The 144179-nt window shown below is 37.5% G+C and overlaps 1 protein-coding gene across 3 annotated transcripts; it reads right to left on the minus strand.

Moving 5' to 3' along the window:
- Nucleotides 1-5774: 5774 nt before the first annotated feature.
- Nucleotides 5775-102221, minus strand: LOC117423377 (TOX high mobility group box family member 2-like). Of its 3 annotated transcripts, XM_058991068.1 has the most exons (10): nt 101527-102220; nt 57308-57403; nt 48252-48311; nt 37988-38221; nt 25732-25974; nt 20042-20269; nt 12722-12802; nt 7679-8071; nt 7371-7507; nt 5775-7186 (listed from the first exon to the last, which is right to left on the minus strand). In XM_058991068.1, exons 1-10 carry the CDS (start codon nt 101623-101625, stop codon nt 7150-7152), a joined length of 1608 nt encoding a protein of 535 aa, XP_058847051.1. In that variant the 5' UTR covers nt 101626-102220; the 3' UTR covers nt 5775-7149. The 3 variants fall into 3 exon arrangements, with proteins under 3 accessions (XP_058847051.1, XP_058847052.1, XP_058847053.1); XM_058991069.1 differs by lacking the exon at nt 57308-57403 and having other exon boundaries at nt 101527-102221; XM_058991070.1 differs by lacking the exon at nt 25732-25974.
- Between the last annotated feature and the right edge of the window lie 41958 nt (nt 102222-144179).

Consider the following 144179-nt stretch of genomic DNA (forward strand, 5'->3'; position numbering starts at 1 on the left):
CCCTCGTTTCAACGAATCTTTCTGAGAATACAAGGATGGCTTACCTATAAAAGAGAGAAGCCTAATTTTGAAATCAAAATACCTTTAATTGTTAAGTTAACTCTCTTTCATTTCGTGTATAGCATAGCCAAGGCCCTTTAATTTTGCGTTTTCTTTTATGTAACATTGATCAAGTAGAAAAGTGTAAAGGACGATTGCCCTCAACTGAAGAAAACAAGTGCTGAGGCATCTCAGGTGTACACATTTTACATCCATTTCTGTTTCTCTTTTTAGTGTAAACAGAAATTAAATAAGGTTGAAACAGTTCTCATGGTGAGCTAGTCAGTGTTTTATGAGTGTAGGTCTCATTTTCTTTTAAAATATGTGTGTAGCTAATAAGTGTGACTGCATGTATAATCTAGGGCTCGTTCACTCTTATCCCACAGCTCTTACACATCAAGAACAGGTACTTCTTGTGAAGAGTTTCCAGCAAAAGCAAACCCTTATTACTGTGTGCATTCTAAAGACTGTTAATGCATTATTGACATTGTAGACCCAGAATGCAGTCTGATCTGTGATTCAGTCATTTCAATGGTAAATATCTCAAGCTGCAAATGCTTTACAGTGATCTGTCTGTCAGCACTGTCTGTCAAGTTTCACCTCCAATTGCTTCTAAAACCTTCTAGTACAAAACTTTATGGGTCTTTAAAGGCTATAATGATGGGGATTTTGATTTGATGTGTGTCAAATCGCGGAAGCACATTTGGCATTCCAATTGTTAAACAATGATCTGTTTGCTGATTTTTATACAGAAACAGACACCAGCTGCTCATGAATAAAACATGTCAAAAAGAAGAGTCAGTACATTTCACTCCGTGTGCAAATAAAAAATACTTGACTGTAACATAATGCATTAGTGTGAAAGGGACACAGTACAGATTAGTCATAGCTACCACATAAATGAACCTGTATCACTGCCTGACCCAGGGAAAATAGGCCACAGGTTTACTTAAAGATATGCAATGCACAATTTTGCATGCACACCAGTTTATGCAAGTTTTGACCTGGAGATATTTCACAAGGTCAACATTATTAAATAGGCCAGTTCCAACAACACATCATAGCAGAAAACAGAGAAAGAAAACGCTGTGATAAACTCTGTTGGATTAAACAAACACAAATAACACTGGGAGGATTTTTCATCTTCTCAAATACACTATTATTAAACACTTATGTGTTGTTTAAATGCCCAACTATGGTTCCCATATATTGCTAATAAAAATGAGATTATGATTGTGAAATGGTGATAGAATGAAATAATGCAAAATGACATGTCCTGTCTTTTAAGAACGAGCCTTGCATAGCCAGGGCGTTGTTAATACACACAGCCTGGAATTTCTGGAATCCAAATGGTTCTATTGCTATACAGATATGTAAGAGGAGAAGTGGGGTAGCTATATTGCAACACAGTTAACTGCTGGTGGAATTGGTTTAAGGGAACTCAAAATAAGTAATAGGAGTTCTTTCAGATTTGTCTAGAAACCAAAGATCTATAGTTCCAAGAAAAAAAAAACTCAACAACAATACTCTATGAATAGTGGAGATTAGCATACCTGTAACTTAATGAACTGGAATTGAGAACTCTTAGAACTATTCCAGAGGGCTGGCTTCATCAAACTACAGAGTTCATTGTTCTCCCTTGGCCCTTACTTCTGATAATCTCTGTTTAAAGACAGTTAGGCAAGCATTATAGTACAGCGACTATAATATTTCTAAATTATTTGGCCTGATCAGAAGGTGGCTGGCTAAAATTGCTAAAAATAATGTCAACATTTTCAGACTGTTTTAAAAAAAAAAAATGCTTTGAAATATTGGATAGAAGTGCAAAAAATGTCAAAGCGAAAGTCATTATGAGCGCACATAATTTATTGCTAATCGTTTCATGTTTTGGCCCCTGCATATTTACATTATGTAACCATAGTTTGTTAAAATAGGTCATTAATCTAGCTAAATGAGAAAGCTGGCAGCTTAAAGTATGTGTCCTTGTAGGATTTTTCTTTAATGGTTTGCATACTTTATAAATCTATACTTTTTTTTAAGGATACATGCAAGAAGTAAAATATAACTTTTTTTTGTTTAAATGCCTAATTAGTGTCTAAATAAGTAAGGGATCATCCATTTTATTTCATAGATCTGCATTCCCTTATGAAAAAAAAATCTGAAAGAATTTTAAAATATATATATAAGTTTCCAGTGCCTGTATCTAATAGTGGGTTGGGACACTGTTTGCCCCTGGATACGTGACGTGGTGTGGTATAGAATCCACAATGTGCTGGACTGTGCCTCGAGGGATATTGATCCATTCAATATTTGATGCAAGAGAGGTAAGCAGAGAAATGGCAAATGTATTGTTCAAGTTCATCCTAAACATGCTCAAATGGATTATGATCCGGGAGCTATAATGGCCATGGAAGATGTTCCTTACAATTTTGAAAATAGCCATCGACATCACAGTACAAATTGCCAATTTGACCTATTTACGTCTAACAGGTGTAATGTGTTTAGTATCTAGCAAGTGGGGTTTAAATATGAAATAGGAAACTGGAGAAGTCCAAAAGCGGATTAGTATCTGTGGCACTGATTAATATTGAACTTTACATTAAAATGGAACAAAGCCTGCTATTTTAAACTTGATAATATAGACGGCTCAATTACTTGGATTTCTTGGCTGTGCTTGATATTGACACAGGTGATTAGTTGACAGTGTTTTCAGTTACCACTGCTTCCTAATTGAAGCAGACTGAAGATGCGGCAGGATTTTAAAGTGGTAATTCTAACTGCTTTCATGGTTAATAATGCGCCAAAATCAAGCTTTTGAAGTACAGTTGATCGTAATACTGATCTAATATTACACAACCTCAACTCACAATGCAATCTTCATCCATCATCTAGCTGCACCACTCTAAATGACATCAATATCTGACACTACCTAGAGTAAATATACTGATCTTGTACACTAGTTAATTACCATGCAATTAATTGTATACTTAAGTATATGTAGAATCTATTTTTCATTTATACTTTCCTATGGAATATACTTCATATGTAATTATAGAATAGGAACTCCTTCCTGAGTGCATACATTGTAAATATATTTGTCTTTTATTGGATATATATATATATATATATATATATATATATATATATATATATATATATATATATATATATATATATATATATATATATATAAGGAGTATAGAACAAACCTAAAAATAAAATAAAAACACAGTTTAGTTATTTCCCAATTTGGTTTATTTATGGCATGTTGGCACTAAACGACACTTCACAGTGGAAGGTCACTTCAATTTGAAATATTTGCATATCCTCAAGCAGGTGAAGAGTCTGCACAACAAAGGGGATACCAGTAATAATGTTAATGAAGCTTGTAAGAGCTAAGAAAATGGATGTGAAAGCATTGGTTAGCGGTTCTTTTAATTTGTTCTTTCTGAGGAAAAACCACTGTGGCTGGAGCTATTGGAATCACAAGATGCAGAAATAGACAAAGAAGGAATGAACTCGATGGGAGACCAGTTAGGTAAGTCAGAGCTTTTGGCAGGTCTATTCTGACAATGCCACCACACCTTAAAACCGTCTGGAACCATTGGACCTTGGTCTGTTGGGGGAGGCACTATTAATATTGAGTTAAGGACAGAGCTATTTAGATCTACCACCATAAGGATCAACTGGAAGTTAAAAAAGGGACCATTACTAAGAAAAGGATTTATTTTAATAAACACGTTATTTCCACGTTTTGTTACTGTTGCTGTGAATATATTTTAATAATGGCACCGCTTTCTTTGAAGGTATAGAATTAAAAAAAAAAAAAACTAGTTATCTGGTCCTTATTAAAAGCTGATATGAGGATAGCAGTGTCAAAATTAAAATGTAATCTCACGTTGAATTATTAATATGTAAATATTTTTGAAGATACATGTATATCATATATATTTTTTTTTTACCAGTACATGTAGTGTGTGCTTGCTTTACCAAGCAGAGCTGCTGAGTGTTTAATCTTACATTACTGAACTGCTGATTCCTTAAATGAAAAGAGGTAGGAACTGAACAGCGGTCACACATTTGAAATAAAGATACCATGCCCAGGGACCTGGAATTAATGAACATTCTGTCAGAGCCTGGATCTTCTCAGACTAATGGGTTTCTTGTGTAACATGCAAGTGTGTTAATAATGCAGCAATCATGACAGTTTGGGATATTTGTGATCTTGCGTGTGCTGCTGTTTTCATTACAGTCCAGATCTGATGCGACTGAACAAAATTGCCATCTGGTAACTGGTCCAGATTATCTAGTAAAGGAGTTCTGCTGGTCTTAGACCAATTCCTAATGGGTCAGTGCCCTAGGTAAAATGGAAAGGGTTTTAAAAAAAATATTCCCTTAACCATGTGTCACTCATGTTATTTGACTTCAGAGAAATGCTATTATATTTAATTTAAAAATGCATTTCCTTGTAAACCAATGGAGAAACATCAGGTATGTTGGTATTGTAGCACACTGTACCTGTGTGTAGTACAATAGGTGTGTAAAAAACGACTTTTACAGAGTGCAAACAAACTGAAAATGCAACAGCGTGCGTGTACATATTTTTTTCTTTTGGAAAACTGAATTTGTTTCTGAAAACTGTGGTTACATGACTTTTGAAATGAGAATGTTTTTTTGTGTGCATGTAACTGCATGTAAACAAGGTAGAGTACACAGAAAGTTAAACTATGGAAGTATGTACGGTAGTCAACTGTCACCAAGGAATCACAAAATTCAGGACACCGCTGCTATAAATACTGAACAACAATTAAACTCAGCATGTCTGTTTGTTTCTATGTCAACCTTTTTAAATATGTGACAACAGGAAGCAGGTGCCAGCAATCAGTCTCCTCCTTAATCTTCAAGTTTCTCTGTAAATCATTAATTGATTACCTGCTGGAAGAGATCCAGGCATCTATTGAGGGGAAACAGTTGATCTTAACTTGTTTCCCAGATTAAGCAAGCCTGATTAATTGCTCCTGATAATTTTAGTAACAATATGTTAGGAAAAGTGTGACATTTTGTAGGGGGCTGTGTGGTCCAGTGGTTAAAGAAAATGACTTGTAACCAGGAGGTCTCTGGTTCAAATCCTGGCACACTCACTGACTCATTGTGTGACCTTGAGCAAGTCACTTAACCTCCTTGTGCTCCATCTTTCGGGTGAGATGTTGTTGTGAATGACTCTGCAGCTGATGTATAGTTCACACAACCTAGTCTCTGTAAGTCGCCTTGGATAAAGGTGTCTGCTAAATAAACCATGGCAAAGGGGTTTTTGGGTCTCCCCAAAGCCTGAGAACTTCACTGGTATGGATGTACAATAAACCAGCTCATCACAGCCCAGCATTTTGCCCTTGACTGCAATAGCCTAAGAGACTGAAGGTATTTCTGTTTTCCCAAGGTCAGAAAAGAATCGATACAGACATGTTTTTTTTTTTTTACAGAACATTACCTAGCTTGAAAACTGTCAAACTTAAGCCTTTTATTGCTTTTGGTTCATCATTAAAATAAATGCTGCCATAAAATGTATCTGGTGACGCCATCTTTGTTTAAAACTGGGTCTGTGGTTGTCTAGTCTGTTGCTATGGAAATTACATGTTGGCTTCCCAAGGGTATTTCAATCAGAATATACATTAAAGGGGCTAAATAACCAATCTCCCCTCAACCAGTAACAATAAAAAAGCAAACAAACACGTGAATTCCACTTTAAACATTTTATTACAGACAAATGAAAAAAAAGAAGCATTGTGACACAAAATGAATGTGGCGATGCTGTTAGAAAGCACCGTAGCACAAGAAATGTAAAAATAAAACAAACAAAAACAAAATGCACCTTCTTAAAAACAAAACTAAAAAACTAAAAAATGTTACTTCATATCGTTCATAAATAGATAGAAACCAGTCATTAAAATTAAATAGAAGATGGGCAAGTGGCAGTAAAATGAATAGTATAATGCCATACAACACAGATATAAAATTGTCCTTGTCACTGGCTTTACAAATAAAATAAGTACATTTGGCAGGTTTATACACAAATTATATAGCTTCCCCCTTAATCAATTTCTAAAAACTTAAAAGTGTGCTACAGTGAATATAAAATGTATGCCCTAGAAAGTAAAATGTATTTACTCATTTGTTTTTTTTTAATGTTTTCACAAAAAAGAAGGATGAATTCAACACAATTCTAAAACACTTAGTAAAACTACTTGAAAACTATAAACCCACTGTTATGTTTATCTTTAGTAACATTTCACATTTATCATTTTCACCTGTACAAGCCGTGCTGGGGACTGAAGTCTGTTAGGGTGGGAAAGTAACTAACAGTAATTCTTTACAGAAGAGACCTGTCAAGTCATGATGTCCGATAGGCAACGTGACAAAGAATTCCTTCAAACTGTTAATCTCATTTCAGCCTTTACTGGGAGAAGCACTGTTTTAACACAATATTTATTGTGTGAAACCCTTCATTACAATGACATTCCTCTAACTTATAAAACATAAAATTCAAAAGCGAAATGGTAAATCCGAGTTAATAAAACAAATGATCTGGATTTCAATCCCCAATTTCATCCCCTAAAAGTGATATTTACAATCACACTGTGACAGATCAATCAACCTTGACAGGTCTGTTATGATACATAAAAAGTTTGCTTATTTATTTATTTATTTTTCTCTGCAAAGACTTAGTGCTCTCAGCAACTTTACACAATGTACTTCTATGGATCCAGCCTAATTTAGCCAACTAGACCAAGGCCTGTGTAGAATCTACAAGCATTTACTTCCCTATAGGAATAGTCCATGGCAAAGCTGGTGGCAAGCAAAAAATAAAATAAAATAAAATAACAACCAAAAAACAAGTTTCTGTCTTCATATATTAAAGCTGAATGACCCAAAAAAGTAGGCCCATGGTTTAAAAATAACAGGAGTGCTCTCACAGGCTTCAGTTGAGGCCTGTGAATCTAAGTGCTTGGCAAGAGGCTTACTAGTAGTCTTTAGGACTTGCTTGAAATCCTTCTAAAAAAAAATATAATACGGGGGTTCCCAGATGTCCCTTTTTGTCAACGTGTCCCAGCTTCAAGTGAGGTAGAGTGGCTTATCCCTTGGTAACATGCTGTTGGAAGAACGAAAGAGAAAAGTACACATAAAAAACCAAAAAAAAGACTGCAGTTTACAGTGCAGTGACAGTTCTGTGTGTGGTTGTCTGTTTTATTAAACCATAAGCCAACCATGTTAATTCCAACAAGAGGAAGTCAAACCCTTGCACAGCCAATCAGCTGCATGCTGCGTGTGTTTACCTGCAGTGGTTGACTCCACACTCCCGATTGCAGTACTCGTTATCCCATTCCTGGTTCTGTCCTCCAGCAGGGTTGGATGATCCTGGAGACTGGGAGCCAACGTTGTTCTGATACTCTGACTGAATGTGAGGAAAACCCTGGGAGGAAAAAGACTTCAGTCAGGAACGAATCATTGGGTTGGAAGCATGTTGAAGCCGAATATTCAGCAATGGACCTGCTGCCATGCATCTGCCACTATTTTACCACACAAAACACTTAAGCATAAAAATGCCATCCATAAGAATAAAAGGTAACAGGATGCAACCAACCTGCTGGCCTGGAGGGGGAGAATGGAGTGAAGCCTGTAGTCCCATCTGATGGGAGATGATTGGCTGCGACTGGACCTGCTGCATGCGGATTGGCTGGTTGAGGATGGAGCTCTGGTGCAGGGAGAGCTGCTGGTGCAGGGGTGGGCTGATCTGAAATGTGGTGGGTGGCGAGGCACTAATGCTGGGCAACATCTGCGACTGGCTCAGGGGCCTGGAGAGGCTGTGGCGCTGGGGGCCGGCGTAGCTCTGAAGGTCAGACAAGGGGAATGAGCCGGGGCCCAGGTAGCTCGAGGAGGCCTGTGGTGGTACGCTGTACAGGGGCTGTTTTGGTGGCATCATGTGAGAAGGCTGGCTTGTTTGGGGGGGTTTCGCCTCCACCTGGTCATTATAACTCTGTGGGAAGAGACACAAGAAAACAGGCTGTAGTGTGGATCCGACTGGAATCAAAGAAGTAATGGCTGAATAGCCCACCCTCATGGAAAAGACATATATTTAGGATTCATATGCATTTCTATAATGTATGAAGCTGTCATATATGGTTCACATATCAACTAAGAGGTGGCCAGCTATTTATATCACTGTCACACGGCTGGCTGAGTGGTGACGTCAGAACCAGGAAATGAATACACAGACACAGGACAGATGAGGTGAAATGATGAAAACACTGTTGTGCGGTTTATTATAAAATAAAAGGTTTAAACAGAAAACAGGACATTTTCAACAGGGCACTTGAGACCAAAATAAATAGACAAAAAAAACGGACTAACACTTAACAAACGGTGCACGGACAGACACACAAACAAACACGGTGAGTAAATAAACAAACAAGTATCGTGCTGGTCCTACCAGCACGCGATAGCAATTGTTATTTAACTTTAACTGTATTTCTCCTTCTCTCTCCCGTTCACTACTCACCGAACACCCAACCCCGGGTGAGTGAAACGTGCACCTATATATACTGTTGTGCTGGGATTCAATTACTAATTAATTATTCACTTGAATCCCAGCACGTGAATTCATTACGTGCAACCTCGTGCTCACATATTATATACTTTAAATGCACGTGAAGTGATGTGCAATCCCGTGCCTAAATACAATTATACATTTTAAATCACACGTGAAACACAGACCCATTTATATCCCGTGTACCAATGCCTATACACCAACATTAACACCGCGCATGCAACATACAACACAGAAATGCACACAGGGGCGGAGCACATTGCCACAATCACTCACATACTGTATATAAAATAAATTATGAATATCATATGATTTTATATCCAGAATATGACTGAAATATGAGTTAAAAGGACTCAATATAGCCTTGTTGGCCAAAGCTGATGACAAGCACACATCTTCAAGTTGTCTTTAACAGTTATCCTATAAGCCAGCAAATGCTGCTAAACAAGCAGTTAGCAGTGGCATGCAGCTCAGGAGGAACAACCTGTTCATTTTAAAAGTTTGATTTGCATGTTTATTTTGCAGTTCACCCTAATGTTCTTCCCATGCTTGTACAGTGCATTAGGCCACTGTTTTTACTATATTTACCATGGTACATTGCAGTAAGGAACAGCTCTGGAAGTCTTGCTATACTGTAGCAATAGGTGAATACAACATAGGTGGACTTGGCATTGAATATGGAGGTTAAGACGGCAGTGCAATCTCAATCTACTGTACTGTACTTGCTTAGCTGCACTGTCAGTGACACGAGGCAGATGGCAAATGATCATTATTTTACCCATCACACAATGGCGCTATCTTCGTTAATGGGTTGCTAAAAGTAACACATCACAAGCAGACATATGGCACAGGTATTGAAGCCGTTGCAAGTGAGATGTCACACACATTACAAAGCATGGTCTGGATTAGACATGTAGCACTGGCAGGCAGGGACCATACGCTAGACTTAATTATTTCATTAATATATTTTCCAGTGTCATCCCATTGGGAGCGCATATATTTTAAATACCGGTGTGCAGTATTTATTACCTGTCACAACTGCTAACATGATCTATCAGTGTTGGTTATTCAGTAATGTCCCTCATTTGTATGAACTGCACAAAGCCACCAATATGATCGATGGATAGCTGGGCAGATGGATAAATGTATGAGTGCATATTTGCGGGTTCAAGAGGGAAATTAGACTATTTGGGATGAAAATAAATTGTATGCCAAAAGAAATCACTGTGACAATAACTTGAAAAGATGAATGTAACCTGGCAGTGTAAACAAAATGGCTTTCAACGCTTGGGTTTTCTTTGGTGAGGGAATAGCGTTAACACATATATAGCAAACACATCTTTGCAGGCGTGCACATACACACACATTGCATAATTCTGGGACATGCGTTCTCATTTGTATTCATGTTACATACAGGCTGCAGGTTTTATACAATGTACGCAGAATACTCGATGGTGGGATAACATACAAGGGGTTTGTACTGCACAATAGATGCAACACAAGGCAGCTCAAGCCAAGCACTTTATAAAGAGGGTGCAAGTTATATTGGCAAATGGTACTCCTAACATGTATTTTTGTAAAATACGTTATATAGCTGCATCTATCAGTTGGGAGTTTCAGTTACACAATGGGTTTCTCAAATGTAAGAATTTTATGGACTGTCTTCAACCCAGTAATGAAATAGTGACTGGGTTTAGGAGTATCCTTCAATGCACTTCCTCTAGTTTTTAAATCCTTTTTTGTTGAAAGGAAAATCCCTGTTAATGTTACTGAATCCGAAACAACAGGAGACTTCTAATTAGTGGTTGATTTTTTTGAGCATTTTACAGCACTGGCACATCCTCTTTAATTTCATTAACACAGCCAGTTTATCCCAGCGAGGTAGCTGACGTGTTTTTTTCTCCTTTCAAGCAATCAGACTTGTGCGTCTCACAATCTCCTTTGCTTCACAAGAGTCTGCTCAGCTGATCTGAATGCTTGTCATCTCGGTTTTATTAAAACAGAAAGAAAAATGGTTTTCCCCATAACATGTTTTTCAGAAATTTTAATTAATTGTGCCGACTCCTAAAGGTCTACCTATTTCACAGTTCTCTCTCTACTTTACAAGACTCAATGCCTGATGATTTGCAGAAACATCAATCATCCATTAAAATTACAGATTTGACAGAATATTTAATTACACAAAATGACAGATGAGATTCATTCCTAATAAATCCTGCCGTGGGAACGGTCTGATGAATAAACCATTCTGTCTGCAATCATGCCTCTTGTTTTTGGGATGTAGTAAATTTAAGTGAGCTACGTTGTGCTGTAAAACAGTTTGGATTATTAAAACACAGGATGAAAGACGGCAAGGAAAAAAGAATGCATACAAATATTACAGTCATAAATAAAGAGGATTAGCCCAACTTGCCAAGATATTTTTTCAATTTTTGATGGGGAACAATGCAAGATTTTTATTATTTAACTTTTATGTTAAATTAACAAAGTGTGGTTTTCTGGAATACAGACTCAAAATTGTAGAAAGGCAAAAACCGTATGGGTAAAAACAACTAGAAACAAAGCCCACTTAAAATACAGATTAAATCTTGATCAAATAGCCTTTACAGTTTTAACTACAGTTATCGCTACAGTACAAACAGTGTGCATTTGATACATCAGTTGCATTCTGAGCAAGTCATCTTTTCTGCACATTCATTTCTTTGAACTTTTCTTAAAAACAAGCGTTTGATTGCTGATGAAACGGTTGATCAAACCAACACGTTAAATGTGTTGTATAGGTTTGTATCCCTTATGAAATAAACAACACTGTATCTAACGCAGCCTACTGTATTAAATAAAAAACAATAATGACTGTAAGAGGTAAACAACATATAATCAAGTTACTTCCTAGATCACAGTCAAAATGAAACCCCACAACGATTGTATACAGGGAAACAACAGTGATACAGTCCTTTGTCTTGTTGGCACCAGAAACTGCCGTCTCGTGTCTCAATTTAATATTTATGTTTACGAGTAAAACTTAAACAATGAATCCAGAAATGGACAATTGAAAATATTGTTCCTCCAGTCCTGGCTTAGTAGAGCCAAGACCTGTTTTTGCCAGCAGTCTGTTAGATCTCTTTCCGTACCCTGCCACATTTACTGGTGAAACATCATATTAACTCTGACCTGCTAGATTTCAACTCAGCTGAATAAATAGGAAAATAGTTTTTGTTATTCCACCTATGACGGAGGAAAAAGCAGCTTCGTATTTTGTGAACCAGAAAGGATATGACTATAAATCATATTCTTGTAACTTGGGGAACAACCTACCAAATAAGTACCGGTACTGTATAAAGTCTATGTTGTTATCTACATGTTCTCATCCTTATAATCAGCTGCAATAAGAATAGGAATACAAATAAGCATAAGAACAGGGTTCATTTAAATCAGACAGGGGTTTCAGAGACATCAAAACACATCATTTTCTGGAAATCTATCATTTCCACCAGTATGTGTTCTGTCTATCAATTTACCTCTACAGCACTTTGTTTGAACCCATGTCAATTTGTAACAAGCTGAGCTGCAATACAGTGTATTTCTAATCCAATGTACCCCCTAAATGCCTAGCAGCACTCACTAATATTATGTATACAATTTGAATGGCTTGCACTAGTAGTAATGGGGACCATTCTAATACAAAGCATTATCGGTGGTATACATTGTACTATCTTAGCATCAGTACTGGTGGTGACATACAATACAATTTATAAATTCAGCTATGAGCCAAATTACTACCTTGATACTCTGTAATCAAACACACCACATCAGCAGGTAACCCCCAGTTGTTAACAGTACTATCTTTTTTCTTTTCTCATGTGATTTTAGTAGCCTAAAATCTACCCCATACAGGTTCATTTATATTTGTTGCCACATATTCTTTTGTCACTGGTCTGGAGATTCTGATTCTATATGGTCTTGTTGTAGCACATTCCTTATTGGGCTGGACCTCCCCCTGAGACTGGTAGGAATTCTCGATTCAATTTATCATAGCCATATCCATGCTGACCCTTGTATATCAAAGACATAGCCCGTTACCTTGGAAACCAGGCTGGCTCTGTACGCGGCAAGTGCCTTCAGGTACTCCTTCTTTGCGGCCTCTGTTTTTCTCTTGTATGCCTGTGAAATAGAAGAAAGCAGTATTGGTTAATATCGAGTCACAGCCATTGCAACCTGAACTAAACTGGGGAGCCTGCAGATATTCTGCAAATCCAAATGCTTGCCTAATTGTCTTTATATTAGGTTTTTAAATAACTTTAACGAAAACAAAGGAAAAAGACATCTGCAATCTGAATTACATCCTAATAGCAAGACATGAGTGGCAATCCGTAACAAACTAAGAATTTAGGACGGGAGTCACGTAACTAACTAGAAACATCAGAGATTTTGAAAAGGATCATTCTCCATATTTCAGATAGTAAGCCCAATAGAGCATGAATCAATCAATATACATTTGCTCATTAGCTGGTTTGCACTGTATAAGACTGCCTTTGTTAATGGTCAACTGTCCACTTCTCGTTAGGAGCATCCAGTGAATCATTTTATTTTTCTAAAAAAGCAAAAATAAAAAAATAAACAAAAATTATCCCCTGCAAATGATAAATAAAGATTGCTATCATACGTTTTAATGTCACAGGCAAAAAAGAAATGCATTCACCTTTCATGTTTTTATGTAGGTCAAATGCATTATTAAATACTATAACTGCCCTTTAATTGAAACCATATAGTTTAACATTCTCTGCACACCCCCATAAAACCCTCTGTGAAAACGCCTTGCCTGAAGTGAATGGTGAATGTACCAGTATCTTCAATCTCTGGGGGACACTAGAAGATTTGTAATCTCTGCCATGTCCTTTTGTCATTTAATTTCTCTAGCGCCAACTTAAAACAAAGTATTAATATTTTCAAATCAAACTTGTGACCTTAAATCTCTCCACTTAAATATTGATAGAAGCGTGCTGCCTTTTAATGAACTCCAAAGAACTCCCAGCAGTTTTAATTTCAAATTCATTTAACGCAGCTAATGATTCACGGAACGACAGATATTTTTAAATAAATTACCATGCCTAAGGATTTCTAATTATTCCAAAGATAGTAGATTCATTAGCAATTGGAGACGTCGGAGTCTAGGGGTCTGGATGTATTAAAAATAACTGTGCTGTAAGGAGCATATGTTGTGGTCGTAATCCTGACATCGGGTCTCCCAGCTGAATTAGCTGGTAATTGTACCTTAATGAAATGTTCTTGTTTGATAACCAGTTAATTAAAGTAGACAATAACTCTAAACCCTGCTGACATGCGTTGAACAATTACACAGGCTTGTGAAAAATGACAGAGGGGTGCTGGGTTACAGGTGCTCTTGAGGGAAGTATGTTTGAAGAATTAGAACAGTCCTGCCCTTAGGGGGTCCGAGATACGGTAGTAATGAACGAGAATAGGGGATTACGTGTGACTAGAAAATGGAGCTCTTTAACTGCTGCTTTTCTGCTCCCTTTCGCTGACAAATAGTGTGTAATCTAACTGTATAATACGCAGTAGACCCTGATACCGATGTGATACATCTGACCTCTTGTAGAGTGGTTATTAGATTGTATTGTAAAGCACGCTATACCGTATTCTTTGTATTATATATAGACCCTGATTGACCATGTCGTAACATGGTAGGTCCCTATGTACTAGACAGACAGGCTTGTCTCCATTACCTCTTTTCCACTGTACAACCGATCCGTGGCTAAGCCACACAGAGCCAGCGTGACGCGGCTCAGGAGGAGCCAGGCTGTGTTTCCACTACAGAGCCCAAGCCGTGCAACTGAAGTCACACGCAATGAATGTGTCGCATGCAGATGATGCGGTATTAAGAGCTTCCAGTGTAGTGACTAATACAACATAATGGTGGAAATCATTAACCCCGCCCCTGTTCCTGCTCGGCTCCGAGGCCAGATTTTCACAGTTTGGTTCTTGGCTCGACTAATACCCAGTGGAAAAGCACCCGTACCGTGAGGGCCCCAGCCTCAGATGAGCCAATGGAAAAGGGTTACATAACTCTTAAGGAAAGCAGTGACTCATGATGGAGCAGCAGCACTCTGATCAGCCAGCTGCAGCATCATCATTTACATTCTGTTTACAAACCAAAAGTCGGAAGGTTAATACCTGCTTTTCTGTGGAAAATATGATGACCGATTAGACAGAGGAGCTGTGTGACTTCAGCGACCCTGAGAAACAATCGAGGGGTTTCTTCATTATTTAACCTAGTACATGAATTAGTAATGTGAAGCGTGGATTTATTCTTTTGCATGTGTTAAAAGGGTTGTGATGGAAAGCTCTTGTAGACCTTGAGTATTCCTTTTCTAAAATGACACTAGAGACATATAACATGTTCTATTAAATTGATCTAAATGGAGGCGGATCTAAAGGCTGACACAGTTTAGATCATTACAGTAAGGTATGCCAAGGTTATACTAATCAAAAAGCTAACCGTGCATATTACTCTTTGGTGCATTGCTGTATGTTAAAATGGTTTTATTTTAAATATTTACGTTCATTGAATATAGACTATAGAAAGCCATAACCAGCCAGTAAACACTATCATGTATTTCTGTCAAAACAAGTTGTTACAACTCAAGAGTTTACTGAACTACAGATGGACGGGCCAACACACAGGATGCCTTCATGTACCCCTATATTCTGACACTCTCAATAACATGGCCTTAGCAAGTTTTAACACAAATGAGTAAGAGGTTCTCTATATAGAAGTACAACTTCATAGTGGCATGCATATCCCCAGTCTATCGTCTGCAGGGAGTAATTCAATTCACTGCATTTATGCATGGCTTTTAAAAGACTTAATTCACTTCAGTTACCTTAATTAATAAGATATCATTGTAGAATACTTTCACACTGATTCCTGACAAAATTTCCCTCAGGCTATACAGACATGATGCCTCTGGGCAAATATGTTACAATGCAACGCTAGACAAGGACTTTGTTACTAACACCTAAGAATAAGCTCACATCAAGAAGATAAAGACAAATATAGATAGATAGATTTAAAGCAGAGTCTAAGCTACAGCATTACAGTATAATATAATGTACCATTAAATATAAGATTGACCTCCTTATAAATTATTTAACTAAAAATCTTTCCTTTTTAATTCTGTTGACATTCCCATAGTTTTCAAAGCCTTCTTTTTTAATGGGTTAGAAGCAAAATAGTGGTGTAGTTTCAGGCTGTTCATGCTCTTGTGTAATTGTTATGCTGTGAATGGTCTGTTCTGTCAGTACATCTTTATTCTCAGATCTGGATAGGAACTACGAAACAGCAATGAAAAGGTACCCTATATTAAACAAAATAGTTATATTTGGAAACTATGACAACTGCAATAAAACAGCTAAGTTTGAAATAAGTAATTCAATACAGAGTTCAAAACATGTGGAAATCTGGAGAGTTTGGAAACAATAGCTATGTACGATAGCTGTGTATTTGTATTTTAAAATAAATCATTTAACAGAGAGTTCATCTTTGAACTGAAAAGTACACTAAAATTAGGAACTTGAGTAAAATAGATTATTTTAAAGCACAGCCTGGAGACTGCAGTCTGACCTAATGAGCTTTGACAGATTTTCTCTCTTAGAACCAAACCCATATCGAAAGTTAAGCTGAAGAATATAGAAGACATTTTCATAGGTTATATTTTAGTAACCGTCATTAAAATCAAGTTATCCTCCCTAAACAGCAATGACCATCCCTGTTGATCAGGACAGTGGAATAGCTCCCTGAGCTCCTCCTGTAGAGATGATGAATCTCCACTTTCTGTAGAAAAAGCACAGACACACTTCCAATAATACTGTCACAGTAAGATATAGGGGCTTAGATCATTTTCATTCTTAGATATGCATGATATTAGCATGTAGCTATTAGTGCCAATTTGAGCTTATTAACAGTTGCAGATATTATTGGTTCAATAGTGAATTCTAGACAAAAAACCTGACATTTTAAGTTCAAACTTTGTGAAATGCTGCTGTTACAAGATATCGAGAATGTGTGACATACGTGTGAGATAAGGTCTTATGAATCAGAGAAATAGAGGATCCAGAATGTGCTAGGTAAGCTTCTGAGAAATTATTTCTTAACCTCATCTCTACCTCTCTAGTCCATCATGGCCAGTGTTTCTTACATAACTGATGCAGCAGTTTTTGTTTTATGACTTTGCAGCATTATATTGAAGGTTTAATAGGGGAAAAAAGCATTTTAATGATTTGATTTAGCAGCCACCGGCAATGCATGAATAAACATATGTGTGAGAAAAGGTGAACTTTCTACAAAAATAGAAACAGGGCCTGTTTAACCACTAGAGAACAAGGCTTTGAATGTAGCTTGTGGTCTCAAGGAGTGGAATTTATAAGCAGAGTACCCACCCGAAGCTGAAAAACAAACTGAACTTTTCAGAGAAAGAGAGGTGACAATGAACAACCTAAACAGTAGTTGACCTAAATACTATTGTCTTTAAGCCTGCTATCATATTCCGTTTTCATACTGTTTTTTGTCTCAAGTTTCAAGTAGGATACATGATCTTTCTTCTACTTTATAAAGCTGGAGTGAGAAGAGTTAACAAAGGCCAGGTTTTAAGGTCTGAATTCCTTCAATACGATGTTGGTGCTGCTCATCTCAATAGGACATCCTTCACTAATCATTTCCATTTCGTACCACTTGAAGAAATGAGCTACAGACAGCTCTTTAAGTAAATATGACAAAGTCTGCACGACCCATCAAGCCAGTCCCGGAAGAACATCATTAATTATGAAGATCTACATTGGAAATGAACTGTTCTGTTTAGCCCTGGAATGAATGAATGAATACGAATATAAGCTGACCTGAGCACTCCTGGTCAGTCACTTGTCATGGATTTTTTTTCTGTTCTTGTTTTTAAACAAGGTTGAGTTTAGAATCAGTTTAGCGATGTACTTTTCCTCTCAAGTAGTTTTGGAGAATATTTGCTTGTATCTACAGCTCCCATCATGCACCAGCCACCTCAATATTGACTCTTAGTATTGCTTAATTCAATAGCCTTCTACAAGATATTCCCACTTCTGAACAGAATTTGTGGCTACTTTGAAGACTGGTCAGTTATGTGGATTCTCCCTTTAATAAAGGAAAAAATGTAGCATTGGGTGATGTAAGATAGAAATTGATTTTCATGCCATATCGTAAAGCACGCAATTGGATATTCTATATATTATTATTGTATGCATTACGTAATTTAACATTAAACCTTCCCATTTTTAAAATGTATTTGGATTTAATTGGTTGTCATTCCAAAGCCTTTTTATGGGGAAAAATATTCCCAGATTCATTTAAATTACAAAGCGAGAAATCTTGATTAAGATGGAAACAAATACAGTATGTTGCTGCTATAATGGAGCTTCCTGGCACTTTAGTGGTTAAGAAATAAAAACAATAACAGCACTTCCTGAACAGGTGTCCTTGAGACGAATCCAAGGACAAGGAGATTGCTAATCTTGTATTCCTCAGCATGATCAAATCACCAGGCAACAGATAGAAATAAAGAGACAGGAAATGAGGAATTCACATACAAGGGTGTCAGGAACAAAATGAAGATTCATTGTGAAGAGCAAAATTAACTGCAAAACACACAGTCACGACCAAGCAATAAAGCAGATTGGAAAAGCTCACTTTGAAAATTAAAGTGCAGGATTAATGCGGCAGCAACATGCTGACAGGGAGTTCATTTCTGCATTTATTTATTTACTTTTTATTTATAGTATTATTAGTGGTGGGAAAGAATCGGATACCGGTACAGAAACAACAGAAAATGTACTCAGTGTGTCTTTTTATAACCGTCAACCAACTACAGATCTTAAGCTTCTTTATTTTCAATATGGAATTCAACTCGTTTTTTGCGCTCTCCTTTCTGACGGAAGTATTTTAACTGCTTCAACCACTTTTAACATGTCATCAGTATGCAAAACTTCCTCCATCTAGTGTGCCAAATTTTTTAAAAAAACTGTTGTGGTTAAGCATTATTTACAGCAGTTTTGCATGTACCAGTGTTCACTGGTGGAACAGGCAATTCTAGTGGTTAGATATTTACATAATAATTAGGTATCTATCCAGCTGGCACGTATAACATGACTCAGATTCATAGCTGGGGCCTCGGGCTTGTACAGCTTGATGGAACCAATTAGGTAAAAGAAGTACAAGGAAATTGCCCCTCAGTAGCCATGCAAGGATGCATAACCAAAACCTGCACTAGTAGCTCCTAGCATATTCTGCACACAACAGATAGCAAGTTATACATGTAAAGGCCAACTCTAGCATTAGCACAACACAATTACTGGTACTGTCAGCTGGGGATTTCAATCTCAGGCAACTAATAAGAAGCTGAGGAGGAGCAGCTGAGATGATTCAGTATTCCTTTATAACGCCCACCCTCCCAAAAAAACCCTATTAATGCATACCATTGTGCCTGATAGATAGATACAGTGCAACATCCGTTCAATTATATTATTGAGGATGTGTTGGTTCTGTAACAATCAGAAAAGGGGGATGGCTTGTTTGTAGTAGTCCTAAGAGCCAGAGCAGTGCAGGATGTAGACAACTGATTCCCTACAAGGTTATTAAGAAAGGGGCAGGCCACCACTGCAAGCTCAGCCTGACTGATAAGTAGTAATACTAATAACAAAAGTTATTGTATTTCTTGCTCTTATTGTATTACTTGTATTGTAACACTTGAAATGTATTTGCTTACGATTGTAAGTCGCCCTGGATAAGGGCGTCTGCTAAGAAATAAATAATAATAATAATAATAATAATAATAATAATAATAATAATAATAATAATAATTGACTAAATACATTATTTTAATAAAAATGTATTCAGTATGGAAGGGGTAGGGGTATGATCTGCATTCAAATACATTTCTCAAGGGTCTGAAACTTACTTGTTACACCTATTCAACTCGCATGGGGCCAGTAAGAAATATTTTTTAACTTGTTTTCTCTTTGGCAAAAATCTAATTAAAACTTGTGTGTTCTGAACAGTGCAAAACACACTGTTTCCTGATTCAATGTGCTTGGCTGTCTGTCTATTGTTTTCCTTTTCAGGCACGGCCGTCGTGGTCTCTTCCTATATGAATAGGCCTCAAGTGACTATTACTGTATTAAAGCAATAAACAAATCGCCTTTTGTGTGTGTCTTTTCCAAATCCACTTGGCAAGAAGGTCTTGAAAAGGTCACACACGCCAGTCTCATGTTTTGAGGTTTGGGGTGCTGTTTGGGAGTGTGACAACTAAGGAGTTGTATCCCATTTATCTTTCCCAGACAACAAAAATAATTTCTTACCTGCTTTTGTTCCTCCCCCAGGGTGTCCCACATGGAGGCCACTATTTTGGAGACGTCCCCAAAGGTTGCATTGGGGTTCTGGCCCTTGATGGCTGCCTGGGTGTCCCTGAAGAAGAGAGCGTAGGCCGAGACCGGCTTCTGCGGCTCATTGGGGTCCTTCTTCTTCTTCTTCTTCTGGGGCTTTGGTTTCTTCACCATGTCTGAGGAGGGTCTCTTCTCGCCAGTCACCTACAAAAAAGGAAAGGAAATAGTGTTTTTATCAGTGATATTAAAAAGAAACAAGGTAAAAACTATAGATCCTAAATCAAGAAGACAAGGATAATTCACTAGTTTACCTAATATTTTTTTATTGAATGTTTTGAGGTTCTGGATAAAAGTAAATAAATAGACAGATCGTCATAATGATGTTTTGTTTTAGTATAATTGTGTACTTCATGATTATGTTCTTTAAACAGGAAATGTTGGTTAATTTATTGATCAGCTGGGTGATTTATAAAGTTACTAGTAAATGTATAAAGAACATGAAGCATGTTCCCAAATATAAACATCAAATATTGTACAACTGTTTAGTGTAGGCCACTGTTACAATTCGTATCACTGCAATGTTTTATTCTTATGCACGGATACACAGTCAGAAGCAATGCACATATTTCATGATTTATTTATCATAATATTAATCAATCCTATCATTACTATTATGACATTTTTTTTATTATTTACCAAGTTTATTCATTTTAAATCAATAAACAATTAATATTAAAACAAAAAGTTGGATCAATATAAAACAGAAAATTACATCTAAAATTGTTATCGGGAAATAAAACAATTTGATCTGTATAAAAGCGAGTGAATTGTAGCTGACAGATGCCTCAGGGAGATTACTCCACAAGGAAGCCAGGAAGGAACAACAGTGAGGCTGTGCAAATGCGCAACTATTAGTTCCTCTGATGGCGGATTCAGGATGCAGGGAGATAATTGACTGTTGAGCAACGAGAACGCTGGGTTTGAGAAGTCTGATGGAGATTTGAACACTTTCTCTCACGGACCAGCAGTTTATATTCACTCCATTTAACGCTTCTGAGGCTGTGATCCTTGATGGACTCAATCCACTGCGGGGTTCAGCTTTACACAGGCAGTGCCACTTTCATAACAGCTTAACCCTATCTCCCTCGGGAACCGTGGCAACACAATGGGGCTCAATGGAGGCCTCAGTGCAACAGTGATAGAAACCACATTTCACTTGTTTACATCAAATAAACAAGTAAATCAGATACGGCAAACCCTGAATGAACTCAAAGGAGCCAAATATTTGTGCCTGCTTAAGACAGGTACCTGCCTATTGAAGGTGTCTATGGCTGGCAAGACAATAGACAACACATGGTTGGCCATCATGAACTGCCCACTGTTATAATCCCTGCTTGCTGATGACAGTTACTGATGGTAAATGTCCCACTGATACCATGTTTTTCTGATTATGTGTGGGATGTCATGTCTTCTCCAAGGACAAAACTGAACTAAAAACAAGAGCACTGTAAACAAGGTAATGACGGTAACCCCAATTGCATGTGCACTGGAGGTCACACAGGATCAGTGTTCTATCTTACACAGCCCCTTGCCTGTGTGCCATCGACGGGTAGACAGGGGCTTCCTTCAGCTTAATAAACATTCATTTTGTGTTCTGCACAACAAAGGGAACTTAAGACTCTGACGCTGAGCAGTGTGTATACTCAGGGAGCTGGCACACAGTGCTTATTTTAAATATTAAACACAATATAATGTTAAGAACAAGACCCTTTTTTTTCTTGGACTTGATTAGATGAATGGAAATCAAATGAGGATGACAGCAATTTAATGTAATCTAATGCCTTTTGTATGCTCCGCCACTCCTCCCCAGGGACCCTATTGTGAACAGGATACTGTATCTCAGTGGGCTTGTGCTGTGAAGTGGGATTTCAACAAATACATCTTCTTAATGCTACAACAGAACCACACTCTATCATACATGATCTTTATAATGCTTACAGAATTAAAAAATGCATACATTTATTTTGAAATGCATTTGGTCTTAGTATGGAAATTGTATCAGTAGTTTAAATACAATTAGGTATGGACTTATGTAACTAATCAACATTAATTCCATATTTAAAACAGGATTCAATATAGATTTTGTATGATATGTTTTGCTTGGCAGACATTATTTTGAATGCGGTTGTTCCTTCAGTCAGGACATTAAGACAGCCATAGTGCACGGTGCTGTCCTGTACAAATGTACTATTGTAGACTATGAGGTGCAGTGCATGGTTTTTTGGTGAACTGTTTGAGTTTTGTTATTTCTTTTGGTGCGATGCAGATCTAAACTGGCACGCAATCAATTCCCAGAAAAATAAAATCAAATATTTAGTGTAAAATCGACTGCTTAATGCAATTCGGATTTTGCTGACTTTTACTTTTCATTCAAATCAGTGCTACATGAGTTGCTATGCGCTTTTAAATCTGTTTCAATTCTCAAGTGCCGCTAGATTATAAAAAGAAAAAAACATTCCATTATTTAACAGGGTAAAAGAAAACAGGTGATAAGATATAGTGGCCTGGCAAATTACCCTGTAGTTCAGGTACATCCCACATGTGGGCCTGTCAAAGTGCACACATGTAGAAAGAAGACTGTTTGGCCAATTTCCAAAGTAGCTCCATTTTACAGAGCTGCTAAAAAAAAACCTAGTGTCCTAGTTTTTTAATGTGCATTCACATCTATTAGCTGTACAACAGAACTAATGGCTGACAGCATGCCAAGAATATTTTGGAAGAAGAATTACATAAATCCTGTAACACAGTGTTGAGACAGACAGCATTGTTTCTTCTACCCATAGTGACAACCCAGTACGAGGGTTGCAAAGTATCCTAAACTTTAAGGCTGTGCATCACCATTGGGACTGACAGCCTTTCCAATTTGTGTGCTTAATTGTGATTCCCCATGTCTCTCCAAAGAATACCAAATCTGTAACGTGTTTTAATGGGGCATACAGCTGGCATCTCCTTCGCAGCGTCACTCATCAAAAATAAATATTGTTTTGCCCTCATCCTTACAATGCATTCTCTTTCCACCAAGACACCAATTTGCAGTTTAGAATGCCACGCCAACCCATGAAAAGTTCTGATTCAACTTGACAACCATGACAACTTACCCAGAAGGCAAAACCTCCTGTTTATAAGGGAAAATAACGTTGGTGATAGAAAACGTCACACTGTATAAAATGCAATACAGCAGATTTTACCACAAAAAAGGATTTTGATAACACAATCGACCTACAGTATAGACTGAAAGCAGCTTGCGATTATGTCTTTAAGAGGAGTGGCTGAGAAGAGAAAAATATGTTAGGCTTTAAAATGATTTTTCACCTTGCAGCATAACAACATTCTCACAAACACTGTTTGGCTGTCGGTCTTTTTGTGTTCCAGTCTATGCAAGCAGGTGAAGACCGTTTATCCTGTCTCAACACTGTGATGCTTTCACTGGGGTCTCTGCCTGTGGAACCCCTACTGGCCCCACAGTTTCCTATTCACTGTCCGATTGCATAGAGAACATATGCGTTAATTGTAAAGCTCCTGCTCTTTTGTAAGTGAATTTATACCAGCAACAAACATACATTCTCAATATACAATATTTAGAAGACAGGGTGGTTTGTTTTCTAGCATAATGGATTGAGTTTTTGAGCCTAATTGTATTAATTTACATAAAAATGTATTTAAATTAATGATCAATGCGAACACGTCCTGCTCATACTGATGATTATTATTTTACATAATTAAAGTTCATGTTTAAAATATTACTGCTACAGTGTTCCTGCAACAGATTATCAGTAAATCAAAATATTTTAAAAAAACAAGAACAAAAAACCCACTACACTGCTTCAGGTCAAACTGAAAATAACAAAGTCTGGAAAATAGTTTTATTCACAGTAAAACAGTGAGTGGCTAATGAGAGATGAGGTAATGCTTTTTTGTAACCTTTAATTTTATAAAACAGATCAACACGAAGTTGTTTCAAAATAACAGCTCTGACACAGACTGAACACTAGGTGTCAGTGTGCACATAGCCCTATCCAGTGTTTAAGGGTAGGAATAGAGGATTTTAGCTCACCGCATTGCAGGTACTTAAATAGGGATCCTTTACAATCAGCTAGGGCCAGAATGTGGAGGTGGAATATTTTGCAAACTGATCATTATTATGTAATGCTTTGGCAAGATTTATACAACATCTAAATCATATAGGACATAAACAAATGAAACTCATACATTAGAGCAAATTCACTGTTTTGTACACAGAAGTTCATTTCTTATTTTGGGCAATGCTTAAAAACAGATTGCCTTCATAAAACGCAAGCCTGACTGATGGGAGGGACTTTAATTAGTTGACAAGCAGTCACAGCATGCAAACAGAAGGTAATAATGTAGCTAAATGTGCAGTTAGGTTGTTATTTACATGCAGTGGTAAAGCTTATTTATTTCTCTCATACAAAAGCTGCCGTTTATATAACTCATAGAGACATTTACAACGGTGGTAAATGATTTTAAGATGGTGTTGACTTTTTAATGATGTATTCATTATTTCTTAAGGTGGTCTTATTATTTTGAAGACTCCCTTGGTTGGTGAAGACTACTGAGAAATGTCTTCACTAGTCGACTGGCTGATTATAATACAAACCAGGATCAGGCAATTTTATTCTGTTTAAAAAAGGATGGTGCTTATATCAAATTTAAGATTGTCTAAACACTTAAAATCCTGTGTAAAATAGCTTGAATTAGTTTGTTGTTATTTAAAGCCCATGATATCAGCATCTTTATTAATATTTTGCCATTAAAATCACTGTGTTCATAGCAGTTACAGAGAAATAAAATGTACTGATGGTGACTTTGAAAAACATGATCTGATAGCTGAACTGGCAAAGCAATCAGACTGTAACCAGTAGCTTCTATCCTCAGTTATGCCATATATTCCTTTCTCACCTTGTTATGTAATAAAACAGTTTTGCAAAATAAATATTAACTGGCTTCTATATTGTCGATGATTGTATATTATTTGAAAGGTAACAGTTATAACTATAAAACAAGCAAAAACTTGACTGTTTCAAGTAAACAAAAAACCTAAGGAGGTTAAAACAAATGGCTTGATTTCAAAGCGATGCACACAATCAAGCCCATTGTGTTTTAGGTGTACACATTTTTTTTTCAAGCTCAAAATGTCCCTATCACAAAAGAGAATACATTTTTAGATCTTTTCGATATTTTGCAGAGAGCAGTTTGATTTGCACTTTTTAATATTCACAATCACACATGAATACTAAAAAGCAAAAACCTTGAGAGAATCTGAACCCATAGCCTCTGATCAACAGATTTGATTTATTTTTACTGGCCCATTTGTAGATATATAAAGTGGATATGTGCATTACAGAATCAATACAGACTGTGTTCTTTAAAACATGGTACACCTTACAGTTTACGGTAGCAATAATACTCTCCTCAGTGGGCATTCAAGACAATAGACCTTTTGTTATGCAGTGTTGCTATTGCCTTGGGTCGCTGAACTATCCTACTGCTGCAGGTATAATTGCCTAGTTCTGCTCTGGACGTGTCTAATTGTCTTGCTACAGTATTTCCCCATCGTCAAATATAAGTGAAGGTTCCACCAGTACCTTGGAATGGGAATCTGCTTCCTCTTCCTGGGCGGAGCTGGAAGGGGAGGGTGTGGCCGATTTACTTCCTGGAGGTGAGGGGGAACCGTGGCCAACAGAATTTCGCAGGCCAACCTGAGAGTTCAGCTGGGATTGGCTCAGAGCGGTCATGTGATGTGACAGTGTCCTAGGTGATCTGTTTATCAGAGGGATGTGGTGACTGGAGTCATAATGAGAGCCGTCATGGTGAGCCATCTCCTGGATCTGGGTGAGAAAAGAAGATGCACTTTTTACATTTTTTATTCCCAAATTGTTTTTTTTTTTTTTTTATCTCCTTTCCTCACCCTGTCGCCAGGAGGGTGGGCAGACAGAGTTGAAGACTCCCCTACAAATCCAGTCCCTTAGAATTTGACCCAGCTTCCCCACCTCTTACCAAGTACAGCTGCTTAATATTCCATCTCATAACTGGCCACCATGACCTCCACACCACGCAAGGGCGTCATCACAGAATGTGTGACTACAGCTAGAGGACAACAGGGGACTTTAAAGCACCACCATGCAAGAATATCTCCTCATTATGTTTATTGTAAATCAGCCAAACAGTCTTTTTCTAACACAAGCAACAACATATGGAAATGTTATTTTACCAGGGGAAAGGAGACTGGGGGTGAAACAAAATGTATATTGTCAACAAACACTTGCATGTTTTCTTCTCAATTTTAGAAGTATTTTACACCGAGGGCGACAGCTCTCCAGTCTAGCTCACTCACAAGAGTTTTATACCCGAAGAGATAACTGTACTGTATGTATATGATAAGCATATCAATCGATTCTCGGCTTGTGTACTGCTACATATCACATTCCTACTCAAATTGGTAGGTTATCTGCTCAGTCGTGGAATTCTTGGTGGAACTGTTGGCTATATTTGTGGACAAACAACCTGGTAAGTTTTCTGACTAAAGTTCTGATATGAGGTTCTAAATTCAAAAAGCCTGCTCACAATCGTCATGTCCACAGAAGCAAGCCTTACCTGCCTCTTCAGCACAAATCACAAAGTTTGTCTCTCCCAGACTCATTACTCTAGTGAAACATTAATAAGTAAAAACTCTAATTAGATTAACATTGTGCTAACAAGATCAAGTCAGAAGGTCCCAGCAGATCAGATCTTAATAAACAGTGGCAAAGCATCTTTAATGCAGCCCTGCCAGTAAAACCATTTTAATTGGCCCCAATGGGTTGCCTGGATAAAATATAGTATATCATATGTAAGCTGAATGCTGTTGTTATTCCTAGTACACTTACGACAGATTACAGTTTTGTTTTTTTTCTAAGGTTGAGTACAAAAGGTATTTTCACAAAGGCGTTCCTTCCGCATTTCAAATCATCAGCCATGGAAAAAACAAAACAAAAAAAGAAACAAAGAACCAATACAATAAAATAAAATAAAATGACAACACCATTTACATATTAATTAAAAATAACACTGCTCAAACCATTTTGAAGTGGCTGAAGAACATTTTCCATAAATCTTCCATTTTGTGTGGAGTTTGCCCTTTAAGGGACTCTACAACCCAAGAAGCATTGAAAAACCAATTAATCAAACATGAATGGGCTATCATTGCAAGAGCCTGGCTATTTCCATAGCAACAGCCTCAGGGTGGAACATTCACCCTTTAATCTGAGCTCGCTATGTTTTTCATAAACAACATAAATACAGATGAGAGAAACTGCTTTAAAAATATAAGACCAGGTATGACTGAAAAGGGACATTTTTCAAATAATGAGCTGTTTTCAGGGATTGAGGTAGCTGGTCTTTCTGACTGAAAGAGATAGAGAATGGATGAATAACGTGTTGTCCTTCTTGTGAGGTCATTGTCCACAAAGACTGTTCCTTTCTTCTGATGTTAAGCAGTGCCTTGCATTCCTTACCATTTTTTATAATATATGCATGCCACACATTCTTTGAAATTGTTTTCAATTTGCCTATTTATTTTGTATTTAGCATCATATTTTTATTCAGACGCATTACTTTTACAGCTAAAAAAAAAATACAAAAATCAAGCTTACTTTACTGTGTATATATATATATATATATATATATATATATATATATATATATATATATATATATATATATATTGTTTGGTTTAAGATAACGTGTATGATGTGCTGATGTCTAAACATTCTGAAAGGGTATCATAAAGGTTGCCGTAGGTACTGTATGCTAATTCTTTAAGTTGTCGTCATGGAACTGGAAGCTCTTGTCTGGGCAACTTGGTTTAGTTGTGCTGCTAAAGCTGCACTTTCACGTACTTTCATGTCACAAAGGTGTATGTCGAAGAAAGCTTATTTTCAGCCTCCTGCAATGCCAGCATCTGTTACTCGGATTATATTTTATTTTATAGCTACAGTAATACTTATACAAAAGGTTTTTTGTTAAATGAATTCCCACAATATATTACAAAATACAAACGTTTGAAAAATGTCTCACTAGGAATGGTTTATAGAGCTGTCTATCACTCCGTGTGTGATGATGTGTAATGGTGTATTTTATAGCAGTTTTTATAGCTGTATTTTCTACTATATTTCTTAAAGCTGCATGATTTGGCCGCACAATAAGCATGGTATGAAGATTGCAGTAATTATGAAGCAGTATTGTCATATGTAGCCTAAGTAATCTGTGCACCCCACTTCATTCAGTTCATATACGTCATCGATCAGTCTTTCTTAACAAGGTCCAATAAAACTGTAGAAACAGTGGAACTAGCCAAAACATTAAGACTACTGGTTTGTGATTTTTTTTTTCCTTTTAAATAAAACAAAACAGGTATAACATATTGAAACAGTCTATGTTCTACACAGTCAAAGACTTTAGGGTAAATAACTGCCTTTACATTGTTCTTCTCAATTCATAGGGCATCATTTGTTCTTGGGCTCTTGCACGTCTCACTTCCATTTCTAGGACTCTATTGACCTTAGCAGGGAAACGTTTTTCGCCTCAGTTACAATAGCCTGGAGCACTTGACACTTTGCAACTGACAGCTTTTTGAAGCAGTAAGATCAGTAATGCTATACTATGATGGCTATAATGCTATACTATGTTGGATACATTATTTTCCAGTTACTAACATTAAAATAATGGTCACACCACTCTGAACTATTCCATTGATATTTAATAGCAAAAAAGACAATACCGTACAGCCAGATTGAGGAAACAAAAATCACAGCTTTTCTCACCAGTACTTAAAAAAAATGCACATGCAAAATATGATCACCGCTACTGATAAGTCTGCCCTCCAATACACTTGTTACTAAATTTGCAATTCAAATGAGCTGGACCCTTTCAAGTAAAACATGTAGATTTGCCACATGCCAGCCTGATCCAGTTGCCTACCAATATCTTCACTAAATGCACCCAGAACTGCTTTTTGTGTGAACCAGTTTCCACAGTCCACAGAAGCCCAATAAAACAGAGGTATTTACTTTTCGAATTGGAGACATCTTGTTGAGAGTAATAGCTTACTCACACAGGTTCACAGTTGCTATTGTAAAATCACAGAGCGTTTAATTGAAACAAATGACTATAATAATAGAACATTATCCCTGCAGGCTCCCAGCCATGACAGCTTTAATTATTGCTGTGTTGAGGACTCAGAACGCTGATCCCTCAAAGGAACAGCAAACATGTTTTAGGTAGGCATACACTGCCTCCTCCAGTGCAAAATCCTGAGCCCTGAGCTTTGTTTAAGTGGGAAATTCAGCTTCTTCAGCCCTTGTAACTGATCAAGAAAACCTTCTTCTGATAGGAGAATATGTTGCTATTCCAAAATAGTCAGTGTGATTAAATATATAACAATCTAACTCTACAACCACTGTATATTCACATGAACTACATGTACAACTGAGATTTGAGACATCTTTCAAATTACTACATTTGAATATTAAAGACCCATTTGGAACATGTATGCCGATTAAACATACTTGAAGACACTTATGTTGAACATATCTTGTATATTAACATGGCTTTTGATGTTGTACATACAATTGCTCTTATACAAATAAATTATAGGTGAGAATTTCAGGCCCATAAGTACTGACACACTCTGTGAATTCCAATGTTATGTTTCTGTCGCAATTTAACACCAGGGTGAAAACATCATAAAATCCACCAATGTAATTTGCAATAATTCCCCCAGCAGCTTAAGGAGACCAGAAGCACAGGAACGTGAATAGTATTGCATTTTTCCTATTAAAACGCTGCAACAGCGTCCTCCCACCAAGCAGCATCACTTAATTAGAGGGCTCTTGAATGGTCAGGCGAGGCTGTACCTAACACACAACGCTTGTGTAAGCTGGTATATTGATGATTTTATGTGTCAGTTTTGTGTTGAGTTTGTCAGATCTGGTATGGTATCTGGTATGGTATGGTTTTTGGTATCTATTTATGATTGTAATTACACAGGATTTGTTGAATGAGATTTTGACCTACAAACAGTTCCTTTGACCGACAACACAATACATACAACAGGAGGGCTTTATATCCTGGACAACTATATTATATCCAGAACTTTATTGTAGTACCGCTTCCAGTTATGTAGCAGTGAATTAAGTTCAGAGTGGGTAATTCATTAGCATAAACTCACTAACTTAAAGCTGCGGTTTCTCACAAGTTCAATTTGAATTTAAACTGGAATTGAATTTCACTGTCTGCTTAGTACATCTGTCCTACATTGAGCTATCAGAACCGCCCATTCAATTGCTAGTTCAGTTTGTTTACATTTTCAAATGTAAGGCAAGGGCCTTTAGTTGTTATGCTCCTTGCCTTTGGAAATCCATCCCAAGTCATATCTGGAATGCTCATATCCTTACTTCCCCTCCTATACAGTACTGCCACCTTTTATAACCAATAGTTAATTTCATAATTGATCGAATTGTTGATTGGCAAATCAATCATTTCCCAGTTGACAACACATTCTCACATGTCCGGAATGGAAAAAATCAGAGACATTATTTTGCGATAGGGGTTTAACCCTATCTCTGCCAAACTGCCACCAAAACACCAACACACCATATACACCAATGACAGGGGACTACTCACCCTGTCACACATAGAGAGTAAATACTGTATAACTGCTTTGATTCCAATAAAACAAACTAAATATTGTTACAACCAGCAAGTGTGAGACTAAAGACAAATCCCTCAACAGCTTCATGAGCCTTACAGTAGGTAAATCCTATCTGGTTACAAAGGATCGCCACAGCAACCAGGCCTTGCCCTTTTGTAGTGCAAACATTTTTGTGAGGAAGCTGTGTGTGACATCCAGGGGAATAATATAATCATATGTACACTCATGTACAAAATATTATACAACATACTTTGTATTAATTAGCACGGATCAGCTTCAGTTTTAGCATTTTTTGTATTATTCACCGTTAAGAATCGCATACCAGGTTCTTCACTAAAGTGGGAGCCCCATTCTTTTCCTTTAAATTAATAACCAGTTATCCAGATTTAATTGTTTATTCTCTGCTTCTAATCCCTGGCAACCAGCAAATACAGTGTTCAAATCTCTTCGGCCATGCTGTTTTAAATTATTCATTAGTCTTAACAACAGTTGCCAAAGGTAATTTAAATGAGCACGTCATGAATATTCATTAAAATAAATGAATACTGATTTGTTTTTAATGTTCATTCCTTAAACATTCCACTTCGCTGACTTCTATTTATACTAACCTATTAACCTTATACTAACCTATTAAATAAAGCAAGATGTTTTTCACCTTTGCAAAATGGAAAAAAAATGTCCCATCGTTCATTTGCAAGAAAAAGGTGTCCCATTATTCTTTGAAGTTAAAAATGCCATTGCCAAGCATATAGTTTATCCCTGTTAGATGAAAAATCCCATTTAAAAAATAACATTTTACCTGTACCATACTTCTGATTTATATGGAACCAGTACAATTTTCTTTAATGCCTATTTTGTTCAAGGGCAGGTGTGCAATTAAAATCTAGTAGTGCTTAAGGCAACAGAAGATGGATTTGGCAGCTTGTTTTTGACATTAAGATTATTCTGTTCCAGTAAATACTTCTTTGTGAGGTAATATTTCATCATACTGACAATCAGAGTATCCAACTGCGGTGGGACCAGAGTAAGGGCGGATATGTAAAAAGTCAGATAAATGAATCCTGTTTTAAATACCATTCTATACAGCTGTGACAATTAATAAACACAATTATTGTTTGAGACTCAGCTTTTATTAGGGAACTCCCTTGTTTAGAAAGATACAGGGTATTAATGCTTGAGACAGGGTAGCCGTTGGCCGTGCGGATGCGTGCATTCGCTGCTGAGTGACAGGCAGGAGAGCGAGACGGTTGATTCGCCCCCTAGCAGGCGAACAGGATTTATTTATACATCAACACACTGAACAGCTCACGTGACACTACCAGCAATGGCAGCGCACGGAGCACATACAACACAGTGTACGAAAACTTTGATGGGATCTACGATCTCTGAACTAATCTTCTCTGTTCAATAATAAAGTAACATTGCTTAATAATAAACAGTTTACAAGACTCCTGCATTCTGACAGCTAATCACTGGTTGCGCCTGGTATTCGTTTCTTGTACAAAATCATTTGTGTCGTAACCTTTTGGCAGGTTATTTTAAAAACAATATATATATGTTGTAATAAAGTCAGTCATGGCTATAATGTAAACCTGAGAATGCAGAGAGCCTTATATCCTGTACTTCACCTCCCTTCCTCTAGAGGGGTCAGTCTGACTGCAGGGGAGTAACAAAATAATCAAAGACAAACAAAACTAAATAAACACCTAGCTCTTCCGAGCACTTACTATACATTTATACAGGTTCACTGACTAACGTGCAGGACAGCGAAGCTGTTTACCTGGCATAAAACAGCAAAATTCACACAGAATACGACGCATAGTCGGGCTCTTCACACAGTAGCAGCCCAGAATGAACTAACTCTGGGGTTCATATGCCCCAGAGAAACAGGTATAGGCAGCTGGCACTAACTTATAATATATTGCAGTTAATACAAGACAGGAATTTTGGAATCAAATTATATTTGTGTGTGTTGGTTCTCTTATAAAAGCTTACTGATAAAAGCATAGTTAACACATACTGTAATGTACTTTCTTCTTGAATTTGTTTCGTCTGTCAAAGTTTAAGACCACAGAAAGCCGTCAGTATTCCATTATTGATTAACTGACTGTATGTAAGCAAAGACCACATCATTAAAAACACTACTGACTCCGAAACCTCTGCTGTACTATTTGATCTTCAACGATGACATGTGGTGAGGTTCAAAGCCAAAACTCCTAGGCCAGTTGGAGGGCTGAATCAGCTTTAGTGAAAGAATAGTCTGTGAAACTGTACAATCCAGTACAGAGAGGGGTTTATCGAGTGATAAGCAGAAAAAAAGCCTTTGGCAAAATGTAGTATACAATCCTCTATCATCATAACATTGTCCCTGGGAACCATACATCTTGTCTCTTAGAGTCGGGCTTGTATTTGGATTTTCCTGGGATTTAATCTTGTTGGGATCTAACACACAGTGCCAGGAACACAGATATAATATAGATTGTAGAGGTTTCCCAGTACAGTTCATAAAAGGAAGAGGCGGATAGCAGCCACATGAAATGGTTGCTGCTAACAGCAATGGACCTGTGTTCTGCTAACCCATGTAAAAAAATACTAGTTTCCTATAACATATACAGTAAATACTATAGTACATTATAGAAAACTATACATTTCATGAACGATACTAGTATATTTTTTATTTGAAAGCTATTAATGGGTTGCTATAGTACAGTACCTGATAATGTTACTAATGGTACTATGAAAGGCGCTATATATAAAAAAAATAATATATATATTATTATATATTATCCTGGGAGGGTTGTCCTTTTCTCTACCACAAACAATACATACAGTATCGATACTATACACTTGCCAATGTTATTTCATTAGGATTACAACAATACACACTTTCTCTCCAATCACACAATATTCTGATCTCATCAGCTTACATGTTATTGCCTACCACCGACTGCCGTACATGATTAAAAAAAATGTTTTTATCCAATATCTTATCCTTTTATTTGCCTAATCTTAAAGCTAATTGACGTTATTAAAAAAGAAGATAGGTTCTACAAGAGGAATGAAAAGTCCCTTTGACATAATGAAATTGAAAATAACTTCCATTTCTTTAAAATATTTTAGCTACACATTTTTATATCATATTGCGGGAGAAATAAGGCCCCTTTTCCCTAGAGATAATAAAAGAATTGAATTTTTCCTTATCAGTCATCTATTTTTCCAGAGAAAGCTATTACACGCTGCCTCTGGTTGCTAAGCAACAAGAAATATTAATAGCAGCTTTTATTAGCCTGGCTTTACCAGAGGAGTACTAAAATGAGAAAGTGGAAAACATGAATGTGTTACATAAATCTTTAGACCTTTCAGGGTTTGTGCAAGTCTCTGTTTGTGCTATGATTTATAGCGATGCCGGTTCATTTATGAGAAAAGGGGGTGTGAAATAAGAAAATGGAACATTACCCTGAAGGACTATTTGAAAATAAATAATTGCAAAGGTGAAAAGAAAGCTGTTTAAAAAACAGAGTTCTCTTTCGGAGAGAGATTTTACTGGCCTATTACACAAAAAAAAAACAGAGTTGCTTTTTTTTCTTTCTCTCTCTTGTAGTAGCAAAATATATTCATTTGTTATGAAGTCCCCCCCCAATAAAAATGCTTCCAGGCGTGTTTTTATTCCCCCTCCCTCATCAAGCACCAGAACAATGATCATTTTAACAAGTTTTAGCTTTTAACAAAAAAATAAATGAAAAAATATGCTGCGTTTTTGTCATTTTCCACAATCCTTAACTCAATTTCAAACAAAATGTATAAATCTACAACCACATGGTCTATAAATCACAGCATTCTCTTAACGGCGCTACATTAGGCACTGTGTATTTCTTTGCAGTTACATCGGTAATGTACAGGAGGGACTGCACTAGAAATAATGAAATTCGGCACAAGGAAAGCCAACATGGAGCTCTTATTAATTTATTACATCATATGTAGGCTTTCCCTTTATACAACAGATCTGTAATCTTAATGTAATCTTGTGCAGTTTGGGTGAAAATAACAGGTTTGTATGTATAGTAAGTTTAATGTCATTGCTCCCTGAAGATGCTTTGCAGCTCTTTAATACAGAGTATTTTCCGTTTATCAACACATATCTTCTTTACAGAAGAGAGCATATATGGATAGCTTCCTCCAGTATTAATATTTAACTTTAGAACAACCATATAACACACTCTGCCAGTACAAATAATGTTGCCGGGAACCAGATCGTATTAAGATTATAAGTTAAGGTTAAAGCATGTGCTTTAATCTATTTAATATGTTCTTCTTGATTATGCATATGCAATATCAAACACCTTCCAGCCCCCAGGGATATGTCATGGCATTTAGGAATATAGCATAGGGGACAGAAGATTGCTGAACAGGTTCCACTGCAAGCTGTGTACATTAGAGCAGTCGGGTATCATGTTTATCCCACAAGAGATGAAAACCACAAAACAATAAGTGCAACAGGCCCTAATGGATTCGAAATGGCCTTCTATTAGGAACAGGCTGGTAATTATGTGTTTCAATCTAAATAGTCGCATGTCTGAAAAAAGGCAATTTCCTTTGCATTAGTGGGGTCCGTGCGGAGCTGAAGGGACACATTTTCTGCCTGTTTTTTTTTAATTTATTTAACTAAGCAGGTCCAAAAACACGGCAAACAGGAAACTATACGGCAATTCTGTGAAAACGGTGGCCTTTTAATAATTAGTTTTAATATCGCCTCCTCAAATATATAAATACTCTGCTAATGCATTTAATTGTGTGCTTTTAGTTTTGATCCACGCAGGACATTTCCAAAATGTGTTTTCATCAAAGCATCTGTTTGCAACAGAATTGTTTTTTAATCTGCCTTAATGGACGCTTCCTGTACATCCTGAGTTTTTTTTATGAATTTTTTCTGCAGAGAAAATCCATCACTTAAAGTATTTGCTAGACCTTTTACCACCACAAAATCCACTGTTCTTCCAGTGATAAACACTTACCTCAATCAAAAGCTGCACACCAACAATTGTGATTCATTTATTTGAGATTTATACTGCAATATCATATTTGCAAGGATGTCTACACCTCATTTACAAGGGGAAATGTATTGGTGCTGCTGGGATAAACAATTGGTTTTTACATGTTCAAATATTCTTTCAAAATGTAAACAAAATATTTATTTCATTTTGAATTAGCTGGAAAACCATAGTATAATTTGTACTACAGTAAAATTATAACTCCTGTTACAGTAAAATAAATCTTTTAACAGTAAAATAAACACCCCCATCAAATGAACTATGAAAGAAAGGATAGAATGTGTTATTTATATCATACCTCAGTGATGCATTGCTTTCCTTTGCATGATATATATTAGATACATTTATAGATATAGAACACGGTCATCTTTGCCACAGAATACATTTCAAGCAGTGCTTGTTTGAATTTTTGAATATTTGTCCCAGCCAAAGCATGACTAGTTTTGAGTATTAGACACAGTTTTGTTTTCTTAACCTGTATAAGCAAGGCAGGACCGAGCTTCCTGGCGTTTTTCCTGATCTTTAATTTTCACAGACCACACCAGGACCCTGGGAAAGATTGCCCCTACAATGAATACTCTTCCAATTTTGTAATGAAAAAGAAAACCGATGTAATATTAAACAAACAGTAACAGTGGTTGAATTAAATGTATCAAAGGCAGTCTGTGCTCATAGCTGCAAATGTATGGAAATGCAGTTCCATTAATACTCAATGTTGGTCAAACAAAGCCAGAGTACACCTTATGTGGTTCTACTGTCTTTTCAAACAAAAATTTAGCCTTGGTCCGAACCATTTCTACTGCTGGATAGTCATATCTGGAATTGAATTGAGCTGACATGGACTGAGTCAGTACAGATGAGCCCCCGACTCAACCCACTCATCTCCAAGAAAAGACACAAATCTATGTTTAAAGTTACCCTTAAAATTGATATTTTCTTTCATCACTTTGAGCGGGCTCTTTCACTTGCAGGGTGTGTGTGATGTACCAGCCTGATAAAAACAGGGCGCAGGGCAGATGGTGTCTAATGGATTGTTGTTTTTTTTTCAATGTAATATGCTATGCACAGCTATGGCCGAAAGTTTTGCATTACCCTATAGAATTAACTAATTTTGCTTCATAAAATCAAATTAAACCTGCTGAATTATGAGTAGTTTCTTTAATTAGATGATGTTAAATAAATAATCAAAATTATGTTGATATAGTTTTTTGTTTAAATTATGACTAAAATTATAGATGATGCCAAACTTTTGGCCCTAGCTCTACTCTGTGTTTCGACTTCAATGCATGCGAAGGATTAAACTTGGTGCAGGGTTCTACAGTGTGTCTGGGGAGGTTTAGAGAACAACACACAGACACTCTCTTAGTGTATTAGGGCCAGGTCTAAACAGAATTGTTTTTGGTATTCTTATATTGCTTTGAAATAACTGAAAAATGGGCACAATGATTGCTTCCTCAGACTGGTAATGAAAAAGACAAATGTAATTCAGGAACAAAACATGTCATCTGTATATAGTAAGGATACTACAATAAGGTCACAAATAAAGACATGGAAAAATTATTGCACACCTTAATTATATTTTTAGCAAAGGCTTGCATACAAGATTAAAAAAAAAACTTCTTATGTAATTTTTTTTTTCTCATTTCAAGTTTTTGTTGGCGTGTTTTATTCTTCAAGTGGATTCACGGCCTTTGTAAAGGTTACCGTAATTTAATAAGAATTTTTTACAGATTTGGGAGTTGCTGCATGTTGTATATAGGAGCGTTGCATACGAGTTGTGCAGTATACAGTTATAATATTCTACAGCTATGGCCAAAGGTTTTGCATAACCTAGAATTTTAGGATTGAGACATCAATATGTTAACTTAACATTATTCAGCAGGTTTCATTCGACTTTATGAAGCAAAATGAATTAATTCTATCGGGCGATGCAAAACTTTAGGTCATTGCTGTACTTCTTATACTATGGCGTAGCATATTTGAAACAGCTCAGCCACGTGAGTGAGATCAGGAATGGGTTAGAGAAGGTTTCATGTTTGTGAGAAAAGGGTTCTAGGCACTACAGTGTATGTGTACACAAACAGAAAGCAGATTGTGACTTACAGAGGGCATTTGGCTGGAGAGCAGATGTCCGTCCTGCCCCAGCCCCATCATGATGGCTGGCAGCTCTGGGTAGGAGTATGGGTTCAGCAAGCCGTTGGGTGGGAGGGAGTGACACAGGGAGTGGTAGCCAGACTCGGGATCCATCAAGTGGAGAAGAGAGTGCTCTGGAAGGTTTGGAGGGGTTATAGGAGGGATTTCATAGTCTTCATCGCCTCCTCCCTGGCCAGAGTAGTTCTAAGACACAGAGAAAACAGCAATTCTCAATTACACCAAGATACTGCTTGCATGAGAAAAATACACCACAGGCAATTCGAATAAACATATGCAAAGTACAGAGAACAGTGCTGCCTTATTCACTATCTGAAATATTAAAAACAGTGAATTCATGGAGAGCATATTTTTCTTGTAAACTATAGTATAGGTAGTCTTCAATGTGGCTTAACTGCTTAGTTTCCTGCATGTTTTCTCATAAATACTAACTTAATTTATTTAAACTTTACCACAACAAATATTTTGAAAACATTTTTTTTCTAAATGCTTTTATTACACCTAAAAGTAACCGAATCAGCTTTTATTGGTTTTCAGATATATACAATTGTTTGAAAAATATAAAAAAAGACTTGTTGATCAAAGAAAGAAAGAAAGAAAGAAAGAAAGAAAGAAAGAAAGAAAGCATTATGACAGGATAAATATCATGAGGAATTTGTATACAGTTTTTTTTTTTAGCAGTATTTCTCTATTATCATCTTAAAGCACCCCAAGACAGAGGTGTGTAGAGGAATATGATTTTGTACTCTCAAAATGCATACTGGAGGTATTCAATGGGGAATGAAAAGCAATTTTGTCAGAAGCAATCTGACTTGACTCCGTTCATAATGACTGAGTCAAATTAATCATCACAAATAATATTCTGGTGTCAGCCATTCAAGAGGTTTTTAATAGAATTTTTATGATTCATGTCTTGCGATATATATCAAACAGTCAGTTCTGCAACATTTCAGAAATCAATTCAATATCATCTTCGTGTAGCCTGTCATCTTCTTCACCAGAACAGCCATTTATCTTGCAAACAAACACTTTTAACAAATAAACTGCAAAAAAGGTCTTGCCATTTGCTCATTTTTTATAGTGCCAACAGAATGCATTTGTACAGAGCTGTACCATCTTCACGTTTCATTTTGTTATTTCTTAAACCGTCCCCTTACCACATATTACCAAATACATGATTCCATATGTCTACGGCAGGCTCTTGTACTTCTATCCATGATCTTCTCCTGCTGGTGTTTCCCTCAAAGGTGATTTATTGACCCTCTTATTTCAACTAAATGCTTAATAATATGGTTAAATGTCTGTGAGAGATCAATGGAATTGAGATCTGCTGCTATTTGGATTAGCATTGCAATGACACCCTGTAAAAAGATAGTGAGCGCCAAATCAATTGCATACATTTAAATATAGCAAACCCTGAAAGACTCTGTGTCAGATAGTTTGTATCAGTTGTATTATATCTGATTTATATATATATAATTTTAAATATATATATATAATTTTGCGACTTCTCAAGCACCCTCGCTAACTAATTATAGGAGGCTGTGTGGTCCGGTGGTTAAAGAAAAGGGCTTGTAACCAGGAGGTCCCCGGTTCAAATCCCACTTCAGCCACTGACTCATTGTGTGACCCTGAGCAAGTCACTTAACCTCCTTGTGCTCCGTCTTTCGGGTGAGACGTAATTGTAAGTGACTCTGCAGCTGATGCATAGTTCACACACCCTAGTCTCTGTAAGTCGCCTTGGATAAAGGCGTCTGCTAAATAAACTAATAATAATAATAATAATAATTATCAGGTATATTGTTGAAAATTAAATCTTTAATTTAAAATGAAAAATGAAACACTTTAAAATTCAGTTTCGAAAAAAAAATCCTGACTGTTAAACAGCAATTGAAAACTCGATTGGCTTTAGTTTGATTTACTGTGCCTCTGCATTGTCTGAGGTAGGGGAGATTAATTTTTCGGGACTGTTCTTTGAAGACAGATGTTTTTGTAAACCTTCAAGGATATTCTTATTGTTTGGTCTAATGGACGATAACACGAACATTTCCTGAGATTCAATTTCCCTCATAATTGTTGGAAGGAAACTAATTTGTCTGTTGTAAACATTTGGAGCATTGTGTGAAGTGGCTCCTTGTCCATCTCCATTGGGAATGGAGCAACTACATAGTGCTTACAATACAATTGTATTGTTAGATTTACTATTTTCCTAGCAGGCTGTTTATGTGAGCCAGGATTTTACTTGGTACAATAGAAGCTTGTGCTTGGTCAAGATTTGTCTAAATTAATGATATGGCTAAGGCCCTGTATAAATCGCAATTTCACAGGCTGTGCGGAAATTGTGAAATGAGCCCAATTTTACAATATTCTTAAGAAATAAAATACAGAGAATCGGCTGTTGATAAGCATTTAGATTCAAGTATTCACCTTAAGAGAAAGGCGGAAATATCCCTCTTGAAAAATTGGACAATCAAATTACGTAAATTCTTCATAGTGTTGCAAATGGTGGAGCGATTCCTTCATCAGCCCAGCTGAGAGATGAATACTTACCTAACGTTGCCGAGTATCACAAGCAGAGGATTATGGAATTGGTAAAACAGTCTGGTTGCTTGTCATTGGTCACTGACAAGCTGACTGATGCCTATGAGATCAGTATGGGTTACATATTGTATTTGTTTTGCAAGACCTAAATGGTGAACATGCACCTGACGTACTAGAACTGAAAGCTGTCCTTGCAGATACACTTTACCTACAGGCTGTTAATTATAACACAGTTTCACAAGCTATTGTAAAATGCTTGAATAACTTTGATTGTGATTTTGATGATGTCAGTGCATTTATCTCTATATTTGATGTTTAAAATAATAATAACCTGTACACATAATTTATAAAATAGTTCTGTGCACATTCCGCGAAATACGATACCTTACCCGTGACACTACCGTGAATTTTAAAGAAAGTTTCCGGGATTTGCACAGGGCCTAAAATATGGCTGCCAAAATAACAGATTCTCACATCAAATCCCAGTAGCTAAAACAACTGTACTTTCACTATGTTGAACTAAAATTAAATTCTGTTTCAGCATGGTGCAAAGAACCAATTCTATACTGTATTGCAATAACGTTTCATGGAGGTGGAGACAAAACCACATCACACCCTAACATAGGCAAATGGCCCAATACTGTACTTTCTGCTCCATAGAGTGACTAAATAACTCCTCTACTGAGTATTACAGAGCTCCCCCTTTATAAGGCATCTCTTTACAGTGGAACCAGCTGTAAATCGGTGTAGTCGTGGCTGCCATTTGCCACATAATGCCATTCCACCAGCACTTAACTATGGCTCCCAACTATAGTGTTATAGGAAACTAAAAGACTAACCTTCCCATAGTTTATTATAGCCCTGGAGACAAGTGAGTGGGCAGTTGCCTATGTACAGTATGCAATAAACTACTGTTGGCAAAGCTTATTAAGACAGACCTAGTGGTATTTGCATTATTTGTGAGTAAAATAGCAATGTTTAGATTGCTGAGGCTCCTGAATGCTCTCTTTAGATGTCATACCATATGCGTTTTATTACAATGCAACTGCTGCTGTCTTCCAGCTCGACCTTGAAGATGAGATGTAAATCTCAAGGACTTTCGCTGGTTAAATATTTCTAAATAAGTAAATAATTCATATGCTTCTTTGCACGGTGCTATTATAAGAACAAAGCAAGAACATTCCGGTTAACTTTGTCTTTTCAATGAATCATTTTTATCTTTAGTTAAGAAGAGAAAAAAATATATATATAACCCTTTCTGGTCAAAAGCTACGGCTACTGTTTCACTGCGTGTTCTTGAATTTCATCTCCTATGGACTGACCTCAGCTTGTGTTTACTGCACAGAAATACAGATGTGACAAGCAGCATTCTAAAGAATGGGTTCTGGAATAACCAAGACTCATGGTAGATTTTGTACATGTGAAGGTTTGTACAAGGGAACGTTTTGGAGGCAAGATACAGTTGAAGAAATTCAGACAATGCAACCTGAATTGGAATGCCTGCTGAAGCAATCAGCATAATACTCAATTGGTGCTCTGTGACTGCATGCATTGACTTAGTGAAATTGACTTGTGCAGCTCGAGATATATTTTCTCTTTAATGTTCATTCAGTGTATAATAAGTGTTTGCGTGAAACATCACAAGATCATACAGTAGACATTTTGTCTGTTGTTAAAAACATAAAATATAATATCAAACACATATACATCTTGGGGTTTGCTAAGACACTTAAAAGCGTCTTTCAGGTCGCTATTAAAGAATGATTTGCTGGAGAAGACAAATTATTATTGGACAATAGCAGTGTCCACCATTTTGAAGGCAGCATAGATAATCAGCTTCCACTCTACCGCTCACTTCCTGTTCGGCACTAATGTTAGCGATGATTGCTTTAAATGTCAAATTCAAATTGATACCAGTCTCTTGGGTAACAACACTAGAACAGCATACAGTACATTTTCTTGTTTAGTAACAGTATTTCTTTAAAGGACACCCCTTATTTGCATAATATTATATATATATATATATATATATATATATATATATATATATATATATATTGATCAATTAACTATCCCAGGCGTTTGTTACATATTTTCTATTACAAATAAACAAATTCTGTTTCTGGGGGAAGAAATTGCTGGTTCACACGCCTAAGTGCACCCCTAGTATTTATTTTTACCGGCCTCATTACAATCCAAAATGCAACACAGTAAGACAAATGACTACAGCAGACAGACATGTATGGCTTATGTAAAAATATAATAGTGGTAAACTGAACTTTATATTGTATTGTAATGCATTATGCACTTTTTAATACCAGGAAATGCAATAACCAAAAAGCAGTAACATATTTGAAAACGTGTGCCAATATGAAATGAAATCCTTTAATCCTAGCTGCACTAATGTAACAAAGTGAGACAATTTAACAGCATCTGAGTTTAGTGAGTTGCTGTAGAGCTGTACAAAAAGAAAACACTGCAGACAACCCATGCATTCAAACATCAGTTTAAGGGAGAGCAACTCATTTGTTTTGTACCTAATACGCACTTATCTCTCTCTCTGAGCAGTTGACGTATTATGATTTATAGTCACACCCTGACTTGAATCTAAGTCGAAGTTAGTTATCTGTAATTTCCACACTCAGTGTTATGGATGATTCAAACATGAGTTTATCTTACATGGTTTCTGGTGCTTCATCTATTTTCATCTGCTTGACATTTGCCACAAAGAATAGACGCTTCCATAATTTATCTTATAGGCCAGACATAACACATTAAAGGTCTCACGTTAATTGTGAGGACGGGGGCAAATATTGACCAATCAGCTCAAACTTTACCTCCCACATGAGCACAGGGCAGGACTTCATTGGACATGCTTGCTTAACAAGCCCTTTCCGTCAACTGTATTACTACATTATTTAATGAAATAAAATCCTATCCTAGTAGGGTATTGTGGATCCCTCATGTAAGGATTGAATGTGCGGTCTCATATGCTAACTCATCCTTTTGATGTAATTAATGGTAAGTTCATCACAGTTCTGTGCGGACAGGGCATGTGGTGGTTCAGTGCACCCTATTCATGCCAGTGGGAGTCAGGTACAGGCTGTTTGGCAGGGGTTTGGGTTATTTTTGTGGCTCAAGGGAAGGGGCTGGGGAGTTTAGATAAGGGTATGTTTGGAGTGGGTTAGCAGGTTTGCTACCCGGGGCAATGTTGTTTTGTAACTGGAAGTCATTGGATAGTTTTTGCAATGTGCCCCAGGGCCCGTCTGCATCAAAACTTTATAGCTTGCGTGTTGAATAGCTTATGTTTAAAGACATTGAAAAAGACTAGTCAAAACATTTGTCATTTAATTTGAGTTTCTTTTAGTATTTCTGAATTCAACACTATTGAGTGTTTAATAGTTATGGATGAACAGCTTGAATACATTTTATCATGCACCTCAAACGGAACTCACACTGTATGTGTTATCGCACACACAGCATGTTACAATACTCTCTAGTATGAACATTTTAATTTTGGTATCGGTTACATTTTTTTCTCCTTTTTGCAACAAAGGATCTGAAAAGTCCCAACACTTGTAAATAATTATAAAGCCACTGCAGACTTTAAGACACTGCTTAAAGAAATCTGGTATCTATTGAAATGGTCACTCCTAAGCAAGCCATTAATGACATCAAAAGGCTGAACGAACACATTGGCAAGGTTCCAGGAAGACTGGCTAAGTATCAGAATGCCAAGAACTTAATGAAATGACAAGGTCAATGCCGACATCTTTTTCAGAGTATAAATATAACAACCTATGGAGTAAGGCAATGTGGCCTAAAGCTTAACCCATATAAAAAAAAAATACTGAAGTTTTATACAGTAGTGGCCAAAACACTGAATACACTTGGGGGTTCATAACCCTATTGATGAGACCTGCTTCTCCAGGTCTGAATTGGGGTGGAACCTCTGATACATCGGTATCCAGGGTAACACATGAGTATCATTTGTCCCAAAGGAAGTCCTACAGTAGAATGCCGGTTCAGCAGATTTCAGTTTAGTTCTGGTGTCAGTTTCTTCAAAACACATTTGCAAAAAATCTTCTACAAGTCCATCTTGCGGTTCAGTCCAAGGGCTCTGCCTCTTTGTCGCTTTATAAATATTAGATGGATTTCAAGACTGCATCATCAGCCAGCAGTCAAAATGTCACACACTTTATCCATTCCCGTTTTTCTAAAAGCCTTTTTCTTCCAACGAGAGCTTTTCTTCCAGGAGATAAACCAACAATAGCCCCTCTGAACAACATCCCATTGTGATCTCTCTCCCTCGCTCAGCCACTGTACATACTTCACTCATCTCCAAGGTCAAAAGGTCACCTTCATTTGATCAGATGTCAGCTCTGAGATTAAAATCAGGGTCTTTGTGAGATGTCATATTTCATTAGACATTTGACTCATTTCTGGGGTCAAAGGGTGAGTCTGATTTGATTGGATGACAGAAATGATATAATTTGTGTTTAACCCCGGGAGCTATGAGTTCTGAGTGGTGTACTAATGTATTTTGTAAAGACACAGCTGTCCTTCGTGACTAATTTGAAATGGCACCACTGCAGTGCCACACAAACCGTCTATTGTACACCATACTGAGTTACATGGGGCTTTATCAAATAATAAATACAACCTTCCCAGCCAAATGACACTTGGATTCAACTTAAAAAAAAGGATGTGCACTGCAGTACAACAGTGCTAAGTGGTCATTATTGCTGCACACTGGAGTGGAACGAAATACAGTCAAAATATTTGAAAGATTTTTTAATGTTTTTAATTAATTTGAAGTCTGACCTGAACTTTGACATATAATGCAAACCAAAAAGTATTACATTTTCTAAGTTATTACTGAATTATTACACTTTTGAGGTAAAGCAAAAAGGTAGTCATGCAAAAACTGCTCTGGACTGCATTATTTAGAATGATATTACCCTCTCTACTGTGTCAGGATCTGATAACCTTCTCTACAATGCAACAGTAATTTACACAAACTTAAACTTCATCTATCACTGATGCAGCAGAAAGAAAAGAACACACCAACAACAACTTTCCCCCAACATGTTCAAACTGAGGTACACTTAATTAAACCTTGTTTTTACTTATTTAGTTATTATTTCCCTGTGAAGTGCAGTAAAGTCTATTTGTATGCTACTTTGGCAGTTGTCTTTGTCAGTCTGGCAGCATAGGGGTAATCACGAGTAGCTTTACAACTGTATCAGTGTGTAATTAAAAGGATGATTTATTAGGCACATTTTAAGATGCCAGTGACCATTGATTTAGGTGATACCCATATTGCTCTCCATTCAAGTACAGCAGAGGGATGCATTTCCATATCTTCACATGTTGTAGTGGTACCTATTCTCAAGCCAGTCATTTCACTAATAAACTAGCCTTTTCTGCTTCAAGTTTACACTTCCTTTGTGATCTCAGATCAGTTTACATATTAAGCAAGTGCTGACACTTAAATAAATCACATCAGTTGTCACTCATGCCAGCTCCCCTTCCACATTTGTCCCGCTTCACTTTAACGCATACCTTGCCCTCATTCAGTCACTATGACGTGACAGTGCAAGATGCTTTTGAACTCCCTAGATCAGAAACAGGGACATTATAAGCTTATAACCATAGGAATGGACAGAGAGAGATAGGATCCTTTATAAATACACTAATACTCCGAAGCAAGACATTCATTACATCAAAAGGCTGAACAAACACATTGGCAAGGTCCCAGGAAGACTAGCTATGTATCAGAATGTCAAGAACTTAATAAAAAGATAAGGTCAATGCTGACATCCTTTTCAGAGTATAAATATAACAGCCTATTGAGTAAGGCAATGTAGTCTAAAGCTTAACTCATAAAAAATATATATATATATACTACAGTTGTAGTGGCCAAAACACTATAGAGTACTATTGTAATATATATTATTCCATACAGAAATGATAATGTTGGGCTCCACAGCACCCGTCACACAGCTTGCCTTAATAAAATAAAGAGGAGCTGATTATCGATTCAGTGATACCAAGAAATTCAGTCGTTCTCAGCATCATTTGTTACTTCCAAACTTTTAGGCGTAGCATGTATGGAAACATGTATCTGTGTACCCAAACCATACAAGAGTTCAAATGTACACACATGGAGACAGTCAAACAGATAGATTGAAGCAGTCATCCCTATTAACATGCCAAACTCAGTCAACCTTTTTTTACAAGTTTAGTCTGGGATCTCCCTTTGAGTTTTTCTGTCAAGGCCATTTGCTGTTGAAAAGGTTTAGCTGCATTGCTCTGGCATGTCGAGAGACCACAAGCAAACCGCAAGCTTTCTATACTGTCCCTGGGTGTACAAGAGAGGGGGAGGATTGAAGATATGCACACGGTACACATTTGTTTTAATAACTTAAGGGTAGCAGTACATATAGTTTCACCTCTTCAATGGACAAAGCTAATGTTTAAGCAGAAATGGCGCATTATAAGTGTGATGAAATGCTAAGTAATTAAACAGCAATCACACAGTAATTGCCTCGTCTCTTTAAAATGCATCAGTGCATAAATAATGATAGGTGTATATACAATGGGACTGATAAGTAAAATACAGTGTTGCCTGCTTTTCTTGTAACACAGATCTTAACTGCCTGACTGTTATTTTTTCACTTCCTTTAAAAGTCTAGGACTGAATGCGAGCAAAATTGTCTGGGATTCATTTATTTGCCTTATTATTAAAGCAAAGAGATGTCAGGGATGCACATGTTATAAATGAAGTGGCTTTTATCCCGGGGTTATATCGTTATTTATTGGATTGTTTCTTTCTCTATCTGTATTTGAATGAGGAAACGATTGGAAAAGAAATTAAGGGGCAGACCCCCCTGAAGGAAAATGGCTCTGTTAATTTAAGTGGAAATGTTAAAGAGAAATCTTAGTTTTGCAATTTTTCAAATGCCTACTTCCTCTAATGATCCATTACTTACTTAAAATATCAATACTCACTTTATTCTTTTTAGCGCCCTAAAAGCTGATATTCCAGGGCTCTGAGATAGATGCTACGTGGCCTTGCATGGAAGGAATGCTGCCTGTACTGACAATACGACAAGCTCCGGTGCAATTAATGGAACCACCGTTACTGAGTTCTGACTACTCTTTCAATGTAACACACACATTAGGCAATACTGCATATAAAAGTGTCATTTTCCTGTTTGGGGGTAATTAGAGTTTCAAATGTTGTCTAAATGTTGTAAAAAAAATATGCAGGCCAAAAACAGGTATTTCTATTATTTTCCACCTATTTCTGTTGCAGGTCAGTTTCAGTCATGATAGGCAAGACAGCGGATCTGATACACTCTGATACAGCAGATTTTTCGTATAATTACAGATTACTGCTGTCTCAAAAGAAATGACGTTGTGGACTTGTATCCCCACAGAATAATTTAAACACCTTGTATACTAACCTGACCGCCCATGGTGACTCTGAACCCCATTAAAAGTGTTATGGCAGCTGCAGTTCTGGTTTACAGCATGCAATACAGCAGCCCTTCAAAAAGTACTGAGACACAATTGTGAATGTGGGTATCAAGAATGATTTTGTATTATTATTCTACAACACTGTTCACGAATCTGTTTTAAAAGACTGTTTGGAAGTTATATCACTCACCTGGTTGGGAGAAAGAAACTCCTGGTTATTTTCATTCAAGTACATGTTGTCACCATCAAACTGAAAATAGAAAAAAAAACAAAAATGACACTCAGTGGATTGGGTAAAAAAAAAGAAAAAAACTAGACTAAAAGCATGAATCCAATTACTTTTGTCTCATCCTTTCAACCTCAAATGCTCTTATAGATGTCAGTAATTACAGTTCATTAGAATGAGATCTAATTAGGTTGGTCAGGTCAGATAATGAACAGTAGTTTTCCCAACAGGGCCGCGCTGGGGGCAACGGTATCATGTCTTTCACATGAGCAGCCGCTAAGGCTAGTTAAGCTGGAGCACTAATCATGCCAGGGTCTGCTTTACAGCACTTGAAGGTGAAACAAGGCAAGAGGACTGAGCAGTTCTAACACTTTCACACACTGACAAACAGAACAGCAGCGGCTAAACTTGCAGCCTGGGGTGAGAAAACATGACGGGGAATCAGTTTTGGTGTATGTGTGAAAGAGTGTAGCATATAGGTGTTGAGGACAGCTGTGACATGCTGGGCTCATTTCAAGTCAGGTTTCCCAATCCCAAAAGCCCCTGTATGTTTTAGTCTGTACAACACCATTCAAAGAAAACAACAATGTAAAGTCTAAATATATGAACTAAACTAAAGCTACCACAGAAAAGCAGGCAACACTGTATATTATGGTAGGATAATTATGCTCAAGCTGCAATACTGGACTTGAAATGTTTAATTCTCCTTGGTAACCCGGGGAACAGGTGCAGTTTTATTCCATTTACTATTGCAGTGCTTCATTGCGATAGGCGGTTTTGTAATGTGGACAAACAGCGGGATGAGATCAACAGAATTCATTTCAAAGAAGCTAGGTTGTGAGCTAGGTGCCCCATCAGGATAATTCATGCCATTCATGCACGGTGGTCTTGGGTTGGAAGCAATGCAGCCCCAAATACTATAAACCTTACGAAACCACCACACAATTTAGCACAATTGCCAGTCTTGCCTCTGCTTGAGAAAGCACAGAAAAACTGCTGAGGTCCCTCAAGAATACTAAGATCACAAGCACCTAAATAGAAAACCTTGGTACCATTTGGACAATAGGCAAGGGATTGAAATTGACACAGCCAGTAGCCTCTAGTGGTGAGCATGGGTTATTACAAGTCAGGGTTCATTTTAATGAAACATTTTAATTAATATATTCACTTCAGAAGTTTACTTTGTGCTTTCATTTTTATAGGCGTGTTGGTTCCTGGGACTTTACTGCACAATATCCTTACTGGGATGCTCTCTGATTGGTTCACTCTAGGAGAATAAAAGCTAATACACAATGAATAAGCAGTGAAAATACTGTATGTACATGCAAATGAAAAGCCAAGCATGCAAGTTACATATGCAAAATGTAGGCTATAAATACATCTGATTTGTATCTATCTAAATGAAGATTTGTATTCCTTTTTAATTTTTACAATCTATATACTACTAGAGGAAACCCCTAAAGACATACCAGTTAAGTCACTGTTCTAGAACATTGCTGGGACTCTTACAGAACATATCTGTAACACAGTGAGAAAGGTATTTATGTGAGTGCAACGAGAGCCGTAGTTATATGTATGGTACACCTGTACAGTATTTTGTTTGACTATATTTTTGAAAATAACTTTAGAATTGTTTTATTTTCCGCATTTTTCTTTATATTAATATAATAAAGGTCAAGGATGAGAAATGTGGTAGAATTGTGTGTTTTTGAGTGTGTGAGTTAAGTGTACTGGACCCCCGGTTTATTTCCATTTGTTTCAAATTGTCAGAAATTCGGGCATAAACCCTCACGGTCGGATGTGCCAGTGGACAAGGGCTATCAGAGTGTCTAGGGATGAACAGCATACACTGTGCCAAATGAAACAGCCTCATTTGCATAGGGAATTTAGATAAACAGCCTTATTCACACATTGCATGCATCTGTTAAGCATTTCAATTAAGGCAAACCAGCAGCTCCAATCTTTTAAACAGATGAAAAGGGGTGTAATTGGCTACATCACAGTAATGCTTGATTGTAATTCATTTTTATTTTCACATGAACAAAAAAAAAGTTATAAAAATGTGATGTAGACAGGCTATAAAAAATATACATTCTAACACTTTTGTTTTTACAAAATGGTCGTGATTCACATAAAAAAAACGACTTTGAAATAACCCAACCCAACACGTTGTGATACTTCTGAATACATAGTCATTCCGTCACTGTTTAACTGTATTAAACTGCCTTTTTTAATTCTCTGTGTTAGTCGAGGTCTCAGTAGTATATTTTATAAAGTTCAGAGTTGGGCTCATGTTTGTTAAATGCTATTTTGTTCTCAGCAACCTCTGTTTTGCACAATCTGAATGTCAAAGAAAACATTGAGTTAAGTCCCCTAGATAAATATTTAACATTAACACATCGCTCAAACCTTTTTACGGCCATTACATCAACACAGTTACACTAATTGGATCATGTAGGTCTGCCAGTTGCTTCTGCGAAAGAGACATATTCATATAATCATTGATGCCACCTTGAGACTTCTTGTCCGTCAGTGTACTCAGCCAATCAGAAGCCTCTCGCTTCCAGGCATGCAGGGTGGTCATGTCCACAGGGGTGGTTCACACTAAATGATGTAACCTAAATGAAAACCAGATACTACAGCATTGCAAGTCGTGTCCCCCATGTAATCTATCACTAACAACTTCAAGAGTGACGTCTTAATTAAAATTCTACACAATTCCCTATCGTAGTAAAATAAATGCCAACGGGAATTCGTGAAATGTACAGTGTAAACAGCTAACAGTCTTTTCATGTATTGAGAAGTCTCTGTTAAGTCTGTGTTGCTTTTACTTCCAGGAGCTGCTCTTCAGTTGCCTGCCATAGATATATGTTACCTAAGCTTGATCAGCCAAGGTTCTTTATAGAAGTAAGTCAGTTCAATCTGACATAATCTATATCTGATGAGGTCTTTCTGATTTCCCAACACACAGACAGGAAAGAGAAACGAGACACCAAAGAATTAAAGACCTACTGTACAGTACCTTTCGGAAGAGTGGAACGTGAAAGATCTAACAATAATCATGTGTGTAAAATCCCTGCTCGGCTGTTCAAAAGATTTAAGGGATTTGGGTTCGTGAGCTAGAAACGGAACACATGAGCATTAACCATTTAGAGCCCGGGGTTCTTCATTTCTCAACGGGAATTGTTTTTTGTTCTATATTTATAAAGCATGTTTATTGTTTTACACATCTACAGTGCAGGCCTGTTCAAAAATGTAGACTTGGCTAACCAAAATCCAATCTGTTAAACACAGGAAAGTCTTGTTCTTCAATTTCTTCAGTCACAGATACGCACTGGACATGCAGTATTTGCATTTAGCCACGTCTTGCTAAAACACTGTTTTTAACTGAAAGTCAAGCACCCGATAAATGTGCTTGAGAAAACAGCTTTAGGTATTTACTACAGAAAGCAAGCACATAGTAAACCGAAATAACTTAGATGTACTATACTGTATGTTATCAAGTCGATGTAAATTAAAAGCATGAATAAAAACTGCAGAGGGGCAGTTGACATGTTTAATAGGAATCATATCTAAAGTAGGTATGACAGCTATGAAAATAAAAAGAAAGAAAGAAAAACATTGCAGTGATAACAAAGAGCCATTTGTTCGCAACTGATGCATATTCTTACACCATAGAGCACACTTGGTTTTTACAAAAATAAAAGCAGAGAGCTAAAGATATAAATAGCTCTGTTTGCATAAAGCTGAAGCCACGACAAGTGTGGTTTCACTGCGGCATGCTCACATTGAGATTCCAGTTTCAGATACACAAGCAGCTCACTCCCAGCACTGTGCCACCATACACTACTGAAGCCTACCCTCTAAGCTTTCCTTTGAGACACAAACAATGCATCGAGTCCCAGCTCAGGAAAAATAGGAATTGCTGTGGTGATGGAACATCATTGGACATTCTGGGGAGATAACCAGGGGCTAGCAAACAAACAAACAAACAAACAAATAAATACAATTTACATACTTTGCGTGAACTAAGGGCATTTTTTGTGAAAAAAAAATGTTAATGCGAAACGTAATGTACAACTCTGTTCACAAAGAACGATTTATTTATAGAACTATGTCTATAAATGTTTTTAAAGGTTAGCGAATAAACTCCAAAACGTTTTTTTTTTAAACTTGCAAAACTGTGTTTTTTTAATAAAAATTCAAATTAAAGTGAAGAATATTGCACATTGCTGGTAAAATCTGATCAAAATATATGAGACGCCTTCTTTTGATGTTCTTACAAAATCATAAATAATATTCACAAGTGTATTTTTTATCAGTTGCGGGTGAATAAAAAGATTTCGGTAACGTGTTGGTTTCAGATCAAACTATCCTCAGTAAGAATGTTTCACACCAAGTCACGTTGTGACATTAGAATACATCAAATATGACATTTATTTGATCACCACCCGACACAGTATAACCTGCCTCTCACAAAATGGCATCTTGACAAGGCGACCACTATACCCTGGCTCCTAATTCCATGAAATTGATTAAAATCTACTTAACTTAACTTTGTGTTTTTCAATAACGGTCAGTGTTAAGCAGAAAACAATCCTATGTATATCTACGGCACACAGACAAACACAGTCCACAGGGTCATGTTTAATGAAGTAGCTTTTGTTGTGTTTTTTATTTTTACTTTTCAGATTCAAAGTCACTGGTAGTTATATTCCAATTTTATATGTCGGCAGACACCTGTTGCTACTTTTGAGGTAAGAAAGTGTGAAGAAGCTGTTCAACGGAAGAGGAAAATGAGAGAACACACTAACTCGAAAAACAAAGACATTAAATACAGTACAACTTTTAAAATGAAAGACTTTAGCCAGGGTAAACCTATTTAAACTTCCTATCGACCCACGTCGGTTACTGTTTTTAATGAGAAGTACTTACTCAGAGTTGCTGTAAAAAAATAAAAATAAAAAAAAAATAATGATTTTGAGCTGAACATTATTGACTGAGAAGAGTGTAGGTAACAGTTTACAGCCTCCAAACATAGTAGGAGGTCCTTGGTTTCGAACACAGGTGCTTTAGAGAAGCAAGAAACATGCCTGACAACCCCAATCACATACATCCCCCTATCCCCACCTCCTATCCAGGCATGTGCACTATTAGCATTCCCATTATTCTGTATTCACAGCAACAGTATCTTTCATCCACGCTCCTTTTAAGCATCCCTGGCATTCAAGCAGATTTTTTCTATTCCAAATCTAATTGCACATTCCTCACAGACAAGGGCTCATTAGGCCTTAATTACACACATGTTGTTTTCTACAAACACCTCCATTTGGATTGCTCTGCATTGTAATTGTTCAGAGGGGACTGCAGTTTGAGATTACACACATTGTCGCGATGGGAGAAGCTGGTAAGAACTAGGTCATGCCTTGTGATAAACAAGCCGCATTTTTACAATAATATACCCACAGAGTGGAAGTAATACAGTACTAAGTGAATCTGGGACTCATGCAGTATTTAAAATGCGCTAATAGAGAGTAGAGCCATTTCCTCACCAGCTTTGCATTTGTTGGTATAAAAAGTAAAAATGAAAACCACAGATAAAATGACTGGGCACGATTTACATGGATAGATCTCCCCAACACACAGTGACTTAAGGGCTGCGCTAGATCTTTTTCCTCACTTTAGGGTGCTGTAAACAAGACGGTTCCAATGTTCTTCTGAGATAGTGGTATCAACGTTTAGCCTTGTTGCAGGATGGCCCAAAAGCAGTATGGGGCTTGCAGTATACTACAACATACACAAATACACAACTCGCAGTATGAGGGTTCAGGTGGTTTCTGTACTATTATTTCTACTTCATATTAGCTATCTTTTTGGGAGCCAAAATATTGTTTGCAATAATTGCCTTTGATTGAATTGAACACAGAATCCCAATACTCTTTTTTTAGATATTGTGCTTTTTTTTATGCTATTCATTTTTTATTTATTCGGTGTGCTGCACTCTCAACCTATCACATAGCGTAACAAATGTCTTTAAACTGGAGAGCTAGGCCCAATATTCTTTTTGTCTGGCTCAGATTTTGCCTGTATATTAATTAATTATTTCCTTATGACTTTAAAAGCTACTAACTCTGTTTTATAAAAAACAATCTTATGTAGCAGAAGTAATAGTCACTCCTCAGTGGTTCTGTGCAAAATGGTACTCATGAAATATTGATGTCACACGACATAAGGCAGTTTCTTTTCCTTGGTTTCTTGATTTTTAGCTATTCATTCCGGGCTTCAATTTTGACCGGAAGCACATCGCTAAGCTGTTAAAATTGAGGTTTTAAAGGTGCATTTTGCAGTTTGTTCACTGGAAATAACATGCTAACACCCCCATAGACGACAATCGACCAGTTGTTGAGCGGTTCCTATATCAGTCTGGAGATCATCAAAAAAACTACAATAGTTTTCTTATTGTATTCTGATGTTTTCAGTCTGGTCAGTATAAAACAAGTCTTCTCCCTCTGGGCCAGCCCTCTACTATTACAGTATCTCCATCTGCATCATGAAACCAGTCTATATAACATTCCAATATCACACTGGGACAACCTGCTGCCAGGTCCATCTACACTCTGCAAACCTACATTACACAAAGCTTGTCGATTTATATATCATATTCGTAAATTATCTGACAGTCTTCCATTCTGTCAACATTTATTTTGAGGCTCAACACAATTGCATTTGGCAATCATTAAGTAAGTTCCTCTGTCAAAGTGAGTTTAGTGATTTCTGCCAGCTTATTGTTGCTGAAATATTTGTATGTCCTAAAAGCATATCACTACCCCATCATCCCCTTATAATAGTGGGCAGCAGTGTGGAGTAGTGGTTAGGGCTCTGGACTCTTGACTGGAGGGTCGTGGCTTCAATCCCAGGTGGGGGACACTGCTGCTGTACCCTTGAGCAGGGTACTTTACCTAGATTGCTCCAGTAAAAGCCCAACTGTATAAATGGGTAATTGTATGTAAAAATAATGTATTTGTATGTAAAAATAATGTAATTGTATGTAAAAATAATGTGATATCTTGTAACAATTGTAAGTCGTCCAGGATAAGGGCATCTGCTAAGCAATAAATAAAAAAAATAGCGCCTGTTCCTTGTAAATAATAATAATACTGATCACAATTAAGTTTAAAAAGAAACAGTAGCATCAATGTGTGAAGAATGCAGCATTAGCTGATATTGAAAATGTTGTAAAGATTACAGCACAAAACAGTGTGAATGGGCTTGAGGTGACTCCCCCATATTAAGTCACACCTTCTGCACAAACTGCCAGCCACAAGGTACAAGAATGTGCCTCTAAACCATACTGAGAAGACACTTCCTGTTAAATATTAGGCTGGGCACTCGGCAGATTTGCATGTCTCAAACTACTTTGTCAGGTTTGCTGGGAAGAAAATATGTGGAAAATTGCAACTAGACTGACATATTTTAGGACTTATGCAAAAACAAACAAAGTCTGCTTATAATTAAACCTCTTGATTCTTATACTGCAGTCATTCAAGCAGCAACTGTGAACACCTTTGCAAAGCTGCATGAGTCGATTGAGGTTATTTTGGCAGGAGAGCGGATGCAGAAAAGAACCCACTTTTAACTGAATATGGTAAACACAGATACAGCGATAAGAGCCAGAGAGAATGTAATAGGGCTACGAGTTACTGTGCATTGCCTGTGCTCACCACAGCATCTGATAACAGCAATGGAAAAAAGGTCTGGTTTCCTCTAGCATATAATTGGTTATCTTAATGCAATCTACAGTTCTGTTGCTTTCTTCACAGAATAAAAAAGTGTGCAGTTCAGTTATATGAAACAGTGTCAAATATAAATCATTACAGTAAAGGTAGCAGACATGTTTATTGTTATATTTTTAGAAAGCTTTGTGTTTCTGGCATGTGATTATAAAACAGTTCAACGGCTGTGTAACACTGCAGCCAAAAAACAAGCTAAAAACAAAAGAAGATACAGAGGTGTCGTGATTTTGCAGCTTGCAGTTATACAAAATAAACAACTTTTCAACGGGTTGTCAGGTAGATAATTGTGTTGAACATACTGTGTGTTTCCATTTTACTTTTCAATTCGCAATTCAGTGAAATCTTGGGTTTGAAGTTATAAGCAATAATGAAAAAGCGGATTCAGGCTGGAGTTTTACTGTCAGTAAGTTTACAAACCCATGTTGGATTTAATTGTATATATAGGGGTGCACCTGTTACGACAGAACCTCTTAGACCAGGCTTGAAGAATAAATACATATAATGCAGCAGAGTGATTCAGCTGGTGTGTGAACCTACTGCAAGTTACTGAGAGCTATATATTTGAGCAAATTTGGCATTTAATTTCTAGGAAATATACTGTTCAGTTTCAAAGCGACAGTTGAATCCTCTCTAGGAAATTTCCCTTAATTCAATCAGAAAGAAAGGCTCAATGGGAGGGCATACTGTAGATGGTATGTTAGTCTAAGCTTGCCGAAGCAGCTTAAAAAACACAACAAAATATGTCGAAAAAGGTAAAAAATCAGTTCTGTGTGGGGATTCAACACTAGAAAGTAATTCATAAAACAATGTCTTCAACGGTTCTTACCCAAGCCCTTACCTTGTCCCTTGTCTAGGGCTGTCTAGCCCTTGTTTGTTTTTATATGACAGATCTTGAGATATGTGTTTAAAGATATTACTGATAACAAACCAAGCAACCAGACAGGAGGTGGGATTTCCAGAACTTATGTGATGTCACCAGTGTTGGTTTATGTGGGTGAGAAGAACAATTAAAATTAGACTCTTGGTGGGAAGCTGTCTGGAGCAGCATTGTTAAGGGGAGCTCTATCTAAAATCGAGAACAGCATTTAGATTGGGGGAAGAGCTGGAGTGCACTAAGCTTGGCGGTCTCAGGCTAGTTCACAACCACAAAACCACCAGTTTGGCACAATCCAGTGGTGCTTTAAGGCTCCATGGCTAATAGGCATGGGAACTTAACTACTTTCTCACCCTGGTAGAGGGCAGTCTTTTCCCGCCAGGGTTGGGGCACATTGGCAGCGTGCCGTGGAGGAGCCTAACACCGCGCTCGCCTGTGCTGTATCTGTTCTGTGGAAAGAGAAAGAGAAAGAGAGGGCTTCAGTCTCCAGTTCTTTCGGGCGCTTGGTTTTCATGAGCACCGAATGTGTAGCCAGCGATCAAGAAAAAAAATATGAGACTGGGGTCTTGACTTCATAGTCAGAGGATCCTATGCTTGTAAGATCCGATGATGCCTAACCATCAGGTTAACTTCCACCTCGTGTCTCTGTTCTGTATTGTTTACAAGACCAATTCAAATGTTGTCTTAAAGGTGCGTTTAAAAAAAAAAAAAAAACCTTTATTACTGTTACTATTTTAAACTCCCTATCACTGTGTATCTGTAGCTGCAATGACCATGTTTAATAATTCATGTACAGTTAATGTGTATATATTGTTCAGTAAACTGCCTTTAGCTGGACCTTATAAGCATGTTTCTATGTATTTTTATCTTGTGAAAGTTAAATTGTGTGTAAGAGCTTAACAGCCCCACTCTGCGGACAATTGCCATTTTCTGTATCTCTACTAGCCAATATTTTAGTCCAAACACAGCTGAAGCATTTCTAGCAAACAACCCTGCATTCAACCAAGAAAGAAAGACTAAAGCCCACAGTTTTTGTCATTGCAGGGGCATGGATTGTAAGTGTGCGAGTCTAGGCCTGCCTTTGCTTATATTATACACCAGCAAGTCCATCTCAGCTAATCGAATGTCTGATTTGTGAATATATTGATATACTTATTTCGTCTCTTTTTTTTTTTTTTTTTTTTTTTTTGCTATATGTCTTTTCCAGTGCTCGGATATCAATTAAGTGACATTCTAAAAACATTTCACACTGGAGTGGTTACAGTAAAATTATGTTACAGTATTTTCTCCTCTAATTTGACCAAAACATGATTTATATTATGTTAATACTGTCTACAACTGACCCATTCATCACCTACTGTATAGGATCTTATGAAATGCTTTTGGAGACAGTTGGTGCTGTGTTGTCCTCTTGACCATTGAAAGCTACTAAAATGTGCTTCTTCTTTGAAGTCCAATAGAATAAGCTTTTAAACGAAAGTGCATGGAATTAGACAGTTGAAATACACTAAGGTAGATATGCAAACACAAGAAACATCTGAAGAGTGTGCTGTGCAGGGGGTCACATCTGACTGAGGTGAGAAAGTTTCAGCTATCCAATGAATAGCCTCTCTGCTGCTTGGTTCTAGTCAGTCACATGCTTGTGGTAATTGGCATTAATGAAATGATGGAGATGTATTTCGGTTCTTCCAGGAAATGCATTTTCAAGATACCCACAAGCAGCTGACCCGCGCTGTGCTACACACAGAGAAAGAACAACCACCCATACCCATAAAATACCACGATCGCATCGATCAAGCAGGTGATAATGCAAGGATGGTACAAGGATAAGGATGCATGCCTTGCACAAAACATCCTTGCATTGATTTTTACATTCAGTTTCCCAAAATTTCTTGCGTGGTCTACTGCGACACACAGGTTCTCGTTCAAAAGTGTTGATTCATTCTAGAATATCCATTTAAAACTACCATCACTACAATCTGTACACTAGGTTTGCCACAGTAAGTGGTGCACGGGAACCATGATACATTAGCCTGACTCGGTCAACAAGCTCTCCACAGCACTATATTTAATAGCCCTTGCACTTAGTGCTGGCACTGAGCAGATGTCTTTGAAAGTAAGACACCCCTGGGATGCTTACACTCTGGCTGCGTACTGGCCATTTTCTGCATGTGATCCGTCACTGGTATTTTGTTGCTTTCACGGGTTAACCAAAATGGCTCCATTATCATTTCTGAAAATAATGACCCCTTTATTATAATGTAGAACACTCTTCCCTTCTTACTGTTAAATAGAAATCAAGCCTTTCTTTGTTTGAATGGCTTTTGACCCCAGTCAGTTAGCCTCCCAAAGTGTAGAAAGTATAGGAACAGTAGATGACTCTTAAAAGCAGCTGGCTTACAGTTTCTAAATGGATCAGGCTTATAACGTTTAGCTATAATTCTGATCATTTCTTAAGATATTTTATATATACCAACTGTCCTTCATTTTGACTTTCTGTTGCTTATAAGTAGAGAGAGAGCGAGAGAGAGAGAGAGAGAGAGAGAGAGAGAGAGAGAGAGAGAGACATGTATGTATGTTTGTATGTATGTACTGAGTGTATTTTTATATATTTTCATTTTATCAAATGTATCTTGATAACATTATGCTTAATCCATGATGTAAGGTTACAAATTAAAATGGATAGAAATGAAGGAGCTCTCAAACGCACACATTTCTATGATCATAATAGCAATTAATTATCCATCAAATAGTACACATTTAAATGCATGTACAGGGTGTAATATTACAGAAGAGTAAGTTTAGAAACGCCGCAGCAAAGACTCATGCCAAGTGGCCAGTTCAAAAGGCCAAGTGGACAATTACAAACCAAATAAGAAATCCATTTGCAAACTGCATCCAACACATCTTTTTCTTCAAAGAGCCTTTTTCCGGCATCTTTGACACAGCAAACACGCAATGAGAGGTCAGGACTTGTAATAAAGGACCAGACAGGCTCTTCAGTACTCACGTTATTCCCAAAAAAAAGCTGTTACATGAATTCCAGGAAATAGGGTGTGTTTAAGACTGCTGTCTGATTCTGGCCCACCTCCAATTCCCATTTCATCACACAGCAAATCTTGCCGCGGTACAAAGTGATATAATTACTTATGGAAATTGTATTTGGGTTGATCCACACGAGAATTTACTAGCGGGATCTCCTCAGGCGTTGTAGGATTGCCACTCAGTTAACACATGTAAGACACCTGTAATTCCATCCAGCACTGTCTGCCAGCCCTTCTCACTATCACTCAGGCTTAGACCAACAGGCAACACATGCCATTTAATAACTCAATGCAAACACACTTACACATATCCACAACGGGAATCTGCACCTCAATAACAATTCTAAAGAGAATGTCTGCTTGGGTTATATACAGGGCACGTACATTGTAAGAGGTGTATGTTATACAAAAGTAACAAGTAACCCAAGCTGCTCAGTCATGCGTGTTATACACACAGTGGGTATTATATTACCGTAAAGGTTATTTGGGGAGATGCACCAAACATTTTGAGGTAATTACACAGGAAATCTGTGGTGCAAGCTAATGGGGAGCACTGGGAACATCCAGGCATCCTACTACTGTAGGTGTTTCTAACAAAGTGTGTTCCTCTGTCACAGCTCCCTATGGAAACAATTGTTTATTTTCTCCCTGGTAGTTATATATTTTCAAAAGCTAAAAAATGTACAGCTATAGCCAAACGTTTTGCATCATCCTATAGAATTAACTCATTTTGCTTCATAAAATCGAATGAAACCTACTGAATAATGTTACGTTAACATATTGAATTACACACCGCTTTGTAGTTTTCCATACAATTTCAAAAACTGAAAAATGTGACATTTCAAAATCTAACATGAAATACTGTTGTACCACTATTATGGCTTCCGATAGACTTTTGCGATATCATTTTGTAGTTTATTTGATTACATCATGTTAAATAAAAAAATCTATATTATGTTCATATAGTTTACAAACCCCAGCTTATAGGCCAAGACAGATTTCCTTACACCCAGGTCAGGGGGCCACCGTGCTTCACAGGACCCATTCTAAACATTGTGTTCAATTCAAAGCCTCACAACACTAACTCAGTTTGTTTGGTAGAATAAGCCTCTGATATATCCCCAGATGTAAATGCATTCCCTTTGCTGCTGTAACGAATGATATGTTGGAGCTGTTAAGGAGGCCGTCCAATCAGTCGATTTAAAAGGGCTTTGGGTTCATCTACAAAGAAGCTACAGGGCCTAAGCGTGGCCCTGGGGCTGCTTGTTGGGAAGCAGTTCAGCTTTCCTCCTGCTTTCACACTGCTGTATGCTTGATCTTTGGCTCTGCTTCTGGGCATGAGGTAGAGTAATTGTACGGCCTGAATTCAGGGTAAACACAATCCTTTCTGGTTGCTTGAGCAGCCTCCGTGTTTTAAACAGGCTTTTCAAGCAATAATCAGGTCAATTCAATGCAAGTATACCAAGGTGCAATTTATTAAATGATGTCTCAATCCTAATTAGAATGGGTCTGTTTATAATTACAGATGAAGTTGATCAGTTACAACTTCGGTTTGTGTGAAATTCTAGTGTATTTACGGTGGTAATAATATTCAGGATTGAGAAAGCTGGATTTTGATATTGTAACATCCCACGGGCAAATCTTAGTTTTGAGACAGTTTCAACTGCAACCCAGTTTAAATACACAGTCCTCTTGTGTTTATATGTTAAGGTATATCAGGTAGCTAGAATGTTTAATTAACACTGTACATCATTGGCTGCTTTAGAAAGGTTATAGCTTAAAATAAGCTAGTACTTTTATATTACTTGCCTTAATACAATACAATCTTTTACTGTGTGTGCTTTGATCCGAAAAGAAAATTTAGTTTATTTCATAAAGAATGCATAACAGTAATTCTGTTTATTACAGACTCATAGATAATTGCTCTACACTTGCATGAACATCATCTTGTTATATCTCTCTCTGTTTCCCTTCCTGATACTGCACGTGTCTTTCTCTTATCCGTGCAGTATCGGAATCTTTTTTTTTTTCTAAATCTGTTTCATTTTGTTTTCTTACTCTCTGTCTATCAATGATATCTATCTGTCATCTCATGCACAATTTTAAATTCATGTTGTTTTTCACCAACAACAAAAGCACTACGGCTGTGAATAAGATAGCCGAATCACAAGTCGGAAAGTGACAGCTGAGCTTTAAGAGTAATTTACTCCCTCTTTATTTAATTCCTGGCGGCTATGAATCCCATCCTGTGTTAGTTGAAATAATAAAGGATAATGAATTCTGCTTATAGACGAAAGCGGTTTGCAGGCAAGGTTTTACCTGTCTTGCATCCCGTGTGTTATGCAGCTCTGCAGTGGAGATGGGTATTCTAACATGCCAGAAGGAGGTAGGCTGTCAAGGGATCTGATAGTATTTGAAAGATCTCATAACACCAGTGAGTGGCACAGCACAAATGATTTCCCACAAAAAAGGCTGTTAGTACATTGGTTGATCAATACATCAAGTATACATCTCCACAGTGGCAGCCATTGGCAGCCATAACATGCACTGGGCTGAGCATGTCTGGAGGATTAGCAAAGGGGAACATGGACATTGAAATAGAGACAGCAACACAAACGCCATCCCTGGCTGTCACTAACACACACAGGCTTTCTGAGCTACACTACGGGAGGCGTCTACCATCTCACAGAGTGGGGAATTAGAACAGTGTGAGTGATAATAGCTTAATATGGCTACTTCTTGTTGTGTCTCGTACAATCCACTGCTCATATTAATGAGGTCGCATGGAAACAACCAATTTACTCCGAAAGTGCAGCGTGATGGGATTGCAGAAATCTTCGCTTGTTGAGTGGACCTTGTGATGCCGTAAGATCCACTCTGAATCCATAACCTTACGCATTTGAGCACACATACTGAGGTAAAACTATCAGTCATGCAGAATTATTTTTTGATAACATGTTCATTGGTTTAAAATAACAGTATCTTGCAGATGTAACAGCAATACACTCCTTAAAGCCATCTTCACATAAGGCTTTGCAAGTGAATGGTACATGCCAGAAAGATATCCTTAAAACTGTGCTGCTACGTTTGGCCTGATGCACCAAGTAAATGTGGCAGACATCAGTTTATCAGTGCTGAATTTGAAGGCTGAGACGACTGCTTTTCTCCAGCATTTAAAGGGTGTTCCTGCCTGTCTGTAACATGGGATTTCAAAGCAGATGTTTTGTGTTGAATGACGCTGTAAATTACTATTGCTGTTGACTTGAACATCAACAAAAACTGAAACTATGGAAAACGTGTAAACAGAGGACAGAATTATCTACAATGGACTGGTGATTTATGAGGCTGCATACCTTCCCAGTGGCTAAAAGTAGCCTCTGTATCAATGCATCATACCCCCCCACCACCACCAACACACACTCTCCCACACACCCTTCTTTGAGTGGATGCCCGTAGCATTACAACTTAAGGTGAAGTAAGTGTGCCCAATATAAATTGTCAATGACAATTCCACTGTGGGGCCAGCCCATAAGCAGTCATCCACTAAATAGCACTGGAGACCTGAGTACAACCCAGGCAACAGGGTATTGAGAGCTGAAGCAGACAGACTGCAACTGAACAGACAACAACCCTTACTTAATGAAACCTCTCCTGTGCTCTGCTCAATAGATAAGGCTGCTGATTCACGTAGCACGTAAAGAGCAGGTTCCATTCCATGCCTGTTCTTGAGGATCCAGCTGTCTACAATCTCATTACCTCCACAAGTTAACACATACAGTATTTCAAACACACATGGGGTTCTGTACACAGCAGGAGAAACTATAAAGCTCAGCAGAACAACAGCAACTGGTCTATCATGATAAATAAGCAAAGTTTGCCTCTTGTCATGATTTTATCCTGCTTTTTCCAAAAACCTTTTCCAATGGAATATCATAGGCATGTATGTTAACCTTAAAGCCAAGTTGCTGCTAAGTATTGTCACTGTTACACATTAAAATGCAGACCTTTCCTACATTTGCATTTACTACGAGTGAATGATCTGAGTATGAGATGTAGTGCTGTGCCTGGGAGGTATCTCCTGCAAAGAACTATTCATCACCTCTAAATATAGTCCTTACAGACTCAGCCAGTTGCCCAGAGAATCTGCCATCTGTTGGCCTGTCCAATGAGTAAGTGCATTACATAACATGAGTACTGAGATTGCAAAGCCCCAGTAAGCATCCCCGTTTTTAACTGTATAAACAGGAACTGGTGAGAGTGATCATCAGTTGCATTGTAAACCACTTTAAATGATTCATATTTTCACTTGCGTAACTCTCAGAAGAAGTATAAAAGCCTTTGTACAGATAGCTCTTTAATACATTTGATTTACATGGAGCAGTCAGGGTCAAAACACAACAGGAGTGAGATGTCAGGGATCAGAGTGAGCTTGCTGGTGTATTTTACAGAGACACATGAATATGGACTAGCACATGCATTTTAAGTGTTCTATGACGGAATGCAGTTTGGAATGGCCATATGTGACAGAGATCGAATGATTCTTGGTGTTAGATCTCCCTCTCGACCTGTGAGGGCACGGTGCAAGAGGAACAGAGTACCCTTAATTAAATAGCATGACTATTGATTCCGTAGGGTAGGTGGAAGTCGGTCATTTAGGAGAGGAACGGAGCTATGGTATCCAAACTCAATGACCCCGACAGTAAACGGTGTGGCATCCGAGGATTGGAGGAGCCGATGCGCTCGTTAACTTAGGGGTCATGAGCGAGGATATAAATAGGGGGGTAGCATACGTGATCTGTTCCTTTGTAAATGGTTAGAACAACCTAAAAGGAGCCCGCTGTTTAAGTGAATACCGTGAGTATTATTTGTGAGTCTGTGTGTTAACACTGTTTGTCTTGTGTTTGTTGTATTCAAAGAATACTAATCCACATGATCCGGAGCTGCAGCCGCAGGCCAGCGTAAAAACCGGACATCACTGCTCATCTTTTCCACTACAGGAACCGTCTTTGCACCACTAACGAAATCACACACTGTCTGTGTATATGTGTTTTGTGTGGGTGAAAGAACTGGACTTTGGGTTACGGGTCAAACCCGCTGGATTATAAACAGAAGTGTTACACGCCGCTGTACCACTTCTTTCACTATTGTTTACAGGTTTTGCCTTGAGGCTCTGGACATTTAATAATTTAAATAAACACCCTTGCACCTGTACAACATTGTCTGTGGGATTAATCCGCTCTGCACTGCACTCACCTGCACGTATTCACCACTTTGCCACACCATATCATGAAGAAGAAGAAGAAGAAGAAGAAGAAGAAGAAGAAGAAGAAGAAGAAGAAGAAGTTATACCTTATTATATTACATATTATTTGGCTTGGTGTAAAGTATCTTAAAAACAAACTTAAAACTGCTATCAGGGATTTGATTTAGTGAAATTGTTATTTCTGGGTTTTTTTTACCAATGGATGGAGCCCACCATTCACCCAACCCACAACGTTACTCTTTTTCTTTGTTCTCTTCAACACACAGCGCCACTTTCAGACTGAAAAGCAACACTACCGGTAATGTATTGTTTGCTTTAGTGTCTGTTGGGGGAGACCCACAGAAAACAAGCGACCAGTCTGCACACATTATCTTTGTAAGCACACAATTAGAGTTTCCTGCGGCTAGGGGCTCACTGTCAACTCTGATCTCGTGTGTAAAGTACCATTTATAGCTCTAAACTTTAAAGAGCCAGTAGTGCTTGCTTGAGGAGAGCAGAAATAATACTAACTTTACTTTCACACTACAGTTCGTATTTACTTACACTAACCCACTGCAATTGTGCTGTAACTTGTCTGCGGGTGTTGTACAAGTAATTTGTAGTTATTTCTAGAAGAAAAAAAATTCAGCTGCACACCAATAGAGTATGCGAAAACAAAGCTGAACCTGTCAAATAAACCACAGAACTGTGTGAATAATGTATTGCTTCAAAATACCTCTATTTTGTCAGTTTATTAAAAGTACACCAGATATAATTTGGTTAATTACGCATAGATTTAAAAGCATAATTTGCAGTCCAAATATAGGTCTTTAAAAATTATAAGGGGAGCTCATTTCAAATCACTTTACAAAGCAGGTGAATGGCAAGATGCAGTGGCTAATACATCAGCCATTTTCCTCCACAAGTACTGAATTTGTTTTTTGTGCTGTGGACCAAGATCTTCTCAATGCTGTGAGGCCATTTCCACTGACATTTTCAATTGACTTGCTGCCTTCAGATGAGGATTCCAAAACATCTCTCAGGGAGCACCCGTGTGAGTTTAAAAGGGCTATCCTGTTTTAAATATCTTCAAAGCAATAGGTTTTATGCTTTCATCGCGAGTATGGGCCTCTTCCATATTCCAGACGATACAATTTCATGGAAATACGTTTTTTTTTTTTTAAATTGCCTTCCCACATGTGTGATAGGTGGGGTCAACACCAGTCTTGTTCCACACTTAAAGAGAAGTGTGAGTGTCAGCTCCGTGCAGCTCGATGCCAGCTCCCTAATGAGTCTGTCAGGGCCAGTTAAAGCCTGGGCCTCCATTTCCGAATACTGCCTGTAGACAGCTCTTATTAGCCGGGTAATGGCATGCCACAGGGGCAGATTAACCAGGCACTGCAAAAAATCCTCCTATCATCTTTTCATTTATCTGCTTTGATGTAATAAAGTCTGCTTTCCTGTAGCTGGTCATAGTGATATCATCACAGGAGGCAGGGGTAAATGAAATTAACACAGGGCTCTAGATAAGGGTTAGGAAAGGCCAGTCACTCAAACACTGGGAGAGCTCATCCTAGTCAGCTAGTCAGCCTCAATTACAGCACAGTATACAGAGGAAAGAGTTTTTACAATAGTTCTTAGATTTGAGATTTGTATTGTGTTGGGCTCTATTAGTTATTTTATCTAAAGTAGCATTATACACACTACATAATATACTATTTTATAATTCTAGGCAGACGGAACACAGAACACGCAAAATAAAAAGCTCCACACCGTTTATATCAATATTAATCAATAGTACAATATTTCACTTGTCAAGTTACTATCCAGAAATGCAAACATTCAATCCTACATTTGGTGGTACAACTATAAGAAAGTGAAGTAGACAAACATGTTGGCTAATGACTACCTTTATAAATGTTTACCACAGTAATTCTACATGGTGTTTTTTACCGTACCTCACCGGTCTTTACAATGTTTACCTGTGCTTTACCATGCTTTCACTGTGTTTTATTCCACTTTGCTATGCTTTTACTAGGGGAGACTTGTATAAGAGTACTGCCTATATCACAGACGAAAGCCTTAGACAAAGTCTAGTCCCTCATAGTTACCTCAGTTACTAACTCAAAATCATCACATGCTTTACCCTCTACGGTTCAGTTAAAGAAACAACATTCCTACTGGTTAAGAACTGTCACACACTGTAGCAGGTCTTCACAACACAAGGCAAGAACCAACAGTATTAATCCAATCTTGCTCATCTAATAACTGATGTAAAGCACTTTCCATAAGAGTGAATCTGTTCAAGTTTTGAAGTAACTCTCTTACATCAGTACGAGGCACATCATTTCATTTCATTTCATATCATCTTCATTCGTTTCAGTTCTTCATCAGCCCAGGTAAAAACGTGTCAGCTGTCAGCCACCCTGATTGTATTTGGTTTGATTTCTAAAATGAAGAAGTTAGGGAAGGTTCTGCACTGAAAGCATACATAACTATTTTCATATCAGGAGAATAGATGGCATCTGAAATTTGCAAAGAGTACCTATTTACCTGAAATGTATTTACTGTGTATTGATCTGCCTTTGAGACAGTTTCAGTTTAGATTTATTTCACTTGCAATTACTAAAAAAAGTAATATGTCCGTTTCACATTGGCTTAATTTAATGAAAGGTTTGCATGGAAAGACTGCACGGGAGTAGTAAGGAATGCAACGCGATGCCTTTTTTACTCGTTTAGAAAATACTGATGACTCTACTTCCAGCCCACGTGATCCAGAGATATAATATCTTAGTGAGAAGAATCAATATATGTTATTCATTCATATTCATTTCATTTGTGATCACAAATTGCCATCTATCTGAGATCTGTGGGGAGGGGACAGGTGGCTGTTTAGTGATAAATGTTTCCTGTTGTTAGCACTGTTGAAAAACATAAAGAAAACTACTAGTGCTTATTAATCTTAATCATATTAATTACATGTGTGTTGACTGTGCTTTGCACACAGGTTCAGTGATCTCCAGTATATAGTACACTACACCGGGATCCAAATATTCCTAGCAGGGGGCAATGAAAGAGATATTAACAGCATGTCAATCATGGAAAAATATAGAGAGTGAGTATGGAACAAACAGATAGTGCAGTGCCGAGAGGAATGTGGAATTCTCTTCATAGAATATTCTATTACTTTGTGTTAGTTGAAACAAATGAACAATCTAATTCAACATTGCATTGACAGACTGATAGATTGAAACCAGCACCTGTGGATTTTGAGATTCCTTTTGCAAGTAGCATGTATCTTAGATCAACGACTGTGGCGAGGGCATTGTCTCCTCAAGGCATTAATCACGCTGACCTTAGAGCAATGTGGACTGCACTGGCTTGGTACATACATATAAAAACAGCAGGAAAGTGGAGAGAGGAAAGAGTTAAATCTCTTATCTCTGGCCTCCAGAAGACATTCCTAGTCAAAGCCACAGTCCACTGATTTCCTGCTGGCTTGCCCAATGCCCTATTTTTACTCTCCTCTCTAGAACACCACTGGCAGCTTTTTCCTTGTCACTGACACATTTCCTGCCATTTTAACTTTGACATTTATGTTCTGGGCTAGTTCAACAGCATTTCAAACAGCTCCCTTTCTCTGTAAACCTCAGCTAAACTGATCTCATCCAGACACACAGCTTTGCCCCAGCCCCTCTCTCTTGTTTTGAAAAAGGCCCAGCTTTAGTCTAAACCATTTGGGAGCTTGTTTTATTAATGTATCAAAAAGATACCACAGGCTTAATCCAGGGCTAAGTTCATATTATGTCTGATATGCAAAATCTCTGCAAAACTTCATAATCGTAATGTAGAAAAGGGAAATATAAATTAACACTTTGAAAGGCGTGTGGCAGGGACACGAATCGTCAGTTGTTTATGTCGTTTGTGGTGTGTCACAAACGCCTTGACAAGTGAGAGCCAAAGGGCCTGAGAGGTGTACTGTGCAAGGTTAATATCAACCAAGAATACTGTTTTGAAGTGAAGTTTAATAGATCAACAAAATCTAGTGAATGGACTGTTTCTGCTTTTTTATGTTAACTGTGTTTTATTGTTTCCATTCTAACTGAAACTCAGCTGAGAAAAGAAATAGGTGCTAAATTTCACTTTACTCTCCTCTTCTTACACCCAACCTGTGACACCTCATTCTCACACAGACCACATACACTTTCAATGTAATACACAGCCTTCATCAGGACTTTGGCACACTGAAACAGGTACAGTTGCCATGTTTTATAGCTTCCTGTTCTGATTACTATGGGCTCAGTGTATAAAATGTTTGCTGGAGTTTTATTTACTGTATTTCTAAACCCTCTTTAGAAAAAGGTTTCATGATGATTACCTGAGGGTGGTGGTCACACCAAATATGGATTTGATTTAGATTTTTCTTCTGTTCACTCACTTTGCATTTAGTTAATTGGTAAATATAATCTATTAACATGTCTATTTTTGAAAGCATTCTTACTTTACAGCATTTTTTCACACCTGCCTAAAACTTTTGCACAGTACTGTATATAAAAATGACCAGCATGTCCTCTGATCTTTAAATGTGACAGTTTTGCCAAGTGTAATTATGATACACATTGTAGTTAGACCTACAGAATGTATTGCGTGTATTTCTCCCTGGCTTATTCAAGTTAAATATTATGTATTTAATATAATGACTTCCCTGCAACTTACATCAAGAGATAAAAGTCTAAAATGGCTATCACATTTCCAGGCTCGCAGCTCACTGACATAGCCAGTGATATATACTCCATGCTCATTTCAAACGTTATATTATTTTATAAAGCTCTCTCTCCTCACACTGTGACTAATGCACCTTGGCTGGCAATCGCATTAGATCCAATTAAAATCAATGACCTCATTACTGGGTACAGAAATGCAGTGCAGAGTTTACTTTGTAAATATATTGTCACTCACCACTTCATACTATATTTTAAAAATGAAAGTTAAACCACGTTTCCTGATTTATTTATTTTTTAAGTCTACCCATCTTTTTTTTTTTTTGGTATGGTTTCATACTCGTAACTGAAGAAGAAAACTGTACATGAAACATGCTTTCAATATTTATTGCCAACTCAATCACATCCACCCAATATGGATTTGTATTGGTATGCAATCCAGTCTTGTACAACTAACATTTCACAATAATTGAATACAGTAGAGAGTCAATTATCCAATCTTTGATCAACCGTACTGTCTAATCAACAGAACGCATCTGTAATCACGTGATGAATTACGTGTGGTGTATTACACACACAGCTTCTGCTGCTAAAACGAGATTTAGCTGCCAAAAAACGGACCAGCAGACTGAGGCAAATGAAAGTTACAGAATTATTCAGACCACCGAAACCTTAGATGGAGGATTGTGTGCTTTAAATTGTTGCAGTTAAGCAAATGAAAACAGACACCTCGTTCTTGACTTTTCTTCTAGTTCGTCAGTAAGGGCTGGAGATCCTGTCTATGTTACTGAGAACTTTTATTTTAGTCATTTCAACTGCATATTATTTAACAATGCCTTAACAGCAAGTATCAAACCATAGAAACATTTTACTGAATTTTTGAAGTTTAATGATTCCTAAAGTTCTGTGTCAAAGTTCAAAGTTTGGTATATGGTATGTTTAATTACAATATTTAATTATCTTAACTGTAGGTGTTAAAGTTTTACTGAATTCTATTAATTTAATGATTTGTAAAGCTTTGTAATTTTGTATTCTTAATGTGATAGAATAGGTTACCAGCTATATATCATTAGTAGGTGCTTGTGTACTAAGTACTTGTGTATGTTAACTTTATTCTATACATTATTAAAGGTACAGTAATTGTTATTAATACCTGTTTGATTATCCATACAAATCAATTATGCAAACTAGTTTGGATAACTGACTCTCTACTGTATTTTCATCCAGAACTCTGCTGCCCGCCTGGTGTTCTCTCTGCCTCGCTTCACCCACGCTACTCCACTACTCCGCTCCCTCCACTGGCTCCCGATCACCGCTCGCATCCAGTTCAAGACTCTTGTACTAGCCTACAGATGCCTTGACCAGACTGCACCCAGCTACCTCCAGACCCTCATCTCTCCCTACACCCCCACTCGACCTCTCCGCAGAGAAGACTGGCTCTACCTCCGCTACGCTCCCCTGCCTCCAGAGCCAGCTCCTTCTCCACCCTTGCTCCGCAGTGGTGGAATGACCTTCCTACAGATGTCAGGACTGCCCAGTCCCTGACCACATTCCGGCGCCTCCTTAAGACTCACCTCTTCAAACAGCACCTGTAGAACTCCTCTGTTTGTATCCTGGGACACTATCACCCTTCATTTAAATGTGCTTTATTTTGCTCTTATCTGCCCCCTATTTTACTGCATTTAATCCTGTACTTCAGAATACTGTAATCTGCCAAGTGTTTAACCTGTAGTATTTTGTATTTAATCATATCCTGATGTAACTATCACTATTTAATCGTATCCTGATGTAACTATCACTATTACCTGCTGTATTATTGAATTGTGGTTTGTCACACTTGAACAAAAGTTATTGTATTTCTTGCTCTTATTGTATTACTTGTATTGTAACACTTGAAATGTATTTGCTTACGATTTTAAGTCGCCCTGGATAAGGGCGTCTGCTAAGAAATAAATAAATAATAATAATAATAATTTTGTGGCCAAAACTCATGTGAAAACATGTTTAATAACAATGATATCAATGTACAAAAATTAAGGGTGCAGTTTCACATTTCTAACACAGGATGAGTCAGTCTTTGGAAAACAGTTAGTGTTTGGGTGGTTGTTACTGAAATGCATTATTATGGCCGACAGTATTTTAAAAATGAACCAATTCCTCACTATGTTGCACAAAGGCAGTGTGTGAATCTGACTAAATAAGCAAACACTGAAACAAATGTTTCTTCCCTACTTCTTAATACCAAGCAAACTAAAGATCCCGAGTTTTGCCAATCCCCATCTTGAAGAACCCAATACTCCAATGTAATATTTGAAAGAATCAGCCCTGCTATTCACGTGTGGGTTTTATTTGTTTAAAAATATTTCACCAGGAAACCACCTGGTGTGATTTAATAATATTGTGAACAGCAGTGTCATTGTCTAAAAACCAATTTATAAAGAACTGACAAGGTCCTGTTATGTCTGGTAAAAAAATACCAGACATGGGTCTGTAATAGACTGACAGATTGTACCTGAACTGCAGTGAATAGCATAGAGCATATACTCATAAAACATGCAGATTGCTTATGACCTCTATGTTGAAACCGCTGCATTTCACCAAAATGACATAACATTCTCTTAATCAGTAGTGATTTTTTTGCAAACAGTCCGTGTGGTTCCTCATATCTCATGACGTGGATCGAGTGAGATATATGAAAACAGAAGATTTAAAGATATCTGCTTAGCCACCAGAAGCTATGTTTAGAATGGTGGCAGTAGCGCTGATTCAGACAATAAATGTTCAGACAGGAAAACAATTGTATAATCCTTACTGAATGATCTTCAATGACAATGGTTCTGTGTTAACCGCTAAGGGGCTCTGGCAGCAGCTAATATGAGCCATTGGGAGAATGGTACCACACTGGCAACATTTTACCAATGGTATCACAATGGTGGGAAGCAATAGAACCTGATTAGAGAGCATACCCATCTGGTAGCTGATCCTTCAAGAAGGTAACAGCCTGAACCGTACAGACGAGGCAATGCCTTATAAGGATATCTACTGTATACTGGATTCCTAATACACAAATTGCCCATTTTATGAATTTGTAAATACTAGAAAGACTTATTGAATTGTTTGAGAAAAGAGACTTTAACATTGAAAAGGTGTATCACCAAAGAAAAAGAACTATTGGTGATACACATTTAATTATCAATATACAGTGCCTACATCTTCTTTCGAAATGAATGGGTCCCATATCATTTATTTATTCTGTCTCTCTGACATTATGTACAAAAAATACTATAAATACATATTCTGTGACCAGCAGTACATAACATACAGTATTCACTGTACTCGGTGCTCATTTAGATTCAATGTGTGCTGCATTATCTACTGTTCAGCTCTAGGAATCCTGTGGAGTGATGCAGACATAACTGAGGCGTCTGGACCAGGCCTGCCCTCCTCATGGGACCGAAGTTCAATGCTTACATCAACACAAGGATTGCACCAGCCTTAAAAGCACCTCTGTTCTTTATACACTGGAAATGATATATCTATACCGCTGCAGTGTATGACTAAGATGAATTCCAAATGCGGTTCAAAGTCTGGTTTCTTGATTTTGCCTTACAGTTTCTTCAAATGAACACAATCTAATTGCCTTCCCTAGCTGCTTGGAATTCATTTATATTCATTAAAGTGTGGCAATTGGCAAAAAATTTAAAATTTAAAATCATTCACAGGTCCTTGCTTCATTTTCCGTGTAATTAAATCAGTTAAAATAAAAACATGTAAACTCACAAATGATTCTGAGACATTTGCATTTTTAATCACAGCAGATTAGTTTAATAACTCAATCAATGTGTGACAGTTAGAAAGCCCGTTGCACGCTGTCACGGCTGTTTAGTTCTGCAATTTCAACCAATATCCTATTATGCAAATGAGGCAAGGACAGACCCAGATGGGGTTTATCCTCTGATAAACCACCAGCCAACACCATTAACTAATAATCCTCAATTAAAGCACTATTCACCTTAAAATGCCTAAAGCATATTTAGGATTTCCTCGAGACTCAATTCAGTACTGAGAAATGCTAGTACTGGTTATTGCATTTTGTGTCCCCATTGTTGCTGAGTTTGAACAGGTTAGTAAGCTTTTCATGTTACATGCGTCAGTTCCAGCTTCTTATAAGTCTACAGTAGTGAACACCGTGTTTCTTACGCAATATTGGCATGGAACAGACTAACAGAAGGCTCTGTAGAAAAACGTCAAAATGTTATTTGATCCTCTTAGGTTAAATGAACGCTCATAAAATGTCAGTGTTGAAATATTTTTGCTTGGGGATTGGGAATTCACACATTGGTAACCTGCACAAAACTCATCAGCATGCAAACCAGCAGTGAGATAACAGTGGTTATACAGAATCATCTACTACCAAATGCTCAGTCTTAACATATATATATATATATATATATATATATATATATATATATATATATATATATATATATATATATATATAAAGTATATATCCGTACTTTTTGTCAAATGATAATGTGTTAAATGGGTACCCAAGGATTTTTCAAATGTTCTGAAAGAGAACCCAGAAACTTTATAGTACCACAAAGATAAAGATCTAACTACCATGAGAGCCTTTTTTTTTCTTTCTAAAAGCTCAAGGGGCTTTCCCCTTATCCTGTTTCTTCTCAAGGCTCTATAGTTATTATTATTTATTTATTTAGCAGACGCCTTTATCCAAGGCGACTTACAGAGACTAGGGTGTGTGAACTATGCATCAGCTGCAGAGTCACTTACAACTACATCTCACCCGAAAGACGGAGCACAAGGAGGTTAAGCGACTTGCTCAGTGTCACACAATGAGTCAGTGGCTAAGGTGAGATTTGAACCAGGGACCTCCTGGTTACAAGCCCTTTTCTTTAACCACTGGACCACACAGCCTACCTTAAAGTATAGTGTCTTAAAGTATAGTGCCTGTGACTAAGAAATATAGCCATAGGGTACATTAACATCTTACACAGATATACATTAATAACCTTTATTGAATACATAGATTTAGAAGTGACACAAGTTTAGACAAGTCTTTAACAGTGTCTTCATTGAAAGACTTATTATCACAAAATGTTGTCAAATAATTGAGTTTAAGTACTTTGTATCTTGCTGTACTAATACAGAAGAATCTGCCACAAGTGTAACAGTGTCCACAGCTGAGTGGATATGCAGAGAGCAATAGATTAAATGAAACACCATCTGATGTTTATTCAGTTTTACAGCAGTGTAAGGTGAAATAATTTGCCCTTGATGTCACACAGTGAGTCAGGAAGTATTGGTACAGGTGCAGTCATTATAGAACCAGGATCTCCTGTTTCCCAGTCCTTGAGCCCAACCACTAGACCACACCCTCTTAAAAAGGTCTGTGCTTCTTTCAAGGGCTTGCAGTAATATTAGTAACACATTACTGGTGTTTGATCCATTCAAAGTTGATATAGTAGGAACTAAGGCTGTAATTCTGGGTTTAACAGGGTCAACGTTTAATCTTTCTTTGTAAACAGTTGTTTAGTGTTTAAACTATCATATGCATTCTCAAAAAAATGGTTTATAGTCATCTTTATATTTTACTTATGTATTTATTTTAAATGATACACTGAGTTTCACACACAGTAGTAAATGACAGCAGTTTACAATGCATCAAGATTGAACATTTTTAAGCAATGTGAAAAACAATGCAAAATCCTAATGAATCAAGGCATTTTTTGTTAAGCCTTAGTAAATGACTGTGCCGTTTAGGATATGTTTAGTTTCTGTTTACCACTTACATGTTTAAATGGTAACAACCTCAGTAGGAAAATCTTTTTAATAGAGCAAAACATTTTGTTTGTTTTTTTTCAGGTTTAGGGAGTGCAGTGATATATCCCCAGAGTGGTCAACTACCACATTCGTGTATCTCACATGTCCATGGACACAAATGCCAGACAGGGATTTGTGGCTTTCATTATATGATAGCTGCCCAGATACAGACAGTGCTACCAGATTAAAAAAAGGTCAAATTTTATGAGCGATTGAACAATGTAACATAGATTACAAACATCTTTAAATATTTGATTACGCAATGTTGTTTTTAGAAGAAGACTCCCTTTCTAAAAAAAATATAACATTTGGATATTATCCTATTTTTAACGCTACAGTTTTATTTCCTCCAGTGATCCGCTGAATCGTAATAAAGGCAGCTGTTTGTAGTGCTTGGAGAAATCCATAAGTGTGTAGCAAGTATAAGATTAAAAGGGTTTATTAGACAGATAAAAACACAATTATGAGTAGAAGGTATAAAAATGAAGAGCATTTTCGCAAGCAGTCACTAAAGGGCTCTGTGCACCCAGTGAACATGCAGGAAAGTCTACTGTAGCAGACTGAAGCAGGAATGGTTTTCATCAGTTAACTATCTCCCTTAAGAAGCATTGCTATTTCTTCAAAGGACTAATGGCTTCATGTAAATTCATTCTGAGAAATATTGTCTTAATGTGGTGTGAAAAAGTTAATGGATCGATTTTCTTCTGAAGCATGAAAGAAGCTGGTGAAGTGCCAATGCTCTTCTTCTTTTGAGATTTGTTTTTAGCTCTCCTACATTTGAACTGCATTTTCTTTGCTGTGCTGTATTCGTACTGCCAAACTGACATTCCGTGTCATAAACAAGGGAAAGAAAATACTGTAACAAAATAAATAAAGGCTGACAGAAGCCAACGCCTATACAGAGAGTGTGCGGCCCTGATATTGATGTGATACAGCCATCGATTTCATAATTTAACTATACTGTATACCATAAAAAGTATACAAGGATGTGTAAGATACAAGCCGATTTTCACCCACTCAAGGTTAGAGTGTCCAGTAAACCCAGGGAGCCAGACTGACCTCTCATACAGCACCCTATACAATATTATGTACATACAGTATATTATAAACGTCATTGCATTACAGACAAGTTAATCCAGAAAGTGGCTGCCAGCTGGACTGCTGTCATAATGGAGCTGCACTACCTATTTATCCAGATAGGCCATCACATGATCTTCCTTTTGAAAAAGTTTTGGTGAAAAATAATTGTCACCAAGTGAAGCTCAAGAGTTCATTAATAATATACTTCTAATAGGCAGTTAGCATGTTCAGGGTTAAATCATTTCCTAGTCATTCCTTGCCAAGAGGAAAAGGGTTCTGCCACCCAGTCCTCACAGCATGTCCTGTCCTTGTTCTGGAAAGGAAGTGACTGAGGGGCCGGGAAAAGGTGCTTGGGGTCTTCAGCGATAAAAAAAATAAATAAAATAATGCAAAGAGTAGAAAAAGAAAAAAAAGAAAAAACCTTTTGCACACGAGTACTGGAGAGTATATGTGCTTTTACATCACCTGTTTGGTCACATTGGCTGAAGGTTAAGGTAGCCAAAATGTACCACCTTTCTAGTGCAGTGCGTTTGTAATGGTGTTTCTTCCATTTGGAATTCAGGGTTTACTAATGATGGCAAAGGGTATTATAGCTTTGCACCAGAGCTATCATTAACAGGAATTATAATCTTGATCAGTACAATATGTTGCCCCCTTAAATGAGTGCAACAGCAATTAAATAAACACAATAATTATTCAAAGCTAATGCCTGCGGCTCATTATTTGCTCAATCCTCAGGGAAGCTGACAAACAAACCATCACGGTTTCACATCTTTGAAAACAAACCCACAAGAAGGGAGATGTATTATTACAAAATGCACTGTTAGTGGATTAAAGGGTTGGATGTAGGGGGCCTATTTTCCATCAGCAAGGGGAGCACCCTTTGCACTTTAATCAATGTATTATCCCACACATTTGAGAGTATAACCTCCTTTTGAAAAAAGGGCATTTGTTTAGTTAAACTGCTTATTACAAACATCACGATGGCTTATAAAAAATAAACACTAATTATTAGAACTGATTTTATTTTTGTATGATGGTACAGCATCTGATTTATAATAAACTTCTCAAAGCTATAATTACTGGGGTCAATGTAACTGATCCGAGCAGCTGCAGCATTTTACATACTTTTTAAAAGAAAAACATACTAACATGCTCTGCCGGTGATGTAGATTTGGTTATGCTGCTGTGTCCACCGGAAAGAAATGGAGACTTAAAAACAGTGGAACAAATCATTTCAGAGGACAGGAAGTGGCTCACAGCTAGTGGTGTTAATAGTTCACACACAAATATTATATTCATATTGTTTTTACTTTAACACATCGCTCTATTAGAGTGTTGGGCAGCAGTGTGGAGTAGTGGTTAGGGCTCTGGACTCTTGATTGGAGGGTTGTGGGTTCAATCCCTGGTGGGGGACACTGCTGTTGTACCCTTAAGCAAGGTACTTTACATAGATTGCTCCAGTAAAAACCCAACTGTATAAATGGGTAATTGTATGTAAAAACAATGTAATTGTATGTAAAAATAATGTGATATCTTGTAACAATTGTAAGTCACCCTGGATAAGGGCGTCTGCTAAGAAATAAATAATAATATTCAGGATGGTTTTCTGGTTAGTTCCAAACATATAAATAAAGTTTCCATATTAAAACAAATTTAAAGAGCATGTAGATTCAAATGACATTGCCATCATATTTGTTACTCTCCCATCTTTTTATGATTTATTACGTAACACAGTTTAAAGCTGCTCTTCAGTTATATATGTAACACAGGCTAGATCAACCAAAGTGCCTTTATGTTAGTTAGCAGGACCACCATCTACTGCTACCAACAGAAATGGAAACTCAAATCCACTGTTGGTGGTCACTAGATGGTGCTGGCACCTACTAACATAAACACACTCTGACTGATCTAACTGAATTGTATGGCAGCCAACTGCAACTGAAGAGCAGCTTCTGTACTCAGGCCAAAGCTCCTTAATGAACAACGTATTTAACTATTGCAATAAGAACCACCACAGGAAGAGTACAAACATCATAAACATGTAGGGGGCGGCAGAGCAGACGTTATGAAAATGTAACTTGAAGCGACTTCCTCTGAAATTTGAACTGTCAGGAAATGAAACAGAATCGAACACCCTTAATCACAACCAGAGCCTGTTGAATGCTGAACTAATACAGGAAAGAAGCGTTGAAGTTCAGGGGCAGGCAAGGGTTACACTTCGACCCGGGGACGTCTCTGTCATTACCTCCTGATGGGCCAGCTGTCTTTGCCCTTGCCAAACAAACAGCGCTATTAACTGAGCTGCTGTTTGTTTTGGTGTTCGATAATAAACCTTGAGCAAATACGGTCATATCTCCCCGACACAAAGCATCTACACATTTTACATTATATCGCTGCTTTGCAATATGGCTTGGTTAATGATATATTTTACTGTGTCAAGTGTTGAATTTAATTTAAAAACGAGGACCAAGTCATTAGAATGACAAACAAAAAACAACCATCAATTTGAGATGTAAATCGCAACCCTTATAAAATATGTGTTCAACTGTGGTGCACAGACATCACTGAACAGTACATATATTATAAATCACAAAGAGGAAATCAACCTATCACAGTTATGGGTTTGTCCAAATTCCTTTTGACTAAATTCCATTTCTTATTCTTTGAGACAGCCTACACACAACTTATTTACTTATAATTTAGCTATTAGATATCATTTAGCCACCACATAAAGTAAAAAATATCATATTCGTGCTAGAACATACAATCCCAGTATGTTACCACCCTGAAGAAACTCTCAGAACCATTAGCGGACCACAGCAATGTCGACACAAAATGTACCAAACTGGTGCTGATATGGCACTGTGGTACTGCAATGGATTACCAGCATGATACCACTGGTATTCAAAAAAAGCAAATGCTACCACTGGTTCCATTCATCTACTAATTCATACTGTGTCATTATAGCTGTGCTTGTGCCACTTCATTGCCTTTGAAGATGTCAGGGTGACAGAACTGGAATGCATGCAGTCATTTTAAACAAATTAACCCAATAAAATTGAATTATTATGCTGGATTGATTCTTTACAATTATTCCAGGAACATGTTTAGATGTTATAAAAACACTGTATTGCCACTGGTGAGCTACATGTATAGAACAGACTGAAGTATCCAGATCTCTATAACCAAAATTAATGTATTCATTGTCTCTGCTATGCTATAGCATGGACTTTGGCATGACTTTGGTTTGTAGCTAAATATATACACTGCATATAAAAGTATCCCTTTTTCCAGCATTACCTCATTGGTTTAAATATAGCCCTGCGGAGTGAAAATGGAATCTGCCTCATTTACAACATAGACTTTATACATCTCCTACACACATAATCAATAACAGAAAAAAAGGATTACAGTAAGTCAGTGGTGTAGGAGCACGGCCAATAGGGGAATCCCATAGGATAAGATTGGCTTTTTTTATCAGTATCCAATATTTGTTATAGTAGGAAATAAGCTTGTGCAGTAAAATGGGGAAATCGTTATTTGGATGTAGTTAATACTTGGTATACAAATTAGTTCTGTGAAATTAATATCAAAACCAGATTTTGCTCAATTGTTTCCGGTCAAAAAAGTTTTTGTAGAAACTATGGTTTATGGTTGTGGAAGGCCCTGGGGTAACGCTCCAATCAAGTGGCTGGATCATATCTAGGTCTGGCTGTACTTTTCAGACCATTAAACATCATGTTTTACAATCAGCGTGCGCTGATATTCATATCAGGAAGGCTGTAAAGTGAGAAATAAAAGTACACTCTGTTTCCCTAAAGGCAAACAACAGAGACAGACCTCAAGGAGCATTACCATTATTGGTAAAGTGGATTACTGTGTACTTCTCAGTTAACCCTTAGAGCTCTTCTGTGTTATTTTGTAGCAGCAGCAATCCTGATCCTCAGCACTTACAAAATTGAAATTTAAAACCCAACACGATTGTTCTTCACAGTATATTATTGTACATGGTAAAGGTCAGCACATTTTCTAATAAAAAAAAAAATTAAAAAAACAACCATTGGTTCACTATAGTTAATTCAAACCGTTTCCAAGGCTACCGCAACCAAACACTGTTGCTATAACACCACCTTTGGTTTCAATTTTAATGTTACTGGGCCAATAAATAAATGGACTGATTAAATCTTTGAAAGCAATTCACAGGCAGAAAATGGGGTGATTAAATAGGCCCAGGGCATAGCCAGCAATAAAATAAAAAAAAAGATTGGGCTTCACAAAAAACAGGAAAATGTATTAAATAGTTCAGATACGGTGCATACTAAACAAAATATACATTTTCAGCAGATATGAAAGCAATGCACCTAGTTGCTGTTCCAGACTACTAACAATCTCTGAAGCATTTCTTCTTCTCTTCTTCTTCTATGTATACTATATATATATATTACAGGCATGTAGTGCAAATTAGATAAAGAGGTCAAAAAAACCTCTCAAAAACCTTAAATATGTTAATTCTGGAGCTGCTTGGTAGTGTCTATGGCTAGCCAGTCTGGTTACTGCATTGCCACTGGATTTGCATACCCAACATCTGTTCTAGATGCTACATTTGTTTTTTTGTAAGGCGTTTATTTTTCTTTCTCTGTCAATGTGTTTTGATGCCTAGGCAACAATTGACAGTTCAGTCAACCTCCAAATCCCAGAGCCTCTGTTTGCTTACGAAAACAATGACAGTTATTGATGGCTCTTTGTTGTTAATAACCTGTGCACGGCATAGATTGGTACACTCCAGTTGCATAGCAGTTTCCAACACACTTGCATACGCACACACATACACAAGGACAGTGTACTTGTTTGTTGATGAGAATTCTATGGTTAAGCCCGCTCACTTTTAACAGTACTGGCTAACAGCAATATGGATTCCCTGCCAGGATCATTTTCAACTTGATTCTCAATTCAGAAATGTGTTACTTCACTGTGGGGAAGTGTGGTGTTTGTTTGCAAAGCAGGCTCTTATCTCAGTAATGCCGTCTGTGAAGATATTGGTCCACGGAGGCTTCTCGGCCTTGGTTCGTAAGTGGGTTTGGCAGATTTCAATTGCAGTTTTTTTTAAAGGATTCCTTTAGAAATCAAGGCAAAAGTGTTACAGCAAATGGGAAAAAAACAATCTTGTTATGACAGAGTGAGAAAATGTAAATGTATCTGTGTCAATCTGTTCAGGTGTTGTTTTATAGAATGGGGGTGCAGGTTGCTTGAACTGTACAGTCTTATCTTTACAACGTGCTACTGTAAGGTAGATATCATATTGTGCTTCAGAACAGAATGATTAAAACTGATATTCCCTTTAGCTCCTTTCCATTAGAAATACAAATGCAAAACAATTACTGTTTGATAGGTCTGTTGCCTTGTACGCGCAGGGGTTTCAAATTGCCTAATTATTCTGTTCAGTTGCGAGACAATATGGTGCTCACACAGCTGGTTGGAAATGACACTGTGCTGCAGTATTAAGCCCCACCTTCCCACAGATCCCAGTTTGATTCCAGCTTTATAAAATAGCAAAAGAAAACACACCAGCATTTAAGAAAAGCTTTGGTATATTTGTGTAGCTTGTTAAGGAAGGCTCCATTAGAAAATGAATGATGAACGGCAGATCTCATACTGACTTCAGTAGCCCTGAACTTGCTGCACAATGTAAGGATTAATATTAAGAGACAGGTCACCCCTGTTCCGACGTTCATCTATTTGTGTGTTATCTCATGATCCACGGGAATGACATAAAGACAAAGCCACACAGGATTAAGAGAAACTAAATGGACATACTTGCTCTATTTACCATTAGTGGATTCATTTAAGACCATGGTCATGGATCATGTATTGAATAAAAACCACGGTTTCTCGCTGGTCATGAGTGAGGGGGAGGGGGTTATATTCCTGTAGCATACATTATTGCGTCACATCCATCATTTCTGTAGATTTTCAAATAGGCAAGACCACCCTCACTTTAGTTTATTTGACCAGAAGTTGTTAAGACAACAAGGAGCCAGTACTATACTGTTTTATATTATTTAGACCAAATACAGTCAGTACAGCATTTAGATATATAAATAGCTGGTGCAATGTTCTAAGGAAACAGGACATGGTGATTCTATTTTCACACAGTTTTACTGCATGACCTAATTAATACATTTGTTTGATTTCTTTAAACATAACTAGGTCAGTACATTTATTGAACAAAAAATGAGCAAGAATAAAAAGCAATGTAACCCACACTGTATAGTGCAATCACTAACGCTATTTCAAATATTCTAATCACAATGTCCTTAATAAGACCCTGGGAGTTCCCATATTGATCTTAAAGTCCTTTTGCATAGTACTTGGATTGAATATTGTCTTCCAGTTGTCTCTGTGCTGTTATTCCACTGCCTCCCCTACACCTCCTCTGCAATGCTGCCCTCTACTGGGTGGGGCTAGTGCCCCATCCTCTCACAAGGGAGTGGGACCTTAGGCCAAATCACACCCCCTCTGACTCGCCCTGCCCAGTGAAATATTGTTTACATCTAACTTGTCGAAATTCTAGACGGTTATTAAATAAACAAACAGGTTTGCGGCGATAAAACTGACATCCAAACAGACTTAACAAAATAAATTATGTTAAAGCTTTGTGAATGGGGCACAGTATCTCATACTGTACGTTATATGCATTTCACTTAAAGCATGTATTGTTCTCTCTCCTTTTTAATGCATTTCACACTGTTCGGAATTATTTCTGTTGCGCATGAAGTTGGCAGGCAGTGATGCAGGATTGTTATCCAGCATTCTGTTAAGAAAACAAATGAGTGAATCTGTTCTGTTATAACCACTCAGTGTTGCCAAGAATGCTGTGTGTACTTTTTGCCTAATTGCACTAATTCGTTTTCACAAAATCTAATTAAAAACCTATTGAAGTGTACATGCCTGCCAATATCGTTTAATTAAATAAAACTGGTATCAACAAAAGTTGGTTGCAATCTGTAGCTATGGCATTATCACTGTTATGCTATGAAAACATTTTTCCAATGAAGTCAAATGCGTGGAGAGCACAGTACAGTAGATTGTAAAACAGAATCTACTGCAATATTACTGATATGAAGAAACACTGTAATGCTTTACAGTATATGACATTTTAAAAATCATTATTATTATTATTATTATTATTAGTAGTAGTAGTAGTAGTAGTAGTAGTAGTAGTAGTAGTAGTAGTAGTAGTAGTAGTATGGACTAAAGCCAATTATGAAAAATAATGTTTCTGTTTTTGGCCTACTAGTTATTATATATTTTTCTTACTGTATCAGCCTCTGTTTATCAGCTTCTACAGCAAGAGCAGGAACTGCTATTTTGATCCCGATTTTACACCTCAGATTACAGTATCGGATGTCAAGTATTAAAATAAAATGTGCAAACAGACAGTGCAAAAATGTCAACACACTACAGAAAACACCATTATCCCAAAACTGTCCACACAAAAGAGTGCAGATCGATCATACCACGGCTCCAAGTTGGCAGCATGACAGAACCACAGAATGCATTGCAAAGCAGATTCTATTAAATGTATGAATCAACTTCAATTAAAAAAAAATGCATCTCCCAGCATGCTCTCTGCTCAACTGCTTCATTTTCCAGCTACATTCAAAAGCTAGGTACAGTATAGGCAAAGGGACAAAACAGGTATCAGCACTACTCCTTTCATTAAATTGCACCCCCAGAGACAGACTGCCACATAACATTCTGTGATGATAGAGGGGTGCGTCAACAGCAGAATGTGATAATAACAGAATAATAATATTGGGTTCGGAATGGGTTGGCTAATCCAATCCAAATACGTACTTGAGCCTGGCAAATTTGTATCATAAAATAGTTTGTTCACATGATAAAATGTGCCCTGAGCAAACTTGCATGTTTGGGGCTAGTTAGTGGACTGCAAGTGACCACATAGACAAAGGCTTTGGCACCATAACTGTATTTGTAAACGAGGACTCTGAGATGCTGCCTAATAAAGCTGGCTGTGTTTCAAAATGAACCTGAACTGCCGAGTTATTTCTCCTCCAGCCTCCTGACTCGATACTAGATGAATGGGACTCTTGGGGGTGTGATATGTTCACTACAATGACATGCCAATTAACAATATGCTGTTTAGTATCATTCTGCTTAGTTTAGGTCATTAACATGTGACTGTAGGCAAGCAATCAAATTAAAGATAGCAGGATGGAGCTGTCTAAAAACCACACAGATCTGCTGGCAGCCTGTTGGATCCAAAACCAGCTGGCTCTTACAATTGGATTAGGATATCTCAATAGGATTTTGCTTGCTAAACTTTTCAATATCATGCAAGTCCACCAAACTCTGTTCTGCTGCATTTTACCACCAGGCAGGCTCACGTGGTCAGTGTCAGTAAATGCGGCCCCAGGCTGTAGGAGTGTTTTTCCACTATTGTGTGCTTTGTTATTAGCAATTCTACAAAACCGAGTTGCCAGGACGAGACAGAAACAGCTGTATTCAAATAACGATTGTTTCTGAAGCGCCTGCAATTAAGCGATTGTATCAGAAGCATGAAGGCGGCAGGTAAATATGATGTTTCTCAACAGGATAGCATGTAACAAAACCTCTTTGCAGTTTTATTTTAATTTAAAATTTTCCTGCAATTTATTGTGTTTATTTCTGGGTATAAATAGATATTTTCTTACATGTGTAGGCGTGAAATTCTGGGTGGAAATTAGTAAAAAAGTCTGTACACATTACCACGTAGCTTGCACAAGTGTTTAGTGTCTTTGTGTTTTCTAATCGAATATTTCCACACATCTATGGGACTGATTAAGATTTAAAAAGACAGGCTTTTGAATCTGTCATTGAGTCTGTTCATGGAAAGTTCAGTCAGTGACACAGTGACAAACTGGTGGTGACACACTTACACTTTTTGCAGTTCTGAAATCCAAAAGCTGAGGACTAGCAACGCACACAATCAAGCCTTCTCTTAAGACCGATACTGCTAGAGTGAACTGTACAGTGAACTGAATTCCTGTATACACTGCTTGCTCTGTGTGTATTGTGACTAGGAGTTGTGAAGTCTTGCAGAGGATGTATGTGTTAAGTTAATGGTCCGTGAAGTAAACATTATTTTTTTTAAGTGGACGTGTGTCATTAAATAATGCCCACACAAAACCACTTAGGGGTCGTTTAGTTGTCTCTGTTGGTTGTAAAAAGAATCACTACCTAAACGTGATTACATGAGACTCCTGTCAATGGCATAAACCTTTTGAAAAGCTAAAACACTTTGTAGATTTGTGTATCTAGATATGGTGCTAAGAAGTGGTGCAATTCTGCAATGCATTTTCTTAAGATTCTTTATTTAAACTGCAGCAGCATAATTGTAATCCTTATCGCTATTGGCAAGGGTAAGTAGTGTACAATCTGGGATGGTCTCTTTATTAAAAGTTCTTTATCAGCCCATTGTAACTGATAACTTGTGTAATTTCATCTTGTCTTCCTACATTTTGAAGGCAGATAATACATGACAAAAATAAAGAAAACTTCAATAGATACACAAAGAGGAAATACAATACAAACTTTGGTATATTTTTATTATATCTGAGTTTGTAATGAGACCGGGGGTGAGTATACAAAAATTGGCTTCAACTTTAAAAACAAACAGTTACAATATTGTTAGAATTAAAAGTAACACCTTAAAGGGGAATTATTTTGAGCACCTGTTTTTTTGCACTACTCTGGAGTCTGTGGGTCCTTGATGTGGACAATTTAACAGCACTTCACTGTGGCTTAAATACGAGCTAAGAAATGTCCCACAGATGCAATACAGCATTCTGTGTGGTGGAATCTCTGCTGAGAATGGGTTCAACTTTGTTTCAAAAGTTTGATGAGATTTTTGGGCAGACATTATTAATTTCACTCCTCATTTCCTGGCAAACACGGAGTCCATGGCAGTGATCTCTGCAAACTGAGCCTTGAAAGCTCCTCTGTGTTCAGAATGAGGCTCCTAAGCCAGCACTGGAGTCTGCCATCTCCATTTGTATTTGCACAGGACATGCCTCATGAAGCTAAGACAACTGTTCATGTTTGCCCAGGCTTGCAGAGTCTCTTTTCCTTGTAATACACACACTAGCTGGATTTTTCCTATTTATTTTGTACTTTGTTTTCTTAGTTGGACTGTTTATTTATCACCTTTCTCAAAGACCACAGGTGCAATAACAGCAATGCAGCTCTAACACAACCAGAACAAATTATAATAATAAATGGGCAGCGATGAAACAAGATTAGGGAGCAGTGCCATTGGTTTCAATCTGAGTTCTCATCTTTTGAACATTTATATAACCCGGGCCGCAGGATAGGAAAACTAGGTTAATTGCATCAGGTGACCGTGCCGAACTCGGAGCTATCAGTCCCTGTAAAGAACAGCACTCAACAACAGTTTTAAAGATCAAGAGATAGCGAATGGTTCCACGTTCTTTACGTTTTGCTTTCCTAGGTTTTGTGTTAAGTATAGAAAATCCATGTATTTTGTATCTTCTGCAGTAGCCACTTATAACCCCAGCTGGGATGAAATTGTAATTATGGCACCGATATCCTTAAATCCCTACATCTTTAAAGAAGTACCATTTTTCTACTGTGGCCGAATGGTATGCGTTTGCTGTGGAGTAGGCAATTCCACTGTTAGTGGAATTTTTCATGAAAAGTTTTTGTTATAAATAACATCTATTACCTGAACTTTTAAACATCCATTTCTTTCACAAGCCCTCCTCCTGCTTGCTCTGCCACACAGTGAATTGCTGTACCATTTATCTTGTTGGGTTCATGTTTACAGAATCTTTTTTTCAGTCTATGAGTCATTCCACATGGTATGAATGACCAAGTGTTTAAACTTTTAAATACCAGCTAAGTGCTGTATTTAATGCAAATAGTAAATGAGAAACCAAGCTGGTTTGTTCATACAGAATTTTAACTGAGCTATATGTTGCCATTTTTTTAATACAACTATGGGATGCATACATTTTCTTGGTCTGAGTACTGCAAGTCCAGAACATTACCCATTTTGTTCAATTTCAGTTAACATGTTCATGCTTGTGGCTTTATATTAAGCCAAAACCCTGGGTTTTATGAAGACCTCCCACAGTGACACCCTTTTCAAAATAATAAACATGCATATAATTGAAGCCCACCATGTAAAAACATACCAAATACACTTCCTGATGATTTCAGTCAAAAAAGCATTGTACCTGTCAGTTTTCTGAAGTTTTTCTGAGTGAGTAATCCATCTGAAAATTTTGCACCTGAAGCTAAATTAATATTGAAAATAAAAACAAAGCAACAATTAAATTCCCACGCCATTTCTTCCTTGACATGCAATTCCAGTTATACCCTTAACATTGGACAAGGTCTTGCCATGACCCCTTTGGAAATGGGACCTACATCTCTAAAGGATTCTGTATAAACTATGGGAAAACAAAAGCGCTAGACTGAATCTGTCAGCTCTAAACATCCTCAACACTCTGACCTACTTCAGTGGTGCCAGCAGACTTACAAGCTGCTGACCCAATAACCAGCCAGCCCATTTCTCTTCATTTTATTGTTTTATTATACTTGGGCAGAGCCAGGACCATTTGTATCAGATTGTAGTTAGTTAGTTTATGATGAAACCTTGTAAAAGTCAGAATAATCCATTATAGGGAGGTTATAGGGAGGTGCTCATTTTTAACATCATAGACTGGAGTAACCTCGCTGACATTTTAAAGAAGAGGAATAATACAGTTATTTTCACCATAATACATTGTATAATAGTATTGTCTTAAAAGACACTGAGATGCTAGTTGATCTGAGCAATCGACCAGTCCAGAAGATAGGACTTTACCCTGAAGAGTTTTATACAGTAGGTTATCATAATAATATTTCAACTATACAACTGGGGCAGTGCGGTTTGTATGCAAGGTACTGGAATAAATATACTAGTGTCAATCTGTGATTCAGAAACAGAAGAACTGTACACAGCTCATAAAGAAAAAAACACAACTGTGTAGGAAGTACTTTCTGTTTAGTACTCATTTGAAATACAGAAATTAAAAGTGGCTCTACAGACATTTATGGCTTTTTGAATTTACACAACATTTATTTTAAGGCTATTGGATAATCGCTTCCTGGCAATGCTCAAAAGCAACTCCTGTACACAATTATGGTGAGAATAAAAATATATATATATTTTCTGTTCCATCTGAAATTTGTCCAATGTTGTTAGGTGACTTTTTTTGTAATAATGATATTCAGAGCCTGAGTAACATTGTCAGTTCTAGAACAGTAGTGTAATGCATTTATTATTTTGGTGTGCCAATTAAGTTGAAAGTGGAAGAGAAGAAACTGTACTAATGTTTATATTTTAAAACAGTCTGCTAAAAGTCATTTTTATTGAAACGTTAGGGGAAAGATTGCCAGTTTAGGCCCAAACGTTTGCTGTCCAGTAAAGTGTCCCAATGCTTTTGTGCAGTAAGGCTCCAATCTTCCTTTGGTAACTTCTGGGGGGTACAGGGTTAAACTGCAGTGAACGAGAAGGTGGCTGATGTTTATCTTTGGTCTGCCTTGTCTGAGTCAGTTTTGTCCCATTTAAATTTAAACCATCCTAAGTGTGCTAAAACAAAATAAACGCCTGTCTTTGATGTGCTTATTTCAGCTAGAATTAGAACACATCTGGTCTCAATGCTTTCCCCCCTCCAATGGAGAATGTTAGAGTTTAGAAAGTGGTCAGATGGAGTAGTTGGAGCTTGGAGTTCACTGTGGATTTTGGTCTATTTCTAATCCAATCAAGATTGGACATTTGTGACAGCCTGTGCTATGGGAAACATTAAGCCACTGCTGAAACTCCATGTGGACCATGCTTCACGGCTAAATATACTGAACTTAAACACATCTGGATGAGATGGTATTTTAAAGGATTCTTACAAAAAGACAGTCGTATTGTATAAGTATTTCTTACCAAGCACATCATGAGCTCTATACATATCCCTTATGCCCCTTCTTATGTACTACACAAAGATTAATCTAAATCCTGTATGAATAACTAACAAACATAACAACATACACTTTGGTGTCTTTTGGTATGAAATGATAGCTCCCTGGATTTGGTTTGTTTTAAATTGCAATTGCAACTAAGGCAGGTTAGCCCTGGATACTGTGGTTACCATTTGGGTACTACATGTACTGCTACAGTAACAAGTAAGTTTTGTGGAAGCCCAGAGACCAGATCAGAGGGCAAAGGCTGATCTACAACTGCACAGACAATTCATCTGTAAAGGAAGTAAAGTGGCCAGGGTCAGATATTGAATTAGCAATGCAGTATTTTGAAGCAAGGGTACATTTTGAGAGGAGTACATTTATTTTACTGGTATAAAAATATTTTATTGCTTCCATGGTTTTTTTGATAGATGAATACCATTACATCTCCAATCACTATCATTAATTTAACTGATATTTTTCATTTACCAATACGAACACCTATGTCAATGCAACAAAGGCAATTCTATTCAGGACAAGGAAAACATCTTTACCTGATACCAAAGGAATGCAAGAGTGCAAAGCTGGTGTTCTGAGACATTGAAGAAGTGAGACATGGGTATCACTGCTGTTATTACTCATACTGTAACTGACATGATAAAAAAAACAGAGAACATGCGCTTCCAAAGGAAGGAAATGCATTCATTAAAACTGATCAAAAGCAGTATAAAAAACACACACGCAGGCAGCAAAGCAAGGCTATAGAAAGAGTATATGGTATATAGGTGGTTAAAAAGTAGGCATTGTAGTAAATTCTAAAGATAAGAAATGTACCAGCAACTCTTTAACTTTGAAACACTGATGGAACTTTGATTATCTCAGAAATGCCTGGTGAATTCATACAATAAGAATAGTAAACTGTAATATTACCTTACACATTTGCTTATAAGCAGAGATGGATGAATAATAAACAATATAGCATATTCCAAAATAAATTGGTATTGTGCTGTTAAATTGGATAACTACACCATTGGCTAATTGCAATGAATACATTATTTTACCAACTCAAATTGTTAATAAATATAAACAACTGTTAACATAATACCCATAATACCCATGGGTAATAAGCACAGCAGGTGGTGTTAGGTTTCATGAAACATTTGCTGCAGGTTATATTGGAGTCCAAGCAGCACCCCACAGGAATCCCATTCTTATTAAGTAAAGCCCTACTGGAACAGAGTCCCATTCTTAATTATACCAACAGCAAGGCAGAGACGCAGCCCACTCATGCCAACAGGTAGCAATTTCCCTCTGCCACTCTCTCTAATTAGTGCACAGCTTTCCTTGTTGCTTTGTAAAGAGATGCGATCTTCATATCAAATCCTACTAAACTGGAAACCACAGCTTCAGTTAGACCAAAGGTGTGATTGTGCTTTTGAGTTTGGCTATATTGATTAATACACAAGAAGGCAAATTCATTCCAACTACTACAAAACAGCCCGTCCCTTTTACAGTACTCAGTTTCAGTTACATGTTATCCTATAGTCCAGTTCACACTGTGAATGTATTTTTAATGTTTTTTTTTTTTTTTTGCCAACATAACAAAGCCCAATCCATTGATTGGCATGAATTCAGAACAGTGGTGCACACTTATGAGTACATAATCATTGTGCACCATTAAAATACTAATTCATCTGATATACTGTATCCATGTGTTGGTTTCCCTAGTGACAACTACTGCAGCACAATATGTATTTCCCCTGATCAACTGAGTAAACCAGGCTTTATTGAGAGCTGGAGAACATCATTGCTAAAATAAACAAATAATATTGTATGTAGCTCATGTCAGGAGACCATGGTTTTGCTCTTGGTCTCTAGTTGTGTTACTGTCTACAGAAACCACACTAGAATATCCAGCCTTGGGCACATTCTGGCATGCGGACAGTATTGTCAGTTATATTTCTATAACCTTTTGGCATCTGGTGGAAAACACGACTTCAACAGATTACATACAATTTATACTGTATTGTCTATATTGTAGAATGTGACACCTGATTGCCAAGAGAGTGCTGCACAGCAAGATTAACTCATTTAAAGTTATCTTCTGCTGTAGGCAATATCATCGGACCCCTATGATACTTTGGCATTGCAACTTCAGAATTGAGGAAATGACCATGACCCATATACAGTAAATCAGGGGTTTCCAATCCCTTTCCTGAAGGTTTTACAAGTGTCTGTGTCATCAATGGCTAAAGATCTGGAACACATGTTAATCTTGACTAATTAAGCCACTAATTGGTTCAATTAAGTAACAAGAGCTCGGTTGAAATGAAAACCAGAAGACCCTGTAGCTCTCCAGTTCAAGGGTTGGAGACCCCTGCAATAGATCAATAGCAGAATTATAACAGTGAGATTAACTGCCTGTCAGCCTCACAGAAATACATGTCCTTGACCACTGAAGAAAAGCCTATTCCAGATCATACACCAAAGCAACCACTCTGTAAAAGGATTGTATCCATATAAATGGGTAGTACACAGCACTCGTATTGCATTGAGGTCATTTCACCAGCAGGGTTCAGTAGCACTGGTAACAGATAGTCACCTGAGATAACCTGAGTATAGCAACAGAAATATCTTTCTAAATCCACATCTTGGTGATGTAGAAGTATCCTTACACTGAAATCGAACTCCAAAGATTGAGGCTGCTCTTCATAGAGCTCAATGGGATATTAAAGATGGACTTCAATGGTACTTAGATGGTGCTGACTTAATTGCATAGACACAAAAATAAGGCTACTGTAGATGGTCTTTTTATTCGGTAGGTGAAATAAATATACCACATCGCTTCATCCCTTCTCAACAGGCTTTTAATTACCATAAGGGCCTGGTACATTTGAGACCATCTCCAAATAAAATGTTGCTAAAATATAATTTAATTTTTAATTATCATCTAATCCACCCTTACTGCAAACATGAGACAAGGGCCATCATTTTAGATTCTCTGTAGGTTTTTTGTATCAGCCAAAGTCTTGAACCATCAGTGTCACTTTTTTCAACAGTACACACTTCTTGTTGGCATTTGGTACTGACAATCCACAAAGGTGGTTTTTCTTTGGTATAAATCTGACTAATTAGTTAAATGTAGGAAAGTGTTATATTTCATGTGGCTTCTTTTCAGTTTCACCCTTTCACTATTCCTCATACATGAATAACCAACACTTGTATTTTACCAGCAAATTGAAACTTATCTTCTTACTGACAGTTAAACAAAACTAATAGACATTTTAGTGGTAGGAGTTGAAATAGGTGGGTTACTTTAGGATCCATTAATAACACAGCAGTAAATGTGTAACTAAAAGCTTGTACAGTAAATAACAAGGGATCAACTTCATTACAAAACCTTTAATGACACATAACTAGAGTAAAGGTAGTGTGATGTTACAGTGTGAAAGTAATTACAATGCCTTAGTCATGTTCTAATAAAACTGTATTACTATAACATGTTATAACTGTTTATGGTATGCTTAATAACATAGTTACAGATATGGATTATTCCTAAAGGATCTTTTAATTTAGATTATTATTGTTTTTTAAGGCCAGCAACGGAGAGAGCAATATTGCTTAAAAGTATATATCTGTATGGAGATGAGATCATCCAAAAGGCTTTGTGGGTTGGGTCTGTCTCATCAACATCCAAGTTACCATAGAAACTTAGTTTACGATCATTGATGATCATTTCATCCTATTACATGTCATACAACGTATCCCATCTGTCAGCTGGTATTGTATCATATTGTGATATGTATCGTATCATGGTGTTAGTTTATCGTTACCTCTCTACTGCCAAGTTCAGGACAGGGCTTTATCTGAGCTGTAATCTGAGCCGGTGCTTTCTTACTCTTCACCAGCAAATAAGAGGGAGATGAAAGAAGTGTTAATCTCTGTTTTCAATGTGTAATAAACTAAGCTCTCAATGTTTAACCAAAATGTAATCTCACCGGTTGCAAAGAAAGGAAAGGTCAAATCATTATGTGTTTAATATCCTCAAGAAACAAAACAAGTATGCCAAGCAGTAAGAATATTTCAAAAACATTTTTTTTTTATGTGTGTGTAATGTTTTATATTGTTTGTTGTATGAAAAGGGCATTGGGGCAGCAAACTTGTCAACTCCCACTCAGCATACACAGAAATGGAACTAGTGCAGAAAGCTGACTGCAGTTTCTCGGCTAACAAATTAGCATGGATAAAAACAGCACTAAAATTAAATTAGTCAGTTGTGTGGCATCCTAACAGCACAGAAATAGAAATAACGTTATTCATGATGGCTGTCAACTGGGAGTCAGTAAATAGAAATCAGCATTCGAGGGGACACAAATTACAAATGCGTACCTCTAGTGGCCATTTTGCAAACCAGAAATTCAGCTGGTTGCAAGGGTACCAAGTTCTTGGTCTACCAGCTTCTATGGACATGTTTTTACCCAGTCTGAAGATACTGTTTCATGAGCTTTTTCCATTCTTTCAATCTGTGCTTGATATATGCTAAAGTCTGCTTGTCACTGCAAAGCTTCTACTGCTGACTAAACACAAACACGCACTCAACACAATACTTGGATAAATCAAATCTCAGCAGCAATAGATGTCTATTGTTCTATTATAGCTGTGTAAGCTGTATTCAGTTGTGTTATTAGTGCAGCTGCCTGGGTCCAATCATGTAGAATGGAATAAACCATTAATAACAGCACATTTAGTTAAGGATGCTTTTTTAAAACATCAACGTGTGTTAATAAAATAACAATTATTAACAGGGGAAAACTCTTTATTATTGTAGTATTTAAATGACTCATTACTAAAGTAAAGCTAATGCCTTTTATCTAAAACACTGCATTGTTCAGAACTGTGATAACTATAACACATTTATAGATATATTATTGCTTTATATTCAATGTGACCAAAATAACTACATAAATAATGTTGGTTACTAGGTCTAGCACAGACACCCTGTAATAAAAGGTGATATTTATTTTCTCTATTGGTGCAGAGAGTGCAGCTTTTGTGGTGACAGTAATGCAGTAAATGTCTCAGATATGTTGCTCAAACTGATGGTTGCATGTGATTCCAATTAGTTCCTGACAATCCTTTTTGGAAAGCACGCCTGCAAGCTGAGCCTGTCCAGATATGTGTAGTGAGAGAGCAGGTGAGGTCCCTACGGAGGGTAGCCAGAGCTCCATCCTATACAGGTGTGAAGGTTGCTCAAGAAAAACACTTTTAAATCTCCTTCGATGGCCGTCACTGTGTATTAATATATTATTAGGATGATTTTTGTTGTGTTTCTGAATCTCTATAAAAGTATCCGTGACCCTTGCAAACGACTATTACAGGACAACCTTACAGGAATGCTCATATATCAGGTTGATACACGATTCTCTAGCTAAGACATTTTATTGTTCTACTTTAGTATGAATGAATTGAATCAATTGGTAGCACAAGAACTCTGGCATAAGTACCTTACAGAAGTGACTACAATAAAGCAATGCCTAGTTATACAGTAAACACGCACTCAAGAATTGGAACACATCACTGCCAAAAAACTCTGTTTACCTCACAGTTCATGGGGCGACTAAAATTAAACCTCAAAATGTGTTCACATATAGTGTTTTGCTACTTAATTTAACTAATGTGATGCAGCCCTGGGATATACACCAGTCATCATGCACACTGTAAACTCCCATTCCTAAAGAAATGGCCCGCAGCACAGACATTCCCACAACGTATGCTAAACGTGCAGAAGGCTCGCTCATTAACACAAGACATGTGGGGGCTGGGAAGAGAGCTGGCTAAAGTTGCAGAATACAGCATACCATACTCTTTGATGTACAGTGTTTAATTGTGATGCCTTGACATAAACAAATCTCTGTATGTCCAATTTAGTGGTGGTGTTCTCTTCGCCCCCAATAGTAAAGGGTTGAAAGTGTTTCGTTTGTTTTCCTTGTAAAATCAACATTAATTGTGCACCTCTGATTGCTTCACCTTTATAAAACTACCACTGAAAAGATTAACTCAGCAGTTGTATTGCATGCAGTTAAAGCACAATCTCCTGCTTAGGCAATTTCACAAGAGGAACTCCTGATTATCTGAACCTGCTTGAAGGTCCCACTGGAAATGAAAATGAGCTCAACACATCTTGTTAATATGAACCGGGGAATATACGTTTTATAGATCCATTGCTTACTAAATATCACTGAGTTGTTTTACAATTATTATTATTACTTGTAGTTTTAACTACACTACTGGGCATTGTAGCTGGATTGTGTATATGAAAACATTTGACATGGTTCATATTTATTATTGCTAACTATATCTCAACAAAATGGAAATAGCAAATGTTGCAATCCCACAAAAGGGATTTTAAAAGCCTTTTTATGAATCAATATTAAAATGTATTCTTGACCGTACAACTAGTCTATGCACTAATACTCTGACAAATGGACTACAATAGACTATTACCCTTGTTCTCTTAGGCTGTCTGTTCTAATGTCATTGCTAGTGCTGTATAAGGCTAGCATTCACTTTCCACTGCAATTCTCTCTGATCTAATACCAACCCTGGCAAAAGGAAGATATAAAGTGCTAACACCATCACTTTTAAAAGGTTGATTATGAACTCCACAAAGGGGTGCTCTCTGACACTAATCATTATCATGTCAGAACCAGGCATTAGCAAAAGTTCACTTTAATAATTGCAGCATTAGTAAGTAGCAAAACCAGAAATGACACCCATACATGTAAAATGCAAAACACTGAGGTTTTAATGCTAGTTTATTTTATACATTAGCAATGCTGATTCAACGCAGATTAAATTTGACTTAATTTGCATAGTGCAAGCTTCTGTGTAGTACAAAGCAGGCTTGCAAAAAGAAGTATGTCTTTTTTTATTCTATTGTATTTTATCTTACATCCATACCTTCACCCTTTGTCTTTTTGTTAATACCACTGTATTACCATCCATGCATCTTTCTAAATCATCTGCCCATAATGGTTACACAAGTTCCACTCTATTTGTAAACTACCCCTACCTAAGTTGTGATCTACAAATAGGATCCCCCCAAAAATGTAAGCTGACAGATGCATGCCCACATGAAAAAAAAAAAAACATTTTGTATATGTAATGTAATATAAAATGCACGCATAACAGAAACATTCAGTACATTACAATGCAACTTACACAGTACTATAGACTCCCTCTTTGTTTGTGTGCTCACATTAGGAGCTCTTTGTCAAACTCTTGATGATGTTCTACAGTATCACATCTATCTATATGCATACATATACATATACATTATATATTTATTTATTATGTAAAACTGGGCAAAACCTGTTTGTCTGTCATTTTTTGTTTGTTTGTTTGTTGATTACAATGTATTTTAACTTTAAAAACAATGGCAAGGGAATTCTTAAAAAGGAAAAAAGCCAAGATACTTATATAAATATTGCAGTTGGACTGAAGCATTTGTATCCCTTAACATTTAAACATTTATATTCCCTTCAACATATCCTCTGCCCACCCACGCTGTTTTGAATATCACAGTAATTATGGGTTTGAATTCATGAAAAAACCACAGTGCACTGGTGTAAGAAAGCACATTTGAATGCATTCTATTTGAAAACAATTTTACAAAAAGGACAATTGCAATTCTTCAACAAACAGCCGTTTGAGTGGAAGCACAGTAAATTGCTACATTACACATTTGACAGACGTGTAATGCAGCTTTTTAAAGCTATCAAGTTTTTTATTCAAGTGTTTATAAGAAAAGCCTTCCCTTTAAAATGGATGTATTAAATACCATGTTGAAATGCTAAACTGCAACCTAATACTTCTTAAATGACTACAGTATTGAGCCGCCTCAGTCAAGGTATTCATTTAAATGTAATTTTCATTTATAAATCAGTCGTTATCTTTGGTGCTAGGACATAGTGTAATGTATACAGAATAATAAAAAAACCTGTCATATATGACTTATAAATCACAACATACGGCACACGGCACATTTAAATAGTTACGGGGACTGTGCTGAGTATTGTTCTTTACTGAGCGTTATGTTTTATAGGTGGTTACAGTTCAATGCATTGTTATAAAAAGCTGATGCCACCCAAAACCAGGAATTCTTCAAATAATTGCATCTTTTACTACAGTCATTTCTTTGCAGTAAAAGCAAACCAGCTGCTGGGAACCTTCTGCACTGATCCAACTATCAATCAGAAGTTTCAGAACTGATATTTATTTGTGTTGTTGCTTTGCAAGTACCATGGGTGTTTGACAGTCTATATATATTCATCATGTGGGATTGTATTTGAAAGTCCCAAGACTAGATGCATCAAATATCCTAACTATATTACTTCTTATAAGAGTTACCTATAAATAAAGCATAAGTTAGGTTTCTTATAGTGCGGTATAGATAAATATGTATACATGTTAAGGGAAATGTAAAGGATTACCTTCAAATTACTAGGCCTTTCAGATCAATGGCAATATTTTACTTGGCTTAAAAGAAAAAATAAATAAATAACACATTTAAAAAAAAAAAGTTTAAGCATTTCTGTAACGTCTTCAGTTTGAAATGGATAACATATCAGAGACTATCCAAATTAAATGCAACGTGCAGTATTCATTTTTAATTGAAACATCATAGAATCGTTACTGTTTGAATATTATGGAGCTGTTCAGTGTAACTGATCAATAATTATTACATGATTATGCAATCTATTATTCTCGAGCACATTCATATAAAATGCAGACTGCATATGCATAGAGCAATATAAATGACACAATTGGCAGATTAACCAAAAACCCTGTCATTAAATGCATTTAATGAACAAGAAACTTGACAATTATACAGTACTTAATAAATCTGTTCTGGGTTTTGAGTCTATAAAACATGCAGTAAGCACTTTATGAAAACTGCATTTCTAAATTAAATCCTTTTTCTTATATCTCTTATATTTGACTGCACTGTATGGCTCCTTTTGGGATTATAATAACCTATCGTAATCTTGATAGGAAAATGTATACAACACACACGCACACGTTATGAAAAACGGACTGGATTTTTGTAATGGTAAACTTTTAATGACACAGAAAATTGTAGTTGCCATTTGTAAATGGTAATTTGGCAGCAACTAAGTTACATGGTAAACGCTTTTGAACTTCCAGTCTTTTAACCCAATTACTGACCTTACCCATGTACAGACCTTTAATTAATTCACAATTGTCATTCTCAATTGGAATTAATTCAATGTTAATTTGAAGTATTCCTGCAAGTTCTCCTTACAGGATTACCCCAATTTGCACAGTAAAACTAACCCTTATTAAACGAGAACAAGCAGGACTGCTGTAGAAAGAAAAAATGCATTTAATTTCATGAAAACATAAAGCAATAGTGATTTCGCCCTGGCACTAGCATATGGGACGTCATTAGTACCATGTTTAGTATATAACAATGTATTTAATACAGCACTATATTGAAGAATAGCTTATCATTTATTTAAGTTGCATTTGCTATTTTGACAGTGCAATAACATGAAAACAGATTGCTAGGTACAGTGCATATAGTAACAAAGTCAGCAATACTGAACACATTCCCACTGGAATCCAATCCAATTTACAGAGAGAGAACTCTAGCAGAAGCATGCCGTAGAGAAATCTAGGTTCCAGTATGTCGCTTTCATTTCGTTTACACAATAGAGATAACACAGACGGGTGTTTTTTTTTCTTTCATTTTTTTTTTTTACTTTTTAGCGATATTGGTGGAGGGCAGGTTTCACGAACCCACAGTAACCCACTTCAATGACCCGGCAGACACGCGGCACCTGCCAAGTTCTGCGGGGCATGGACGAATCTGAGATCGCTAACGGCACAACATAACGCCACCAAAATCAGACAAACAAAAAAACATAGTGTTACCCTGCAGCTTACTCTAGTCTGGACTGTTACCAATAACTAAATAGAGAGGGCGATAGGCAGCCTACGACACTAAACACTGCTTCTGTCACACAAGTAGATTCAGGCAGGTGCTCTGTACAGTACCCCGCGCGCTGTTGCTTAGACCAGAATGCAAAAGCCCCATAAACCCCGTTGTCTATCCTATCCTGCACCTACGCACTTCACCAATAACACAAATACACATTGGGTTGTTGTGTTATAAGTTGTAAAACATTTATTATTTGCATTACCGTGCATATGGTATAGTACATATACGAATTCATTACTTAGTTGAAATAACATCAACAGCTTTTCCTTTGTGTATCACTCAATGCTAGACGCCCAATATGCTAAGTTAAACATGTCAATAATACTGCAACCAATGTAGTTATTCTGTACCTATATTAAAATCACTTGAGGATATTTACTTGTATTGGTTATCCGTATACATATGGGCATTTTCATTATACCCGCAAGATACAAAAGGAAGGATTAGGGAAGGGATAAAGTCCTTCATGATCATTACTGTCTGTCTTTGAATCTCTCTTAATCATTGTTGAGAAAGCAACAGATCTGATCATGTTAAAAAGCCACAGTGCTGGATTCCGAACTTACAGCTTGATGCTGAAAAAAAAAAAGAACTGGTGTTTTAGCTAAAATGTGCTAACTGTCTTAAAAATTGAAAACACGCTGATGATCACAATGCAAGTTTGAAATACAACGAGCATGGGTTTCTTCCAACGAATCCACTACTTCAATATGCTAATGCTGGGGGAAAAAAAGAAAAGAAAAAACAAACAAATGGGAACCGTTTTTCTGTATGAAGCGAGTGGAATTGTTAGGGAAATCAATAGAAATGCCTCTTCGACTGAGTTAGCGCGTCTCCAAATAGTAACGCTGACCTACATTGCTCTGCGTAGTCTTTTTAAAATGATTATTTATGTGATTATTTATTTATTTTAATTTGGAATTTTATTATGAACTAGAAATGTATTAAATAAACAATACCGTTACTTTGAAGTTTTTCATCAACGCCCCACCTCCCCCCGGTAAATATACTGTAAGCTGTTCTTTTTCAAACATATCATATTCTAATTTGTATTTCATTACAAGCAACCCGTAGTGGACACTCTATTATTTATGATGGTTTCAAAATAGCAACTGCATGCACGTGAGAATGACTTTGTTTGTGAGAGCTGCCCTTTCTTCTCCTCATTTTTTTTTTTTTTTTTTTTTTTTTTTTTTACAAGCAGGGAACTATTCAGTTTGCATTTATACGATTATGTTCCACCTACAAAGTGATCCTCGTTTTGGAGGTGGTTACAACTTAGCAGGGGTTGCTGTTGAGCTATTGGTTGTGCCCTTTCGATTTGAGAAATTCCGCGGAGATTTAACAAAGTTTAGGAATTCTAGTACGACTAATTTCAGAAGAAGCACACCAGTCTCTGTAGGGTATGAGTTAGTGTTGTTGCTTAGGGTTCCGACGTACTTAATACAGACAGTACATAATTTACATATTACAAGGGCTACATTTCCCTCCCAACAAATACAATACAAATATGACATACAGCCAGAGGGGATGAGACAGGTGAAATATAACAAGACTAAGCAATTCAAACACAAAAGCATTATTTTCCAATTACCTTATTGCAGTGGTAATAGTCCAAAGAGCTCAGGCAAGTTGGATCGGTTGGTAACGAACCCACGCTAGCAGGGGTTGCTGGATAAAATCTTACGTCCATTTCAGAGTCCGCAAGACTGACGGCATGAAAGCAGTTTCAGTGTCTGTGACTCTCTCTCTCTCTCTCTCTCTCTCTCTCTCTCTCTCTCTCTCTCTCTCTCTCTCTCTCTCTCTCTCTCTCTCTCTCTCTCTCTCTCTCTCTCTCTCTCTCTCTCTCTCTATTGTTTAGCCGAACAAAAAAGAAACAGAGTAAGAGAAAGAAAAAAAAGGGGTTGAGTCTGTCAGTACACCCTTTCCTCGCATCCGTTCGCGGTCTAACTTCAACACCAACGAGCAGCAGAGTGATGCTCTGGGTGCTTTATAATTGTATATATTTCTGTTTTATTTCTACTGCTAGTACTGTTGACAAAGGAGTTATCCTGTAGAAAAAAGTACTCCCGTCTTTCAAAAGCGCCTTAACAAAGTAGCAATAACCAAACGTGTAGTTGAGGTAGTTCCACGTACTGCATAGTGCAGTAAAATGCTGCTTCTGAGGTTATTGCTTTAAAAAAAAAAAAACACCTTTGTCTGTATTTCTATTTTCCCGCTGCGTACACTCTCCCTCTCAGCTTTGTCATAAGTGTTTATCCATGCATTCAGTTTAGGGGAGTGTATAGATGTGCTGTTTCTCTCCATGCTAAATGCCATGCGACCTCTGCCGATAATAGAAGGAATATGGGGAACAGGGGGGAGGGGAGCTGCCTTGACAGCAGCTCCAGTTTCTGTTATTATGAGATTCAGATTAGCAGCGGCCAATGCTGTAGTGTATATACAGCTGCGTATAATAAACCACGGGCAGCTTTGTGTATTTAGAGAGCCTTTAGGCTGATAGTTTAATTACTATATGAGGTTGTTAGCTTTGCAAACCCCTTTCCTTTACCCCCACACACTGCCTAACCCTTTCTGGTAGAGTGAGTGACTGGAAAAGGGAAACTATTGTTCATTGCTATCACCAGGTTGGTTTGGGACAAAGGCCTATGTATTAATTTGGTTGTAATGTAAGAATTTGTCCATTTTGTTCATGTTCGCACAGCCCTGTACACAAAGAAACTGAATACACTGAATACAATTGTAAGAAATAAAGGAGAATTCAACTATAAATTATTGGAGATGTTTTATAAACTATGTATTTAACCATGTAGAACTAACCTGAAGCACCGAAGGAACTGCACTTGTATATGAGAAATACAGTCAGCACTCACATATCTGACCCTACAAAATTTTTACTTCAGTGACGGTTAAACGTATGTGATGCATATCTGATTATTTCATCTGATTTGAAATAATCGTTCATGGAAGATCTGATTCAGCAGGGTCAAGGTAGGATATTTACAGCAATCTGTCTTGAATGTTGAACTATTTGAAGACGGTCCTCCTGTTAGTTTCATTATTCATCTAGAGGGGTCTTTCATTGAATCTTTCATTGAAATTTGTTAGCACATGAGTTGGGGGAATAACACAGCAGTAAAAGACAAAAACTTGTCAGTTTTTTCAGGGAACACAAAAAAGATGCAATGTCAAAAATACATATCTGAAAGGACTGTTTTAAGATAAGTAGGTGTCCATTTAGATGTGCTGTAGTTGGTTTTGCTGGTACAGTACTATATTTTCAACAGAAGTATCTGAATTCAGAACCGTATGATATGATATGACACGTCGACTTTAATACAGTACATACTTTTAAATCCAGTACGTATTGTAGCAGTATGTGCAATTCCCCATTAACAACCCAACAGCAAAATGAAATCAAAATGTAGTGCTCGATAAGGCCCTAATGTCACAGTTCACTTGCAAATGAAAATGCACAAAAGCAACTAAAGATCACTAAGAAAACGAGGGCTGTGACAGATAATTAAATTAATTGTAACATTGAAGACAGTAGTACCAATTCAGCAAAAGCTTGGGTGGGGGCGGGGGTTGGCAGGGGGTTGCCAAGTTGAAATCTGGTTACTTAGTGGTGCTCATTGGGTTTCATCAGAGGAAACATCTCATGCTGGGTTAATCTTATATACATTATATTTACCACAAGAATGTAAAACATGACTTCTTATACACGTTTAATGAACAAAGCACCGATACATCAACATGTCACACGTGTACATTAACAAAACCCCAACACAACACCACACAAACACTATTGAACAAAATGAGTAAACTTGTGATCGAATGCTGCATCCTCAAGCAAAATCCACAGGCAACAATTTATGCAAGATCATAATAGACAGTTATAAAGTAAAAAATATACAGCTTTCTTCCCCTGTCAATCCTTGCATTGCAATGTACTGTATCCAGCAAAAATTAGCTCCAACGTAACCGAACTGCATTTTACTAGCTGTTTACGTGTATTTTAGTCCTTCAGCTACAAACAACAGTTAAAACTCCACAGTAACAAAGCAATAATTAAACAATGTAACAGGATGTGTGTGTGTATGTCTGTGGCAAAGTGGTTTGTAGTGCGCAGGTGTAGAGGTGGTGCTCCAACAATAACACACAGACAGAGTTCACTGTGCAAACAGTTCTTTTATTTTTATTTTTCCCGTTTTTGCACCGTTCAATAACAGCGCTGGCAACTACACAGCAATGTGTAGTTTGCACAGTGAAATAATACTGGGTTTCTGTCCTGAAACGATAACAAACAAAAGCAATGTCCAGACACGACTCCGTGTCCTTTCGTGGTGCTCCCGTGCTGGTGGTGAATACACAGTAATTAGTGACTTGGTGCAGTAATTGTAATCCGGGTTTTAATGCTGGTTTGACAGCGACAGCTCCCGGGTGTTTATCTGTCTAATAATTACAAATAAACAGTTATAAACACAAACAAAATACAGCACTCACTGTTATCTTATCACTGTACTCCTTCTACAGGTCTGTCCGTAACCATAACAAAGGAACAGATCACTCAGCCACACACCCTGATATACCTTCAGTCACGCCTCCTTTAGTAGCGAGTTCAATCACGTCTCCTCCAATCCATGACTGACACATCGCCTACCGCAGTAAGGCGTTGACTTCTAGTATTGTGGCTTCGCCACCCTTTTTGGATGGCCAACTTCCGACTGACCCTGGAATGAACTGTCAAACCATCCAGTCCAGGGCACACTGTTCTTGTTATACCGTCCCCTCACTGGTTGAGAGGGAGATTGAGTTAAAATGTCCAAAATTTTTCCTTGCAGGGACACAAACGTGGTGCACAATATATACAGTGAAGTAGAAAAATAAAAACACTTTTCCCTATTAAATGAAAACAAAAACCTAGCTCTTCCTTGAGCACTAACTAAACATATAAATGTCCCTTAACTAACAACAGGATGGCTAAATTACCTGTAAACCTGTAAAACATCGGTGCTATAGTACATAAACAGCGCACAGTTTTAATACACAATATTTCTTCTTGGCAGATATTACTTACAAAATTTACAGCCACTGTTGATGTTTTGTGTTGAAAATCCTTGATCCAGTCGGATGATAGAACAGTCAAGCAAAGGATACCGACGTTCTCACATATTGGCAATCGTTTTTTCACCCGAACATATGGCCTGATACTCTGACCATACAATGATTGAGCTTTTATGATGGTCGCATTCTGTATGTTACCTGAAGAGAGCATGCATATCCTTCCACTTAGAAAAGCAATAAACAGCATCTTCTTTGATAGAATATGCGATCCACTCGTGCACATGGTAGAAATGCACTGAGAATCGATGCCCATTTTTGCCTACAGGAAAGCCCTGTTGTCTTGGCTGCACAGGAGAGTCGCTTTTATTTTCACTCACATCATTCACTGTAACTTGTACAGAATGTGTTGGAGTCTCCACAATGGTAACGGTAGCTAAATCTTTCGAGTCAGTCACCGTCTTGAGACCTGTGCTTGTTTCTCCTTGATGGCTTACTGGAAAGGCCTCTGTCAGCATTGCTCTCATTTTCAGATTTTTCCCTTCTACTTTTCTTCTGAAAAAAACTATGTAAGGTACTTTGCATCCCTGTTCTTTTCATGGTGAACACTTCCTCTCATATATAAAAAAAAATATATAAACAGATTTATGAATTCATTTCAATAGCTGCAAGAATAACATTTGACCTTGGCTCTATATGTAACAGTGCTGAATCATTATTGATGACGTCGCACACTTTAACCAAACTGACAAACTACAGAGGAGCCCGAGGACCATGTCATGCGTCGCCAGCAGTGAAAAAAAAAAAAAAAGTATGTTTATTAAAGAAATCTTGAGGTGGGATGGCGGGGCACTCTTGGGGGGGGGGGGGGGGGGGGGCATCGCCCCCTTCAGCCCCCCCCCCCCCAATTGGCGCCACTTATTGAAGAGATGAGCTTTGTTTCAGCAAACTGGTGACGACTGGAGTCGGAAATCGCATGTGATGGGTAAGTGCGTTCATTTGTTACATATATAATGGGGATTTATTTTATTCTTAATACAAGGGTGGTAAAACGTGACTGATGTGTATCTGGGTAACGGATATCCGAGTGCTGGCTGTAGTCAGTTAAGGGGAAATGTAGCCATGCTAGTAATGTACAGTATACAGTGCTGTCTGATACCATGCTTGGGCACTGGTAGATCTCAGGCTCATTGGAAAGAGTGCCCCCTACTGAGCCACAACTTCATGCACTTCAAAACCAGAATTTATTTGAGGGTCTCCCATTCATGTACTGATCAGGAGCAACCTTGCTTAGTTTCTGAGAGCTAACAACATGACTTTAATGTTTGTTGGAATATCCCCGTCTAGAAAGGTACTTGAATAATATGGAAATGTGTACAATTGACATAACATATCTGTAATGCAAGCAAATAAGTTTAAATCAATTGTACCATGTCATGAAGTTTTCTTTAAAGGCCATAACGAGCACAGTAAGGTATTGAAATCGTGTTTGTTTAAATAAGTTGTGCTGCAAGAAGAAAGTCTTACCTCAGTGTTTGATGAAGGTGTGGTGGGACTAAAACAACACAAAGCTACATCTGAACAGAAAGCAATTGGCAATAAGTTGACAAAACATCCCATTGTTACAAGAAGATACCACGTGCTCAAATTCTAACATACTGTGGAACCACTGTATTAGCATCATTTTACATGCATAACATTACAGACGATGTCTATTGGAATAAAATGTCAAATTGATTGGCTAAAAAACAGTAAGTCATTTCCATGAAACCTCACTAGAAACTAATAAGAAAGTCATTGTAACACAATATTTCCATAAATCCCATCTGTTTCCCACTTATATTAGCTACAGTGTCTCAGATTTTCAGATTTAAAAGAAACCCATGTTACCACAAACATGTATTTTCATAGGTGTTACAGACTAAAGAAAGTTCTCAGTTTCCATGCCATATGCTCAGAAGATCTGCCACACTTGCACTTCCTTGGTCGTTTCACCTCAGCAATGTCTTTTGTTACTGTCTGGAAGCGAGTCAGTCAACAGGGGAAGAAGCTGGTTGGTTTATGACTGAAAAAAGGCTGTAGGGGTTGGGGACAATTTCACCCTCCAGGTGAAATTACTAAGCAACACCATCTGAAAACATAGCTTGCAAACGGATTTTTGAGACCTACATAACAAATGCACAATAGGTAAGATAATTATGGAACTACTTTGTTAACTACAATCACTTTAACGAACTGTACCTTCCAACAATGAAGAATATAAAAGCATCCAAAAGTAGGCTCAAGCGGAAAATGCACATTTCCTTCATTTAAATTACCAGTAATTATTAAATCATCCTCCATTCCCAGAAACAGACTGTAATTATAGATATTTAAAAAAGGGATTCTTTCTTATACAGTAGATCCACATAAACACTGATCCTTGACAGTCCTACTAACTGCTGTAACTGATAAGTTGTGAATGTAACAGTGTTTAAAACCAGTGCTAGAAATGAGTGATGAAAACAGTACCCTGCACAGAATCATTTTCAATTTCAAATACCAGCAAATGGCAGTATAAATTAATTCTGGCTAGCCGATTTTCAAATTAAGGCTGGCCTTATTTTATACCAACAATTTTTAATTACTTAATCTAAAACAGCTGCACATTCATCATAGCTGGAGACAGAAATTGCCTTGGCGCTATGTGGGTAAGGCTGTTCATCTGATAGCTCAGCTGTTAGGCACTTGCACATAAAACCAGAAAAACAAAACAATAACCCAGCATAATGTTAGGGGGCACTGTGCTGTATTGGTCTGCCTATGGGATAAGAAGTTAACTGGGTGTCCTGTCTACTTTGTGAAAATGTGTAGTGTATTATGTAAACACATTAAGATTGTTCTTTTTACTGTACATGTTTACTGTTGTATACTACAGTAAAAGCATAGTTAAGCATAAACTGTAGTAAAAGCACGGTAAAGCACATAAAAGCATGTAAAGCACAGATATTTATAGTGAAACGATTGTAAAACAAAATACACAAATAATAATATGTTTATATAGCACCTTTCATAGTGGACCACTATCACAAAGCACTTTACAGAGGTAGGCTGTGAACTGTGCATTATATGCAGAGTCACTTACAATAGGACATTGATTTAACATCTCATCCGCAGGATGGAACACAAGGAGGTTAAGTGACTTGTTTAGGGTCACACAGCGAGTCAGTCAGTGGCAGAGTGGGATTTGAAGCTTCTGGTGACCTTCTGGTTACAAGCCCTTGACTTTAACCACTGGACCACACTGCCTCCTGCATAGTAAATGACAGAAATATGGTGAATTGCAAAAATGACAACGCATAATCCCATTGAAAACCTTTTAATGGGTACTAGAATATAAATTGATATATGGTTATTAGCAAAATGGCATTATCGCTCAACAAAAAACAGATGATGCCATTCAGTGCCACTGACAATGCTAAAGAGGACGTGAATGAAATCCGCAGTTTAAAACCACTCCACGATGATGCAAACAGTATTTAGATAGATGCCACTGCTCTCCAGGAGGCGTACCAGTGCATTCTTCCAGCAGAGAAACAGGGAGCTTCTCAGTGATATGTGGGCAAAGCTGAAGCAGACGGAAGCACCGTTTTACTTATCCCATAGGTGCTGTTTGGGATTAATGCTGTAACATGGGGATAGGGGGGTAAGCATGGGAGATGTTTTACGGTAACTATCTTGGCATTTAAAGTTCAACCCAGCTGGGTTCTAACTGTCATTCCCATTTTGAGATCTGATCTGGGGATGACAGTTGCATGTAGCGGTGCCCATAAGTATTGATACACCTCATTTAGCCAATATACTGCTACTAGGTTCCCAATAAGTATTTACCATTCGTCCAAAATTTTAAAAAATATATATTTGGATTATAAGCACTGACATCCTTGCAGTGTATTTTCAGCTTTGGATTTATCACAGCTTCTATGTGTCTAGTCATAGTATTGATCTTTTACCACTCTTACCAGCATCTGTGTTTCTGTTCTGTTGACTCTATACCTTATCATACTGATTTTACAATGTTACACTGCAGTAAACTCTTTATGAACGTTTGCCTGCTTTGCACAAATATGCTTTGCACGGATATGCAATACATTTGTCTACTAATCTAACTAGAAGGGTGTTGTCCTAACACTGCAAGTACCATCAAGGAGCAATCACAAAATGTTATGCTCATACAGTAGATCTCTAAACAGAGAGTGGACAGGCTTTTCGGATCAATAAGAGAGAGGTTATCCAGGTGCAGCAAAGTAGTGTCTGACCTATGATTTTCAAAATGCTCCTCCTGAGTCCATTTGATCAGGTCTTCCTTTACAAGTGCTGAAGACACATCTTTTATTTAATAAGAAGCCCCCACTGGATTAAGAACAAGTAAAACGTTTAGCCAGGGCTACTTAACCCTTTCCCCTGTTATTGATTGTATTGGTTCACAGCAATACTGTAGGTTGTTCCAATAATGATGATTGCTGACACACTGTGTGTCATGCCACAATTAAGCTCCAGTAACAGTTTTTTTAGAGCTCTTTGCAGTTACAGTATTATAACCAGTGTAAGTGTTAGGCAGAAGCGATCTGGCAAAAAGGCAGGAAATCAAGCATCTGTTAAATAGCGACAAATAAAACTAAATAAGATATATTTTTTAATAAATAATAACAATATACAATCAAACGTTCAGACTCTTTTTCTACAACCTATTGGCACTCCTTCTTAAACACCAGCCTCTACCAGACTTAACATCATTTTATACACAACTGCTTCATTTAAACTAAATTAAATAATTAGACCTCCAATCATGGCCCACAGTTTTCTCTATTCTATCCACATTCTGACATAGGAAATTAAGGCTCTATGTTAACCCTTTCCTGGGTTCATTTAATATACACAATTGTAATAAAAAACACTTATTAAACATTTATACCAAAAATAAAGTAAACCGACATGAAAATAAAGATAATACTGTTTTTGATGTAGTTGGTGGAATCATGCACATTTATAATGTAGAATATGGAAGTACTGGTACAAAACAAGTTATTTCAATCTACTATGATGGTTGATTTCCTTTTTTACAGAACTACCTAAAATATCCTCAACTGCGAAATACTTTGCTGAGTGCACATCTTCTACACAGGTTTGAGTTACACATCCCACTACCACCAAGTGAAATGGATCAACTTATACAACCATGTACAGGGCTTCTTGCAATCCTAATGAGCGTGGACATGGACCTGTGCCTCATTCGTTATCAGTGTTGGCCTTTAAATCTGTCTGAGCACCGAAATGACAAATTAACAAATGTCAATAGACAGGAAGTCTAACATACAAGGCTGGCTTCAAGTGTGAGGAGAGTGGATGAGAGAAACAGTAAACAGGTATAATAATCAGGGTTTTACTTGCTGTAAAACTCTACAATAATAAGGGTCTCCTTTTAGGAAACAACTTCAGTTTTCTATTAATTGCATTTTTTTTATAACAATCCTAGTACAACCCATCTACTCACAGGCATCCGTTCTACACTGGCCTAAAAGAGAAGTGTATAGAAGTGCTCTACAGCTGACAAACAAAAGGTTTTACAATGGTGGTAATTACCTAGTACAAGCACCCTGGAGTGTCAATATGTTTAAAAGGGCTTTAAAAAAAAAGTTTTATCTCTAGCAGTCTTTAACATCTTAAAAGGAGCTGAAGAAATGATCCCTGATCAATACTTTAAGCGTATAGTCACAGATTTTCCCTCCCACCACCCTTTCAGTTAGTTTCCTGTGTTACAATGTAGGACCGCATATGTGCAGCATAGATCACAAGTGTAACACTCAGGTTGGGTCCTATTGCATGCATCACGTAGGTGTCAAATGAAAATAATGTTTGTCAAATAAAATTTGTACTTGTGTGAAGGTAATGAAAGGCAAGGGGCTGTTTTTGTTTCATTAAAGCATCAGTTATATTACTGCTTTAATGAAAGTTACAATCGCAGTACACAGTGATGAATGTGACTACAACTCCAAAGTGTTCAGCGACTGTGAGAAAGTGCAGGGTTAACGGTTTCACTGGCTGCAGTGTCTTCATGGGAATGGAATGTGTAGTGCATGTGTAGTGGTCCTGTCCCAGCATCCCTCTGGAATTAAACTGCCTACTGAATGCTAATGATCAGTATTATTAAAGAACAATTGATGGACTGCAACCAAACAACAGAAACTAATTACTACTAAAGCTTTATTATCCTTTAATTACTGAACCTCTTTGGCAATTAGTAGAACAAATACACTCATTTTATTGCCACAACAAAAAAAGATGCAGCTGGTTAAAGGAATATTGCATTTGCAAAAACACACTAATAAAACAGTGTTTTTTTTATGCCATGATATATAATTCCATGACATCATTGATAATTATGTTTATCACATAACAATTAAAAACAACATCTCAAATCCATATGAATTTTAACGCAATACTTCCTAAGATATTCCTTTTAAATTAATTATGCATGATTTTTTTAGTAGAATTGCTGGTCCTTTGGAAAGTTAAACCTATTTTTTTTTTTTTTTCCAAAGATAAAGATTTACATCTTTTTTACAACTTTTATAGATGAAAACTGAAAAATGGCTTTCAAAACATTGTAGGCCCCCTCATTAGGTACATTTGGTTTAAACATATTGGCCAAGTAAAAAAAAAAAAAGTATCAAAATATATTATTACATTATTTCCTTTCTTTTCATCTGTAGACCAATACAATTACCACTAAATATTTTTGGTTTACAGTGGAAAATGATTATAGATGTGTATTTCTGAGTAGGGCACACTTTTGATTGACTACAAGAAAGCAGCTCTTTCTTGTCCTTGTTGTTGCCTCTGCATGTTTACTACAACTGTACAAATAAAACTAAAGCAAGTTCAGGGAGGGATTAATTAATCTCCCTATTGATCGAACTTCCATATCCAGACTCTGTCCTTGCACTCTCCTTTGCTCTCTCTCATTATGGTATTTCCAGCTGATCTGAAGTCATTTTATTTGATGAGATTATTCACTTTAACAGCCTGTGATACTTAACACAGGTTCCCACTGGCAAAGCAAACTGGGAACACACAGAGACTGTGACTACTGTGCAGTACAATATACCCTACAGTGAGATAATAACCCAATAATCCATCTGACACTGACTAAAGTCTTGCTGTCTTAGCTATACAAAGTCACAGAAACAAAGACTTAACTTTCTGAGGATAGATCACTGTACATTGAGTCATAAAGTACATCCCTTTGGGATATGAAGTGATATGCTGTCTTCACACTGGTATGTGGACTGAATCAAAGATACCAGTGGTACCTACAACTTTGTGGTCTAGATTGCTTAAAGCTTGTAGTTGATCAAATCCACAGCTGCGAGAAGGACCAGATGGATGTGTGTAATCACTTGTGGGCATTCATATTCATAGTCATTTTATTTAACAAGTCTCCAGACAAGCCGTTTTGTCAAGCTACCACCTCTACCATGTATTTTTCCCTCTGAAGGTCCATGACTGCTGAAGCATATGGAAAAGCAATTATATTCGCTTGCAATCCAATTGATTCTTCCTGGTCTGAGTTGCAAAGGGATCCAGTTATAGAAATAGTGGAGTGCTTGGAAAAGACACGGCTATATATAAAATATTACTGAGCACCTGATTGTGCATCCTTTATGGTTTATGCACTTAAATCAAGTTGAGAAGCTGTGAATGGTGATTATCTCAGAAATTGCTCAATGTCTTTATTTAATTGCTGTGTTGTATGTATTAGTTTTGGAGAGAAAACCTTGTTGGTCTGTGGATCCAATTGCCTTTGGATGTTTTTTTTATATATTTCTTTTCCACCCACTTTTAACTGAATCAGGATTTCTTCACTGGACATCTTCTAAGCCAAACTCATACATGCAACTTTAATCTTGAATTTTAAGTATTTACTTAAAGGATTTACAAAGGGAAGAAAGACTCCACAGAGCCTGAAGTTTTGTTTCCATGGGTGTCAAGGAAACATGCAGTTAAAATTCATAAGGACATGTTTCATTGTTTGACATAAATCTCTTTCAAGAACATTGCCTAGGCTTTTTTTTTAACTCTCAAGTTACAATTTGCAATTGCACTCTTAAAGGGAAACCATGCATATTTCCAACCAAAAAAGACGGTCTTTTGATCAAAGGCTGTCTGGATAGTCCTTTGGGAGCTTGATGTGGGGGTTTTCATAACCAGCTTTGGATTGAGAGTTAGTAAGTTCAGTCCTCTGGTCCTCTGGCAGATCAGACCAAACATAAGTGCCTCATACTGCGGGTCTACCAATTGAATTTAAACCCCTTAAATATGTTCACTAAGTTTACAGGTTAAGTTACTGTATAGCATGGTTAAATGGAGAAAGGAAGGATTCTCATTTGGGTTGTAGAGATTCATAATAGATATGTTGCTATTATAAACAGAGACAAGGAGCAGATAACACATTTTGGAAGTTGAGAGGAGACAGATTCAGGACGGAGGGTAGGAGGTACCTTTTCACACAGCATGGTGGGTGTAAGGGGTGGGCTACTGCTGCCGATTCAATGGTATCCTTCACAAGATGTATCTCGGTTCTGTTCTGATATCAGTTAGCTATTAGGAAATAGATAAGCATTGATAGACCAAAATGGCCTCCTCTCATAAGTTTGAATGTTCCTAAGGCTGTTCTTTAATGATATTCGCTAGACCAGATCATGGAATACATACGTGAACAAGGTATTTAATACCCATTAGTAAATTCAATCACTGCTCTGTTGGATATAATGTCATTTATATTTATAATAACACATTTATATTTGACCATACTGGGGGTATTATGCTCCATGGTGTTGAACATACATAATGTATTAGAGGACAATAAAAGGTTGTCAAGACAACCACTAAAATGTCAGTAAGTAATGCTGATAAAAGCAAAACAGGCTGTGACTTCATCCATACATTTTCCCCCAGGACTAAATTGAAACAAATATTTAAAGAATACACTCAAGTTAAGAGGATTGTAAACCACTACCAGCATAGGAAACCAATAGAAGAAACTGGCTGAAAAAATAAAATATTACAAGACAGGAAGACACCCTTTTCATTGTTATTTGTTTACTTATTTATAGGATCCAATGCTTGTAAAATTCAGTAGTGATTCTTATCAACCATAGATTTAACAGGCTGATTTTTCACACAGTCTTCATTTTGTTACTAAGATTTTCTGAAAAACTAAAGGTTGCTGTAGTAAAAGATGACTTATAGAGCCTACTTTAATATATACATTTAGAAACTCAATTATGCATACATTTGACAGGCTTTTGGTGAACATACACACTCACTCACATCCACACACACTCTCTCACACACACACACACACACACACCAGCTTAACTGAAGCAATCAATAGTTATTTCACTGTAATCTATCAAACCTATTTGCACAGCTAAACATACTCACTACAGTATGTACATGCAAGCATGTAGGCTGTGTATGTAAAACATACTGGGAGATTATTGAGCTATAGGGTATCCTTCAAGAAGGGTTGGGACATCCTGTACAACCATGGGCTATCAGACTGATAGAGGAGCCTATAGCAAATTGTAACTGTAGAAAATCAGCAAGAAACAGCAAATATTGCATTCTTCTTAAGAATATTAGGCTGTTCAAATATTTCAATCCTATCTGAAAATGTGGCTTTGCTTTAAAATATGATGCCAATATAATAAAACAGAAATATCAACAGTAACTAGAAGATACGTCAGTTGACAGGGCAGCAAAACTAAGGTAAGGTAGGACAACTTAAAACCAAGGAAGCAGGCCACACAAATGTTTATCCATTACTTTAAAAACACTAGTAGATTACTAGGTACAACATTTACAAAGAGAAGTAAAGTAGAAAAACGTTTCAGCCAGGGTCTGGTTGAGTTTTACCACCTAAAAATGTTTTTCAAATTCAGCTACCTCTATTAAAGTGACTCTGTCATTGTGAGCAAATCTGACACAGACTCCCAAACTAACAATTCTATACTTTATATCCTCTGAGCTATTTTCAAGTCCAAAACTCTGCTTTGACATGATGTGGTTATACAGTGCATCAGCTTTGAAATGAAAAGCTTTTTTATTTCAGGAATAAAAATGTCATTTCGAAGCTTGTAACTGCCAGTCAGATCAAAGCACGTCCAGCAGGACACAGTATCTAATTTAAGTTTCTCTAATCAAATTAAGTTTTCCCCCAAAATAATAAAGGATCACATTTACTGAACAACTGTGGCATGGCCTTCTTTTGGTCTCAGCAGACATTAAACAGATGACAATAAGCTGTGAAAAAGGACATTGCTGAACATTTATAAAACATTCATGTTTGTTTTCAAAGAGGCCCTCATCTCATGCTGCTGTAGTTTGAGGTTAGGAAAATTTATTTGGGAGATTTTGGTGCAGTATGTGGTACGACACTAGGATAATAATTTGAGGTCCAGTGGTTAAAGTCCAGGGCTTGTAACCAGAAGGTCACCAGTTCAAATCCAACCTCTGCCACTGACTGACTCACTGTGTGTGACCCTGAGCAAGTCACTTAACCTCCTTCTCCTTCTCCATGAGATGTTAAATCAATGTCCTATTGTAAGTGACTCTGCATATAATGCACAGTTCATGCGCTATATAAAAATAAAGATATTATTATTATATTATAAACAAGAATGTGACCTCCGAAGAGTGAGTTTGAATGCAATTCTGTGAACAGCAGCCCAAGCCTAAATTCATTCAATTTGTATGTGAGTTGTATACCAATGTCCTTGTGATTGATGCTATCAGTTTATGTTGTCTTGTCAGGACCCACATGACCATGAGGATTTGGTCCTACAGTAGTTAAATAAGTAAATACTAAGGGTGTGCCGAGTGCTTGGATCATACAAGCATTTGTTATGATAAAATGATAACTAAATGTCAGAGTATGATCTGGGTATCCATACAGGGTTTCTGAGTATGAGCGTGAATAGGGATACAAGGGCAAGTAATAGTTCCTCTGCACACCCCTAATAAATACATAAACAAGAAGACTAATTTAAAAAAAAAATAGAATGTAATTACCATTTCTATATGGAAATAAAGCACATGTGCAACTGGGATGGTATCATGTGCTCCCTGTTGTTCACATATTCAGTGATCTAACAAGCCATTACTTCTACTCAATAGCACAAACCCTCAAACTGTGTATAATCCCCCCGTCCACCATCCTGGAGTGCTACTAGTTGGACTATAATTTAAAAATCTCAGGGCAGCTTTTATCCTGTCTTTAACTATTATATCACAGCTTATGAACTGCTTGTCTGGAGATTATCATAACGTATGTAAGGAGTGCTAGGGGCATTGAGTCTTTCCATCAGTGTGCTGTAGATTTATATTGTAGTGTTGGCACAGAACAGGAACCTGAACTAACCTCATGGTGAAGCAAGTTCTGTATCATGATCACATGTGACTGGTGGGCAAGTCTTCTGGGTACTGTGTGGACTGGTTTCCCTTTAAGGGAATGCGTTGTACTGCTGTACAGTGTAGAGACGATGTTACTGCAAGCGGTTCACTGCTAGCTAAGATTCATGGTTATCTGATGACCCTGCAGAGATGCCAGCAGTGCCTCTCCTTGCAGTAGAAGTCACTGGGGTTTTCTATCAAGCTTACCCTTTCATTTTCTGAACCCAGATATGCAGTATAATGAACACATCCTGTCCATTTACAGAACTATTTACTAGGTACAACCATTATTACTTTAACCAATGACGAGGGCTTTTTTTAAAGCAAAGGCAATAGTACCTCTTCTGAGAGGAAGAAAACAATTGGAATGGTATAAATATAGCACAATGCAACTTACTCTAATTGTTTTAATTTGAATTATGGCACTGCTATCCTTAAAGCTGTCTTGTCAGATCACAAAAACAATGGGTGGCTATACTGCAACTATTCTCTATCACAGTAGTGTTTATTTTGTTATTAAACTGCTGAAAGGATAGGATTACCATAATTAAAATGGATTGCTGAGGATCTTTCAGCCAGTCTTAGTGCCACATTCATCTGCTGTGTGCCACAGCGCATCACAAAGAAACCCCATTCATGACATTAACTGTATGAGGTTTCTGCCATGTGTTATTCTCCATATTGGTACGGCTGACGTCATCTGATTTAAAAAATCATACCTGAGGCACCTCTCTTTATTCTCTCAGACATCACATTCAGCCATGTATGCATCACCTGCAATTTTAGGATTGAGACATAATTAAAAAAAAACAAAAAAAAAAAAACGATATGAACACAATTTAGATATTTTACTTACCATCATCTAATCAAAGAAACTGCAAAACCATATCATATCATATCAAGTCTATCGGAAGCCATAATAGTGTACAGTATTTCATGTTAGATTTTGAAATGTCACATTTTTAAAATTTGTCAGTTTTTCGTTAAGTATACAGGAAACTACAAAGTGGTATGTAATTCAATATGTTAGCATTATTCAGAAGGTTTCATTCAACTTTATGAAGCAAAATGAGTCAATTTGGTAGGTTGATGCTGAACCTTTGGCCATAGCTGTATGTATTATATCAACACTGGTATTGCATTAAGGTTATAGAGTTTTACTACCAACAACTGCTTTATACATATGGTACTTAAAATTAATTTGAGCATATATCTCCAGGAATTATATTTTTAATGTTTAGTAGGAAAAGTCTGACAAATTACACAACATACTTTAAACTAGCAACACACTTTAAAATTATAATTATGTGCAATGCATTTTCCAGGAATGTGCAGGACATAAACATTTGGCATTTATGGGTCTTAGACCAGAGTAGCTAATAAAGAATAAAAACAACCTCTTCATCTAATCAGGGGATATTGCATTAACAGATTGAAATCTGAGCTGTACAGCAATACATTTAAAATAGTATTTTACATTTTTAAGATAAAGTACATTAGATTAAATATTTAAACACATCATATAGAGGTAGTGGACAAAAAAATGGAAACACCAATGTAAAGTCACTTAATAGGGTGTTGGGCCACTATGGTATCCCGCTGTGTGGAGTTCTCGGCAGATCGTTTTTGATGAAACTGGATACTCGTGCCCCAGGTTGAAATTTGCAGTCAATTTATCTGCAGTTCCTCGCCTGTTTTGCCTTGCACTTCGAATTAATGCACTGATATCACGATCCTGGAGTATGCGCTTCCACCCACTGTTGCCCTTTGCTGATGATGTCTTTCCCTTGGAGTTCCATGCCGATATCACCTTAGACAACGTTGCTCGTGAAACATCAGCAAGTTGAGCTGTCTTGGTCACTGAAGCTCCTGCCAAACGTGCCCCAACAATCACTTCTCTTTCAAAGTCACCGGGGTCTCCTCTTGCAGCCATGCTAGCCATAATTATAGGCAACCAGGCCTGTCCAGCATTTTTATACATGACCCTAAGCATGCTGGGATGTTATTTGCTTAATTAACACATGAGCCACACCTGTGTGGAAGCCCTTGCTTTCAATATACTTGGTGTCCCTCATTTACCTAAGTGTTTCCATTTTTTGTTCACTACCTGTGTGTATATATATATATTTATTAGATAATATTATCCCTATCCTCTAAATACGTCATTTGATGTTTTCACCTTCCAAAACAGAAATACTCTCTTTTTTAATTAAACATTCCTATATTGAATTAAGTCATGCTGTGCATTCTTGGTTAAGCTGCCTTATTAGTAGAAGTACTTTTATTCATGGATTGCAGTTTTAATGCAGTGGAGGCACATTCAATGTAACTGCAGTTTAGAGATGCACACTGTCACTACCGGTACATTTTGACTGCATTGTAAGGTCCATATAGTTTAACAACAATACAGCTGTGTTATTCACTACCTGTAGTACTCTTAAGCTGTTTTATTCTATTAGTCACATTTTATAACTAACAGACAAGATGTCTGTGCTGTGATAGAAAATGTCCAAAATAAATGCTAATATCTGACCTTTAAACCAGATCTCTGGGTTTTAGCGCCTAAAATAAAACTCCCTGGTATCAATTTACCACATTCTTCCACAGTTAATCCTGCTATGCACTCTACCATAGTGGCTCTGTTTATTTGCATTCCTCAATGATAATTTAAGCTGCAGATACTACTTACAAGTAGTTATGAATGACAGCTGTGTTACTGAACAGAAAGCAAAACAGATATTAATGAGGAGACCAACCCCACCGCTCAAATATTTGTATAATAACATAACAACAATCTCTTACATATGTAAAAAGTTTAAACCAAGCGGGGTATTGCTATGTCATTTTGTTTAATCACCACCTACCTTGAACCTGTAAGCACATCTAATCATTTCCAACCACTTTATATGACAGATATTTGTAGAAATGCGCTTCCACAAATAATTACTTGTGTGTCCACTGGATCTTAGATCAGATGTTGGTAAAACCATGCAGGAGTTAAACAGGCAGCAACTGCAGTAGGACCTCAAAGTTACGATCACCAATGCAACTGTTTATGGGTTCAGCACACATGCATTAAATCATTGGGAATAGTTTTACAGTTACAGACATTTCAGACTTATGAACACCCTCCATTCCCAATGGGGTTGGTTACTTTGAGGTTTAACTGCACTTACTCCTATGCAGGTCTCTGAATTAGTTATCACCCAGAAGACAGAACCTGTTTTGGAGGATGTTTGGGTATTCCACTTAGCTTTTCCATGTTAACAAATTAACAATTCCTGTTATGAAAAGTGTTTGGTGAGCCAGGCACACTGGAAGCAATGTTTCTTTACTGTCCAATAATACATCCACCAAAGTAAAGTTAATCTCTTGAGGGATGAAAATAATTCCTAGAGGTTCCTACAACTAACTGCAGTCATTAAAGCCCTGTAACCACAAGGGAAGTGCAGTGTCTTCAAGGCACAGATCAGTGTTCTCTTATTTAACACTTGCTGCTTCAAAGTAGCGCATTTTTTCCCCCAAGGGAATTGTGGGTGATGATCCACTGAGCAAAATAATAGTGTGCGGTTATTCCGCTCAAATAAACAGCCATTGAAATGAGATGCTTGAGGAAGAATGGGAAAAAACTACCAGCACAATGGGGTGAGGCCCAAAGCTGAGGGGGCAGTAGTGACCCATTCATACAGTTTTCATTAATTACAGCCGCTTGCATGTTGCAGCTGGGGGGTTGATATTCAGTCTATAGCTGATACTATTAGGTGGAGGGTGGGGGAGGGGAGTTCATTATGCAGAATGCAAAAATGACTGGAATTGACATGGGGGTTGGGGATGTTGGTTTCTTTTATCAACGATTAAAAGCACAATAATGCCAGTGCTGGATTATGAGTAAAACCCCAATTTGAAGGAAGATTTGCGCCTTTGTCCAGTTACCATACTGTATTGAAATGCAGAGCTGAGGATTTCAATTAAACAGAAGCAAGGTTTAGTACATACATTCTTCCACAAATTGGGGTGACCCCAATGAACTAAGACTTCATTTGTATTTAGTAGCTATTTGAAAAAGTTGTTGCAATGGTTTGTGCTTAATTGGTAGCTAAGGTTCATGGAATGTACATATTGCATAACCTTCTGCAGTAACCAAAAACATTAATATACAGTAATTTACACAAAATACATTCACAAATCTCAGTAAATAAACACATACAAAATAAACAAATGTTGTGTACCTCTGCCCTTAACTGAGCAAAATGTAATTGAAGTTAAAATGCAAAGGAAGATGTATAATACATTGATGCCAGAGGAAGGAGCAGTTCATTTATTGTATTGGCTAGTTTCTTGCTAGTTGAAGCCAGTAAAACTATTTAATAAATGTTTTTTCCCTTTTTTTGTTTTTTGACTCTTCTTATTTATGGGGGGGGGGGCTGAAAATGATCCTACTTACAAATTAGCCTAGTTACACTAATATCTAAACTCAAAGTTGGTACTCTGAGGGGGTCTGGAAGAGGCTGTGTTGAAGTTTTCACTATTTACATTAGTATTTTAAATAAATACTTAATTTTCAAAATGTTTAAAATCTCTTTATGAGTGTTCTCCATCAGTCTCTATTGCGGTTTCTGCTTAGGTGATTATTTACCACACTTATTAAGTATTACGGCAAAAATGTCCTTTATCAACCTCTAGGTTGTCTTCTAACATGGTAGATTGAAAATGAATGATTTCCGTTCTCTCATTTTGTGGCTGGTCAGTTACGCAGGTTCAGTTGGTTACAGTTCAATGCCACAATAGAAGCTGTCTGCTCAAGGAGGTTCTTCAAATGTGTAACAGAATTAACATGTCACACCAACATTTCAATACATGCCAAAGTAACTTATCAAATTAATGAGAGAATGTGCAAGATAGCTCAATCTTCATTTGGCTTAAGTCTTTTTTTTTTTTACTCTTAAACTAGCATACATTCTGTTCAGTTCATCTCTTTGAATGTCCCATGAATGACTTCAGGAATCACCCATGGTGGCTCAGTGGGGTCCATCCACAAGTGTTACTGAACCAAAGGACAAAGGTTCAAACCCTGCCTGTGGATAAGCTGGCCCTATCCCATCTCTCGACAGCTCAGTGTGGTGTGGAGCTCTGTATTAAATGACTTGAAACTGAAGACCTCTTTGCACCATGATCCCTCACCGTTTTTGTTGAAGAAGGACCCAAATAAATGACCTGGTTAAATTCTCCCTGAAGGATATTTCAATTCTCAATCAATATGAATGCAAGGGGCGTTGTAAATAGTGGCAAATCTACATACTGGCGCTGTTTAGATGAATAGGTTAGGAAAGGTTATGAAAACAACATATTTTACATTGCATGCACAATAAGTCTTTTATTTAGGTGTGCTGTTGCTTAAAATACATTAATTATTGAAACAGAAGCCCCCACATTCATTGAATAGACCCGAGGACCTCTTTACATTTAACATTTGTTAATTTGTTATTTAACACCTTCCCCCCTCAACATACAGAATTAAAACGATTTGGTTCCTCTAACCTCTTAATCTTTAATTAAACAAAAGCGATGGAGAACATTTTGAGCTGTTCTATCCTGATGCATGCTGTTTTCTTTCATGTTCTTTTGTATTTTCTCCTTATCCTTTGATCCACCAATAAAACCAATTACCATACATTACAGCAGATATTTAATATGAGAAAACAATAAGAGACTACTATTTGTATCCCCCACAGTGCTCAAATATTAGGACCTTGTCGTTCTAACAATTAAAAAATGGTCAAAGAGTAAGAATACAGTAATTGCCAGTATGTAAAATAAAAAAAATATTGTCCTGGTGATGTTGCTTAGGCTTACTGCATGTGTTAAACAAGATGTACAGTACCACTCTTGGATTATTAATAAACACATTAAACATACGGACATGGCTCCCGTTTCTGCAACAATATAAACCCAATGCCGCATTGCAAAGCCAGTACTGTAATGTAGACAAAGATAATTTTTGAAGACATGTTAAAAGTCTTCCCCAGGAGTAAAACGATTTTGAATAAATTAGCAGTTGCTGTGCAATATCAGCGAGCTCAGTAGTCTTCAGTTTGATCCTGAACCAACCTTGTCTAGCCAGTGACCTTTAATAATGAGAATATGTTGCTTCCTGTTCCTGAGACAATCGGCTATTGAAACAACCGCCAATCATAAAGTCGACTACAACCCTTTGGCTGAACTCTGTTCAAAATATAATTAGCTGGAGCTAGAACCATCCAGCTCTATAGATCACACATACAACACTCCCGGTATAGCAACATGAGAGTTATGAATCTGAGCTCTCTGTCTGCTACTGTTTCTTAAAGGGGCGTTCTGCATCTTGGAAATCCTTATTTAAAGGGATACTTTAAAGGGATAAATGTGTTCAATGGGAAAACTAATCCTTGTTTTCCAGGCAAATAAAAATGTAAAACCTTGTGGTCATAAAAAAATATCTCTGTGATTGACTAGCCATTTAACACCAAGGCGCAGGAATTGATCATTTTTGTTCCTTTGTGCATTAGTTATATCTAGTGAAACCTGTTTAAACACATATCCATAGGCTAGAGTATTATAATATACATGTCTATGCAGTGCAAAAGTAGTAGTTCAATGTGTTTGCATTAATTCTGAAGCACTATATTATGTTGTGTAAAAGGGAGTAGATATATAGATGTGTTTATCATTCCTGTCCCAAAGCTTGTAGTTTATGGCATATACATTATTCATTGTACATGTGTACACATTCTGGGGAGGATGTAGGTCTATGCAGTAGGTCTATGGAGTGTGGGGGGAAGGGTGGGTGGTAATTGTATCTCTCATACAGTAATTGGATCATATTTGGTCTTCTGTTGGGTTCTGTAATCAGTCTGGAAAAAAACTGGAGTGTTTTACATAACGGTAATAAAAAACATGAAAGACAGAAGAAATGCTTTTAGAGACTAGTAGTTAAAAACTATGGCTGAATCATATGATTTTTTTTTTGTCTAAGTATATGTTAAGCTTTTAGCTTTCACATTCTTGTTGTTTTCCTTTTTCTATTCAGACCAGAGATAACTGGAATGCCCTAACCTTTCACATCATTTAGTATACTAGCACTGCACTGTTATACTCTCCTGTTTTTACATTATATACTGAATTTCGTATTTTTTAACATTGGATCAATCTCAGTGGAATTTCATTATGATGTTGCGATTTCTTTTAGTCTGGTACAGATGGTTCCTTGTGTATTGTGTAACACAGAACAGCAAGAATGTTAATAGGGCAATGTTCAGGGGTCAACGAGTCTCTCACTGCTTTGACATTACTGCCCTTGAATGTATTTTATTCTCATTTCATCCTGCATCATTACCCTGCCATCCTGCTAGTTTTTATTTACCAATGTTTTACTAAGCTTGGCACAAGTTGACATATCAATGGCAAACTTTTACAAGGACTAGCAGAGATGTTTTCATATACTGTATATTTGTTTTAAAAGCATTTTGAGACGTTTTCTACTGGAGGGTATTGTGGTTACTTTAACTGTACAATTGAAGCAAAGGTTTTGTTATATACAGTATGTGTTATATGTCCAGATGCAACACGAAGAATCATGAAAGCAACCCTTTTTCCAGTAGTATAACAATTGTCTTCAGCCTCTGTGATTATCAGTACTGTAACGTTAGCCAGGTCTTGCTGTCACCAGTGTTCGTAATTCCATTTCGACACCCGATCCAAATTCTCCACTCAGTCACCGCTGCATGTTCGGAGGAGGCAGACACAGGCAGACACGCTCTTGCTTCCTGTATAGTTGTGATTAGCATGTCTATTAGCCAATCATATTCTTCCATTTTCGTTAAATGGCTAACATGGACCACATGAGTAAAGCTGTCTGAAATAACAGCCAAAGGCGGCATGCATCCCATCCCATTTTGACTGTTTTAGCCAATCACCGGACATGTGCCGTCCCACATTGATGACCTCAGATGCTAACACTGAAGAGAGTGAAAGGAGAGAGGCACAAGTTGCAATGAAGGACATAGTACTAGCGAATACAAATACAGTAGTTTGATTTATTTCATTTTCAATAAGGTTTTTAATTATAATTAAAATTACTGTTTCTGTTTTTTTTAATTACTTTTAGGAAGAGGTTTTCCATCAGCCACCTGCTTCTTTTATATTAAATAGATGCGTTTCATATGTACAGAACAGTATCTAATAATTGTTTGTCATTTATTAACTTTAACAAATTATGTCAATAGGGTGTGTTTACTTTTTATCTGCCTTTCTCCTGCTTTAACAACTATGTTTAGAAAATATTTTATGCAAAGTATGTTAAAGTAACGTGGTCTTGAAATCTAAAAGCTATATTAATGTTGCATTTTAAACATACGTTGGCAGTGTGTGACAGTTACATTTATTAGAATAAATAACAGTTGGCTAATGCTTTCTTTTTTCTGCTGGCTGGTGGAGAAAATGCGCTTAACATCTTTGAATTGCGGTAAAACGTCAAGAAGATATGAAAAGTGTTGTCTTAAGGGGACCCCAAGGCCTCTGCTTTGTTCTGCCTCCTCATTTTTTTGACCACCAGTCGCCACTGAGAGAGAGACAGTATATCCCAGTAGTTAAGAACAACAACATGGACTCCTCAACGTTCTTGCACTTCAGATTTAAAATACTGTTTATTACAAGCCTTGACACTAATGCCTCGCTTCCACTGCCTGGTTCCACAGGCTTCAGCTGCCCACCTCTAGCTGCTGAAATCAAAATAACTCCTCAGTGCTTTTTAACAAACCTGGTCAACCTCTGAAATGGGATTGTGGGATGTAACAAATACATTTAACTATAGGCTCATTACAAATAAAAAAGAAGAGCACAGCCAAACAAACAGACAGGTTTTATCGTTGTGTTCATCGTGAATTAAAAAAAGCGATGTTACTTCATACTTCCTGTTTGTGTGTCGAAACAGGATGAACACTGCTCAGCTTAACAAAGCTGTCTGCTTTCAGTGAATACAATAATACAATTTCAAGAAAACAATAAAGACAATGTCATAAGCATGCTTTACCTATCTTCTCTGCTCTCTTCTCCTGGCTATGTCATGACACACTTCCTTTGTAGCCAGTTTGGCTACATCGATGATGACCAGATAGCCGCACTCATCTGCTTGGCCGAGCAATGGGGACACCCTCTTTTGTTGCCGTGGGCAGCGGTAGTCGGGAGCGCCAGGCAGTAGAAACAGGGAATAAGTCTCCAGTCCAAACCTTCTAATCTGAGTAGATGTTATTTAGATTTACAATAACATTAATTTCCTATAAAGGAAATATCCTCAGTGCCATTTATGCCCCATTGATGCAAAGAATTAAGACTAATCTTGAGATGCAGAGAGCAGTACAATTTTCACTCTCGGAGGAAATACAGCAATTTAAATAAACACAACTTCACAAAACAATCTGTTCAGGGTAATTTCACATTGAGCGTTCTCAGTTGTATTTACAGTCTGGAAGCAGCCTTTCATGGTTTTGTTTGAAAGGAAGAGAGAAAAGTTCAGAAAAAGGAAAAACAAGCAGTGCTGGGTGGCTTAGCGGCAACATAGGATTTGATGCTGGCCTATTCTAGGGAACCAGTTTGAAACCAGTCAGGGTCAGTAAAGATCGAGTGTCATTTGAATCTGGTGGTTGTCGAAGCCCTAAGTGAGCTCTTAGATTCAAGGTACCTTTGCTGACAGTTTCCCTGGCAGACCAAGAGTAAAGTAGACATGTTTTTCTAGGTTTTAGTTTCCCAAGCACCAGACAGTTTTTTAAAAATTTTATTCCAGAAATACTTAATTATCCACCCTTGTAAATGCATTACCTTAGTTCACACTTAGTTTATTAGAGTTACGCATGCATGACAAACAGTAATGACATTTTCCATGATTTCTTTTGTATTCCACCTAAAGGCTTATTTAAATATCCATGTATGCACACACTTCACCCAATGCACCCTAGATTATCTGGCAGCAATGATAAAACGTTGCATGTGTTCAGTATATTTGCATATTTTATCAGAATGATTCAAAGGTGTTCAGCTGCCATTTTGGTCATTATGTGACACCAAAATACATCAAATAAGTGAGAATAAGACAGTACAGCTAGCAAGTAACAATCAAATTGGAGCGCGACATACAGTGCGCGACATACAGTTTAATTAATAAAAAAGGTAACACATGAAATGTGAAAGGTATCTACACTACTTAATGAATGCATGATAAACAGACATTACATTTTCAAAACTTGATAACTGCTCATTGTATTGGTAGTATGAATAGGGCATTAATGGGCTTTTTAAGAAGCATAATGAAATTGGTGAGATATTTCTATCAGACACATAACCAGATTTACTGCATCTACTAATATTAAGCTTCTTAAAAATCCCTAAAAAATAAGTATGTGGATATGAAAAGGTTTGGAGTAATTAATGGCTGACTTCATGTTTTGATTTGTGGTAGTTTAGAAAATTGTGTTTAGAATCAGTTTGACATTAATAGTCATAGAATCGTTTGATAAGGCATATGGAGGTAATTATAAAATACATTTTAATAATGTCACCAGTCTTGTGTTTAGTTTAATGCCATCTTTAAATGTATGGATTTGATTTTCAAAATTCTTTACCACTGGGAAAACAGTACACATCATTAACCCATTGGTGTTCCAGTGCACTGCTGAGTTTGTTCTGCTTTGTAATTGTTATGTAAGGGCCTTTGCTAAAAGAACCCATAGAAGGCTTTAAGTAATTAAAATATCTAGGGAACTTACTGTAGATGTAAGAACATTTCATTTCAAGTCAGGTGATTACAAGGTCAAAATGTAAGTATGCATACATGACCACTTATTATTTTGAAGAAACATTAAAATGTTTTTAGCAAGTTAAAGGGTACAAAAGGACCTTTTTATTTTATTGTGTTACATGTTCCCATGTGTTGCTACAGGTGTGTGTATTGTTACATTTTTTTACATTTTGACCACTTTTTAAAACTTTTAAATTGCATTCCCTGCCTCAAGATGGCTTCCCATGTACCTGAAACTACATTTCCCATCATCCTCCTGCTCACATATGTAACTGGGATGGATTTACCAGTGAGCAGGAGGATGATTAGAAATGTAGTTCTGAGAGGTCTATGCAGGTACATGGGAAGCCATCTTGAGGCAGGGAATGCAATTTAAAAGTTTAAAAAAGTGGTCGAAATGTAAAAAAAAAAAAAAAAAAACAACACAGACCTTACGTAAACAGTTGTAGCAACACATGGGAACATGTAACACAATATAATATAAAATGTCCTTATGTACCCTTTAACTAAACAATATATTAAGGGGTTTCATTTGAAAAATATTTCTTGGGTTATTTCAACACAATGCAAACCTGTGCACAGGGCAACATACTATTCTATAACCGAAGTAGCTTTCTTGTGTTTTATGTTGATTTGCAGCAATTGGGTAATTGTTGGCTTGCCCTTTTTAAACTATTGGTTCCAATTTAAAGACGTATAATTCACTTATGAAAGTGAATGAAGCATGAAGATTGAAGCAAAAGGGCAGAAAAATCTATTTCAGAAAAAACTATACAGTGTTCCATCTCTCCATAGAGAATAACCACCTCAGAATGATTTCTAACTGGTGTTGGATTTTGCATAATAAAGTTGCCTGCTTTTTTAACAGTTCACTGAATTTTGTAATGTATTATTTGTACAAGTATTATTTTATTTGACATGCATCAGTAATACAGTAGTAAATATATCTGAGTACAGGAAAACCTGTTTCTATGTTTAAAGGTCTTCTGATATTTGTTCTAGCTTGGTCCGTCTTCAATCTCTAATATGTATATATTAAAAAAAAAAAAAAAAACTAACCACACTTTTTACAGCAACTATATATACAGTGGTTCTCCCGATTGTATTATAAGCAACATTTTATATAGTTTGTATAATAATGTAGTATCTTGCACAGTACTTGTATAGGAGACTATTATTGCAGTATATGTTAGGAAATTGGTAATAGGCCCTCCAGGATTATGCACACACTAATTCATTATTGTACTGTAATCTTGTAATATTTCCCAGTCTTGCTCATCTGTCCCCATCCACCACTTGCTTTAAATTAAAATTCATTCAGCTCCTGGGTTGTAAAATTGGATCTATAGAGAGCAGCCCATCTCTGTGTTCAGTGCCTGTGCTACGATTTACTGAGCCCTGGTGCAAGACTGTAAAGACCCTCCCCCCCTCCAAAAAAAGAAAAAGAAAAAGGAAAAACATGCAACTCTTAACCTAAGAACACCGTTTGAAAATAAATACATCAGCAGCAAAATTTGAATCAGTCCAAAAATATATTTTGTTATTTTCCAACAAAACATATTTTAAAGTTATTTCATTATTTTAAGACGACTGTGAGAAAGACAGTAATCAATCAAGTAACAGCATATCCAAACATTTTAATAAATCAGTTATGTAACAAGATTAATCAATTTGATTAATAACTCGATTTAGTTAATAGTGAAACATATTAATAGCTTCAAATAAGTCACAAAAACGTATTAATCATAGGATTTTTAAATGAACGTTATTAAATACAAAAGTTAGTAGGAAAACATTTCTATAAAAAAAAACACAAAACTTAGCCTATAGCACACATGTATTCAATATAATGCACATTTTTCGATTACATCAAAAAAGTTTACTTGTCTTGCAAGTCTATTTTCAATTGACAGTACAGCCAACGCAGACAAAGTAATTCTCTATCAAAGACAGTTTACTGAAGGATCGCTAGCACTAGCAACCTTGGAATTGTAAGCAGTACTGTACCACTTGAAATGGAGAGTTCACATCATCAGGTAAGAGATGAGCAAGCTAGGTTATTTGTCTGGCCATGTAGGCGCCCTGTTATCTACCGGGATTAGAAAAAAAAACAAAAAGACGTAGCAAGGTAGTAAAAAAAAAAAAGAAAGATACAATTGAAAAAGATTTTTTTAAATACTGAATTTTTACCATCCGTTGGTTAGTATCTGTGGCAAAGTGCCCCCCCCTGTGTATGTTATATGTTACGTGTTGTGTGTAAATGTTGGTGTATAGGCATTGGTACACGGGATATAAGCGGTCTGTGTTTCACGTGTGTGTAAATTGTATATTTGTATTTAGGCACGGGGATGGCACATCACATCACGTGCAAGTAAAAAGTAATATGTGAGCACGGGGAATTGCACTTTAATTAATTCACGTGCAGTTGTACCGAGATTCCAATTGAATGATTGACTAGCAATCGAATCTCGGTACAACTGCATAAAAGCTGCATGTTTTCACTCACTGGGGGTTGGTGTTCGGTGAGTGGAGAACGGGTTAGGAGACGGAGGGTATTGTAAAAGTAAAATAAGTAGTGAAATCTGCTCACCGTGTTTGTTTGTCTGTGTAGTCCGTTTTGTTTGTCTGTTTATTTTGGCTCAAGTGCCGTGTCCTGTGTTTTGTTGCAAACCTTTTTATTTTCTGTATTAAATGCTGAGCGCAATCACACACTCAGCTTAACCAAAACCCAAATCTCTGTCTGTGTATTTCCTGCATCTGGTCTGACGCCACCCACTCTGGCCGTCTTTGTGACACGTGGTGTCAGAACCGGGACAACAGCGCCTCCAGGGCTCAGGCCAGAGCGGGAAACAAAAGGAGAAGAAATGGGGAGAAGAGGCTGGAGAAGAGCACAGGAGGGCAAAGGGAGAAAGGCGGAAGCAGGGCTGTGGTGTTTCGACTGTGGCCAAACTAGCCACACCACCATACCCTGCTCCGTCCACAGGACCCTTCAGGCAATGGCCCAAAGACTGGGATGGGGGGAGTGGTGCCCTGGCTGTGGGGCATATGGGCACACGTTGGCCCTATGCCCCATGCAGGATGAAGAAGAGGAGCCCTTGCTGCCACGTCCTATGCCTGAGCGGGAGGAGCCTGAGCGTCCACAGCCCGAGTGGGAGGAGCCCGAACGTCCACAGCCCGAGTGGGAGGAGCCCGAACGTCCACAGCCCGGGTGGGAGGAGCCCGAACGTCCACAGCCCGAGTGGGAGGAGCCCGAACGTCCACAGCCCGAGTGGGAGGAGCCCGAACGTCCACAGCCCGAGAGGGAGGAGTCGGTGCGTCCACAGCCCGAGAGGGAGGAGTCGGTGTGTCCACAGCCCGAGAGGGAGGAGTCGGTGCGTCCACGGCCCGGAGGGGAGGAGACAGTGCGTTCTAGGTCCGGAGGGGAGGAGCCAGTGCGTCCTGTGTCTGGAGGGGAGGAGCTGAAGGCCCAAACCCCTATTTTTTTTTGGGAGGGCGTGAAGCTCAGGCTCCACAGCAGCCGCTGTTTTTGCTGCTGAAGGGAGCCCAGCGGAGACGCCCGCCACCAGCTCTACCCCCGCTGTCGGAGGAGCCGGCAGCGCCACCAGCCCTACCCCCGCTGTCGGAGGAGCCGGCAGCACCACCACCACCACCCGAGGGAGAGGAGCAGGAGCTGCCTCTGCCTCCACCACCACCACCACCCGAGGGAGAGGAGCAGGAGCTGCCTCTGCCTCCACCACCACCCGAGGGAGAGGAGCAGGAGCTGCCTCTGCCTCCACCACCACCACCCGAGGGAGAGGAGCAGGAGCTGCCTCTGCCTCCACCACCACCACCCGAGGGAGAGGAGCAGGAGCTGCCTCTGCCTCCACCACCTGAGGGAGAGGAGCAGGAGCTGCCTCTGCCTCCACCACCACCACCACCCGAGGGAGAGGAGCAGGTGCTGCCTCTGCCTCCACCACCACCCGAGGGAGAGGAGCAGGAGCTGCCTCTGCCTCCACCACCCGAGGGAGAGGAGCAGGAGCTGCCTCTGCCTCCACCACCTGAGGGAGAGGAGCAGGAGCTGCCTCTGCCTCCACCACCACCACCCGAGGGAGAGGAGCAGGAGCTGCCTCTGCCTCCACCACCACCCGAGGGAGAGGAGCAGGAGCTGCCTCTGTCTCCACCACCACCACCCGAGGGAGAGGAGCAGGAGCTGTCTCTGCCTCCACCACCCGAGGGAGAGGAGCAGGAGCTGCCTCTGCCTCCACCACCACCACCACCCGAGGGAGAGGAGCAGGAGCTGCCTCCACCTCCCGAGGGTCCGCTGCTGCTGCCGTCGCCTGCTCACCGTGTTTGTTTGTCTGTGTAGTCCGTTTTGTTTGTCTGTTTATTTTGGCTCAAGTGCCGTGTCCTGTGTTTTGTTGCAAACCTTTTTATTTTCTGTATTAAATGCTGAGCGCAATCACGCGCTCAGCTTAACCAAAACCCAAATCTCTGTCTGTGTATTTCCTGCATCTGGTCTGACGCCACCCACTCTGGCCGTCTTTGTGACAGTATCACACATCTGCCAGCAGAGCAATCACATGATCTTAACACTGACCTATTGCCAGAGCTTTCGCTCTGTGTCCCACCTACAGATAGACAATCTGTTGGCTCTGATTTGTGAATTTGTGTTTTGATTGACAGTCTGCCAACACTACCTTGTTACGGTTTATTTTTCTAATCCCAGTAGATTAGACGGCACCTATATATTTTTTAAAGAAATGGACACAGGGCTGGGGGTCCTCCACAAAGTTTGGGCCTGGGTGCAGTTGCATCCCCCACCCCTGACGCTGGCCCTGTCTGTGATGATAACACGAAATAGCCTTCCTTCACTGAAAAGTAAAGCAGGATCAACCCGATTTAGAACAACAAGACAGAGATGGGCTGCTACAGTTCTATACAGTACATTCAGAATGAGTATGTTAGTAGCTGTGTAAATCTAAGTGAAAACAACCTAATGGTCTTAATGAACCTTGGAAAGCATACAGTATTATGTTATAACTTAATGGAAGTGTGCTAATGAATTATGCAAATGTGCTCTACTTTGCATATACGAATTAGATTAAGTGATCAGATTTAAATCTTCCAAGTTAAAGGCTGGAACTAAATGCAAAATGGGAGTTACAGTAGGAAAGCCAGCCAAGAAGAAAATTATGCATGGATGGAAATGTAGTGTCCCATTTATGTAAACTAGTTTATTTTTGTAGATTTGTGTGCATGCTCACAAGATATCCAAAGCATTCTACAGATGCATTTGACAGTAAGAAATACATTTAAAAAGAACATTACATCTTAATCTTGGCCATTTGGAAATCAGTTTATTAAGATAAGTACAAATACAGACTAAGAGTTGCAGTATGGGACATTGAGTTGTATACCCTTTTAAGCTCTGTCACTTTCTGTCCCATATATACACTGCTCTCTGCCACTTTTTTAAGGACCTGTAGATCATATCAGCTTGGGTCACCATATGCCCTGATCGCAGCCTTTACCATGTGGCATAGACTCCACAAGGTGCTGGAAGCTGACTCATAGGATGTTAATCCATTCAGTCAATAATATTCTATACAATCAGTGCAGAGGTAGGCAGAGGATCTGGATGATGAATGCATTGGTCAAGATCATTCCAAACATGCTCAATTGGATTGAGACCTGGGATTGAGGTGACCATGGAAGAAGTCTCTGTCATGGTCCTCAAACCGTTCGTGCATAATTCTGGCATGGTGTATTGGAGCATTATAGGCTTGAAAGTAGCCAGCGCCATCAAACAGCATTTGTTTGACCTTCCTCATTATTTAAGAGACCCAGGGTATACCAGGAGAACATGCCAAAATGATGTTGCCAGAATATGCTATGCATATGTACAGTGGCTGATTAGCATGAGATGAACCTATCCATGGTAAAATATGTTGTTGGCAAGTGTGGTAATGGAAAATAAGCATGGCAGGCAATTGTAATAGTACTAGCAAAAGATTCACATTTAATTTATAGATGTAATTTCCTCTTTCCTATAATATTCCATTTTAAAACAGCCATTGTTTTATTGTGTTATCAATGCTAATAAAATAAATGTAAGCACAGTTATTCTTACTGTGCTGTTTATGTGTCATACTTTCCATCCAATAATGAGTTCAGTCCATTTCTGATTTGGCAAGGAAGAAAAAAGGTGCCCTAGATAACCTGCATGTGAAATTCGGAGGAAGTATCCATTGTGCGAACTGCAGCATTTTTTTTGGTGGTTCTGATTAATCAGAGTTCCTGTATGAGAACCAACAATGCTAACTGGCAGTCTCTCCCTCAGGAAGCCCTCAACATACAAACAGGTTTGTTGTTCTGCATTAGTGCTCTTGTTAAAACAAACACAATCTCAAAACCTGCCTTTCATTTTGAATTCACCAGTGAAGTCCTGTTATATTTCATAACATTGACACAGTCTATGTTTATCTCTTTGTGAGATAGTTCTAGAGATGGTCACCAAAATAGTATTCAAATAATTACCCAAAGTACTGATATCCATCAACCCATATCCAGTCTGAATGACACCCCTGTAGTCCATTACTTTAGATATATAACTGCTTGTCCAATTGAGCCTGTTTCCTTTGTACAGTGGCTCAGATCTGGGATGGTAAGCTCAAGGTACTAAGTTTGCACCCCAATCTGTGTTTTAGGTTGCCTCACATGTACTTACAGCAAAATGATATAAAAAATGTGTGTTGTTAATGTATGAAGTTCCATCCTCACAATCACAGAATTGTGTGCATGTATTAAATATGTTGCCAAGTCATGTGCATTACACTGTATTTAATTTGTCTTTGTCTTCTTAATATTTAGTATGTGTTATTTATTTATTTATTTATTTATTTATTTATTTATTCCCCATTTTGGTTGCATGTATGTTTGTTTATTTTTTTGGAATTAAAGTTATGTACCAGAATTGTAATATAGTGCAATAGAGTGAGTATAAATATGAATAGTAAAACACTAGTGTTCTCTAACCTGTGCACTGATGGTCTCTCTCGATTAGCTATTTCAATTGGTGACATGTACAGCATTGTATTCAGGTCAGTGCCTATATCCACACAATATTCCCATGGACAGCTTTCACAGACCTGTTGTAAATGCCATCAGTTTGTGGTCAGCCTGAAGGTGAAGGTCCAGGGCTTGGGATAAATGCTGTAAGACCAGTTTTAAAAGCTGCTGCTGGCACTCTGCTCCATTAATAAAAACTATTTTAATCATGTTACCCGGAGCAACTGGGCAGCTGCCAAGAATAACTGCATCTTTCACTCCATATAAAGATCACCTCTGCTTCATTAAACATGTGATGGCACATTAGGAACAAACATACCATCCCATTCTGTGACGAATACATACAATCTGGAAGTACGCTGTGGACTGGAGTTTGGATATAAACATGGAGAGCAACCCTTTTCTTCCTTGCAAAATATAGCTGCACCAAATAAATACAGAATAAACAATTCCTCAAGCATGCAGGTAGCAGTTTCAGTTACATACCATGTAATTACCTTGTAATAACTCAGTTATTAACCATGGTTCCTGCTGTTACACGATATCTACTTTTCAATCGCATGGAAATGGCCCTGTGAACAGAACATTTTATAAGCCAATCTGATGTAAACACTGTGGTGCAGACAGTTTCCATGTGATTTTACACTTATTCCACTAGTAGTTACCATGCAAGAGCAGGAAATGTTGGTAATAACTCAGTTATTAACATGTTATTAAAGTATGATGTATGCCCTGAGCTTCCAACACAGCAAAGCTTGGTATAGGAAATTTCACATTTGTCACAAACAAAATGACAAAGAAAGGCAATGTAAAACAAGGCAGTAGAAAGGGTAACACATCTGCTCACTTCAATATGTTGTAAACAATGGCATAGCAAGTGTATTAATCCAATTAAGGGTAAAGTCCATCTTTACTCATGCAAGTGAAATAATGTCAGTCGCTTTTACAGACCATGGTTTGCACTAATCTTGGACTCTAAAAGATTACTTCAGGTAAGTCCTAGAATAGAAACTGGGATCTGCAAATTCAGCCAAATATCAAATGAAATAATCCCATCAGTTACATGTTTCAAGGGGTTTGGGTGTATCTTGAACACAAATTACATTGATCCACCTTTTTTTATTTCATGATGGGGGCAGCAATGATTTGATATCCTAACAAGCTCAATGTGCTCTTGACCTGAATTCACTTGAATTAATACCCAAAGGAGAAACTGGATTGCTTTACAACGCCAATCAATGTTTACATCTATAAGTAAACCTGCATTTCTTCACTGCACGTCAAGGTCTCTTGAAAAGCAGCTTTATGCCTGTGCTCTGAAAAGTGCATTCATAAACCAGAAAGAACCATCTTGTAAACACAAATCCATCAATTCCCACATAATAGTAACAGGCTCTTTATTTTTTTATTTCTCAATAGACACCCATTTCAGGCACTGTAAGACAGACCTGAGCACACTCTAGGGTAACTGAGATCAGTTCTTTATTGTATTGCTTGTTTAGTTTAGATATTACAAGCATTCATATTTTGTCACTAGTAGCACTATAGCATTAACATTTGCTTCCCTGTAAAATAATTCTACTAGGAGCATTTTTTTCTGTATAAAAACATCCTTATAAAAAAGGTCCTTTGTTTTGCTTTCTTTCAAATGATCACTAAAGATATACACACAAAAAAAATACAACTGCTTATATTATTAGCTTCCTTCCTCTGAGAAAGCACACACATTTCAGTAATCATTTTACCTAATCATATCTAGAATTAGTTGAGTGAAAAAAAGACAAAGAAAAAAGAAAACCATTGTTACGTTTTGTGCTTTGACGTTGATTGTATTCAGAAGAAGCATTCTTTTTACTGGAAGCAAAATGTGTTTCACTGGCAGGTAGCACACCATGGAATGTTATAGGCATGAAAGCGTTATATCACTGTGAAGGACGGTGCTTATATCCTGTCTAATTATATCACCACACGGAGTTGCTGTCTTTCTTGTGTAGTAGGTATACCTTTCAACTGTGGGCAACCAAATACCCCAACATATGTTCTCAGGAACTGAGATAACATTAGTCCTTTTTAAATATAAGTCTGGGGTAAAAAAAACAACCTCTCTACAACAACATTCTCATTTCTGCACCGAACATAGACGTTTCTGGGTGTTATATGAAATTTAATTAAACAGGGCTCAAAGTAATGAAATTAGCACAACATGTCTGTAATGTACCGTATTACATTTCTTTAGGATCACTTTAATTGAGAAATACTTTAGCAGCTGGATTTATCTAATTAAAGTGGTAACGGTTTCTTTTACTCAAATATCACGCAACTCAGTCACACTTTTTTTAGAATATATACAATATATTTTTTAAAGTTCCATTTCATGGTACATTAAAGCTATATTTACAATTAATAAACACTTCATATATGAACAGTAATGGATGTGTTGCCTTTGTACAAGGAGCTGTTCATTATACCCTCAATTCAAGTAATTGTTTTCACATTATATTAAACATTCATAACAGGAATTACAGGTAATATAACAGTCAATGTTTAATGTAAAACAATGCAATAATCAGCAAATAATGTAAACGAGTTTCCGCACAACAATAACAGTAATATTGTTGCTAGTGCTAATAAGAGAAAAGTAACACTTTTAAAACTGTGGCTGTTGTTTAAGAGAAGTACATTGACACATGAAAGATGGTTTTCATGTTATAGGATTGCAAACACTGTGTATTGTACTCATAAATGTATCCCTCTTAAAAATAACTGCTTGACAAATTCCAGATATACTGTAAGCTGGTATTGAATTCCACATCAAAACCTTTTTTTTTTTTTGACATTTTAATATCTTTGGTATGACACAGTATCTGAAGTAAGGTTTTAAGATAATTACAACTAATCTTCAGCTGTCATAAGTCGTGCTGGAGGTATCTTGGGACCAATTACTTTCAATGAAAGCACTTTGAAACCTTAGACTGAGGAAAATATGTTTTTTATTATTTATTTATTGCCATGTTAGGATTCAGTGATTTTAAAAACATAATTTTAAGATACACATAAACTAGATATATCAGATTATATTAAAGACAAATTAGATACAGATCTCAAGGACTGTATCCAATTAAGTACACGTATTTGAGATTGGATTGAAGGGAAATTGAATTTAAGAGTCCTAAAACAATTTAATCTTGCTCTCCTTTAAAAAAATATCTGAAAACATTCGCTGATGCCATAATGCATAACAAAAATCTAATCCAAGTCCATCAGCATATAAAAAAGCACAGTCCAAAATTGACAAGGATTGAAATTGTGATAAAAAAAAAGTCTCCATTAGATATCTATGTGTGGAACAGATTTGTACTGATGATCATTATTAATTAAAGATGTATAAAGAGAAAAGACATCATTTTGAGCTATGCATTGCTTTGGGGCAGTTGTGCTAGCTCAGATATAGTATCTATATAGGATACAACATGAACTTTCAGTACTGTAGTTATTACACAAACAAGGATAGCCGAAAAACAAGAAGTATTTATCAGAAGACTGTGACTATAACCTGCAACTTTCTTAGCACTGTTCAGTTAAGTTTACCTTTGGGCTTTCATGTTTGCTGGGTGTAAAATCTGTTTGAATAACCATTTATACATATTAGTTTTGCTGCTTTGTACCTCATATAGTGTTTCCTATTTCTGCAATGTTACTATACGGGATAGTGGCCATGAAGTAAGTTTTGTTAAGTTTTGGCTCAATGCTATTCTAGAGGTGAGATGACAGCCCTTCTTACTTTTGAAATTTACGATGATACTTATTTTGTTCCTTCTGTCGTGAAGCTTCTTTTTTCCACCTCCTTTCTTAGCTGCATCTCCTATTTGGTGGGTCGGTGTGTTTCATCCTTCAAAAGTCAGAAGTCTCATTGAAAAAAATGTTGGCGGATGTGACAGGCGACGCTGGCAGTGGCGACGCTGGTAGTGGTGACGCTGGCACTGGCGATGCTGGTAGTGGTGACGCTGGCACTGGTGATGCTGGTAGTGGTGACGCTGGCACTGGCGATGCTGGTAGTGGTGACGCTGGCACTGGCGATGCTGGTAGTGGTGACGCTGGCAGTGGCGATGCTGGTAGTGGCGATGCTGGCAGTGGCGATGCTGGTAGTGGCGACGCTGGCACTGGTGATGCTGGTAGTGGCGAGGCTGGCAGAGACAGTTTAAGCAGTGGTGTGCACATTTATTAACAAAACAAACATAAAATCTGGCACAAGGGCCAAAATAAAGAGTTCAAACAAAAGAATAAATCACTTGTAGGCTGGGAATTAGCCTTCACTACAGATACAAAAGAATAATAATAATAATAATATTTAAAAAGAAAAAACTCCAACAAACAATTTTGCTTCCTTTTATACATGTGGCCACTCCCCAGTTAGCATTAATTACCTAATTGGGGAATGGCCACACCTGTGATTGCTGGCAGGGACAGATTTAACCCCATCCCTGCCAACCTTACATTCCCACACACACACTATTTACATCAGTATGGCTTGTGCACTGCCACATATGGGAGAAGAATGGGGAAACTACCATGCAAAAATACCATGATACACTTTTAAAAGGTCTGATGCAAGTCATCTCTGTGCCCAAATCAATGCAGTGGTTCTGCTAATTCATGTAAGGACATGTCGGTCAGGCAGGTGATTATGGGAAGTTTGCCCTTTGACCTGATGCATTACACTCATCAAAACAGCTACAAATGATTAATACAGTATAAGATATATCTCAAAGAGAGTTGGATAAATAGTTTATTTTAAAACTATATGTAGCTGCATTGTACTAAGTCAGTGTGTTCTCTCTGTGTTAGTTTCTTTCTGTGTCTAATATTGTGGCTGTAACAAATAATGTAGGTCTTACAAATGTCAATTAAAACCTAACTGCACATCCACTCTTTGAATACACATTCCCTTTGTTAGTGCATTACTGTCAGTGCGATAGAGTCCACTTTCACCACTTAAGTTTGAATATTTACAGGAAGACGTGTGCTTTGCAATTGTAAGTGTTTCACTGGGTGTAAAGGAGCCTGCTTTCAATAGGTAATGAGGCATACAAGTTTCCTATTTCATTAGCTAGATATCAAAGATATAAACCAAGGACTCAACTCTTTATCATTGATAGTATGCACTCAGGAATCATGGCCCACTTTATTAACCATTGGTTATATAAGCCCTTTTTAACTGAAGTATTTCATAAAATGGTGCACATAACTAAGCAGTACAGTAAAGCTGAACAGTGTTTCACATTTCTGCTTGTGTCCTCTAACATTAAGGAATTTTCTGTATCAACTTGAATATTGTTTTGCACAGAAATGGCAATGACAATGAGATCAGAAAGCTTAAAAAGCCTAAGTACAAGTGTATTAAAAGCTGTTACTATTTCAGTTTAGAAAACCACTTTTTCCCATTGTCTGTACAGATTTCCCCTGTGAAATAATAGCCACATATCATTGTAACCACCAGAAATGAGAATTGATGGTGTAGTTTGTTAGTGTTTTGTTTTTAACTAATGAGATTTGTATTCTCTTGAATAAACAGTAAAGGGGCCCTGAGAAATGCAATCTGAATTGTAAATGGAGCTCAAGCATTTTTAATCAAAAAGATAAAAACAGAATATTCCTGCTGTTAATTTGATAACTTGATAGCGTTCACTGACAATCTGAAGTAATCCATTTGTTGTTAAATAATGTGATTAATCTATGGGGGATGGGTTAGTGCTTTAGTTCTTGCACCAGAAATTGGGGGTTCTCATTGGTTTGTACATCTGTCAGTCAGTGGCCGTGAAATCCCATTGCCCAATTCAGTATTAATGGTACATCAATGACAACAGAGGATATTGTGCTGTGAACAAATCAGCATGTAGGATTAAAACCACTTTACATAATTTGACAATATTCTCAATAACACTTTAGTTTAAATTACCGTTTGTATTGATCTGAATAACATAAAACTCATAACCATGTCCTTTTACAGACTTCTTCTGAACAAAGAGGTTTTATCAAACACTACTGCTGATGGGATCTATGAAGCAATAATAGAGTATACATTCATGATGCTTTGAAATAATTCATAGAGGCATTGGTTATCGTTTAAAGCAATATCATCTTTGACTCCAAAGCACTTGTAGATCAAAATGTTTAAACCTCGAGTCCAGGCAACTCCTACTTACAGCAGGAATACAATTACATACTGTACATGCATAATTGCATATCCTGTTGTTAGTCATTGGATATCAACTTCTGGTTGCAACATAGATATACTGTTTGGTTAATTTCCAGGTGTGGTACAGTAGTGATTTGTCTCACTGTTGTCTGTGTATGTTGCTGACTTATTGACAATGAAGTAAGACTTCTTAAAGTAAGCAACTGAAGAGTACAAGATGTTGAGACACAATTCCTAAAGTTGCACAATCTCTGTACATTTTCAGCTCTGGTTATACAGTAATCTTACATAGTAAAAGGATATCAAAATCAACTGCAATGTGCCAATGTGTATGTTTCCACCATGCTACACCAGGGGCCCTATTTAGCAAATATGTGCGCAGCCGCTTTCGCTAGGGCAAAAATGACAGTGTTAGCACGCTAGCACACGAAAGCGTCATTTAGAAGTCGGGTCTCATGCTTGGGCTAACTTATACCAAATAGCGAATCATGCGCCCAGACATCGGAATCGCATTTGGAGTATTCCAAATGTTCACCCAATTACAGTACAAGCACATTTAAAGGTACGGTTATACCCCTGTTGAGCAGGGGTCGTGGGGTTGGCAGCAGTGTCAATAGCCACCGCTTCAGTGGATACACATTGTCCTGTATCAACCAGCCTCTCAGACTGTCATCCTGCCAAATTAGCGAGGATAAACAAGTCATGAGCAGAACCAGTATGGTCTGCGTACACATCTGTGATGTAGTTGTTGGCATCACACACTTCTTGCACGTTAACAGAATAGGTCCCCTTATGATTTATGTACAGGTGCCTATTCTGTGTTGGTGCGCGTAGCTGCACATGTGTGCAGCTGATGACTCCCAAAAAAACTGCTTGTATTTTGTTGCAGCTCGTGAGAGACAGGGAAATGGATGAATTCTCCTGCCCGCTTTACTAAAGCTGCAGGTACATCTCGCACTGCACAGCCAACTGGCTCATGTCTGCAGAACACTGTAAAGCCATAAATATTTGTGAGCCTTTTATTATGCGTTTTCCGTGTATGAAAAAAAAAATGCAAACATTTTTGGCACGAAATCAAATTCCACTAACAATACATACTTTGTATGGTACAACATAACCAACATATCTGGAGCAAAATTGTTTTTATGGGTGTGATTCGCCAAATATTTTGGTCGCAAATACTTATGGCTTTACAGTAACCCACAGTATACTGGAACAAGCCAATGGCATACAATGTTAGTGCAGCGGGTACTCTTATGCTACAGGCAAACAGTGTGCTCTCCGCATGTCTCCTTCCAGGTCAGCCTGGAGCAGTTGGCAGATGTCAGTGATTGTTTGTCTGTTTAGGAAAAATTGCTGCATACATTGTGTGTCGGACAAGCTCAGAAAAGACAGATGACTTCTAAATATTTGGGGACGTCTCCTCCTCCTCCTCTCTCTTTGTCTGGCCACGTAGAAATCTAGTGCACTTCATATTTCTTTTATTTCTCTTTTTTTCTGTCTCTTTTCTATACCTGTTTCCCTGGTAGTTTCAGCAGTATTTATAGTCGACCATGTAACTTGCGCAGAGTTTAGACCTGGTTTTCACATGTCAATTGAAACGCAAACGCTACCACTGTTGATTCTACATTTGTATGTAAATGAGGACACACCCCTAAAGTTCAGCCCATGTCCAGCACCAACCCTGACTTGCCGGTTGGACACTAAAACACGGTTGCTAAATCACATAGGTGCACGTGAGCCTGACTTTGGTGCGGTAACTGTCCGCAAAAGTGTTTTGCGTTTGCCTTAATCGTGTTTAACCATTTCCATACCATGCATGGTATATGTTTTTAAACATGGTTATTCATTACGACCAGTCATTGTTATACCATGAGTGACCATGGTCAAGAATGGGTTTACTGAATGTCTGGAGAGGCAAAGATACCTCTACACTAGTATAACTCTGCTTTATAGCATTATAGTGGTAATGTACTGTAAAGAGAATGCAAAACATGTGTTAGTAAGTAACACCTACACTTGTTTTTATATGTATGGTAATAAGTTCACTTATTTTCTTTATTCATGTTAAACTATAACTTAATTTTCATGTAATCTTAATTTAAATGATTACTTGTGCAGTTTCTTTTATTGACCCTAACCATTCAATTAGTATTTGATATCAAGTCTATATAATTGCTGCTATATCTGAGAATTGCCTTGCCAATTAAGTCTGAATATTCATGTAGAGTATATTACCTTGATTCTATTGAGATGTGTGTGTTTTCTATGAAATACACCTTTAGCAGTTGTTACAAAACTATTGACCTGAGTGTCAGATTTACATTTACCATTGTATACTGGTAATACAACTTTTAATTATCTATCTTTGATCCTATCTCTTTCTTAGGTATTTTGTTCCCTGGTTTTAGGACAGCTTTTCTTAATCATAAAGAGCATGTTCAACTATTTATATTTTTGTTCAGTGCGTAACTGCCCTCAGCTGGCATAGCACTGGCTATAAAATTGAAGATTAAACCATGTGGGTAACTTGGTGCACTTGGATCCTGTTACATATACAGAGAGACAGTGCCGTTTCTAACCTGCCCTGAACTGAGCCGTTGCCTTAGTAACCAGGTGTATATAGTTTGGGACAACACAGGCAGAGTTACAATCCTTTTTACAAAAGCCTTTTTTTTGTTGTTTTATGCATCCAACACAGCTTTTACAAGTTTTGCAAGTGCAATTTGAAGTCATGATGTATTGTTTATAAATCAGTAACATTTATATAGTTCACTCACTATTCATAGCTGTTTTAGTCATGGATTTAGTTAGGCTTCCTGACAAAAACAGGACTTTATGGATTATCTAACTTCTTATTGAGTTGCCAAAGGTGCCAAGGGTGGGTTTCTCATAAAACACCCTGGGGTATCAGCATTTGGGAATTGATAAGACTGTGCCATACTTCTATTCAGTTGTTCATTTGGGGAAAAAAAATATTCTGGACTGTGTTACACAGACGGAAATGCACTAAAGGCTCTTATGATTGGTGTTTGATTTTCATAACCTTGGTACACAGACCCTATTTTACCAAACATTTTAGATGCCTTGCTGTTAATATAAATTGAATAGACCCCCGCATGTTTAATCAATCTATTATAGTGGATCCTCTTTGATAAGTGTTTCCTAGTTTTTTGTAACCTTTGACAGCAGTGCTACCTATACGGTTCTTCACATTTGCAGTAATCCAAACTGGAAGGTATATCTCATCGTTTACTTAAGTGGGTGTCCTTCATAAGCACAAGATAGAGTCATTACATGCTGTATTATAATCTTCTAATGCGATTTGAAGTGCTGAAAGTCCATTTTCCATTAAGATGTCAATCAAGCCACTGCTTCAGGCAGTTTTCTAATATTATCTCCAGCCAAAAAGATTATCACTGTCTTCCTTATCCCTTTTAACTGAGAATCCAAGATATACAAAATAAAAAAGAGACAGTGACGAATACTGAGCGAGTAAATCCCAAAGCCTTCACAATGAAAATGGTTCTACAAATAAACATTTATTGGTGGCACAATCGCCTTTGAACATAGCTTAAGACATTTGACTACCAACAATCCTATTTTGACTCATTGA

This window comes from Acipenser ruthenus, chromosome 18 (assembly GCF_902713425.1).
Source record: "Acipenser ruthenus chromosome 18, fAciRut3.2 maternal haplotype, whole genome shotgun sequence".
NCBI classification, from domain to species: Eukaryota; Metazoa; Chordata; class Actinopteri; order Acipenseriformes; family Acipenseridae; genus Acipenser; species Acipenser ruthenus.

Bases quoted from the DNA above. Each gene is read 5' to 3' on its own strand.
- LOC117423377 (XM_058991068.1), bottom strand. From the start codon at position 101,625: ATGGACGTAAGATTTTATCCAGCAACCCCTGCTAGCGTGGGTTCGTTA. The intron at 38,222-48,251 runs GTGAGTGATATA...TCTGTGTCTTAG, and splicing joins AGTTTCTTTCTCCCAACCAG to AACTACTCTGGCCAGGGAGG. The intron at 8,072-12,721 runs GTAACGGGCTAT...CTCTTCCCACAG, and splicing joins GAGCCAGCCTGGTTTCCAAG to AGTTATAATGACCAGGTGGA.